The 144,179-nt window shown below is 47.2% G+C and overlaps 1 protein-coding gene across 1 annotated transcript; it reads right to left on the bottom strand.

The window, feature by feature from the left end:
• Positions 1 to 2,264: 2,264 nt before the first annotated feature.
• Positions 2,265 to 58,124, bottom strand: st6galnac5a (ST6 (alpha-N-acetyl-neuraminyl-2,3-beta-galactosyl-1,3)-N-acetylgalactosaminide alpha-2,6-sialyltransferase 5a). The gene is made up of 5 exons (XM_070885987.1): positions 57,953 to 58,124; positions 57,503 to 57,697; positions 21,056 to 21,465; positions 16,109 to 16,216; positions 2,265 to 3,139 (listed from the first exon to the last, which is right to left on the bottom strand). Exons 1-5 carry the CDS (start codon positions 57,965 to 57,967, stop codon positions 2,899 to 2,901), a joined length of 969 nt encoding a protein of 322 aa, XP_070742088.1. The 5' UTR covers positions 57,968 to 58,124; the 3' UTR covers positions 2,265 to 2,898.
• Between the last annotated feature and the right edge of the window lie 86,055 nt (positions 58,125 to 144,179).

Here is a 144,179-nt window from a genome sequence, read left to right on the forward strand (position 1 = left end):
TCCATGCTTCCAGTCATTAAACCCATGAGTAAAGTGGCTACTTATTCGTGCTGTGGCCTATACTCTACCATTTGAAGATGAATAACAGAGCCACGTTCGCTCCACAGGTTCCCGTCAGCGGGTGCACACGTGTGAAGAAGGACTTCGAGCAGTATTGGCGACATCCTTCCTGGTCATGAATCACGCCGGAGTTTGGGAAGTCTTTACCAGTTTCGGCAATCCTCAACTACCTTTTGCAATCCAATGGCTTTGCATGTCTTCTGAGATATTGTCTCCCCACAGCCCAATGTCACTTGCAAGTTGTGCCTCTTTCAGCTCAGTATGCGTCAGTTGGTTTTCACCTTATTCAACTTTTTGGACTTGGAACTCCAACTCGGCCAACTCCGGGTCCAGTGCCACTAGTGGTTTCATTGTTGAAGTTGACTGCAGTGTCGTCTTGGCCTTCATCTTCATGATCTTGAGTTTTTAGTTGGAAAAAATGACCTAGTTTAAGTAGCTTAGCTACTTCTCGTCTCTTTTGCTCCTCGCGAAGCTTTCCTTTATTTCGAACCCGATTTGTGTGCAGAATGTACTTCTAGAAAATGGGCATCTAGAGCCTGTTTACATCAAGTCAAGAATAACATGCGCCTGAGCCCTCGTGGCTTCGCTCCACTCTTGCTACATCACTTATGTCATTACTGTTTACTCTTAACCTTAATCTGACCCTGTATGGCCCCATTCTAGGCTTGGGCCCCGGGCAACTGCCTCATCTGCCCCTCCCCCCCCCCCCCTTAATCCGTCCCTGCTTGTGGCAGCGAGATGCACATTTTTACCACTCTCCGGCCAAAGAGTTTTCTCCTGAATTCTTTCCTGTATTTATTGGTGACCATCTTTTATTGATGGTGGCTAGTTTTGAACTCCACCACAAGTGAAGTGTCTGCACATGGTTCATTATTTGCAGCTCATACTGCTATCAAATGCACATTACTGGCCAAAGGCGGCTGATGATTAATAGGAAAGCGTCTGACTAGCTAACACGGAATATAGTTTATTGATGAAGCTGTGTTGGAGCTGAGGAAGAATTGGCAGGCTGCGTGCTAAAGCAGGTCCCTGAAAGTCAATGAAGTGACATTAGATGCATTATTGTAACAATTAGTGCCTTGCGCTGAGCTATTTTACTGCACATGAACGGATATGCGATTTTATGCCCTTAAAAGTCTATTAATTGCTGAATATAAACAGCAGCTGGTAGTTGTGTTCTATCAAACATACCAAGAACACCGTTTGTTGCTTATTACAAGTTAAATATCAGGAGGAAAATACAAAACGGCAACATCAATAATTCACGTTTTTGTATAAATCTCCTTGCCCATATCCCCCCCCCTCCCCTTGCTGAAGTTGCCAGCTCCTTGTTAGACTGCAGGTTCCACGGGAAGCAGCTGCCCGAACGTGGCCCATACTCTACCTCAGCTGATGCCCGTGTACCTGCAGGGCTGGGGAAAGCAGGGGAGCAGGAAACCTGGCTTCCCGAGCTACTGCCAGCCTGAGCTCAGAACAGCCATCACCAGGCTCTCTCTCTCTGTGGGCCTCTCGCCCTTTGCAAGCCTCTCGCAGGCCTCTCCCCGTTCCCCCCTTGTAGGCCTCTCCCTGGGCTCGCTCCGCACTACCCATGGCTCTGCCAGCTGCTGTTACTGCACTCAGGGATCTGTGTCCCATGGTACAGACTCCGACAAATAATTAGAAAGGTTAATGGCTTGTTAGCCTTTATCTTATGGGGGCTGGAACACACAGGGGTAGAAGTTAAGTTACAGTTGTATAAAGCTCTGGCCAGACTCCATCTGAATTACTGCGTTCAGTTCTGGGCATCAACTTCAGGAAGAATATATTGTTTCAGATAATTAAAGGAGTTGATAGGGTAGATAGAGAGAAACTATTTCCTCTGGTGGGAGAATCCAGAACAGGGGAACATAACCTTAAAATTAAAGCTAGGCCGCTCAGGTGTGATGTCAGGGAACACTTCTTCACACAAAGGGTAGTGGAAATCTGTAACCCTCTCCCCCAAAAAGATGTTGAGGTTTGGGTTAAATTGAAAATTTCCAAACTGATAAGATTTTTGTTCGGCAAGGGTATTAAGGGATATGGAACCAAGGTGGGTAGATGGAGTTACGATCCAGATCAGCCATGATCTAACTGAAGAGCGGAACAGGGTCGAGGGGCTGAATGGCCTCCTCTTTCTAATATTCCTAACCTCAAAGCAGTAGACACCTGAGCCGAGTTTCGCCCCACATCCTTTTATTCTTCCGCCAGTACTTTCTCACAGTGCAAGGAGTCCTTGGCACATAAGAAGATGAATTAGTTGCTACAACTCGAGCTGCCCGTGGTATTTGGTTAAAATGTCAGCAAAAGTTCAAAAGTGACGCATTGGAGCCCAGTGGGATATTAAATTGCCTTCAATACAAATAAAATTACGCAGCGATTGCGAAGGGACCGTCACACACACACATATATATAAAAAAACTGCAAGGATTGTGGAGGCTGCAAGATTAATAAAATTGGTGTTAATAAATCAAACATCATTTACGTTCTTTTTCTAAAAAAAAACAGCTACTGTCGGTCTTGAACTGAAGGGGTTCCTGCCTCAAAAATCCTATCACTCTGTTTACTGGGATGTGCGTGCGATCGGAACTGAGTGACCTGCAGAAGCAGCCATTTAATAATCTGCTCAGTCACTTCCCTACGTTGCCACAGTGGCTACACTTCAAAAAGTACTTCATTGGCCTTGAGGTCGCGAGAGGCGTTAGATAAACGCGCGTTCTTTCTTTCTTTCACGGGACGTCGATTTGAAAAAAAGAAGAAGACAGTCCCTCGAGCTCAGCGGCTCAGCTGATTGGTCAACGCGGCGCGCGCGCTCGGAATTCCTCATGTCCGCCTCGCTTCGCTCTCCGTGTGATTGGTGGCCGCCGGCTCTGGCTCCGGCTCCCACTCCGGCTGGTGGAAGTGGATGTTGTACTTCCTTGCCCATCTGGCGAACACCTGCTTCTCCGTGATGAACCGATGGTGGCTCCCCTTGCGTCCGAGCTCGTGCGAGATGTACATCGTGCACTCGTCAATTCCCGAAGGCTCGTAGTAATGGTATGGCACCGAACGGTGAGAGGAGTCCCTAAATGAGAAAAAACAGTCATTGCGTGGGCTCGTACCACCTTCCTACATTACGACAGTGACTACACTTCAGAAGTACTTCATTGGCTGTAAAACGCTTTAGGACGTCCGGAGGTCATGAAAGGGGCGATAGAAATATTTATTTCCTGGTCAATGGTGCTTTGTACATTATTAAACCAGTAGAACATTCTAATAGAGTTTACTTCCTCTCCCAAAGAAGCCGACTCTACACTCGGGCCAGTTGTCCTCTAGAATCTTGCCCAAGTGGCCATTCATTATTGAGTACATTCCACCGTGGGGGCCATTGCAGCATCGGCCACCAACGTCCACATTCCACGGTGTCAGCCGTGGCTAAGTGGGCAGCACTCTCACCTCTGAGTTAGAAGGTTGTGGGTTCGAGTCCTGCTCCAGAGACATGCAGTTCTGAGGGAGTCTACAGTTTGCCAATCAATACCTGGGACTAACTTGGAATTCGCAACCATACTATGGAAAGGCTTTTGTTACAGAGGTCTCCGGGAGACCGCTACAGGTTTATGTTTCGATTTTCCTTCTCCTGTTCCCCTGACTACCTTGGATTGCTTTCTGTCTATCTCTCCACGACGGAAGACTTCAGTAAATCAAAAGTCTGACTTGCTTTCACTTGGTAGTTTATTTTTTAAACTATTTCTTTGCATTGATCCATCAGTGTTCACGTAGCTCAGTTGTCATTACCCTCGCCACGGAGTCAGTGGTTGTGAGTTCAACCTCTGCTCCAGGACTGGATGACATAAACTAGGCCGACACTTCAGCGCAGTCCTACGGGAGTGCTGCACTGTCAGAGAAGCCACCTTTTGGAACAGGAGTTTTGATAGAGTAAATAGGGATAAACTGTTTGCACTGGCAGGAGAGGACACAGATTTAACCAGAGGACACAGAAACATAGAAAATAGGTGCAGGAGTAGGCCATTCGGCCCTTCGAGCCTGCACCGGCATTCAATATGATCATGGCTGATCATTCCCTCAGTACCCCTTTCCTGCTTTCTCTCCATACCCCTTGATCCCCTTAGCCGTAAGGGCCATATCTAACTCACTCTTGAATATATCTAATGAACTGGCATCAACAACTCGCTGCAGCAGGGAATTCCATATGTTAACAACTCTCTGAGTGAAGAAGTTTCTCCTCATCACAGTCCTAAATGGCCTACCCCTTATCCTAAGACTATGTCCCCTCTTTCTGGACTTCCCCAACATCGGGAACATTCTTCCCACATCTAACCTGTCCAGTCCCGTCAGAATCTTATACGTTTCTATGAGATCCCCTCTCATCCTTCTAAACTCCAGTGAATAAAGGCCCAGTTGATCCAGTCTCTCCTCATATGACAGTCCAGCCATCCCTGGAATCAGTCTGGTGAACCTTCGCTGCACTCCCTCAATAGCAAGAACGTCCTTCCTCAGATTAGGAGACCAAAACTGAACACAATATTCCAGGTGAGGCCTCACTAAGGCCCTGTACAACTGCAGTAAGACCTCCCTGCTCCTATACTCAAATCCCCTAGCTATGAAGGCCAACATACCATTTGCCTTCTTCACCGTCTGCTGTACCTGTATGCCAACTTTCAGTGACTGATGAACCATGACACCCAGGTCTCGTTGCACCTCCCCTTTTCCTAATCTGCCGCCATTCAGATAATATTCTGCCTTCCTGTTTTTGCCCCCAAAATGGATAACCTCACATTTATCCACATTATACTGCATCTGCAATGCATTTGCCCACTCACCTAACCTGTCCAAGTCACCCTGCAGTCTCTTAGCATCCTCCTCACAGCTCACACCGCCACCCAGTTTAGTGTCATCCGCAAACTTGGAGATATTACCCTCAATTCCTTCATCTAAATCGTTAATGTATATTGTAAAGAGCTGGGGTCCCAGCACTGAGCCCTGTGGCACCCCACTCGTGGCCTGCCATTCTGATTGAAGGTAATTTACAAAAGAACCAGATGGGAGGTGAGTAGAATATATTTTTTTACACAGCGAGTTATGATGATCTGGAATGCACTGCATAGTTAAAAGAAATCACCCCTATAGAACACTCCTAGATAACAACAATTTGTATTTATAATAGCATCTTTAACGTAGTAAAACGCCCCAAGGCGCTTCATAGGAGTGTCATAAAACAGAATTTGATACCGAGCCAGATCAGGAGATATTAGGGTAGATGATCAAAAGCTTAGTCAAAGAGGTAGGTTTTAAGGAGCATCTTTAAGGAAGAGAGAGGTAGAGAGGCGGAGAAGTTTAGAGAGGGGGTTCCAGCTCTTAGGGCCAAGGCAGCTGAAGGCAAGGACACCGATGATGGAACGATTAAAATCAGGGATGCGTAAAAGGCCAGAATTGGAGGATCGCAGATATCAGGAGGTTACATAGATAGGGAGGGGCGGGGCCATAGAAGGATTTGAAAACAAGGATGAGAATTTTGAAATCGAGGTGTGGCTTAACCGGGAGCCACTGTAGATCAGCGAGCACAGAGGTGATCGGTAAACAGGACTTGGTGCGAGTTAGGACACGGGTAGCCGAGTTTTGGATGATCTCAAATTTACGTAGGGTAAAATGTGGGAGGCCAGACATGAATGCACTGGAATAATCAAGTCTAGAGGTAACAAAGGCATGGATGAGGGTTTCAGCATCAGATGAGCTGAGGCAAGAGTGAATATGAATGATGCTACGGAAGTGGAAATAGACGGTCTTAGTTATGGTAGGGTTATGTGGTCGGAAGCTCATTTCAGGCTCAAATATGACACCAAGGTTGCGAACAGTCTGGTTCAGTCTCAGAGAGATGCTAGGGAGAAGGATAGAGTTGGTGGCTAGGGAACGGAGATTGTGGTGGGGACAATGGTTTCGGTCTTCCCAATTGGAGAACATGTCTATTCTTGCAGAATTGGTTGTCGGACAAGCAGTCTGACAATCTAGAAACAGTGGAGGTTTCAAGAGAGGTGGTGATGAGGTAGAGCTCGGTGTCGTCAGCGTACATGTGGAAACTGATGCTGTGTTTTCGGATGTTGTTACCAAGGGATTACCCCACAGAACAGTCCTGATAAAGGGATCACCCCTATACAACACTCCTGGATAAAGGGATCACCCCACAGAACACTCCAGGATAAAGGGATTGCAATATAGAGCTCCTGCTAGTGGGCTACTGCTCCACCTAGTGGACTACTGTAGTAATGCAACTAATGCTGTATATAATAAAGGGATCATGTGACAAGGTCACGTGACAAGTTCCTGTAGCATCATCTTGTAGTCTGTGTATTTGTGCTGTTGTAAAGAATATATCACGTTGGCAAACGAGGATAGGATTTCTGGATTCCCTAGCTTAAATTTTTGTTGGTGGATGATTCCTGCCAACCAATAGAGAGACTTTGAGAGTTGCTTTTTTTTGTAGCATAGCTAAAAATTCAAGTTAAATTTCAAGCATACTTGGCTGAACGGATGAATCCAGATGTCCAGATGTCGGCTAAAAATGTTTTTCACTGCAATAGTAACGTCGAAGTCCCCAACGATGAAAACTGTAACCGGATGCTTTTAGAAAGAAAATGGGCTATTTTCTTGACTGAGCAGGCCCCAAGGTGTATGAAACCCTGGAAAATGTGCTTGTTCCCATCAAGCCAAAGGACACGCCACTGACGGAGATTAGTGCTATAGTCCTGAGCCCCTGGAAATTGCTGAAAGTTATCGTTCTGGAATATGAGATCAATTACATGATGAGAGTATCAGTGAGTATGTTGTAGCATTAAAAAAAGCTATCTATTCACTGTCATTTCAGAAACTTTCAGGACCGAGCATTGTGTGACCGCCTTCTTTGTGGGATGAAAAATGAGCAATCAGAAGAAAGTTATTGACAACCCCTGACGAGACCTTTGATTTAGCTTGTCAGACAGCTATGTCGATGGATAGGGCCGATCAATACTCCCCAGAATTTCGCACCATTTCCAGTCATCAGACAACCGAGGTGAATCGCCTGCAGGTTACAGGCAGTTGGGCCCCAAGGCCTCTGTAACTGGCCACAATAACAGCGCATTGAAGTTGTGCTATCGGTGTCTGGGACAACACCTCGCTTGAAGTTGTCCCTATGTGAAGGCAGAGTGTTTCATCTGCAAGAAAACTGGGCATCTTGCGAAGGCATGCCGACTGAAAAGTAAACCGATGTTCAATGCTATAAGTAGAAATCGCCAGAGACTACATAGCATTGAAGAGAAGCAAAAGGACAAGGAGGTCATCAGGAACACAAGGGTACCTAACAGTGATTTGCAAAGTATCATCATCCAAGTAGACATTGCAGGAACCAGGATACCCATGGAAATCAACACTGGTACATCCATGAGCGTAGTACCGGAATTGCTGAATCTCGACAAGTTGTGTGATTTTCCACTGGATAGAGCTGTGAGGTTACTCAGGAGAGCAAATTCCTGTGGTAGGACAAATCACTGTACCGGTGAAATACAAAGATCAGTTTTAGAGCTTGCCTCTCTTAGTAGTTGCAGAAGACAAGCCTCCCTTAATAGGTAGAAATTGGTTGGGATCACTGAAGCTGGATTGGAGTGAGATTTTTCATACTGAAACAAAATTTGTATCAAAATATGATGTCATCAAGCACTATCCAAAGGTGTTCCGTGAAACAGGCAGTCTGATCCAAAGCTTCAAGGCGAGTGTCAAGAGCACAGAAGGACGCTAGACCAGTTTAGTGCAAGCCATGTACCGTACCATACACACTCAAGGAGAAAGTTGAGTAAGAACTCAAAAGATTAGGAACTGAGAACGTTATCTCTAAGGCAGATCTAAATAATTGGGCTACACCTATTGTTGTTGTACCTAAGTCAGGCAGTAATGCTGATGCTATATCCAGGTTGTCATCCCCATCACAAGTTACATGCAAAAGGAAAGAAGTGTTCTATGTTTCACACATTGATGAACTGCCAGTCACAGCTGAAGATATTGGTAGAGCAGCCAAGCGTGACCCAGTTATGTCAAAGGTGTATGATTACATAGCAAATGGCTGGCCAAACCAGGTATCAGAGGAAGATATTCATCCATACTTCCGTTTGTAGGATTGAATTATCAGTGGATAAAGACTGTATCATGTGGAGTGCAAGAGTAGTTACCCTAATTAAGTTCAGGTTCAAATTATTAAGAGATCTTCATGACCAGCACCTGGGAATGTGCTTGACCAAGAGTTTTGCACGCAGTTACTTATGGTGGCCAGGGTTAGATAAAGATATAGAGTACATTGTTAGTCATTGTTAGATAGTTGTCATTGAACCACAAATGAGCAAATTTTCTAATTAGGTATTGTAATACTCCTCATACAACTACTGGTAGAACACCAGCAGAGTTGTTTCTCAAATGACAGCCACGAACCAGATTTCATTGTTAAAGCCAACGAGACTTTACCAGTTAGTCAACTGGTAAGCAAGAAACCACCATCAGTACATTACAGCCATAGAAATAGTCTCCCAGGGTGTAGCAAAGTTACATGAAGAATTTGTTGAGCTAGAAGGACAACAATTGGTTATTGTGATTGATAGCCATTCCAAGTGGGTAGAGGTGTTTTTTGATGCAGAAAATAACAAGTAAAACATTAGACAATTTGCAAAGATTGTTTTCTTCATATGGCCTCCCAGAAGAAATTGTGTCTGATAATAGGCCGCAATTTTGTTCAGAAGAATTTGCACAGTTCATGAGCAGAAATGGTGTGAAACGTACCCATGTTCCACCGTACCACCCTGCTTCAAATTGTGTAGCAGAGCGCACAGTACAAATTGTAAAATGTGCCCTCATCAAATGTTGGATCCAAATCCAAAGAAACGATAGTTGTCGTTGGACCACAAATGAGCAAATTTTCTAATTACGTACTTTAATACTCCTCATACAACTACTGGTAGAACATGAGCAGAGTTGTTTCTCAAATGACAGCCACGAACCAGATTCTCGTTGTTAAAAGCCAAACTTGGCAGTGAGTAGAAGAGAAACAATTAAGACAGAAAGAGAATCATGATAGAGGTAGAGTAAGTGCAAAATTGGATCAGAAGGTTAGAGTGAAGAACCACCATCATAAATGTTTAAAGTGGTTACCAGGAAGAGTGGTGAAGATATGTGGTCCTTGCACATATTTGTTCAAGATGTTTGATAATAGAAAGGTTAAGTTTGTTCACATTGATCATATTTTACCTACAGATGTGGAAGGAGTTGAAAGTTGGCATGATTCGATTATTTCTGATGAATCAGATGGTCTTATTACAAGTAGAGTACCAGTAGCAATTCCTACATCAGATGTACTAGAAACAAGTCCAAGAGAAAGTTAGAATTTAAGTCTGAGTCCGAGTCAGGCAGATAAATAGTCCAAGAGAAAGTCAGAATTGCTCGGTCCTGAAAGTTTCGGAAATGACAGTGAATGGATAGCTTTTTTACAGCTACAATGTACTCACTGATACTCTCGTCAATTAATTGATCTTGTGTTCCAAACAATAACTTTCAGCAATTTCCACGGGCTCAGGACTGTAGTGCTGTTCTAACTTAGTTAGAATCTCCGTCAGTGGCGTGATCTTTGGCTTGGCGGGAACAAGCACATTTTTCAGGGTTTCATACACCTCGGGGCCTGCTTCAGTCAGGAAAATACCCCGTTTTCTTTCTAACAGTACACAGTTACGGTTTTCATCATCGGGGACTTCAACGGTACTATTAGCGGTAAAAAACATTTCTATATGCTCCAAAAGTCTCTCGGTTGCGATGGAACTCACCCAAGCACCCTTTTATTCCCATAGGCATGGCCATCTGGACTGACAGTTCAGCCAAGTTTGCTTGAAGTTTTCCTCGGATTTATTTTTAGCTGTTCTGTAAAACAAAGAACCTCTCAAATTCTCTCTGTTGGTTGGCAGAAACATCCACCAACAAAAATTTCAGCTAGGGAATCTGATTATCCCATCCTACATCACCAATGTGATATATCCGTTACGCCATCACTAAGCACACTCATCATCATAGGCAGTCCCTCAGAATCGAGGAAGACTTCCTTCCACTCTTAACATGAGTTCTTAGGTGGCTGTATAGTCCAATACGGGAACCGCAGTCTCTGTCAGAGGTGGGACAGATAGTCATTGAGGGAAAGGGTGGGTGGGACTGCCACACGCTCTTTCACACAAGATGGCTCTACAGGAACTTGTCATTATGTGGTCTTGTCACATGACCCTTTATTGTATTTACATCAGCAGTTGCATTACCACAGTAGTCCACTAGGTGGAGGAGTAGTCCACAAGGGCGAGTTCTATATAACAGGGATCACCCCATAGAATACTCCTGGATAAAGCAATCACACCTATAGAACACTCCTGGATAAAGGGATCACCCCATAGAACATTCCTGGATAAAAGGATCACACCTATAGAATACTCCTGGATAAAGGGATCGCCCCATAGAACACTCCTAGATAAAGGGATCACTCCTATAGGACACTGCTGGATAAAGGAATCACCCCTATAGAACACTCCTTGAGATGACTTGGATAGGTTAGGTGAGTGGGCAAATGCATGGCAGATGAAGTATAATGTGGATAAATGTGAGGTTATCCACTTTGGTGGTAAAAGCAGAGAGACAGACTATTATCTGAATGGTGACAGATTAGGAAAAGGGGAGGTGCAATGAGACCTGGGTGTCATGGTACATCAGTCATTGAAGGTTGGCATGCAGGTACAGTAGGCGGTTAAGAAAGCAAATGGCATGTTGGCCTTCATAGCGAGGGGATTTGAGTACAGGGGCAGGGAGGTGTTACTATAGTTGTACAGGGCCTTTGTGAGGCCACACCTGGAGTATTGTGTACAGTTTTGGTCTCCTAATTTGAGGAAGGACATTCTTGCTATTGAGGGAGTGCAGCAAAGGTTCACCAGACTGATTCCCGGGATGGCGGGACTGACATATCAAGAAAGACTGGATCAACTGGGCTTGTATTCACTGGAGTTCAGAAGAATGAGAGGGGATCTCATAGAAACGTTCAAAATTCTGACGGGTTTAGACAGGTTAGATGCAGGAAGAATGTTCCCAATGTTGGGGAAGTCCAGAAGCAGGGATCACAGTCTAAGGGTAAGGGGTAAGCCATTTAGGACCGAGATGAGGAGAAACTTCTTCACCCAGAGAGTGGTGAACCTGTGGAATTCTCTACCACAGAAAGTTGTTGAGGCCAATTCACTAAATATATTCAAAAAGGAGTTAGATATAGTCCTTAGTGCTAGGGGGATCAAGGGGTATGGCGAGAAAGCAGGAATGGGGTACTGAAGTTGCATGTTCAGCCATGAACTCATTGAATGGCGGTGCAGACTCGAAGGGCCGAATGGCCTACTCCTGCACCTATTTTCTATGATTCTATGTTTCTATGTGACTTGGGGTTAACGGACACCTTTATAAATAAACTGGGTTGATATCTGATGGGGACAGCAGTTTAGGTTTAGAGAGGTATTAGCAACACTGCTTGAACTTTTTCAGGAATGTTCCTTGAAGTAGGGGACCAAAGGGTGGTGGTGAATGGGGAGTGGTTTCCACAATTCAATAACCATAGGCTCCAGATGGAATGGGCAACATAGGCCGAATGGCCTTTTCTCCCTATCCTTCATATCTGTATGGAATTATTACTGTCAGGAGAGAAAAGTGGTTTAAAGATATATTTTCAATTAAGTGCTTTTAAGTTCCTTCTACATCGATATAAATTAAACACAGTACCAACATGACCCGAATTAATTAATACATTTTTATGAAGCCCTGCTTTATGATCTGAACATAAAGCAGTAACATGACTATTGTTTAATGAAACACTCCTGCTCTTGGTACAAATGATTGCAAAACGTTGCCTGCTTTGTTCTGATAAAGGATTTAAGTGTGGTTTAAAAAAAATAGACTTCAAGTTGATTGATGACAGGGTGAAACGTGCAGGAATTGTATGAATGTTGAAAGCTGTCACCCCAGTCAGGCATTATGACATGTTCTCATGCTTGCTCAACAATTAAGAATGAAAACTGCCAATTAGAGTGTATGTAAATCGGAATCTCTCGGTATGGCACCTTCCAGTACGCCGAATAGAGCTCTGAAAAGTAATAAATATTTTAAATATTCTGATTTGTACTGTAGATTATTTCCTTGGAATCTCAGTAATGGTTCCTTAGTTATTTGTGGTTAACGATGGACATCTAGAAATGTAACTTTTAAAAAATATACTTGGTTTAATTAAGCGCAAGAATCTGATTACACTTGCCAAACTCAACTCTGTTGTCGAGGTTTGATAGACCAGCAGCCTTGGCTGAGTGGGTAGCACTCCCACTTCTGAGTGAGGAGATTGTGGGTTTGAGTCCCCCTTCAGAGATTTGAGCACATAATCCAGGCTGATACATCAGTGCAGTACTGAGGGAGTGCTGCATTATTGGTGGTGCCGACTTTTGGATGAGACTTTAAGCCGAGACCCTGTCTGCCCTCTCAGGTGGATGCAAGCGATCCCACGGCATTATTTAAAGAAAAGCAGGGGAGTTCTCTAACTTGATTGAGTTTTTGGATAAGGTAACAGAGGGTTGATGAGGGCAATGCGGTTGATGTGGTGTACATGGACTTCCAAATCATTATCATAGGCAGTCCTTCGAAGCGAGAATGACTTGTTTCCACGCCAAAAAAGAATGAGTTCACAGGTGTTTCAATGAAGGACCTAATAATTCAGATCCCGAACTAAATTTCGAAGGGTGGAAGATGCCTGTGCTTGGATTTTTTTAACATGTGGTGGCCGTTGCACACCAGCCACCACACAGGCTTGACAGAGCTAGGTCTTGGTCCAGTGGCAAGGATTACCCAAGACGACTGGAGACCTGCTCTGCTGCACGGACCTAGTGCGCGCACATATAGCAGTGTGGGCTGGCCCGTGCTGCCCCTGGGCCCTCGCCTCTTCTGGGCCTCAGACTCACGCCTCTCCTGGGCCCCAGTCACTTCCTTCTACAAACTCTTACCACTCCTTTGCCCCTCCTGCAGTGGTATGCCGCCGCACGCTGCTGCCTCTGATTGCCCCGGCCTGCTGATGGTCTTACAGGCCGGGACCGCATCGATTTACGAACGGGCCGCCGCGCACTGCTCCTTCTAATGCAGCCTTTCAATCACAGTAAATCCTCTTCAATTCACTAACGTGGCCTTTCCAAAAGGCATTTAATAGGCTTGCCAACGAAATTGAAGCCCATAGAATAAAAGGGACAGTGGCAGCATGGGTATGAAATTGGCTAAGTGTCAGGAAGTAAGAGAGTAGTGGTGAACAGTTGTTTATCGGACTGGAGGAAGGTATACAGTGGTGTTCCCAGGGGTCGGTACCAGGACCACTGCTTTTCTTGATATATATTAATGACTTAGACTTGGGTGTAGAGGACACAATTTCAACATTTTCAGTTCAAAAAAAAATTTAGAAGTATAGTGAACAGCGAGGAAGTGAGTGATAGAATTCAAGAGCACATAGAAAGGCTGGTGGAATGGGGGGACACATGGCAGATGAAATTTTACGCAGTAAAGTGTAAAGTGATAGGTTTTGGTAGGAAGAACGAGACAAGGCAATATAAACTAAATGGTACAATCTTAAAGGGGAGGTATATGAACAGAGAGACCTGGGGTATATGTTCACAAATCGTTGAAGGTGGTAGGGCAGGTTGAGAAAGCAGTTAAAAAAGCATTCGGGATCCTGGGCTACATGAATAGAGGTATAGAGTACAAAAGCAAGGAAGTTAGGATGAACCTTTATAAAACATTGGTTTGGGTTAGGGTTAGGATCCCAACCCTAACCCAACTGGAGTATTGTGTCCGATTCTGGGCACCACATTTCGGGATGGATGTGAAGGCCTTAGAGAGGTTGCAGAAAAGATTTACGAGAATGATTCCAGGGATGAGGGACTTTAGTTATGTGGATAGATTGGAGAAGCTGGGGTTGTTCTCCTTAGAGCAGAGAAGGTTGAGAGGAGATTTGATAGAGATGTTCAAAACCATGAGGGGTCTGGACAGAGAAGTTAAGAGAGAAACTGTTCCCATTGGCGGAAGGGTCGAGAACCAGAGGACACAGATTTAAGGTGATTGGTTGAAGAACCAAAGGCGACATGAGGAAAAACTTTTTACGCAGCGAGTGGTTAGGATCTGGAATGCACTGCCTGAGAGGGTGATGGAGGCAGATTCAATCGTGGCTTTGAAATGGGAATTGGAGAGGTACCTGAAGGGAAAAAAATTGCAGGGCTACGGGGAAAGGGCGGGGGAGTGGGACTAGCTGAAGTGCTCTTGCAGAGAGCCGGCACGGATTCAATAGGCCAAATGGCCTCCTTCTGTGCCGTAACCATTCTATGATTCTATGTATTCTGACCAATATTTATTCCTCAGACAACATCACAAACAGATTATCTGGACATTATCATATTGCTATCTGTGGGACCTTGTTGTGTTTCTTGCATTACAACAGTTACTAGTGTCAGCCATGGCTCAGTTGGTAGCATTCTCGCCTCTGAGTTAGAAGGTCCCATTCCAGAGACTTGATCACAAAATCTAGGCTGACACTCCAGTGCAGTGCTGAGGGAGTGCTGTACTGTTGGAGGTGATGTCTTTCAGATAGGATGTTAAAGCCCATCTGCTCTCCCAGCTGGATGTAAAATATCCCATGGCACTGTTTCACAGAAGAGCAGGGCAGCTAACCCCGGTGTCCTGGCCAATATTTATCCCTCAATCAACATCAAACAGATTATCTGGTCATTATCATGCTGCCGCATTTGCTATATTACAACAGTGACTACGCTTCAAAAATGTATGTCATTGACTGTAACGTGCTTTGGGACATCCGGTGGTTGTGAAAGGCGCTATATAAATGTAAGGCTTTCTTTTTCTCTTTTCACTACTCTTCAAAAGGTCTTCATTGGCCGTATAAATGCAACTTTTTTCCTTTATTTTGTTGGATGCAATCAAGGATGAATGCAAGACCAAACAATTTCAAACACCAAATTAGTTTAGTGGCGTGAATGAACAGTCACTGAACATAAATTTGCACTGTACAGATAGCTACATACAACCGCACTCTCTCACACTGATACTTTATGAACGATGTCACACACTCTCTGATGATTTAGCTAGCATAAGTATGATGGAATACTCTCCGCTTGCCTGGATGAGTGCAGCTGCAACAACACTCAAGAAGCTCGACACCATCCAGGACAATGCAGCTCGCTTGATTGGCACCCCTTCCACCACCTTCAACATTCACTCCCCCCCCACACCACTGGCGCACCGTGGCTGCAGTGTGTACCATCTACAAGATGCATTGCACCAACTCGCCAAGGCTTCTTCGGCAGCACCTCCCAAACCTGCGACCTCTACCCCCTAGAAGGACAAGGGCAGCAGGCGCATGGGAACACCAGCATCTCCACGTTCCCCTGCAAGTCACACACCAGCCTGACCTGGACATAGATCACCGTTCCTTTATTGTCGCTGGATCAAAATCCTGGAACTCCCTCATTAGCAGCACTGTGGGAGTACCATCGCCACATGGACTGCAGCGTTTCAAGAAGCATGCTCACCAGCACCTTCTCAAGGGCAATTAGGAATGGGCAATAAATCTCAGCCTTGCCAGCGACTTCCACATCCCGCGAATGAATCTTTAAAAAGAGACCAGAAGGTCCCAGACTTGATTTGCAGCCTATGCTGGGTTAGATGGGGTAGGGGGTATGAGATGCAAAATTTGCTCCAGTCCCCACTCCGAGGGGTGAAATCAGTTTCGGATCGATATCCAATAACATCTGCTGACACGTGCGTGCGCGGGTTGTGTGAGGGAGGGCAGGATCGGGCTCAGTTGTCATGCCCTCCAGTGTCAGGGCTTGCGCGTGGAGCTCAGCCACTTGCGAGAAAGGACACGAAGTGAACGTGAAGATCTCATGCCGTGAATCCAACAGCAGCGGTTGGGACCTACCTGCAGAGGTTAGGTGGGACCATGCCATAGACGTCAATTCTGTCGCAAAGTTCAAGAGCGATGATCATGGTGAACCAGCCGGTACTCAGCCACGAATTGGAGCTTTTCCTAGAACAGAAACATTTTGCTTTTTTGTATCACCACAGTGAGAAAACATTTATTCCGAAACACTTTACATGGCGGGTGAAGCGAGGAGACTCGCTGAAGAAACAGCTGGAAAGAGCAAGGCAAGCTGGCAGACTTGAACTTCTGGAAACACAAGATCAAATAGTGTCAGCAGTGGCTCAGTGGGTAGCACCCTCACCTCTGTCTCAGAAGGCCATGGGTTCACATCCCATTCAGGGACCTGAACTCAAAATTCAGGCCTGCACTCGAGTCCAGTACTGAGGGATTGCGGCACTGTCAAAGGTGCCGTCTTCCGGATGAGATGTTAAACCAGTGACCCAGTCTGCCCCCTCAAGTGGATGTAAAAGGACCAATTCAAATAAGAGCAGGGGTGTTCTCCCTGGTGTCCAGGCCAATGTTTAAACAGATAATCTGGCTATTTACTTTATTGCTTTTTGTGGGAGCTTAATGTGCACAATTTGGCTGCTGCGTTTGTCACATTAGAACAGTGATTACACTTCAGAAGTACTTCAATAGTTGTAAAGTGCTTTGGGACATCCTGAGGTCATGAACGGTGCTAAAGAAATGAAAATCTTATATATAATAGCCTAAAATACCTACAAGATAACTGTTACCACACTTCAAAAGTAACCCATTGGTATGTGAAGTGCAATGGGACATCCTGAGGTTGCAAAAGACGTGCTTATAAATACAACAACAACTTGTATTTATATAGCACCCTTAAAGTAGTCAAACGTCCCAAGGCGCTTCACAGGAGCATTGATACCGAGCCACATAAGGAGATATTAGGGCAGATCACCAAAAGCTTGGTCAAAGAGTTTGGTTTTAAAGAGCGACTTAAAGAAGGAAGAGAGGTAGAGAGCTTTAGGGAGGGAATTCCAGAGCTTAGAGCCTTGGCAACTGAAGGCACTTTCTCATTGTTGGTGATATCAACTCATGCAACTTAATGCCTGCATCTAAAATCAGTCTACAGTATTCCATTGGAGGCATTAGCCGAGTAAAGAGAGAGTAAAATTTCAGAGAAATTTCAGTATCTCTAAATAGCACACTCACCTCTTGCGTCATAAGGTCATGGTTTCAAGTCCCATTCCAGGGACTTCAGCACAAAATCCAGACTGACACTCCAGTGCAGTACTGAGGGAGTACTATGCTGTCAGAGCAGCCGTCATTCAGATGCGACATTAAACGGAGGCTCCGTCTGCCCTCTCAAGTGGACGTGAAAGATCCCACAGCACTATTTTGAAGAAGAGCAGGGGAGTTCTTCCAGGTATCCTGACCAGTATCGATCCCTCAACATCACTAAAACAGACTATCTGTTTGTGGGACATTCCTGCGTGCAAATTTCCTGCCACGTTTCCTACATTACAACAGTGAATACATTTCTAACGTACTTCTTTGACTGTAAAGCGCTTCGGGACGTCTTGAGGTTGTGTGAAGCGTTATATAAATGTAATTCTTTTTTTTTTGCTTCCTAGGCTTGTAAAGCAAGCATGGCTTTCTCTCTCTTTGCTCTGTATTCTTTAAATACATTTCCCGATGTTGCCAGCCATCACTGTACAGGTTATTTTTACTCATTGCATGTTAGCCGTTTTAATACAGCGTGGCCTAGATTTTCTGGTGTTTAAGATGATTAAAGGATTTGATAGGGTAGATAGAGAGAAATTATTTCCCCTGGTGCGGGAGTCCAGAACAAGGGAGCGTGACCTTAAAGTTAGAGCTGGGCCGTTTAGGAGTGGTGTCCGCAAACACTTCTTCACACAAAGGGTGGTGGAAATTGGCAACTCTCTCCCCCAAAAACCTGTTGATGTTGGAGGTCAATTTAAAATGTCATAACTGAAATAATGAGATTTTTGTTAGGCAAGGGTATTAAAGGATATGGAGCAAAAGCAGGTAAATGGAGTTAAGATACAGATCAGTCATGATCTAACTGAATGGCAGAAACAGGCGCGAGGGGCTGACTGGCCTACTCCTGTTCTTCTGTTCCAATTTTCTTTGCCCCTCTTCCTTCTCCTGCCTGGGATGTAGTTTGCCTGTAATGTATGCACCTGTGTGGATGCTCACAGGTTGGGTAGAGCTGTTGAGTTGGGAGTGGCTTGGCCAGTCACATTATGTTCACAAGGTTCAATAAAACCCCAGCCAGTTGGGCTCAAGGGCTCCATGATGAGGCAAGTGGTTGTGAGCCTGGTGCATGAACTGGGAATGTGGCGTGTGATTGTTAAACTTTTTGCTAATAAACCAATTAGTTCTTGATAGCAATGAATTCTTCAGCAAAGAATCCATGAAGCAAATACATTACATCGTAGAGACCCTCATTCAAATGGCTACTATTCAGGCGTGAGTCTTGACAACGAGCGGCGATAGGTCGACAGCCAATGTGGAGCAGGAAGAGGACATCTTGGCCAAGGCCAATCTTCTCGTCCAATCTCCAAACAACGCACATTTATAACAAGGGTTTCTGGAGTACGTTCAGAAATGCTGGAGATTCAGGAGGGCTTCCCCCCCCGCTTCCTTGACCCAATCCTTAAGTGTCCTTAAAAGCAGGAGCCAAGCACGAGAACAACAGAATCGAAATTTAGACCCCATATCATTCTTTGAGAATAATTTAAGAAATAAGATCTGCTCGTTTGTCTTTCTCCTGCAGCTGAGAACATTCATCACTGGAACTCACACGAGATATTTTTTTATGAAATGAAAAACGGCTCTCATTTGGTATTTTTGGTACGCACAGGTCAATGAGAGCCCAGTTATGTTCTCAATTAAATCTGGTGAGCTTCATCACTTCCTACTCAAAACACTTTTCCTGAAGTAAAGATTTCTCTGTTGTCATGGGAACTTGGCATCCTGGCCGATCTGCTATAACAGAACAAGAGCTGTGGGCGATGTTTCTCACCCGATATTGTTTTTTAAGATCATGATGCAGATGCCTTTTGAAACGGACTCCTGGCTCACGGTTCCCAAATTTTACCCCCGAATTACCGATATGCCCTGTGTGTTATTCCCTTCCCTTTTCTGTAATATATGCCGTCAGGCGCCAGTCTGTAGTGGCGCTGGGTAATTTGGAGGGGCCTGATTCTTTAAGTGGACTCCAAACTTAGGAGTACCGGCTCCTGGGCTTTGTTCTCATCCAAAACTCTGCTTCTCACTCGCATCACCCCTTGTGCTCGCTGACCTAAGCCGACTCCTGGTCTGGCAACGCCTCAATTTTAAAATGTTCATCCTCGTTTTCAAATCCCTCCATTGCCTTGCCCCCTCCCCATCTCTGCAACCTCCTCCAGCCCCACAACCCTCCATTCCTCCAATACTGGTCTCTTGCGTATCCCCGATTTTAATTGCTCCACCATTGGCGGCCGTGCCTTCAGCTGCCTGAGCCCCAAGCTCTGGAAGTCCCTCCCTAAACCTCTCCGCCTCTCCACCTCACCCTCTTCCTTTAAGACGCTCCTTAAAATCTACCTCTTTCACCAAGCTATTGGTCACCTGTCCTAATATCCCTTTATGTGGTTTGGTATGTTCTGATTACGTTCCCAGTGAAGAGCTTTGGGATGTGTTACTACTTTATAAATACAAGTTATTGGTGTTGTTCTTTAGAGGAACAGATGGCCTTAACTTTACTGCCTGGTGCAGCCAATGTGGATAAAGGTCTGTTCACAATGGTGAAATATCTGTCCAGAACCTGCAATGGGAACAGACAACGTCAGCACCATTTGCTGTGCGTTTGCCTCATAAGGAAATCTTCACTTGGCAACAGAGCAGATCCAAGACATTAAAAAAGGCCACGTTCCATCCAGTTCACCTTCTACCGACCTGGTCACATGATATAATGCTGACTAATCGTGGTGATCAATCTCTATCATTTAGTGTACAACAGACCCAGACATGAGGTGAGGAAAATCCCCAGTGGTGGAGAGCTTTGGGAACCATGGGTCCAATGTCACCTGTTCCTCCCAAGCACGCTACACTTACCGCATGTCATGTCTCAAATGACTCATATACTGCATCCCAAAATGTTCTTTTCTGAAAGTAATTCATCTCGTTTTGCATCTAAACGAATCTACACCAACTGCTTTTGCCATCTTCCGAGGGAGCGCGTTCCACAGATTGACCGCAAGATTCAAACGTGACAACCAAGCGGGCGAGAGTAATAGGCTGGCCTGCCTTCTCGGGCCAGATGGTCAGAGCTCGAAGGGCCGGGGGGGGGGGGGGGGGGGCCTGAGAGCTGCGGGTAAGATGCCTGGATTCATCGGTTGCATGTTGTTTGGTCACTGATGACTGGTGCCAGATGACTGATAACACAGTCGGAAAATACACAAGTTTCAGCACAGCAGCCATTCGGCGCATCATCCCTGTGCACCCGGTGCCATCGCATCAGAGCTACCTGCTCCACTCCCCCTCCCCTGCTCTATCTCCATGCTCCTTTGATATCTTTCCAGTAAAACATCCTATGGCGCTTCACAGGAGCGCATTCAGACCAAAAATTGATGCGGTGCCACATCAGCAGAGATTTGGACCGGTGAGGCAGGTTTTAGTGAGTGCCCTATTGTACGGAGGGAATTCCAGAGCTTGGAACCTCGGCAGCTGAAGGCAATGGTGGAGCGATGAAAGTCAGGGATGCACAAGAGGCCAGAGCTGGAGGAGGTTACAGAGATATGGAGAGGGAGCGAGGCCATGGAGAGATTTGAATGTGAGGATGCGAATTTTAAAATCGAGACATTGCCGGACCGGGAGCTGATGTAGGTCATCGAGCACGGGGGGGGGGGGGGGGGGAAAGAGTGGGGGGTTTGATGGGTGAATGGAACGACCTGTTTTGACACATTCCCTCCGTACCTGTCCTTCCCGGTCTCTCTCTCGAAGAGTTCGTCAAAGTGCAGCATCTTCTGGCGCGTGATGGTGTGCAGCTTGAGCCTGGGCAGGATGCGGTGGATGAGTTGCAGGTGGTTGTAGAGCCTGCCCTTGCCGTCCCTCCTCATGCAGCTGCTGGGGCCCCAGAAGATGAAGGCCGGGTCCCGGCTGACGTTGAGCAGCTCCCCGCCCTTCTGCAGCAGCCGATGGATGCTGGAGTGGGCAACCACCCGGAGGCTCGTCCTCCGGCCAACGTCCTCCTGGTAGCCTCGTGTCGGCGCGTCGTTCATCCTGATGACGCACTCGGCCCGGTCGATCTCGGCTCCCCGCCGGCTCCCGATGAGGTGCCCGGAGCTGGTGACCAGAGCACAGTCCTTACAGTGCGCTTGTAGACCCTGAAACAACAAAAAAAAACAAAGCCTTGGCTAATCCTTTGCTAAAACAATGAAGACAGTCCCCTCCACAAACTCCATCCCTCTCCCTGGCTACTGTCTGAGGTTGAACCAGACTGCTTTGGAGGCAGTTCAGAGAAGGTTCACTCGGTTGATTCCGGAGGTGAGGGGGTTGACTTATGAGGAAAGGTTGAGGAGGTTGGGCCTCTACTCATTGGAATTCAGAAGAATGAGAGGTGATCTTATTGAAAAGTATAAGATTATGAGGGGCCTTGACAAGGTGGATGCAGAGAGGATGTTTCCACTGATGGGGGAGACTAGAACTAGAGGGCATGATCTTAGAATAAGGGGCCGTCCATTTAAAACTGAGATGAGGAGGAATTTCTTCTCTCAGAGGGTAGTAAATCTATGGAATTCGCTGCCTCAGAGAACGACGGAAGCCAGGATATTGAATAAATTTAAGACAGAAATAGAGTTTCTTAACCGATAAGGGAATAAAGGGTTATAGGGAGTGGGCAGGGAAATGAACCTGAGTCCATGATCAGATCAGCCATGATCGTACTAAATGGCGGAGCAGGCTCGAGGGGCTGTATGGCCTACTCCTGCTCCTATTTCTTATGTTCTTATGTTTGCAACCTTGGTGCCGTATTTGACCCCGAGATGAGCTTCCGGCCACATATTCGCAGCATTACTAAAACTGCCTGTTTCAATCTCCATAAAACCGGCAGACTCCGCCCTGCCTCAAGCTCATCTGCTGCTGAAAATCATCCAGATCTCTGTTACCTCTAGACTTGATTATTCCAGCGCACTCCTGGCCAGCCTCCCATTTTCCACATTCAATAAACTTAAGGACATCCAAAATGCTGCTGCTTGTATCCTATCTCGCACCAGGTCCCGTTCGCCCATCGCCCCTGTGCTCGCTGACCTACATTGGCTTCCGGTTAAGCAACACGTCGATTTTAAAATTCTCATCCTTGTGTTCAAATCCCTCCATGGCCTCGCCCCTCCCTATCTCTGTAATCTCCTCCAGTCCCACAACCCTCTGAGATATCGGAGCTCCTCCAATTCTGGCCTCTTGCGAATCCCCGATTTTCATTGCTCCACCATTGGCGGCCGTGCCTTCAGCTGTCTAGGCCCGAAGCTCTGGAACTCCCTCCTTAAACCTCTCCTGCTCTCTACTTCTCCTTCCTCCTTTAAGATGCTCCTTAATACCTAACTCTTTTCTGCCTTAATATCTCCTTATGTGGCTCAGAGTCAAATTTTTTGTTTGTTCGTGCTCCTGTGAAGTGCCAGGGGACATTTTATGATGTTAAAGGCGTTATATAAATGTAAGTTGTTGTTGTTGTTGATGGGCGAACGGGTCTTGGGGATGAGTCAGGATATGGGCAGCAGAGTTTTGAATCAGCTCAAGTTAATACGAGAACTGTAGTATTGGTGTAAAGTTTCCCCACAAATCCTACAGTAAAATGCTGCACGACTGAGACTGTCGATCAGTGCCACCTTAGTAACTCTGTACCCGCCTGGAACCTGATTCATAGAAACATAGAAAAAATGTGCAGGAGGAGGCCATTCGGCCCTTCGAGCCTGCACCGCCATTCAATAAGATCAAGGCTGATTCAACTGGCCTAAATCATTAATACATGCCCAAACTAATCCTACCACACACTCAACCGCTGGGGTCTTATCTGTTATTGTTCACATGTATCATGCACTGGCTACTACAGAATTCGAAGGCACATAAAGTACAGAGTAGTCAGCACAGAAGGAGGCCATTCAGCCCATCAAGTCTATGCCAGAGCTTTTGAAGAGTAATCCAGTTAGTCCCACTCCCCTGCTCTTTCACCATAGCCCTGCAATATTTTTCTCCTTCAAGTAGTTACCCAATTCCCTTTAGAAGGCTAATATTGCATCTGTATCCACCACCCTATCAGGCAGTGGATTCCAAATCCTAACCCTTAGCCTAACTGGAAAATGTTCAGCTCGTTCAATCCAAGGCAGCTGGAATCATACCGCACAGAATGAGGAATCACCTATCCAATTAGTCCCACTCCCCCCACTCTTTTCCCTGTAAATGTCTCCTTCTCAAGTATATATTCCAATCCTTTTTGAAAGTTACTATTGAATCTGCTTCCACCACCAGAACTGCCTCCACAAGATCCTGCAAATCTACTGGGAGGATAGATGCACCAACGTCAGTGCTCTCACTCAGACCAACATCCCCAGCATCGAAGCACTGACCACACTTGACCAGCTCCATTGGGCGGGCCATATTGTCCACATGCCCGACATGAGACTCCCTAAGCAAGTGCTCTACTCGGAACTCCTACACGGCAAGCGAGCCCCAGGTGGGCAGAGGAAATGTTTCAAGGACACCCTCAAAGCCTCCTTGATAAAGTGCAACATCCCCATTCCCCAGGGACTCCCTGGCCCAAGACCGCCCAAAATGGAGGAAGAGCATGTTGGAGGGCGCTGAGCACCTCGAGTCTCGTCGCCAAGAGCATGCAGAAAACAAGCGCAGGCAGTGGAAGGAGCATGCGGCAAACTAGACTCCCCACCCACCCTTTCCTTCAACCACTGTCTGTCCAACCTGTTACAGAGACTGTAATTCCCACATTGGACTGTTCAGTCACCTGAGAACTCACTTTTAGAGTGGAAGCAAGTCTCCCTTGATTTTGAGGGACTGCCTATGATGATGATGATAATGAGACAGTGCATTCCAGATCATAACAACTCGCTGCGTAAAAAAAATCTCATCTCTCCTCTGGTTCTTTTTGTCAAACTATCTTAAATCTGCATCCTCTGGGTACCGACCCTCTTGCCAGTTTCTCCCCATTTACTCTCATCAAAACCCCTTATAATATCCACTAACTCTCCCCTTAACCTTTTCTGCTCTGAGGAGAACAATCCTAGTTTCTCATAAGAACATAAGAAACAGGAGCAGGAATAGGCCATACGGCCCCTCGAGCCGGCTCCGTCATTTAATCCTATCATGGCTGATCCAATCATGGACTCAGGACCACTTCCCTGCCCGCTCCCCATAACCCCTTATTCCCTTATCGGTGAAGAAACTGTCTGTCTTAAATTTATTCAATGTCCCAGCTTCCACAGCTCTCTGAGGCAGCGAATTCCACAGATTTACAACCCTGAGAGAAGAAATTCCTCCTCATCTCAGTTTTAAATGGCGGTCCCTTATTCTAAGATTATGCCCCCAAGTTCTAGTCCCTATCAGTGGAAACATCCTCTCTGCATCCACCTTGTCAAGCCCTCTCATAATCTTATACGCTTTGATAAGATCACCTCTCATTCTTCTGAATTCCAATGAGTAGAGGCCCAACCTACTCAACCTTTCCTCATAAGTCAACCCCCCCCATCTCCAGAATCAATCTAGTGAACCTTCACTCAACTGCCTCCAAAGCAAAGTATATCCTTTCTTAAATATGGAAACCAAAACTGTACGCAGTATTCCAGGCGTGGCCTCACTAACTGTGGCATGACTTCCCTGCTTTTATACTCCATCCCCTTTGCAATAAAGGCCAAGATTCCATTGGCCTGCCTGATCACTTACTGTACCTGCATACTAACCTTTTGTGTTTCATATACCAGGACCCCCAGGTCCCACTGTACTGCAGTGCTTTGCAATTTTTCTCCATTTTTTTCTGCTAAAGTGCATCACTTCACACTTTCCAACATTATACTCCATTTGCCAAATTTTTGCCCACTCACTTAACCTGTCTATGTCCTTGTGCACATTGCTTTTCCTCCCATCTTTGTATCATCAGCAAACTTAGCTACGTTACACTCGGTCCCTTCTTCCAAGTCGTTAATATAGTTGGGGTCCCAGCACTGATTGCCAACCCAAGAATGAATCATTTATCCCGACTCTCTGTTCTCTGTTAGTTAGCTAATCCTCTATCCATGCTAATATATTACCCCCAACCCTGTGAACTTTTATCTTGTGCAGTAAACTTTTATGTGGCACCTTGTCAAATGCCTTCTGGAAGTCCAAATATACCAGATCCACTGGCTTCCCTTTATCCATCCTGTTTGTTACATCCTCAAGGAATTCCAGCAAATTTGTCAAACATGACTTCCCCTTCACAAATCCATGCTGACTCTGCCTGACTGAATTATGCTTTTCCAAATGTCCTGCCACTGCTTCTTTAATAATGGACTCCAATATTTTCCCAACCACAGATGTTAGGCTAACTGGTCTATAGTCTCCTGTTTTGTGTCTGCCTCCTTTTTTAAATAGGGGCGTTACATTTGCAGTTTTCCAATTTGCTGGGTCCTCCACAGAATCCAGGGAATTTTGGTAAATTACAATCAATGCATCCACAATCCCTGCCGCTACTTCTCTTAAGACCCTAGGATGCAAGCCATCAGGTCCAGGGGATTTATCTGCCTTTAGTCCCATTATCTTACTGAGTACCACCTGCTTAGTGATTGTGACTGTGGTAAGTTCCTCCCCCTCTCCATAGCCCCTTGACTATCCACTGTTGGGACATTGTTAGTGTCCTCTACCGTAAAGACTGATACAAAATATTTGTTCAGAGTTTCTGCCATCTCCATTTTCCCCATTACTAATTCCCCAGTCTCGTCCTCTAAGGGACCAACATTTACTTTAGCCACTCTTCCTTTTTATATACCTGTAGAAACTCTTGCTATCTGTTTTTATATATCGTGCTAGTTTACTTTCATAGACTATCTTTCCTTAATCATTTTTTTAGTCCTTCGTTGCTGGCTTTTAAAAGCTTCCCAATCTTCTGTCCTCCCACTAGTTTTGGCCACTTTGTATGCCCTTGTTTTTAATTGGATACCATTCTTTATTTCTTTAGTTACCCACAGACGGCTATCTTTTCTTTTACACCCTTTCCTCCTCACTGGAATATATTTTTCTTGAGTTGTGAAATATCTCCTTAAATGTACTCCACTGTTCATCAACCGTCCTTCACTTTAATCTATTTTCCCATCACCGGAGTCCCTGAGCTCTGGTGGGATTCTGGTTAGTCTTGTAAAGCGAGACGTTCAATAAATCTTTACAGACAGACTTGGCATTCGATTTATGATTTGAATTAAAATAAAAAGTATTCATGATTCCTAAATGGAAATATTTACATTTAGCTCCCTCTTAGCAATTGCAAGTAACTGTGATGGACTGTGCCCGTCAGCGAGAACATGCTAAGTGGAGACAACTCTTCCAGCGACATTTAACGCAGAGCAAGGGTGACAAGCCAATACATTGAATGAATTGTGCTCCACACATTTAAGTGCGCTAAACAAATCTCTGAACATAATTTCACACTTCTTGTTAAAATTAACTGGACCCGCTTAGTTTAGTTACAGTAACGATAGCTGTCGCTGGTCCAGCTTGAAACTCATTCATCGTGCCTGAAACCTTTTCAGGGTCTTCAATCGTCATTGGCCCTAAACCCAAGATGTACCAGTGGAGCACATGTATTTGTAGCCTGACAGGCAAATGGAGGTGGACGATATAATGAAGTGGCTGTGATCATGGGCCGGCAGACTAGGACAACTGACTCTGTTACTGGCGGGTGTCTCTCTCAGTTTGAAACCGAGACTGAGGAAGGAAGGAAGGAGAGAAAAAGGAAAGAAAACAAATAAAGAACACCCCCTGCTACTAACTCACCAACTCTAAACAAGAGAGAAAGAAGAAACAAAATAAAAAGATTTATACACATCAGGACGTCCCAAAGCGCTTTACAGCCAATTTAATTTTGAAGTAGTGGACATGGGAATGTCTATGCATGTTATTTATTGGGACTTCCAAAAGGCATTTAATAATGTCCCACATAAGAGGCTGTTAGTTAAAGTTGAAGCCCATAGAACTGAAGGCAAATTATTGACCGGTTTAGGAAATTGGCTGAATGGCAGGAGACAAGAGAGCAGGGATAATGGGCAGGTAATGTAATTGGCAGGATGTGACTAGTGGGGTCCCACGGGGATCTGTTTTGGGGTCTCAACTATTCACAGTATTTATTAATGACTTAAATGATGGCACAGAAAGACACATATCCAAATTTGCCGATGACACAAAGAAAGGCAGCATTGTAGGCACTGTAGATGAAAGCACAAAATTACAAAGAGATATTAATAGATTAAGTGAATGGGCAAAACTGTGGCAAATGGATTTCAATGTCGGCAAATATGAGGTCATCCACTTCGGACCTAAAAAGGATAGAACAGATGCTTTCTACATTGTGAAAAGCTGAAAACAGTGGAGGTCCTAACAGACTTGGGGGTTCAGATACATAGATCATTACAATGTCATGAACAGGTACAGAAAATAATCAATCAAAACAGCTAATAGAATACCAGACTTTAAATCTAAAGGACTGGAATACAAGGGAGTAGAAGTTATGTTGCAGCTAAACAAAACGTTGGTTAGACCACACCTGGAGTACTGTGATCAATTCTGGGCACCACACTTTAGGAAGGATGCATTGGCCTTGGAGGGAGTGCAGCGTAGGTTTACCAAAATGATACCCAGACTCCAAGGGTTAAGTTACGAGGAGAGACTACACAAATTAGGGTTGTATTCCCTAGTATTTAGAAGGTTAAGAGGTGATTTGATTGAAGTTTTCATGAAATTAAAGAGAAACTATTTCTGCTAGTTGAGGATTCTAGGACTAGGGGGCATAACCTAAAAATGACATCCAGGCTTTCAGGAGTGAAATTAGGAAACACGTCTACACACAAAGGATGGTAGAAGTTTGGAACTCTCTTCCGCAAACGGCAATTGATGTTACATCAATTGTTAATTTTAAATCTCAGATAGCTTTCTGTTACCCAAAGGTATTAAGGAATATGAGCCAAAGACGGATATATGGAGTTAGGTCGCAGATCAGCCATGATCTCACTGAATGGCGGAACAGGCTCGAGGGGTTCAATGGGCTACTCCTGTTCCTATATTCCTAAGTGTCACTGTTGTAATGGGCCTAAACTTGTCCAGGAGTTGCTCCGTTTTTTTTGGAGTAGCTTGATTTTTTTGGAGTATCTTAAAAATCCCCATTCTGCACATTTAATTTGCGCCAGTGTAAGTGAGTTAGTTAGGATTTTTTAAAGTTTTTTTTTTCAAAAGGGGGCGTTACCAGCCACCTACGCCTGTTTTGGCCATTTAAGCCAGTTTGGACAGATAATACTTGCTCCAAACTAACTTAGGCCAGCGTATGTGGCCACTTGTGGCCCACACAGAAAACCCTTGAGGAGAGTTAGGAAATCAGTGCAGGTAAGTACATTTAAAGCACCAAGCACTAAACAAAGCTTAAAAATAAGCATTCAACAACAAATAAAAAATACAAGGAAGCTCAGAGGCCCTGCACCTTGCACCAAGACTTACAAAGCACTAAACAAAGCACAAAAAGTAATAAGCAATTAATTAACAAATAAAAAATAGAAGGAACTCTGCATCTAAAGCACCAAGGCCAAAGTAATAAGTAATCAATCAATCAATAACAAATAAAAAATAGAAAGGAAGGCAGCGGGCCGCCGATGAGGGAGCCCAGTTGGCCAGGGATAGGGGCGGCACGCTTTGGGCCCCTCCCACACAGCCTCCAGCACACACAGATTCTGGGGGCGAGGAGCTACTATGCATGCGCGCACACTCTAGCGCGCATGTGCAGAGGTCCCGGCACTGTTTTCAGCGCTGGGACCTGGCTCCGCCCTCGAATCCAGTTGCCACGTATCGAGGAGAAGCTGGGGAGTGGCCAAACTCTGAAGATTTTTGGTGCCCTTGGTGTTCTACAAAAGTGGCGCACCTCTGTGTGAGTGCCCAAGAAATCTGTACTGGCCAAATTTGGGCCCAATGAAGGGAAATGCAGCAGTTCATTTTTATGCAGCAATGTCCCACAAAACAATGGCCTAGAAGTTTAGGGGTTTAGCGCCGGATGTTAAGGTCCGTTTTGAAGAACAAATGGCGGCCGACTCGCTTCCACCTATTTCCGACAGGTTCCGCGAGGGCCGTCATTTTGGGCAGGTCGGTAACTCTGCTGTTACCCGAGCTCACTGCAGAAATGAAAGTGGGGTCAATGAGTGTCTAACGTTGATTTGACGCATGATCTGCCATATTCAATGTCGCCCCTCCATTTACCGCCCTCTCTTAATCACGTCCAGCTGACCAAGCGTTCATCAGCAGGTCGGAGCCCCAGCAACGCTATTTAAAGGAATCATCAACGACAACTTGTAGCTGACATGTTGTTTTAGTTCGACTGGCAGCCCCCTCATGCTCGAATATCATAGGGAAAGTGAGCAGAGGCGGCAAAGATGCTCGCAGAGGATGGAGGAGGACTCTCAGCAGAAGGCCTTACCCACCTCGGGTCTTCTGACAGCACTTCTGCTACCTGCACTTAAGCCAGGAGCAGTGTATTAGGAGACTCCACTTCACCAACGAGGTGGTCACAGAACTCTGCTACCTCCTGCAACCAGACCTGCAGCCTCAGAGCAGGGTGATGATGGCTCTCCCAGTGGCCCTCAATGTAACAGCCGCCCTCAATTTCTTCGCCAGTGGATCCTTCCAGTCTGCAGCAGGCGATATAGCTAACATTTCGCAGTTCGCCATCCATCGTTGCATCCAGGAGGTCACAGAGACTCTCTACTCCAGGAGAAGGGACTTCATTGTCTTCTCTCTGAACAGAGAGAAGCAGGAAAAGCCCACGTATGGCTTTGGCAAGGCACCGTGGCTTCCCCATGGAGCAGTGCACTGTCGACTGCACACACGTGGCTTTGTGGGTACGGTGTAACAATGCTGAGATGTTTCGTAACCGCAAAGGCCACCACTCTTCTTAATGTTTTGCAACCACGCCCAGCGCATCGTGACGGTGAATGCCCGCTATCCGTGCAGCAGTCAAGATGCCTTCATCTTGCACCAGTCCGCTGTGCCAGCAATCCTCCAGCCACCACGTCAAACCCGAGGGAGGCTGCTTGGAGACAAGGGCTATCCGCTCCGCACCCGGCTGATGACTCCCCTCCACAACCCCACCGCCCATGGCCAGCACTCGTATAATGAGAGCCATGCTGCCACCAGGAACATCATCGAGCAAACCATCGGGATGCTCAAGTAACAGTTCTGCCGCCTTGACCAGTCGGGAGGAGTCTTCCACCACTCATCGGAGTGGCTATCCCATTTCGTGGTGGTCTGCTGCATGCTCCATATCATGAGGGCACAGCCCTTGCCACCAGTGGTTGTGGGGCCACCTCAGGAGGAGGAGGAGGAGCAAGAGGTAGAGGAGGAAGAAGCAAATCCCCGTTCCGGACATGAGCGCCTCATCAGACTCCGATTCGACAGATTGAAACCCCAGATCCCCGTTGATCACCATTTTCCCATTATACCATCCCTCTGTCATGGAACATCACAGTGCCTTCTTGGGCACAAAGCTGAAACGAGAGCCACCACAAAACACACATTCCAAACAAAATTGGTTAAATTTATCAAAACCCAACAAAATGACAATCTCAACTATTCACCTTTTGTGCATTCCCTTAGTGTCTGACTTTCGTGTGCCTATACCTACTCTAGTGGTCCTATGCAGTGTTCCTCCAGTGGCTGCAGCATGGCTGGTGGAAGGCTGCTGACATTCATTGGGGGTGTTATGTCTATAATGTACTTATGAATGACTCCCCGAGGCAACGTGTTGTACTCAAACTGGTGACCTTGGTCCGTTATTCCAAACTCCAGAGCATGGTGTGCAGCCTTTTATACAGGGCCCTGCCACCAGGGCAGGAAACCTCTGGTCTCCATCAGTTGCACCCTCTAGTGGTGCCAGCATGTATGTACATAGTGTAAACCTTATTGATAGTACATAGTGTAAACCTTATTGATAGTACATCAGGTAAACAAGTCTCCATCTTATGCAATCACACAGTGACTACACATAGAGTACATTCATAGTCTGCATATACAACAGGGGGAGACTACTGATGGCCTTGTAGGACGACCTCGTCCAGCTCTGGACCTAGAAGGCCCGGTTGTAGACTGAACCACCTCAGCATGGGCAGCAGCGACAAGATAAATGGCAGAGTGGCAGTGGTGGAAGTAGGAATGCTGTCCTCCTGAGAGAGGATAGCAGGTTCTCACTCCACAGACCCGCTGCCATTCCCCCTGGAGCGGCGCCTCAGCATTCCTTGCAGTCTGTTGGAGCACACCCTTTCGACACTCGGAAGCCCAGCCACGATGGCAGCAGGCAGAGGCATTGAGTTGCTCTCGCCCGTGCTGCAATGGAAGCTGCGAGATCGCCCATCACACCCAGCATCGTCCATGGGTTTACAAGGTTTCTCCTAGAGATCCCCATCATTTCCAGCCTGCAAATCCTGGGCTCCAAGTCCTGTGCAAAGCCCCATGCCATGTTGGAGCCGGACTCCACCATGCTGCTCGACACTGACAAGAGGCACTCTGGCAGGCTTGCCATTGCACCAAGCATTTCCGTGTGCATGTCCCATCATGCTTCTTCACAAGGCCGTCCCATCGAGGTTATCACTGGAGTCCTGTGGAGCAGAAGTTGCACGAACTTGCAATCTGGGGAGCTGGCACCCAAGCTACCCTTTCCCCCTGGCATGGCTGCAGCTCACACATGCCTGGTGACTCACCACGTGCCAATCCCGCCTCTATACTACTCTCTAAAGTACGCACAGTGCCATTTTCTGAGCTGGTGTCTGCAAGTGTCAAATGCAGTGCTGATATCCTTCATTACGAGGGGATTTCAGTACAGGGGCAGGGAGGTCTTACTGCAGTTGTACAGGGCCTTGGTGAGGCCTCACCTGGAGTATTGTGTGCAGTTTTGGTCTCCTATTCTGAGGAAGGACATTCTTGCTATTGAGGGAGTGCAGCGAAGGTTCACCAGACTGATTCCCGGAATGGCAGGACTGACATATGACGAAAGACTGGATCAACTAGGCTTATATTCACTGGAATGTAGAAGAATGAGAGGGGATCTCATAGAAACATATAAAATTCTGAAGGGATTGGACAAGTTAGATGCAGAAAGAATGTTTCTGATGTTGGGGAAGTCCAGAACCAGGGGTCACAGTCTAAGGATAAGGGGTAAGCCATTTAGGACCGCGATGAGGAGAAACTTCTTCACTCAGAGAATTGTGAACCTGTGGAATTCTCTACCACAGAAAGTTGTTGAGGCCAGTTCATTAGATATATTCAAAAGGGAGTTAGATGTGGCCCTTACGGCTAAAGGGATCAAGGGGTATGGAAAGAAAGCAGGAAAGGGGTACTGAAGTTGCATGATCAGCCATCATCATATTGAATGGTGGTGCAGGCTCGATGGGCCGAATGGCCTACTCCTGCACCTATTTTCTATGTTTCTATGTTTCTTCTTCTACGCCTCCTCCGTCAGTTTGCTGATAATGAGGGACAGGTTGTTCTGGTGGCACTTCTTGGGTATCTGAAAGCAGAAAGGCACAAGGATCAGGTTGTGGTGAGGGGAGCAAGATTTCCATGCATACACAATTAGCAGCTTGTAAGTGAGAAGAGATTGTGGGATAAGGGGCAAGTGGGATGTGAGAAGGAGGATTAGGCATGAGCAGACCATCATCATCAGGAATGGTTTCATCTTCTCCGCTGGCCACGGACTCATTCACAGCCCCTGCAATAATTTCAAGGACAGATTCCTCCAGGTGGGTCAGGGTCTCAATCCTGGCCTGGCCGCCTCTGGTCTGTTGTTGCTCACGTTTGTCCAGGTGACACTTTTGCCTGCAAGAGAAAGGGAAGTGTGTCAATGAGCGTTGTGCAATGTGTTTGTGTGATGTGCCTGCCACGGTTGAATAGCTGTCAGTGTGTGCAAGGTGTGAGATGTGGGAGTGAGTGTTGCATAAGTGGCAAGTGTGTGAGGGTGAAGTGAAGCCATGATTGTGAGGTATGAGTGGTGATAGCTCGAGATTGCTAGTAGTTGAGTGATGGGAGTGTGGTGCACTGAGCAGTGTATAAGGCTTATGGTGCAGATGGTGGGATATGGCATTTGATGAAGCCTTCTCTCACCTTGACTAGCTTTGTGAGGTCATTAAACTTTTTGTGTCACTGGATCCAGGTCCTTGTGCTGTTTGGCTGGTGGCAGTGACAGATTGTGCAATCTCTTCCCATAACCTTCTGCCGATGAGCTTCAATGGCCTCTTGCCTCCCTTCGAACAAAGGACAGCCCGCCTTCGTTGGACCCCAGGACCAAGGCCTCCAGTGCAGCATCTGAAATTTGTCTGGCTCTTTCTCTTGGTAGTTGGACCATTGTGTCTCCAGACTGACAGTGGGGAGCCTCTGAAAGTAGTGCTTTAAGTAGTGCCGAGAGCCTAGGCCAAACCTTATTGGCCATTAGACAGCGCCCGTTATTGCCCCCGCCATCCTGTTGAACACTAAGCCAATCAAAAGCACGTTTAGTGATGAGATCAACGCTCCAATCATGTTAATGAGCAAACAGCACAAATTTCACACACCACTTAGAAGAGACAAGGGTAAATAAAGCTGGCTGGTGTCCCCGCCCGTTTTCGGGCCTTATCCAATTTCTAGGCCAATGAGTTAAATTACCAGATCATTTTATTTTGGTGGTGTTGGTTGAGAGATAAGTATGGCTAGGATTCCAGAACACCCCTAGTCTGCTTCAAATAGTGCCATGCGATCTCTTACACTCACTGAAGAGGGCAGAGGGGGGGGCCTGAATTTAATGTTTCATCTGAAAGACGGCACCTCCCTCAGCACTGCACTGAAGTACCAGCCTGGATTTTGTGCTCAAGTCTCTGGAGTCAAATTTGAACTTACAATCTTCTGACTCAGAGGCGAGTGTGCAACCAACAAGCTAAGGCTCCTGTGATTAAAAAATAATCCTCTACATGAACCCTAGAAGATTAGAATCAGGAGGGGGTTTATTGAATTCTGTGACAGGATAAAAGAAAACAAATCGTTCAAAGAGAGTGATGATTTGAAAATGGAAAGCAATCACAGGAAAGAATATTGGAAGACAAAGACTGAAAAAGGGAGGAAAAAAACAAATACATCTTGTTAATGTTCAACTGCTAGAATGGTTGTCAAAAGAATAATACGAAGAGAATAGTGTCTATTGACCATACTATAACTGCAGTGGGAAATTGATTGTCTAATGGTCCTGTTACGAAACCAATGTTGGCACAGTGCTAGAGATAATTTTAAAAGCTTTACTTTTGTCTCTGGGCCTCAACATTTTAGTCTTATTTTATTTGTAACCTTCAGAAGACATTTAGTTCAAGTTTTACGGGAACAACTTTACAAAATAACGCTCCCGAAAGGCATGCATCATCAATTTTTATCTGTTAACGTGCGAGAGCCTGATACTGTAAAATGACACTTTCAGTCTAGTCATCTGTTGCCAAGTGTTTTAATCTGGAAAAAAAAACGTTTTCACAAATATAGCTTTTGCTTGCCGGCTCTTTTCCCCCCGTGGTCTTTTTAGGAGTCCACCTTGCCTGCCATGGCTTATTTCAATGTAAAATAACCCAAATATTGGTTCAGGACTTGTGGGTAAATCACGGCAAGTTAAATGCTCGTGTTGTTATTAGTGTGTAGATCGCCCAGCAATTTGTGGGGGGGGGGGGGAGGAAGATCGCAAGTTGTACATTGCCACAAATTGCTGGACGATTCGCGCTGCTCTGCCATAAACCGCAAAAACAAGACCTCGCCATCAACTTCCCCCTGAGAAATTGCTGCATTTGTGCTGGTAAAATGGTCAGCTGTGGTTCAGTGAGTAACACTCTTGCCTCTGAGTCAGAAGGTTTTGGGTTCAAGTCCCACTCCAGGGACTTGAGCACAGAATTCTAGGCGGACAGTCCAGTGCAGTGCTGAGGGAGTGCTGCACTATCGGAGGTGCCGTCTTTCGGATGAGAGGTTAAACCAAGGCCCCACCTGCTCGCTGAGGTGGACGTAAAAGATCCCAAGGTACTATTTTGAAGAAGAGCAGAGGAGTTATCCCCAGTGTTTAGCCCTCAATCAACATAACAAAAACAGATTATCTGATCATTATCACATTGCTGTTTGTGGGAGCTTGTTGTGTGCAAATTGCCTGCCGCATTTCCTACATTACAACAGTGACTACACTCCAAAAGTACTTCATTGGCTGTAAAGCGCTTTGAGACGTCCGGTGGTCATGAAAGGCACTATATAAATCCAAGTCTTTCTTTCTAAAACAAATGCACTGCAGAACGTTAGGGCTGGTACGTAAGGATGCAAGGACCCTTTTAATGTTGAGATTTATGTTCCTGCAATGCCACCCAACCTCTCTGGCCCAGAAATGGAACAATGGAAACTGTGGAGTGTCACTCCTGCAGGTAGTAAATTCTACTGAGAGGTTTTTCAAATATAAAATGTTATTTTGACTTTTCATATGTCTCTCTTTTTTGTCTCTCTCTTAATCCAATCTTTTTTTTCCTCTCTTTATTTTTCTTTCTGTCTCTAATTTGTCTCCACGTCACCATATTCCCCTCGCCATCTGGTTCTTTTACTCTATCCTTAAATCTCATCGGTTAAGGAGGTAGACTGTGTCGGTGGGCCGTGTGTCGGTGGGCTGTGTCGGTGGGCGGTGTGTCGGTGGGCGGTGTGTCGGTGGGCGGAGTGTCGGTGGGCCGAGTGTCGGTGGGCCGAGTGTCGGTGGGCGGAGTGTCGGTGGGCCGAGTGTCGGTGGGCCGTGTGTCGGTGGGCCGTGTGTCGGTGGGCGGAGTGTCGGTGGGCCGAGTGTCGGTGGGCCGAGTGTCGATGGGCCGAGTGTCGGTGGGCCGTGTGTCGGTGGGCCGAGTGTCGGTGGGCCGAGTGTCGATGGGCCGAGTGTCGGTGGGCCGTGTCGGTGGGCCGTGTGTCGGTGGGCGGTGGGCGGAGTGTCGGTGGGCCGTGTGTCGGTGGGCGGTGTGTCGGTGGGCCGTGTGTCGGTGGGCGGTGTGTCGGTGGGCGGAGTGTCGGTGGGCGGAGTGTCGGTGGGCCGAGTGTCGGTGGGCGGTGTGTCGGTGGGCCGAGTGTCGGTGGGCCGAGTGTCGGTGGGCGGAGTGTCGGTGGGCCGAGTGTCGGTGGGCGGTGTGTCGGTGGGCGGAGTGTCGGTGGGCGGAGTGTCGGTGGGCCGTGTTTCGGTGGGCGGAGTGTCGGTGGGCCGAGTGTCGGTGGGCCGTGTGTCGGTGGGCCGTGTGTCGGTGGGCCGTGTTTCGGTGGGCCGAGTGTCGGTGGGCCGTGTGTCGGTGGGCCGTGTGTCGGTGGGCCGAGTGTCGGTGGGCCGAGTGTCGGTGGGCCGTGTGTCGGTGGGCCGAGTGTCGGTGGGCGGAGTGTCGGTGGGCCGTGTTTCGGTGGGCCGAGTGTCGGTGGGCCGAGTGTCGGTGGGCCGTGTGTCGGTGGGCCGAGTGTCGGTGGGCCGAGTGTCGGTGGGCCGTGTGTCGGTGGGCCGTGTGTCGGTGGGCGGAGTGTCGGTGGGCCGTGTGTCGGTGGGCCGTGTGTCGGTGGGCCGTGTGTCGGTGGGCGGAGTGTCGGTGGGCCGTGTGTCGGTGGGCCGTGTGTCGGTGGGCCGTGTGTCGGTGGGCCGAGTGTCGGTGAGCCGTGTGTCGGTGGGCCGTGTGTCGGTGAGCCGTGTGTCGGTGGGCGGAGTGTCGGTGGGCCGAGTGTCGGTGGGCGGAGTGTCGGTGGGCCGTGTGTCGGTGGGCCGTGTGTCGGTGGGCCGTGTGTCGGTGAGCCGTGTGTCGGTGGGCCGTGTGTCGGTGGGCCGAGTGTCGGTGGGCCGTGTGTCGGTGGGCCGTGTGTCGGCGGGCCGTGTGTCGGTGAGCCGTGTGTCGGTGGGCCGAGTGTCGGTGGGCCGTGTGTCGGTGGGCCGAGTGTCGGTGGGCCGTGTGTCGAGTGTCGGTGGGCCGTGTGTCGGTGGGCTGTGTGTCGGTGGGCCGTGTATCGGTGGGCCGTGTATCGGTGGGCCGAGTGTCGAGTGTCGGTGGGCCGAGTGTCGGTGGGCTGTGTGTCGGTGGGCCGTGTGTCGGTGGGCCGAGTGTCGGTGGGCCGAGTGTCGGTGGGCCGAGTGTCGGTGGGCGGAGTGTCGGTGTGCCGAGTGTCGGTGGGCCGTGTGTCGGTGGGCCGTGTGTCGGTGGGCCGAGTGTCGGTGGGCCGTGTGTCGGTGGGCCGAGTGTCGGTGGGCCGAGTGTCGGTGGGCGGAGTGTCGGTGTGCCGAGTGTCGGTGGGCCGTGTGTCGGTGGGCCGTGTGTCGGTGGGCCGTGTCGGTGGGCGGTGTGTCGGTGGGTGGTGTGTCGGTGGGCGGAGTGTCGGTGGGCCGAGTGTCGGTGGGCCGAGTGTCGGTGGGCCGAGTGTCGGTGGGCGGAGTGTCGGTGGGCGGAGTGTCGGTGGGCCGTGTGTCGGTGGGCCGTGTGTCGGTGGGCGGAGTGTCGGTGGGCCGAGTGTCGGTGGGCCGAGTGTCGATGGGCCGAGTGTCGGTGGGCCGTGTGTCGGTGGGCCGAGTGTCGGTGGGCCGAGTGTCGATGGGCCGAGTGTCGGTGGGCCGTGTCGGTGGGCCGTGTGTCGGTGGGCGGAGTGTCGGTGGGCCGTGTGTCGGTGGGCCGAGTGTCGGTGGGCCGAGTGTCGGTGGGCGGTGTGTCGGTGGGCCGTGTGTCGGTGGGCGGTGTGTCGGTGGGCGGAGTGTCGGTGGGCGGAGTGTCGGTGGGCCGAGTGTCGGTGGGCGGTGTGTCGGTGGGCCGAGTGTCGGTGGGCGGAGTGTCGGTGGGCCGAGTGTCGGTGGGCGGTGTGTCGGTGGGCCGAGTGTCGGTGGGCGGAGTGTCGGTGGGCGGAGTGTCGGTGGGCCGTGTTTCGGTGGGCGGAGTGTCGGTGGGCCGAGTGTCGGTGGGCCGTGTGTCGGTGGGCCGTGTGTCGGTGGGCCGTGTTTCGGTGGGCCGAGTGTCGGTGGGCCGTGTGTCGGTGGGCCGTGTGTCGGTGGGCCGAGTGTCGGTGGGCCGAGTGTCGGTGGGCCGTGTGTCGGTGGGCCGAGTGTCGGTGGGCGGAGTGTCGGTGGGCCGTGTTTCGGTGGGCCGAGTGTCGGTGGGCCGAGTGTCGGTGGGCCGTGTGTCGGTGGGCCGAGTGTCGGTGGGCCGAGTGTCGGTGGGCCGTGTGTCGGTGGGCCGTGTGTCGGTGGGCCGTGTGTCGGTGGGCGGAGTGTCGGTGGGCCGTGTGTCGGTGGGCCGTGTGTCGGTGGGCGGAGTGTCGGTGGGCCGTGTGTCGGTGGGCCGTGTGTCGGTGGGCCGTGTGTCGGTGGGCCGAGTGTCGGTGAGCCGTGTGTCGGTGGGCCGTGTGTCGGTGAGCCGTGTGTCGGTGGGCGGAGTGTCGGTGGGCCGAGTGTCGGTGGGCGGAGTGTCGGTGGGCCGTGTGTCGGTGGGCCGTGTGTCGGTGGGCCGTGTGTCGGTGGGCCGTGTGTCGGTGGGCCGTGTGTCGGTGGGCCGAGTGTCGGTGGGCCGTGTGTCGGTGGGCCGTGTGTCGGCGGGCCGTGTGTCGGTGAGCCGTGTGTCGGTGGGCCGAGTGTCGGTGGGCCGTGTGTCGGTGGGCCGAGTGTCGGTGGGCCGTGTGTCGAGTGTCGGTGGGCCGTGTGTCGGTGGGCTGTGTGTCGGTGGGCCGTGTATCGGTGGGCCGTGTATCGGTGGGCCGAGTGTCGAGTGTCGGTGGGCCGAGTGTCGGTGGGCTGTGTGTCGGTGGGCCGAGTGTCGGTGGGCCGTGTGTCGGTGGGCCGAGTGTCGGTGGGCCGAGTGTCGGTGGGCCGTGTGTCGGTGGGCCGTGTGTCGGTGGGCCGTGTATCGGTGGGCCGAGTGTCGAGTGTCGGTGGGCCGAGTGTCGGTGGGCCGTGTGTCGGTGGGCCGTGTGTCGGTGGGCCGAGTGTCGGTGGGCGGAGTGTCGGTGGGCGGAGTGTCGGTGTGCCGAGTGTCGGTGGGCCGTGTGTCGGTGGGCCGTGTGTCGGTGGGCCGAGTGTCGGTGGGCCGTGTGTCGGTGGGCCGAGTGTCGGTGGGCCGAGTGTCGGTGGGCGGAGTGTCGGTGTGCCGAGTGTCGGTGGGCCGAGTGTCGGTGGGCCGTGTGTCGGTGGGCCGTGTGTCGGTGGGCCGTGTGTCGGTGGGCCGAGTGTCGGTGGGCCGAGTGTCGGTGGGCCGTGTGTCGGTGGGCCGAGTGTCGGTGGGCCGTGTGTCGGTGGGCCGAGTGTCGGTGGGCCGAGTGTCGGTGGGCGGAGTGTCGGTGTGCCGAGTGTCGGTGGGCCGAGTGTCGGTGGGCCGTGTGTCGGTGGGCCGTGTGTCGGTGGGCCGTGTGTCGGTGGGCCGAGTGTCGGTGGGCCGAGTTTCGTTGGGCCGTGTGTCGGTGGGCCGAGTGTCGGTGGGCCGTGTGTCGGTGGGCGGAGTGTCGGTGGGCCGTGTGTCGGTGGGCGGAGTGTCGGTGGGCCGTGTGTCGGTGGGCCGAGTGTCGGTGGGCCGAGTGTCGGTGGGCCGTGTGTCGGTGGGCCGAGTGTCGGTGGGCCGAGTGTCGGTGGGCGGAGTGTCGGTGGGCCGTGTGTCGGTGGGCCGTGTGTCGGTGGGCCGAGTGTCGGTGGGCGGAGTGTCGGTGGGCCGTGTGTCGGTGGGCCGAGTGTCGGTGGGCGGAGTGTCGGTGGGCCGTGTGTCGGTGGGCCGAGTGTCGGTGGGCGGAGTGTCGGTGGGCCGTGTGTCGGTGGGCCGTGTGTCGGTGGGCGGAGTGTCGGTGGGCCGTGTGTCGGTGGGCCGTGTGTCGGTGGGCCGTGTGTCGGTGGGCCGAGTGTCGGTGGGCCGAGTGTCGGTGGGCCGAGTTTCGGTGGGCCGTGTGTCGGTGGGCCGTGTGTCGGTGGGCCGTGTGTCGGTGGGCTGAGTGTCGGTGGGCCGTGTGTCGGTGGGCTGAGTGTCGGTGGGCCGTGTGTCGGTGGGCTGAGTGTCGGTGGGCCCAGTGTCGGTGGGCCCCGGCGGGCTGAGTGTCGGCGGGCCCCAATGTCGTGGTGGTCAGCCGCGTTCTGCGCATGCGCCACCGGCCACCAGAATCATGCCAGACGGCGGGTGGTGCCGGATAAGGGAGTCCCATTTAAGGGAGGTCCAACCTGTATATCCCTGGGATTCTGCATTTCCCCACTCTGAAGAGTGTGATGGTGTGGATACATGTCCTTTCATTATACTTCCTTCATTTTTGGCTTTTCTTATAGAATCATTAAAGCAGAGGTGGTGACCAAGCAGCCCAGTTCTGGGCACCACACCTTAGGAAGGATATATTGGCCTTGGAGGGAGTGTAGGGTAGGTTTACCAGAATGCTACCCGGACTCCAGTAGTTCAATTACGAGGAGAGTTTACACAATCTAGGGGATTGCATTCCCTAGAGTTTAGAGGGTTAAGGGGTGATTTGATTAAAGTTTTCACGATAGTAAGAGGAACTGACAGGGTGGATAGAGAAAAACTATTTCCGCTGGTTGGGGAGTCTAGGACTATGGGGTATAGTCTAAAGATTAGAATCAGGCCTATCAGGAGTGAAATTAGGAAACACTTCTACACGTAAAGGGTGGCAGAAGTTTGGAACTCTCTTCCGCAAATGGCAATTGATGTTAGTTCAATTGTTAATTTCAAATCTGAGATTGCTAGATTTTTCTTAACCAAAGTTATTAAGGAATATGGGGCAGAGGCGGGTATATGGAGTTAGGTCACAGATCCGCCATGATCTCACTGAATGGTGGAACAAGCTCGAGGGGCTGAATAGCCTACTTCTGTTCCTATCGCACCTGTTGCTGGCTCTTTGATACAGACATCGCCTTTTCCCATTCCCTTTCCTCATATCCTTTTTATCTCACGAAAACTCCTCAAAAATTTGAAGACCTCTTCTCTGTGCTAGTGAAAAGAGCCCTATTTGTTCTAGTGTCTCCTCACAACTACAGCCTCTTGGTATCATCTTGGCGAATCTCTTCTGTACCCTCTCCATGGAGTGGACATTGCTGTTACTGCTAGATGAAGTGAAAGCATGAGATTTATTTCCACACATCACTTAAAACAGCAAAACTGGAAATCAGTTCACACTGGCTCTCAGTTGGCCACGCATGTACCAGCTGATAACCTCTTAGGCTAGGGTTAAGTTGTCACCTAAGAAATTTCACCTGGGAGGGCTGACGCACCAACATTAGCGTCCTCGACCAGGCCAATATCCCTAGCATTGAAGCACTGACCACACTTGATCATCTCCGCTGGGCAGGCCACATTGTCCGCATGCCCAAGCCTCCCAAAGCAGGCGCCCTACTCGAACTCCTTCATGGCAAACGAGCCAAAGGTGGGCAGAGGAAACGTTTCAAGAACACCCTCAAAGCCTCCCTGATAAAGTTCAACATCCCCACCGCCACCTGGGAGTCCCTGGCCAAAGACCACCCTAAGCAGAGGAAGTGCATCCAGGAGGGCGCTGAGCACCTCGAGTCTCATCGCCAGAAATCAAGCGCAGGCAGCGGAAAAAGCATGCGGCAAATCTGTCCCATCCTCCCTTACCCTCAACGACTATCTGGCCCACCTGTGACAGGGACTATGGCTCTTGTATTGGACTGTTCAGCCACCTAAGGACTCATTTTAAGAGTGGAAGCAAGTCTTCCTCGATTCAAAGGGACTGCCTATGATAAAAATGAAGAAATTTTAGGAACAGGCAAGAGCCATGAAGCCCAACCAAGGTGGGTTAATGTGGTAGTCCTCTCACCTCTTGAGTCGTGAACGTTATGGGTTCAAGCCCCAACAATGGGCTAAAGAATATGATCGAGCCTAACACTCCAGTGTAGTACTGAGCAAGTGCTGTGTTGACAGAGCTGGTGTCTTTGAGATGAAATGTTAAACTGAGGCCTCAGTCTGCCTATTCAGGTGGATACAAAAAATTCAAACCAAGTCCGTCCTTATTTCAGAGTTGAATCCCTTCTACCCAGCCTTTTCATTCTATTCCCTCTTCTGTCTCCTGGAATTCATCCAATGGCCTCTTAAACCGGTTCACCTTGTCCAATAATTTATCGTTGGGCACAACAGGTCAGTAGAGAAATGCTGCATGACAACAAACCCCTAAATAAGTGAGGATAAAGTTATATTGTGACAGCCTTGCACTCTAGACTGGGCTCTGCACCCAGACTCTGTTCCGACCATCTCTGTAACTGATCTATGGCTCCTGCTTTCCATAATGGAGTAGCGTGCGTCCCAGTACTTTACTGTACTGCAACTAAAATACGCTGGTCCTACAGACGAGATGTTAATCTGCCTGTTCGGGTTGGCGAGCAGGGACTAGTCCTTGTGCCCAGGCCAGCATTCTTCCCTCGCCTAACACCACAAAAAATAAATTAATTCACCTCACTGCTGTTTGTGGGATCTCGCTGTGAACAAACATGGCTGCTTGCATGTGCCTATACAAGTACACGCTTCTGCAGTAGTTTCTGAGGTGTGGCTCAGTGTCAGCCGTGGCTCAGTGGGTAGCACTCTCGCCTGAGTCAGAAGGTCACAAGTTCAAGGCCACTCCAGAGACGCGAGCACAAAATCCAGGCTCAATACTCTGGTGCAGTATTGAGGGAGTGCTGTACTGTCGGAGGTGCTGTCTTTCGGATGAGACTTTAACATAGGCCCCATCCGCATGTCAAGTGGATGTGAAGATCCCATGACACTTTCGAAGAACTAGATTAAGTGAGTGGACAAACCTTTGGCAGAAGTTCATTGTAGGGAAGCATTTCCTCCACAAAAGAAAAATAGGGTGCAATAACTTGCATTTATATTGCGCTTTTAACATAGAAAATCATCATCAGATAGGCTGCAGGGAAACTTACTGAGTCGATGGGCCTTGATAGGGCAAGATGAAGTAAAGTGGGACGAGGCCTGTGTGTAGCCTAAACGACAGCATAGACTAGATGGGCCAAATGGCCTGTTTCATCCAAAAACTGACACCTTCAACAGTGCAGTGCTCCCTCAGTGCTGCACTGGGATGTCAACCTGGTCTCTAGTGTGGCATTTGAGCCCAGACTCTCTAACTCAGAGGCGAGAATGCTAACACTGAGCCATTGCAATCGTGCAGTGCTCTGATCAGAGCCCATTGATGACTTCTGAAGGGATTTTGAAAGTTTCCGTCAGGAAATTGATCTCCTGTGGGAATTGTGTTTTTGCCAGGCGGGGGCAGAGAGAGTCGAAGGGTTTTATTCAACATATACCTGGGGCGATTCCACAATCTATTGGTTCCAGGGAGAAGTAATACTTGCAGGAGGTGCATCAGGACAGGAGGAGGCCATTCAGGCCCTCGAGTCTGTTCTGCTCATCAATAAAATGACATAGAATGTACAGTACTGAAATGGGCCATTCGGCCCAACTGGTCCATACCAGTGTTTATGCTCCACACAAGCCTCCCCCCACCCTACTTCATCTCACCCCATCAGCATATACTTCTATTCCTTTCTTCCTCATGTGTTTATCTAGCTTCCACTTAAATGCATCTATGCTATTTACCTCAACTACTGCATGTGGTAGCGAGTTCTGCATTCTAACTACTCTCTGGGTAAAGAAATTCTTCCTGATTTCCTCATTGAATTATTAATGATTGTTATATTTATGAGCCCTAGTCTTGGACTCCCCCACAAGTGGAAACATTTTCCGTATGTTTACCCTATCAAACCCTTTCATATTCTTAAAGACCTCTATCAGTTCTCTCCTCCAGAGAAAAAAGCCCCAGCCAGAGTCTGTCGCGATCTATCTCAGTTTTGACATTTTCAATTGACCCCTCAGCTTCAGCAGCTTTTTGAGGGAGAGAGTTCCAGATTCCCACTACTCATTGTGTGAGGAAGTGCTTCCTGACATCACCCCTGAATGGTCCAGCTCTAATTTTAAAGTTATGCCTCCTTGTTCTGGACTCCCCCATCAGAGGAAGTAGTTTAAGAACATATGCGTAAGAACGTAAGAAATTGGAGCAGGAATAGGCCATTCGGCCCCTCGAGCCGATTCCGCCATTCAATAAGATCTTCTACCTCAACTAAACTTTCCTGCACTAAGCCCCATAATCCCTTAATATCTAAAAATCTAGCGATCTCTGTCTCGAATATACTCAAATGACTGAGCCTCCACAGCCCTCTGTGGTAGAGAATTCCAAAGATTCACCTCTGAGTGAATACATTTCTCTTCAGCCCAGTCCTAATTAGCTGACCCCTTATTCTGAGACTGTGATCCCGTGTTCTAGATTGCCCAGCCAGGAGAAACATCCTCCCTGCATCTACCCTGTTGAGCCCTGTAAGAATTTTGTATATTTCAATGAGATCATCTCTCTTTCTTCTAAACTCTAGAGAATATAGGCCTAGTCTACTCAATCTCTCCTCATGGGACAATCCCCCCATCCCAGGAATCAATCTGGTGAACCTTCGTTGTACTCCTTCTATGGTAAATATATCCTTCTATAGGTAACGAATAAAACTGTACTCTAGGTGTGGTCTCACCAGGGCCCTATATAATTGCAGTAAGACATCTTGGGGCCAAAATTGCTCTCCGCCCAAAACGGGGCGCACCTATCGATTTTCAAGTGTTTTATCTGCCTCTCAGAGAAAAGGGGCCGCCCATTTAAAACTGAGATGAGGAGGAATTTCTTGTCTCAGAGGGTCGTAAATCTGTGGAATTCTCTGCCCCAGAGAGCGGTGGAGGCTGGGTCATTGAATATATTTAAGGCGGAGATAAGACAGATTTTTGAGCGATAAGGGAATAAAGGATTCTGGGGAGCGGGCAGGGAAGTGGAGCTGAGTCCATGATCAGATCAGCCATGATCTTATTAAATGGCAGAGCAGGCTCGAGGGGCCGTATGGCCGACTCCTGCTCCTATTTCTTATCTTCTTAAAGCATGGGGTGGACAATCTGGCGATTTTCAGCACTTTGTTGCTTGTTTCCGGTCGGAGCGGTGTTGGTGTCGGGAGAGGGGCGGAAGTGCAGGCGGGTCGGAGCAGTCGTGGCTCCAAGTCATCAGCGCCGCGCTGATGTGTCACAATGTCCCTCTCCTTCAGTTAAAGGGGAGGGCCGCTGCAAACGCTGCAGCCACTTCAGTGGCAAACACCGGGCCATCAGGGAGGGTTTCGGCCGGGCCAGTGGCCTGGCACCCAAGAGGAGGTGCCAGGCTGCCTGCTGGCGGCCCAGCTGAACCAGTGGGCATAATTGTCGGGCCGACCTGGCAGTTGGCCAACAATAAAAAATAAAATGGAGGGGCCGGCTGTAGCAACTCCCCCTATAAGGGCGGATGCGCCGCCCAGCCACAAACAGCTTCTCTAAAGGCTGTCAGTGGCACCGACTGGCGGTGGTGTCGCTCCCGCGGGCCAATTCTGCACGAGGGTCGGAAAGGTGATCGCCACCAGTCAGTAAGGGTTCGGTGCATGCCCGACGCAGCAGGAACATGGGTGGAACTTATGGAGGTGGGCAATTTTGGCCCCCTTTACACTTATACTCAAATCCACTTGTAATACAGGCCAACATACCATTTGATTTCTTAATTGCTTGCTGTACCCGCATGTTAACTTTCAGTGATTCATGTACTAGGACACCCAGGTCCCCCTGAACACCATTTCCCAATCTCTCACCACTTAAAAAATACTCTGTTTTTCTATTTTTCCTACCAAAGTGGATAGATTCACATTTCTCCACATTATATTCCATTTGCCATGTTCTTGCCCACTCACTTAGCCTCTCTATATCCCTTGAAGCCTCCTTGCATCCTCCTCACAATTTACACTCGCATCTAGCTTTGTATCATCAGAAAACTTGAATATATTACATTTGGTCTCCTAATCCAAATCATTGATATAGATTGTGAACAGCTGAGGCTCAAGCACCAATCCTTGTGGTACCCCACTAGTTACAGCCTGCCTACCTGAAAAAGGACCCGTTTATTCCTAATCTTTGTTTTCTGTCCGTTAACCAATCCTCAATCCATGCTAGTATATTACCCCCAAACCCATGAGCCCTAATTTTGTTTAATAACCTCTTGTGTGGTACCTTATCAAATGCCTTCTGAAAATCCAAATACACCACATCCACTGGTCCCCCCATCTATTCTGCTAGTTACAACCTCAAAAAACTCTTAACAGATTTGTCAAGCATGATTTCCCTTTCATAAATCCATGTTGACTCTGCCCAATCCTATTATTATTTTCCAAGTGCCCTGTTACCACATATTTAATAATAGATTCTAGCATTTTCCCTACTACTGATGTCAGGCTAACTGGTCTGTAGTTCCCCGTTTTCTCTCTCCCTCCTTTCTTAAATAGTGGGGTTACATTAGCTGCCTTCCAATCTGTGGGAACCGTTCTAGTATCTATGGAACTTTGGAAGGTGACATCCAGTGCATCCACTATCTCTAAAGCCAACTCTTTCAAAACCCTAGGATGTCGGCCATCAGGTCCAGAGGATTTATGGGCTTTCATTCCCACTAATTTCTCCAGTAATACTAATTTCTTTCAGTTCCTCATTCTCGCGAGACCCTTGGTTCTTCACTATTTCTGGGAGGTTTGTTACCTCTTCTGTGAAGACAGACACAAAGTAATTTGTTCAATTTCTCTGCCATTTCCTTATTCCCCATTATAAATTTCTCCTGTCACAGCCTGCAGGGGACCCACATTTACTTTCACTAATCTTTTCCCTTTTACATACCTATAGAAACTTTTACAGTCTGTTTTTATGTCTTTCGCTAGTTTACTCTCATAGCTATTTTCCCTTTCTTTATCAATTTCTTGGTCCTCCTTTGCTGATTTCTAAAATCTTCCCAATCCTCAGGCTTACTGCCCTTTTCGGCAACATTATAAGCCTCTTTCTTTGACTAGTACTATCTTTAACTTCTCGTTACCACGGTTGGACCACTTCTCTTCTGGAGTTTTTGTGCCGTAAGAAATGTACATTTGTTGTAAATTATTGATTCATTCTTTAAATGCTAGCCATTGCTTGTCTACCATCATACCTTTTAATGTAGTTTCCCAATCTGCCTTAGCCAACTCAGCCCCTCGTACCTACATAGTTTGCTTTGTTTAGATTTAAGACCCTAGTTTCGGATTTAACTAAATCACTTTCAAACTTAATATAACATTCTATCATATTATGGTCACTCTTCCCTAAGGGCCTCTTTACTACAAGGTTATTAATTAACCCTTTCTCATTGCACAATACTAGATCGAAAATAGCCTGTTCCCTAGTTGGTTCCTCAACATACTGATCTAGAAAACTATCTTGTATACATTCCATGAATTCGTCCTCCACACATTACTGAAAATCGGTTTGCCCAGTCTATATGTAGATTAAAGCCCCCCATGATTACTGTATTACCCTTGTTACATACGCCTCTAATTTCCTGATTTATATTGTGCCCTACATTGCAACTATTGTTTGGGGGCCTATAATCAACTCCCACCAATGTTTTCTGCCCCTTGCTGTTTCTTAGCTCCATCCAAACTGATTCTACTTCTTGATTTTCCGAGCTAAGATCCTTTCTCTCAATTGTCTTTATCCCATCCTTTATTATCAGGGCTACCCCTCCTCCTGTTCCATTTTTGTCTATCTTTTTAAAAGTTAAGTATCCTGGAATATTTAGTTACCAATCTAGGTCACTTTGCAACCACATCTCCGTAATGGCTATTAGATCAAACCTATTAATTTCTATCTGCGCTATTAATTCATCTATTTTGATGCAAATGCTTCGTGCATTCATATATAGTGCCTTTAGCTTTGGCTTTATTCCTATTTTTCCCTGATGCCACCTTAGTCACTGATGCCTTATTACCATTGTTACTCTCTCTGTCCCTGATCCACTCTGCTTATTTTTACTCAAAACTCTACTGTCTACCCTATGAGCTCCTTTAATTATCTTAAACACCTCAATTAGATCACACCTTCATCTTCTATACTCAAGCAAATATAAGCCCCTAGTCTATGCTACCATGATAATCCTTTTAGCCCCAGTATGATTCTGGTGAACCTGCACTGCAGCCCCTCCAAAACCAATATAATCCTTCCTGAGCTGTGGTGCCCAGAACTGAATGCAGTGCTCCAGATGCAGTCTAACCAGAGCTTTATATAATTTTAGCATAACTTCCACCACTTTGTGTTCCTGTCCCCTTGAGATAAAGGCCAATATTCCATTAGTCTTTTAAATTATTTTTTGTAACCTGTCCACTAGCTGTTAGTGATTTCTGTACGTCGATCCATAAATCTCTCTGCTCCTCCACAGTTCCTTGCTTCTTACCATTTAGAAAATACTCTGATCTATCATTCTTCGGTCCAAAGTGACCTCACTGAACTCCATCTTCTGAAGTTTTGCCCACTCACTTAATTTATCAATGTCCCTTTGTAACTTTCTACATCTACACTACTTACTGTGCCATCAAACTTAGTGTCATCAGCAAACCTGCATCTACGGCTCTCTATTCCTTCATCTATGTCATTGATAAATATCGTGTAAAGCTGAGGCCCCAATAGATTCCCTGGGGGACATCATTAGTCACATCCTGCCAACTGTAGTACGTAACCATTATCCCTACTCTGTCTCCTACCTCCTAACCAATTCCTTACCCATGCCAGCATAGACTGGTTGGTCTGAATAACCTGTTTCTATGCTGTATATCCTCTCTAATCCTATGTTAATGGGATACCTCCAATTCCACTCACTTTCAGTTTTGCCAACAGTCACTTGGGTGCAACCCTCTGGAAGTTCATATAAATAACATCCATAAACTCTCACTCATCCATCACATTAGTTACCTCCTCTGAAAAACTCAACTTGGTTAGTTAGACATGACTTAGCCATTACAAGGTGTCGGTTACCTGGGAGTCCCTGGCCAAAGACAGCCATAAGTGGAGGAAGAGCATCAGGGAGGGCGCTGAGCACCTCGAGTCTCGTCGCCGAGAGCATGCAGAAAACAAGCGCAGGCAGCGGAAGGAGTGTGCGGCAAACCAGACTCCCCACCCACCCTTTGCTCCAACGACTGTCTGTCTGACGTGTGACAGAGACTGTAATCCCCATATTGGACTATTCAGTCACCTGAGAACTCACTTTTGGAGTGGAAGCAAGTTTTCCTCGATTCCGAGGGACTGCCTATGATGATGATGATGACTCGTTCCAAATCCATGCTGGCTTTAGCATCTTGGCAATACGTGGGCGCGCCGATTTCCCGAAATGCGCTGCTTGATCGCAGACTCACCCCTTATAACTTGATCACCCACTCATACAGTTAGCGAGAGCACTTAAAATACCTCCTGCTGTGGAGAAACAATCTGAGGGTGTTCAGTATGTTACGTTGTTTAAAAAGCTGGTATTTTTTAAATTTGTGAAATCTTGCATTAATTATTTTGTGCTCCGGTCAAATGGAAGGAGTTGGTCTTGGTTGAAATTACACCAATAGTCCAGCACCACATAAAAGTACACAGATTTCAATTGTAATGGCCGGAACGGCACAAATCCTTAAACAGACCTTGATGAATATGTTAATGATGATTCCTCCATCAAGATTCTCTCGTATCAATTAGCATCGAGCTCCGTGGGGAAGCGCAGAATTCAGTAATAACCTCTGGTAGTGCAAATTTCTGGGCACGTGCCTGTCTTTTTAACATAAACAGCGAGTAACTTAGATGTGTTAGTCCCAGAGGTACAGACAGGTAACAAGTGACAGTAATACTAAATAGAAATGTGATCGCTGCTGATGTGATTGCTAAAGGGACTGGATAACATAGACCATGACAAGCTGTTTCACCTTGTCCAGAACAGCAAGAGCCAGAGGACATGGCCAGAGCCTGAGGGGTGGGGGGGGGGGGGTGTAAATTCAAAACTAATCTATGGAAACAGTATTTCAGTGAACGAGTGGTCAATCTATGGAATAGGCTACCTAGGGAGCAGTTAGTATTGATTCATTAAAATGCAAACTAGATTAGATTTCTTTCAGAAAATAACATTTTGGAATGCAGTCTATGATTAATTTAAGACATGACATGTGATAAGTCTAGCGTGCCTGGGAGGAACAGATGACTTTGGACCTATGGTTCCCAAAACTCTCCACCACTGGGATTTTCCTCGCCTCACATCTGTTGCAGACTCGTTGATAAAGATTGATTGCTATGATTCGTCAACAACTTCATTATCGTTGTATAATAAGAACATAAGAAATAGGAGAAGGAATAGGCCATTCGGTCCACATAGTCCCGTATCATGCGACTACCAGGGATGTATTCTCTCAAATTTAGAAGGTTGATGTGGGTGAACTGATCGAAGTTTTCAAGATATTAAGGGAAACAGATAGGGTAGATCGAGATAAATTATTTACGCTGGTTGGGGATTCTAGGACTAGAGGGCATAGTCTAAAAATTAGAGCCAGGCCTTTCAGGAGTGAAATTAGCAAATACTTCTATGAACAAAGGGTGGTAGAAGTTTGGAACTTTCTTCCAGAAATGGCAATTGATGCTAGACCAATTGTTAATTTTAAATCTGAGATTGATAGCTTTTTGTTAACCAAAGGAATTAAGTGATATGGGGCAAAGGAGTTAGGTCGCAGATCAGCCATGATCTCACTGAATGGCGGAACAGGCTCGAGGGGCTTAATGGCCTACTCCTGTTGCTATGTTCCTATGTACCAGGATGGTAGAAGGTGAACTAGATGGACTTTGGTATTTTTCATCCAGCAATTCCTATGTTCAGTGGCGAATGAGGTGTCTAGGATCCCGCTCTTCCCTTCTAATACTTTTGTTGCCTGATAATAATGTAGGTGGTACTTCATTAATAAGCGTGCACTCTACATCCATCAATAATCTCTACAATGCGAGGAGAATACAGTTCCAAAAAAAAGAAATCAGCCAATTTTGCGCAAGAGGTTTTGACATTGAGTTTTGGTGTCACTGAGGTTGGAGGTGGTGTAGGGGATTTGTCGGCTTTTACTCCCATGAGTTTCTCAAGTACTTTTCCCTCTACTGATATTAATTACTTTAAGTTCCTCGCTTTTATTCGCCCCTTGGTTCCCCACTATTTTTGGAATGTTTTTTGTGCCTTCTACTGTGAAGTCAGATACAAAATATTTGTTTAAAGTCTCTGCCATGTCCTTATTCCCCATTATAATTTCTCCTGTCTCAGTCTCTAAGGGACCAATGCTTACTTTTGCTACTCTCTTCCTTTTTACATACTTGTAGAAATTCTTACAATCTGTTTTTATATTTCTTGCTAGTTTCCTCTCATATTCCATTTTAATAAATTTTTTGGTCATCATTTACCAGTTTCTAAAGCTCTCCCAATCTCGAGGCTATTCTTCACAACATTATAAGCCTCTTCTTTTAATCTAATACTGTGCTTAGCTTCTTCAGTTAGCCACAGATGGATCATGTTTCCGGTGGAGTTTTTATTTCTCAATGGAATGTACATTCATTGCAAGTTACGGAATATTTCTTTAAATGTTGCCACTGTTTATCTATCGTTATACCTTTTAATCTAATTTCCCAAACTACCTTAGCCAACTTGCCCCTCATACCTATACAATTGACTTCATTTAAGACTCTAGTTTTGGATTTAAGTATGTCACTCTCAAATTCAATGTAAAATTATGATCACATTTCCCCAGAGGAGCCTGTACTATGAGTTAACTAATTAACCCAGTCTCATTATACAATACAAGATCTAAAATAGCCCGTTCCCTGGTTGGTTCCACAGTGTATTGTTCTAGGAAATGCATTCCATGATCTCATTCAATAGACTATGGCCGGGATTTTGCTCACCTTGGTGGGTCCGGGACAGGCGACGTCGATGGCGGGTCCCGACCCTGCCTGCTGGCTCCATCCCACTGTCCAAAATGGGGCTTGATGGGGCTTGTTAAGCCCACCCAGCGCATTTTCTGGTCCAATTTACAGGAAGCGGGTCCGGTGATATCATTTCATGACGTGTCATCAACCGGTTTCCTTACAGGGACCATGGCCAACTTTATTTTGACATTTGTGCTGTCAGTGTTCTACAGCATGGAAGTGCTGCAAACACTGACAATCATTGCACGGAGGTTCAGGGCTGCACCCAGGTTCTCCTCTTCCCTTGTTGGGTGGAAGACACCTCCCCAGGAGACCAACATAGCCTGGTTGCGTATTGCAGGAGGGCACAAGCTGGGATGTCATCAGAAGGGCCTGGGTTGCAGTGGTACCAACCTTTCAATGATCTCAGTAGATCACAAAATGTTAGTACAAAGGCACACTCAATGTCATCCTGCTGCGCCTCTCATAACATCCCCATCACTCTGCCTTCTCTAACCTACCCCGCACATCCTTACTCACACCCACTTACCTTGCATGTACACCCATCCCTCTCTCTCTATGTACATTATCCCATCCGCATCTCACTAGCCACCCCTCATACTCACCCTCGTCCTAGTTCAATTGTATCAACTAACAAGGCACTTGAGTCTGTTATCCAATGCTCATGTAAAGTTTCTACTAATGTGTTGTCAAACACTGAAACCTTTATTTTCAACACTTTGCGCTCTTGGACAGATTTGTGTGCATCTTTGGAAGTGGCTTAGTGAGTTTTGTGAATAGTGAGACATAACGGTACCCGCCCGCCCTCCCCGCAATGGCGGTGAGTGTGAAAGGAATGGCTTGGACATTGTTGGGATGCTTTATGGTGTTACTGTGCAGTGGTGCCAACCTGGCACATCATGTGACAGCCAGGGTGTACAACATCAAGTGAAGTAAATCTGGCCATGGCCAGGCCATCCCTGGCATCAATGCACTTGGGTATATCAATGATTTGTATGAGGAGACCAAATGTAATATAATCCAAGTTTGCTGATGATACAAAGCTAGGTGGGAATGTAAGTTGTGAGGAGGATGCAAAGAGACTTCAAGGGGATATAGACAGGCTAAGTGAGTGGGAAAGAACATGGCAAATGGAATATAACGTGGAGAAATGTGAAGTTATCCACTTTGGTAGGAAACATAGAAAAGCAGAGTATTTTTCAAATGGTGAGAGATTGGGAAATGTTGGTGCTCAGAGGGACCTGGGTGCCCTTGTATACAAATCACTGAAAGTTAACATGCAGGTACAGCAAGCAATTAAGAAAGCAAATGGTATGTTGGCCTATATTACAAGAGGATTTGAGTATAAGAGTAAAGATGTCTTACTGCAATCATATAGGGCCCTGATGAGACCACACCTGGAGTATTATGTACAATTTTGGTCTCCTTACCTAAGGAAGGATATACTTGCCATTGAGGGAGTGCAACGAAGGTTCACCAGACTGATTCCTGGGATGGGGGATTGTCCTATGAGGAGATATTGAGTAGACTAGGCCGATATTCTCTAGAGTTTAGAAGAATGAGAGGTGATTTCATTGAAACATACAAAATTCTCACAGGGCTTGACAGGGTAGATGTTTCCTCTGGCTGAGGAGTCTAGAACTATGGGTAACGGTCTCAGAAAAACGGGTCTGCCATTTAGAACTGAGATGGGGTGAAACTTATTCACTCAGAGGGTGGTGAATCTTTGGAACTCTCTACCCCAGAGGGGTGGAGGCTCAGTCTTTGAGTATATTCAAAACAGAGATCACTAGATTTTTGGATACTAGGGGACTCAAGGGATAAGGGGAAAGTGCAGGAAAGTGGAGTTGAGGTAGAAGATCAGCCATGATCTCACTGAATGGTGGAGCAGGCTTGAGGGACCGAATGGCTTACTCCTGCTCCTAATTCTTAAGTTCTTATGTGCTGATGTCCTGTGTCCTGTGCAGCATCAGATGATTGCAGAGAAGGTTGGTGTTGTTGTTGGTGCTGCTGGTGTGCCTGGTGATGATCGTGGTCGGATTCTGAAGACCAAGGCGAGACAGTATAATGGCACCCATGTTGATGGAATAGATGGCAGGTGAAGTAGAGATGACAGAAGCATTTTGTCAATGGTGAGAGAGTTCTTCCAATGAGGTGAGAGTGGATGGAGAATGGAAAATAGAAAGCCTACAGAATCTGTGCTGGAAATGGACTGAGATATAGTTTGTGGCTGAGGAAAGTGATGGGGTGGGAGCTATTACTGTACATTTGAAGCTGTAAAGTAATCAGCTGGAGCAATGGCCACTGAACTCCCGCCTCAGGTTGACAGCCGTGGTCCTCGAACAGCGAGGTTTCCATAGCCATGAAGTTAAAGTGAAAAGGTAAGTTAAAAAAGCCTGTTAATGATCTGTCACCTAGATGCTAATGAGATGAACTGGGTCCCCGACCGCTGACTGTCGGATCTGCTCAGCGCTAACAGACTGACATTGGGAAAGGCGCGTGGCAGCAGGGTCCCAACTCATTGTCAAAAAAAACATTCCCACCTGACCTGTCGCCGATCCCGCCCGCTGACCCCCTGGAAAATTCCGACCTACCTTCACCAATCTGAAAATTTAAATCCCCCACGATTATTGCATAACCTTTGCTACAAGCTCCTATTATTTCTTGATTAATATTTTGTCCGATATAAGTACTATTTGTGGGTCTATAAACCACATCCACCAGTGAATTCTGCTCCTTGTTATTTCTTATCTCCACCCATACTGATTCTGCTTCCCGATCTCCGAGCCAAGATTCTTTCTCACTACTGACCTTATGTCATCCTTTATCAGAGCTAGCCACCCCTTCCTTTATTATCAGGGCTACCCACCTCCTCTTTTTCCATTCTGTCTGTCTTTTTGATTGCCCCACCAGAGGAAATAATTTCTCTGTATTTACTCTATCGATTTCCTATATAATTTTAAGCACCTCAATTAGATTACCCTCAATCTTTTAAACTCAAGGGAATACAAACCAAGTTTATGTTATCTGTTCTCAATTTAACCTTTTATGTCCTGGTATCATTCATGTGTAACCCTAACCCCAATATATCGTTCCTGAGGTGCCGTTGCAATGTTGGAATTGCCATCTTTTGGATGAGATGTAAAACCGAAGCCCCCAGGGCCCTCTCAGATGCACGGAAAAATTCCCAAGGCACTATTTCGATAAACAGCACGGGGTGCGGGGGGGGGGGGGGAGGGTCCATGTCCCCAACGACCTGGCCAATATTTATTCCTCAACCAACATCACTAAAACAGATTATTGATCATTAGTGCCTCATTAGAACTGCAGTACTGGAGAATCTGCCTAGAGTTAGTGCTCTGAAGTGGGACTGGAACCCTTCTGTCTCAGATGAGAGAGTGATACTGCTGAGCCACGCCTGACGCCTGTAGTAACTGAGACAGAGCCAGCGCAGGGCCAGGGCACTCAGAGTAGAAATGGGGTAAGAGGTCAAGTGAGTGGCACTTGGGGTAAGGCAATGCCAGCTGAGTAACAACTGGTCCAAGAGACCCCTAACCAAGAGAAACTGACACTCTCAGAATTTTGTCCCAAGTCACTTGCCATAAGCAGTAAGGGGCATTGCCAGCTGTCGCATCTTGGCATTGAAAAAGAATTGAGGCTGGGCTGCTCTCTGTGTCCGTGTTCTTAGGTCAGAGATTTAAAGATAGGTCAGTCCTGATTCCCACCCCCTGATCCTTAACCTGTGTTTTCTGTTGGAAACTATGCACATATGGGCATCAGGTGACAATAGCATCCGCCTCCCGTGTGATGCCCTCTGGAGTTGAATAGCCCGCTGACACTCACTGGTTAAGCCAGTGGTTTTCAAAGTTCTGAGTAATCTCGCACCCAGGGGCCACCCTGCAAACAGTGACATGGTCCCAGGGACTGCCCCTTGCAAACAATGTCATATCCAGGGACTGCCTGAAAATACTGACACACTCCCCAGGACCTACCTGAAAATATTAACACACTAAAATATTAACACACTCCCAGGGACTACCAGAAAATATTGACACGCTCCCTAGAGCCCCTTGTAAATACCGACAAACTCCCAGGAACCACCTGAAAATATTCTCATACTCACAGGGACCCCCAGTAAATATTAACACACTCCCAGGGACCCCCAGTAAATATTATCACACTCCCAGGGACCCCCATTAAATATTATCACACTCCAGAGAGCGCCATGTAAATACAGATACACTCCCAGGGACCCCCTGATAATATTAACACACTCCCAGGCAGTGCTCCCAGGGAACCCGCATTTCAATATACAAAACGCGCATGCACAGTATTTTGAATGGCCTGCGTGGTCCTTAAAGGGACCACGCGGGGGCTCCCCCCAAAAATTACAGGGAATATAGCTCCCAGGGATTCCCAGAAAGTATTGACACACTCCCGAAGACCCCTTGTAAACACCGACAGACTTCTGGGGGACGCCTGAAAATATTGACAAAGCCTCAGCCCCACCCACCCACCCCCTGAGAAACAATTACACGCTCCCAGTGACCCCTTGTCAATAATGACAGTCCCTGGGGCCCACCTGCAGGTACTGACACAATGACGTCATGCCCGGTTTCTGGCTTAACTCCAGTTACCCGCCTTGGTTCCATCCATCGCCCCGAATACCCTTGCCTAACAGAAATCTGATCATTCTCAGGTCTGAAATTTTCAACAGCTTTTTGGGGATTCCAGATTTCCACCGCCCTTTGTGTGAAGAAGTGTTTCTTGACATCACCCCGGAATGACCTAGCTCCAGCAACCACTGGCTCCTGGGGATCCTTTGTGAGCACCCTGTCAATGGAAGGACGTGGAACAGTTGTTACAATTAGTCCCACTTTCCTTTGCTCTTTCTCCAAAGCAGTGCCAACGTTTCCTTTTCCAGGACGCATTCAATTCCCTTTTGAAAGTTACTACTGAATCTGCTTCCATCAGACAGTGGATCCCAGATCAAAGCTCGCTGCGTAACAAAAAATAACCCCATCTAACCCTCTGATTCCTTTGCGAATTATTTTCAATCCGTGTCCTCTGCTTACCGACCCAGCTGCCGGCGCAAACAGCGTATCTTCATTTACTCTATCAAAACCCCCATATAAATTTTGAACAGAACACCTCTATTAAATCTCCTCTGCTCCAAGGAGAACAATCCCAGCCTCTCTAACCTCTCCACAGAACTCAAGTCCCGCACCCCTGACACCCTCCTGGTAAATGGCTTGGCGGTGTGCCCCGTTTAAAAATGAACTGGACGAGCCGGATGCCTCTGCCCCATTACCTTGCGGTCGATGAAATTGATGTATCCCGTTAGCACAGGCAGCGGAGGAGGCTCTGGGCGCCCGTGTGGTTCGCTCCTCGTCCCCTCTGCGCTGTAGGACACCAGGGAGCCAGCACTGCTATCGCTGTTGGAAGTATACAGAACCAGCAGAGTCCCGCACGTGGAAATCCCCAAAAACACTACGATTAGATGTCGCTAAACAAACAAACACACACACATATACACGCAAAAAAAAGGTCAATTGCAATGCAAAAATAAAAATCAGTTTGGTATATGCATAAAACTCAAGAGGCAATTTTTTGCACTGTTTTTAAAATAATCCTTTATATTTAAAGTTTAATATGCATTCATCAATTTAACACGTTCTACATTCTTCCCTGCAATGCATGCAATGCAAATCAGCAAACTGCAATTAACAAATAGTTAACATATATATATATATAAAATTACCACCAGCTTCTTCATTGTGCTGCCCTGCTCCGGGGTTTTGAACCCATTTCTCTATCTGTACCTCTCCACCAGCTGGTTCTCAGACAGGGAAGATACAAGGAATCACACGCTCATTCGGCAAATGTTGCACTCGGTGCGATGGAGAGCATGCTGACTGAGAATCTCATACTGTTGCCTCTCTCTCTCTCTCTCCAGCAGCATCGCCACGCTTCATGCTGCAGACTCAACCCTCGAGGCTTGGGGAGTCGAGAGGACTCCGCTGGGTCCCAGCGCCCGACCTCTCGTCTATAAAGTTGTTCGTTCCACCCTGCCCAGACTATGGAGTCAGTCGTGTCGACCTTGGTTTAATCATAGAAGCAGAAGAGACGATTCTCTGGTGGAAAATACAGGAAAATAATCGTGTTGCCACTCCAAAAAGCAGCAAATTCGATTTAACGTTAAAATACAACAGGGGCATTTAAAAGACCAGTGCTCGATCAACGACTACAGCGTTGCAAAGTAGCTAAAATGCTTCGAGATGCTTCTGAGAGAGGTGATAAGGAGATGTATAAATGCAAGTCTTTTCATTATCAAAAGCAATAGAAAGGAAAGAAAGACTTGCATTCATATAGCACCTTTCATGACCACTGGATGTCCCAAAGCGTTTTACAGCCAATTAAGTACTTTTTGAATTGTAGTCTCTGTTGTAATGTAGGAAGCACAGCAACCAATTTGCACACAGCAAGCTCCCACAAACAGCTTTCGTGATGTTGGTTGAGAGATAAATATTGGCCAGGACACCAGGGATAACTCCTTGCTCTTTTTCGAAATAGTGCACAGTGCCATGGGATCTTTTACATCCACCTGAGAGAGTAGACAGAGCTTCGGTTTAACATCTCATCCAACAAACAGCACCCCTGGCAGTGCAGCGCTCCCTCAGCACTGCACTGAAGTGTCAGCCGAGATTGTTGTGTGCAGGTTCTGGAGTGGGACTTGAACCCACAACCTTCCGGCTCAGAGGCAAGAGTGCTACCCACTGAGTTACTGACTGACAATGCTAAAACCAATCCTCCACAACCCGCCAACCTTTCCTTTGCCTGCGTGCAATCAAATTATCTTTAATAAAAGGGGCGAGGCAGGTGTAAGAAAGGGTGTCTGATTTTATCAAATGGATCCCAAGGTGGGCCAAAATGAGGATAACGGAGGTCATGTGACCGCTGAAAGACGAGAGAGAAGTCGCTCTGATCCCAGCACGATTCCATGATTATTCATTCACAATCAGTGATCTGCCCTGCAGTTTATTGTAGGACACATCACTGACTGCAATCAATGATGGCTTCTCCGGGTAGTGCTGACACATTTCAACGCCCCAGCCCTTCCGTTAAACGGGAGGGACGCTGTGAACTCTGCAGGCCATTTGAAGGCCTCCACTGGGCCACCAGGGCTAAGGGTCACCATGGCCGCGGCCTGGCACCACACAGATTGCTGGCCTGCACGATGGCGGCCTGGACCTTGAGGAAGGAGCGGCGAACGGCCCGACCGGGGAGTCGGGACAAATTTAAGATGGCGGTGCACGGCGCAGTGCACCTCCTCTTTAAGGTTCGCCCCCTGGATGGGCCACCAGTCCGGTTAGCGATCTACAGCCCCGAAGGAGGTCATCTGGCCCAACACACCTGTGCTGGCTTTCCGAAAGGGCTATCCATTTAATCCCATTCTTCTGCCTTTTTCCCTTACCCTTTTAATTTGTAATTAAGCCGCATCCAGCTCCACCGTCGTCCAGTGGGTGGGACTGCACTCATCTGCTTTCATTCTTATCTACCCAGTCACAGCCAGAAAATTACCTGCAGTGGCTTCCTAACCCTGCATCGTTACTTCTGGTGTCCCCCACGGATCTATCCTTGGGCCTCTCCTATTTCTCATCTACACGTTGCCCCTTGGCGACATCATCCGAAAACTCAGCATCGGGCTCCACAAGTACAGACGACACCCAGCTCTACCTCACCACCACTTCTCTCGACCCCCTGCACGGTCTCTAAATTGTCAGACTGCTCCAGTATTGGATGAGCAGAAATTTTCCTCAACTAAATATTGGGAAGACCGAAGCCATGGTTTTCGGTCCCCGCCACAAACTCCGTTCCCTGGCCACTGAGTCCATCTCTCTCCCCAACTCCTGTCTGACGCGGAACCAGACTGTGCGCAACCTATTTGACCCTGACATGAGCTTCCGACCACATATCCGCAGCTTAACTAAGACTGCCTATTTCCATCTCCGTAACATCGCCCATTTCCGCCCTTGCCTCAGCTCATCTGCTGCTGAAACCCTCATCCATGCCTTTGTTACCTCCAGACTTGACTATTCCAACACACTCCTGGTTAGCCTCCCACTTTCGACCCGCTGTAAATTTGAGGTCATCCAAAACTCTGCTGCCGTGTCCTAATTCGCACCAAGTCCCATTCCCCCATCACCCTTGTGCGCGCTGACCTACATTGGCCCCCGGTTAAGCAACGCCTCGATTTAAAAATTCTCGTCCTTGTTTTAAAATCCCTCCATGGCCTCACCCCTCCCTATCTCTGTAATCTCCAGCAGCCCTACAACCCTCCGAGATCTCTGCGCGCTTCCAATACTGACCTCTTGAGCATCCCCGATTTTAATCGCTGCACCATTGGTGGCCTTGGAGCCTGGGCCCCAAGCTCTTGAATTCCCTCACTAAACCTCTCTACCTCTCTTTCCTCCTTTAAGACGCTCCTTAAAACTTACCTCATTGACCAAGCTTTTGGTACTTTGTCCGATAACGTTCTTTTGAAGCACCATGGAATGTTTTACTACGTGTAAGGCGCTATATAAATACAAGTTTTTGTTGTTTTTAAATATTTACAAACTTCTCTTTTAAAATCTGTTATGGATTCTGCTGTGTTTGTGGTAGGACATTCCTATGTCTAAAAACCCTCTGTGGAAAAGAATTCTCTTAACCTCTCAACATTCGTTGTTTAGATGATGATTTTATATTTATGCCCTCTATCTATCGACCAGTGGAAATAACTTTTCCCTATTTATCTCATGAAGACCCTTCATAATTTTGAACTCCTTTTTTGGATCTCCTCTTAACCTTCTCTGTTCTAGTGAATACAGCGCCCGTTTCTCTAATCTCCCCTTAACAATAATGCCTTGCATTTATATGATGCCTTTAACATAGAAAATCATCCCATAATCAGAGAAAAATGGACAGCAAGCCAGAGAAGGTGATGCTCGGAGAGGTAACCAAAAAGCTGGTCTGGGGCAGGTCTTAAAGGAAAGGAAGGAGGTGGAGAGGTAGACAGGTTGTAGGCAGAATTCCAGAGCTCAGGGCCTAGACAGCTGTAGGTATGGCCGCCAATTGTAGGCGAAGGCTGAGGTGGGTGCACAAGAGGCCAGGATCAGAGAAATGCACAGTTCTTGGGGGCTGTATTTTTGAGGGGTCACAGAGATAGGGAGGAGTGAGGCCAGGAGAGGAGTTTAACATGGGGATGAGAACTTTAAATTGGAGGTGTTGACTCTGTGAAGACCAAGGCCTAGAAATTGCAGTACGCTGGAAGCCTGCCGTTAACAAGGCTGCCCACTGAGAGAGTGCAGGCAGCCTTGGTAGGCAGGCAGTATTTTGGTGCTGCCTGCTAATTAACATGGAGAACTTGTGGTGTAACACACAATCTTTCCGGCGCTAAGCTCAGCAGGAGGCCGGAGGTTGCGCCTGCATCCCGCTTGCAGTGAAGGAGAACGGGGAAGAAAGCAGCGAACCTGTCGGCCATGTACGGAATAATTACCGTATTTGTTATGACAATGCGACAATATTACCTGCCAATCAGGGTTACAGGAAAATTGTTTATGCGTTTGTGGGGAGTCCGTCAACTGCGCCGGTGAAGTCTGTGCTTTGATCGGACTTCGGGTTTCATGGGAATTGAGGAGAAGTGGGGAGGCTGTGGGTGTACAACAGGGCAAATTAATTCTCAGAAGCTTGTACTTCTGTACCACAGTTCATGTTTTTTTGACACTGAGACAAGATGGCCCTAGTAATGTAGGACTCTCCCCTATCACTTTATCCACTTATCTCAATCTAAAGGAATAAGGGGCTAGACTTTCAGCACATCATCGCCCATTTAACGCACATATAAGCGCTGAGATTCAGACTATCGTCCATATTTTCTGAAAAATGGAAACTAGCGCCTGATTATCACCCATTTATCGCTGGTGCAACTTTCGGCATACAAGAATGAGCTGCATCGCCCGACTTATTTAAAAAAAGATATATATATGATGTCATCCTCGTGCAAGGCCATGAATACTATTTATAATGGAAACTAGCGCCCGATTATCGCCCAGATTATCTCTATTTTCTATATTCGGCATTTCGCCCATAATTCGCCCAAATGATCGCTGGCCCAAAAAGACAGTCAAGAAAAGCTGCACTCACCTGACCTTAACTCGGCAGTATGGATGCCATTTTGTAACTCGGAAAATCTTTAATAAAAGGCTGCTTGGAGTGGTTGTTAGAAGAAGCAATTTGTGAGTGATTTTAAGGGCGTTTTTGACTCTTGCCAATCATCTCATCACATTTGTATTTGTTGAGGACAAATTAAGAAGAGAGATTAACGGGATTTATAGTGATTTATAGTATTGGTGCCTGTAATTACTCAGCCAGTATTGATGACTAATCACATGCTGCAGATTAGAGATGGGAGAAGGTTTATTGAAGAGCATTATGTGCCCAATCAAAGAGGTGGCAGACTGCTCATGGGGAGGAGACGATACACCCAACGCATTTACAGGGATAAGCGATCATACCTGGACTTGTCCGATAATACGTGCATTAGAAGGCTGCGATTCTGAAAGGAGATCATCAGTGAGATATGCCAGCTAATTAAGGGAGATCTGCAGCCTACTAGTATGATCAGAACCAAACTGCTGTTGAGGTTAAGGTTAATACGGCACTTTCCTTCTATGCATCGGACTCCTTTCAGGCCTCAGCTGGCGATATTTGAGGTATCTCTCAGCACGCCACACATTGCTGCATTCGACAGGTGACTGAAGCACTTTATGCATGCAGGATGGATTTTATAAACTTTCCTATGAACAGGGAGGCACAGACTGAGTGAGCTTTGGCTTTGGGCAGTTCGAGAGGCAGGAGTTCAAGGAGCGGGAGTCCGGGGAGTCGGAAGCCTATAAAAGGCCCGGCAGTTCGAGAGGTGGCAGTTCGAGGAGCGGGAGTTTGGAGAGCTGAAGGCCTATAAAAGGCCCGGTAGTTCAAGAGGCGGGAGTTCGAGGAGCGGGAGTCCGGAGAGTCGGAGGCCTATAAAAGGCCCGGCAATTCGAGAGGCGGGACTTCGAGGAGCGGGAGTCCAGGGAGTCGGAGGCCTATAAAAGGCCCGGCAGTTCGAGAGGCGGGAGTTTGAGGAGCGGGAGCCCAGGGAGTCGGAGGCCTATAAAAGGCCAGCAGTTCGAGAGGCGGGAGTTCGAGGAGCAGAAGTCCGGGGAGTCGGAGGCCTATAAAAGGCCCGGCAGTTCGAGAGGCAGGAGTTTGAGGAGCGGGAGTCTGGAGAGTCGGAAGCCTATAAAAGGCCCGGCAGTTCGAGAGGCGGGAGTTCGAGGAGCGGGAGTCCGGAGAGTCGGAGGCCTATAAAAGGCCCAGCAGTTCGAGGAGCGGGAGTCCGGGTAGTCGGAGGCCTATAAAAGGCCCGGCAATTCGAGAGGCGGGAGTCCAGGGAGTCGGAGGCCTATAAAAGGCCAGCAGTTCGAGAGATGGGAGTTCAAAGGGCGGGAGTCCAGGGAGTTGGAGGCCTATAAAAGGCCCGGCAGTTCGAGAGGCGGGAGTTCGAGGAGCGGGAGTCCGGGGCCTATAAAAGGCCCAGCAGTTAGAGAGGCGGGAGTTCGAGGAGTGGGAGTCCGGGGAGTTGGAGGCCTATAAAAGGCCCGGCAGTTTGAGAGGCGGGAGTTCGAGGAGCGGGAGTCCGGGGAGTCAGAGGCCTATAAAAGGCCTGGCAGTTCGAGAGGCCAGCTGGTGCAGGTGCAGACGGTAAACAAAGAAGTAGAAAGAAATCGAAAGGTGACGTCACAACCAAGGAGGTAAGTGATTGGCTGGTGATTGGTGAGTAGTTTTTCTTTTTCTTTTCCTTTATCAGTAGGTAACCTTTATCATTGTTGTTACCAAATTAAGTTAATCTCGGGGTTAAGCCATGGCAGGAGAGCTCGGACAAGTGTCATGCTCCTCCTGTGCAATGTGGGAAGTCAGGGACGCTTCCAGTGTCCTTGACGACTACATGTGCGGGAAGTGTATCCTGCCGCAGCTTCTGACAGACCGCATTGCGTTACTGGAGCTGCAGGTGAATTCACTCTGGAGCATCCGTGATGCTGAGGATGCCGTGAATAGCGAGTTGGTCATACCGCAGGTAAAGGTTACACAGACAGATAGGGAATGGATGACCAACAGGAAGAGCAGTGGAAGGAAGGTAGTGCAGAGGTCCCCTGCGGTCATCCCCCTCCAAAACAGATACACCATTTTGGGTACTGCTGGGGGGGATGATTCATCAGGGGAGGGCAGCAGGAGCTAAGTCCATGGCACCGTGGGTGGCTCTGCTGCACAGGTGGGCAGGAAAAAGAATGGGAGAGCTATAGTGGCAGGGGATTCTATTGTAAGGGGAATAGATAGACGTTTCTGCCGTCGCAATCGAGATTCCAGGATGGTATGTTGCCTCTCTGGTGCTAGGGTAAAGGATGTCTCGGAGTAGGTGCAGGATATTTTGGAGGGGGAGGGTGAACAGCCAGTTGTTGTGGTGTATATAGGTACCAACAATATAGGTAAAAAATGGGATGAGGTCCTACAAGCTGAATTTAGGGAGCTAGGAGTTAAATTAAAAAGTAGGACCTCAAAGATATTAATCTCAGGATTGCTACCAGTGCCACATGCTAGTCAGAATAGGAATCAGATGAACACATGGCTTGAGGAGTGGTGCAGAAGGGAGGGATTCAAATTCCTGGGACATTGGAACTGGTTCTGGGGGAGGTGGGACCTGATGGTCTGCACCTGGACAGGACCGGAACCAATGTCCAAGGGGGAGTATTTGCTAGTGATGTTGGGGAGGGGTTAAACTAATATGGCAGGGGGATGGGAAGCTATGCAGGGAGACAGAGGGAAGTAAAATGGGGACAAAAGATAGAAAGAAGAAAAGTAAGTGGAGGGCAGAGAAACCCAAGGCAAAAATCAAAAAGGGCCACATTACAGTAAAAGTGTGCAAAGTGTGTTAAAAAGACAAGCCTGTAGGCTCTGTGCCAGATATGCCATGATCTTGTTGAATGGCGGAGCAGGCTCGAGGGGCTAGATGGCCTACTCCTGTTCCTTAATTTTTATGTTCTTATGTTCTTATGTAATGCGAGGAGTATTCGTAATAAGGTGGACGAATTAACTGCACAGGTAGCAATTAATGAATATGATATAATTGACATCATGGAGACATGGCTCCAGGGTGACCAAGGCTGGGAACTCAACATCCAGGGGTATTCAACATTCAGGAAGGATAAACAGAAAGGAAAAGGAGGTGGGGTAGCGTTGCTGGTTAAAGAGGAAATTAACGCAACAGTAAGGAAGGACATTAGCTTGGATGATATGAAATTTGTATGTGTGGAGCTGCGGAATACCAAAGGGCAGAAAACGTTAGTGGAAGTTGTGTACAGATCACCAAACAGTAGTAGTAAGGTTGGGGACAGCATCAAACAAGAAATTAGGAATGCGTGCAATAAAGGTACAGCAGTTATCATGGGCGACTTTAATCTACATATAGATTGGGCTAACCAAACTGGTAGCAATACGGTGGAGGAGGATTTCCTGGAGTGTATTAGGGATGGTTTTCTAGACCAATATGTCGAGGAACCAACTAGCGGGCTGGCCATCCTAGACTGGGTGATGTGTAATGAGAAAGAACTAATTAGCAATCTTGTTGTGTGAGGCCCCTTGGGGAAGAGTGACCATAATATGGTAGAATTCTTTATTAAGATGGAGAGTGACACAGTTAATTCAGAGACTAGGGTCCTGAACTTAAGGAAAGGTAACTTTGATGGTATGAGACGTGAATTGGCTAGAATAGACTGACAAATGATACTTAAAGGGTTGACAGTGGATAGGCAATGGAAAACATTTAAAGATCACATGGATGAACTTCAACAATTGTACATCCCTGTCTGGAGTAAAAATAAAATGGGGAAGGTGGCTCAACCATGCCTTTCAAGGGAAATTAGGGATAGTGTTAAATCCAAGGAAAAGGCATATAAATTGGCCAGAAAAAGCAGAAAACCTGAGGACTGGGAGAAATTTAGAATTCAGCAGAGGAGAGGTTTAATTAGGAGGGGGGAAATAGAGTATGAGAGGAAGCTTGCCGGGAACATAAAAACTGACTGCAAAAGCTTCTATAGATATGTGAAGAGAAAAAGATTAGTGAAGACAAACGTAGATCCCTTGCAGTCAGATTCAGGTGAATTTATAATGGGGAACAAAGAAATGGCAGACCAGTTGAACAAATACATTGGTTCTGTCTTCAAGAAGGAAGACACAAATAACCTTCCGAAAATACTAGGGGACCGAGGGTCTAGTGAGAAGGAGGAACTGAAGGAAATCCTTATTAAGCGGCAAATTGTGTTTGGGAAATTGACGGGATTGAAGGCCAATAAATCTCCGGGGCCTGATAGTCTGCATCCCAGAGTACTTAAGGAAGTGGCCATAGAAATAGTGGATGCATTGGTGATCATTTTCCAACAGTCTATCAACTCTGGATCAGTTCCTATGGACTGGAGGGTAGCTAATGTAACACCATTTTTAAAAAAAGAAGGGAGAGAGAACATGGAGAATTATAAACTGGTTAGCCTGACATCAGTAGTGGGGAAAATGTTGGAATCAATTATTAAAGATGAAATAGCAATGCATTTGAAAAGCAGTGACAGGATCGGTCCAAGTCAGCATGGATTTATGAAAGGAAAATCATGCTTGACAAATCTTCTGGAATTTTTTGAGGATGTAACCAGTAGAGTGGACAAGGGAGAACCAGTGGATGTGGTGTATTTGGACTTTCAAAAGGCTTTTGACAAGGTCCCACACAAGAGATTGGTATGCAAAGTTAAAGCACAGGGTATTGGGAGTAATGTACTGATGTGGATAGAGAACTGGTTGGCAGACAGGAAGCAGAGAGTCGGGATAAACGGGTCCTTTTCAGAATGGCAGGTAGTGACTAGTGGAGTGCTGCAGGGCTCAGTGCTGGGACTCCAGCTATTTATAATATACGTTAATGATTTAGATGAAGGAATTGAGTGTAATATCTTCAAGTTTGCAGATGACACTAAACTGGATGGCGCTGTGAGCTGTGAGGAGGATGCGAAGAGGCTGCAGGTGACTTGGACAGGTTAGGTGAGTGGGCAAATGCATGGCAGATGCCGTATAATGTGGATAATGGTGAGGTTATCCACTTTGGGGGCAAAAACACAAAGGCAAAATATTATCTAAATGGCGGCAGATTAGGAAAAGGGGAGGTGCAATGAGACCTGGGTGTCATGGTACATCAGTTATTGAAAGTTGGCATGCAACTACAGCAGGCAAATGGTATGTTGGCCTTCATAGCTAGGGGATTTGAGTATAGGAGTAGGGAGGTCTTACTGCAGTTGTATAGGGCCTTGGTGAGGCCTCACCTGGAATATTGTGTTCAGTTTTGGTCTCATAATCTAAGGAAGGACATTCTTGCTATTGAGGGAGTGCAGCGAAGATTCACCAGACTGATTCCCGGGATGGCAGGACAGACATATGAGGAGAGACTGGATCGACTGGGCCTGTATTCACTGGAGTTTAGAAGGATGAGAGGGGATCTCATAGAAACATATAAAATTCTGACGGGACTGGACAGGTTAGATGCAGGAAGAATGTTCCCGATGTTGGGGAAGTCCAGAGCCAGGGGAGACAGTCTAAGGATAAGGGGTAAACCATTTAGGACTGAGATGAGGAGAAACTTCTTCACTCAGAGAGTTGTTAACCTGTGGAATTCCCTACTGCAGAGAGTTGTTGGTGCCAGTTCAATGAATATATTCAAGAGGGAGTTAGATATGGCACTTACGGCTAAAGGGATCAAGGGGTATGGAGAGAAAGCAGGAAAGGGGTACTGAGGGAATGATCAGCCATGATCTTATTGAATGGTGGTGCAGACTCGAAGGGCCGAATGGCCTATTCCTGCACCTATTTTCTATGTTTCGATAATTTCTCGAGAATTGCAAACTTCCCCAAGGCGCAGGGAACAATAGACTGTACGCACATTGTCCTGCGAGCACCTTTAAAGGATGCAGAGGTGTTTCGGAACCAAAAGGCATTCCACTCACTGAATGTGCAGCTCGCTGTTGACCACAAGCAAATAATCGTGGCAGTAAATGCAAATTTTCCAGGGAGCATCCATGATGCACACATCTTGCGTGAGCACACTGTCTTTGACCTCTTTAAGAGTCAGCCACAAGGTTACGGTTGGATGCTGGGGGATAAAGGATATGGTCTTGCTAGCTTGCTCATGGCCCCCCTGCTATAAGACCCAGACAGAAGCCGAGAAGTGCTCACAATGAAAGCCATATAGATACACGCAATATCATCAAAAAGACAATTGGAGTTCTGAAGCAGCGCTTCAGATGCCTGGACCACTCAGAAGGCAACCTAAAATACCACCCTGAGCAAGTTGCTGAGTTCATTGTGGTGTGCTGCCTGTTACATAAGAACACAAGAACATAAGAAATAGGAGCAGGAGTAGGACATACAGCCCTCGATTCTGCTCCGCCATTTAACACGATCATGGTTGATCCAATCATGGACTCAGGTCCACTTCCCTGCCTGCTCCCCATAACGCCTTATTCCCCTATCGGTTAAGAGACTGTCTATTTCTGTCTTAAATTTATTCAATGTCCCAGTTTCCACAGCTCTCTGAGGCAGAGAATTCCACAGATTTAAAGCCTCTGAGAGAAGAAATTCCTCCTCATCTCAGTTTTAAATGGGCGGCCCCTTATTCTAAGTTTATGCCCCTAGTTCTAATCTCCCCCATCAGTGGAAACATCCTCTCTGCATCCACCTTGTCAAGCCCCCTCATAATCTTATACATTTCGATGAGATCACCTCTCAATCTTCTGAATTCCAATGAGTAGAGGCCCAACCTACTCAACCTTTCCTCATAAATCAACCCCCTCATCTCCGGAATCAACCTTGTGAACCTTCTCTGAACTGCCTCCAAAGCAAGTATATGGGCAGTTGGGGAGAGGCGGGAGCAGCGTCGGAGCGGCCTATAAAAGGCCCAGCGGGAGCTCGAGTACCAGCGGCAGTTGGGGAGAGGCGGGAGCAGCGTCGGAGCGGCCTATAAAAGGCCCAGCGGGAGCTCGAGTACCAGCGGCAGTTGGTGAGAGGCGGGAGCAGTGTCGGAGCGGCCTATAAAAGGCCCAGCGGGAGCTCGAGTACCAGCGGCAGTTGGTGAGAGGCGGAAGCAGTGTCGGAGCGGCCTATAAAAGGCCCAGCGGGAGCTCGAGTACCAGCGGCAGTTGGGGAGAGGCGGGAGCAGCGTCGGAGCGGCCTATAAAAGGCCCAGCGGGAGCTCGAGTACCAGCGGCAGTTGGTGAGAGGCGGGAGCAGTGTCGGAGCGGCCTATAAAAGGCCCAGCGGGAGCTCGAGTACCAGCGGCAGTTGGCGAGAGGTGGGAGCAGCGTCGGAGCGGCCTATAAAAGGCCCAGCGGGAGCTCGAGTACCAGCGGCAGTTGGTGAGAGGCGGGAGCAGTGTCGGAGCGGCCTATAAAAGGCCCAGCGGGAGCTCGAGTATCAGCGGCAGTTGGTGAGAGGCGGGAGCAGTGTCGGAGTGGCCTATAAAAGGCCCAGCGGGAGCTCGAGTACCAGCGGCAGTTGGTGAGAGGCGGAAGCAGTGTCGGAGCGGCCTATAAAAGGCCCAGCGGGAGCTCGAGTACCAGCGGCAGTTGGGGAGAGGCGGGAGCAGTGTCGGAGCAGCCTATAAAAGGCCCAGCGGGAGCTCGAGTACCAGCGGCAGTTGGTGAGAGGCGGGAGCAGTGTCGGAGCGGCCTATAAAAGGCCCAGCGGGAGCTCGAGTACCAGCGGCAGTTGGCGAGAGGTGGGAGCAGCGTCGGAGCGGCCTATAAAAGGCCCAGCGGGAGCTCAAGTACCAGCGGCAGTTGGTGAGAGGCGGGAGCAGTGTCGGAGCGGCCTATAAAGGCGTACCGGTGCAGCTACAGCGGGAGAGAAAGCAAAATAGAAGTAGAAAGGAATCAAAAAGTGACGTCACAGCCAATGGGGTAAGTGATTGACTGGTGATTGGTGAGTAGCTTTTCTTTTTATTTTTTATATCAGTAAGTGAACTGTAACATTGTTATTACCAATTTAAGGGTATCTAAGGGTTAAGGCATGGCAGGTGAGCTCGGTCACGTGATATGCTCCTCCTGTACCATGTGGGAACTCAGGGACACTTCCGGTGTCCCTGACGACTACGTGTGTGAGAAGTGTATCCGCCTTGAGCTCCTGACGGTCCGCGTTACGGAATTGGAGCTGAGGGTGGATTCACTCTGGAGCATCCACGATGCTGAGAATGACGTGAGTATCACGTGTAGTGAGTTGGTCTTACCGCAGGAGAAGGGTCCACAGCCAGATAGGGAATGGAAGACCAGCAGGAAGAGCAGTGCAAGGAAGGTAGTGCAGGGGTCCCCTGTGGTCATCCCCCTGCAAAACAGATACACCGCTTTGAGTACTGTTGGGGGGGATGACTCATCAGGGGAGGGCAGCAGCAGCCAAGTTCATGGCACCGTGGCTGGCTCTGCTGCACAGGAGGACAAGAAAAAGAGTGGGAGCGCGATAGTGATAGGGGATTCAATGGTGAGGGGAATAGATAGGCGTTTCTGCGGCCGCAACCGAGACTCCAGGATGGTATGTTGCCTCCCTGGTGCAAGGGTGAAGGATGTCTCGGAGCGGGTGCAGGATATTCTGAAATGGGAGGGAGGGTGAACAGCCAGTTGTCGTGGTGCACATTGGTACCAACGACATAGGTAAAAAAAGGGATGAGGTCCTACGAAACGAATTTAAGGAGCTAGGAGCTAAATTAAAAAGTAGGACCTCAAAAGTAGTAATCTCGGGATTGCTTCCAGTGCCACGTGCTAGTCAGAGTAGGAATCGCAGGATAGCGCAGATGAATACATGGCTTGAGCAGTGGTGCAGCAGGGAGGGATTCAAATTCCTGGGGCATTGGAACCGGTTCTGGGGGAGGTGGGACCAGTACAAACCGGACGGTCTGCACCTGGGCAGGACCGGAACCAATGTCCAAGGGGGAGTGTTTGCTAGTGCTGTTGGGGAGGAGTTAAACTAATATGGCAGGGGGATGGGAAACAATGCAGGGAGACAGAGGGAGACAAAAGGGAGGCAGAGGCAGGAGACGGAGGGGAGATGGGGGGGGGGGGGCGGAGAGGCCCGGGGCGGGGAACAGGAAGGGCCACTGTGCGGCAGAATTCTAAAAGGACAAAGGGTGTTAAAAAAAACAAGCCTGAAGTCTTTGTGTCTTAATGCAAGGAGTATCCGCAATAAGGTGGATGAATTAACTGTGCAAATAGATGTTAACAAATATGATGTGATTGGGATTACGGAGACGTGGCTCCAGGATGATCAGGGCTGGGAACTCAACATCCAGGGGTATTCGACATTCAGGAAGGATAGAATAAAAGGAAAAGGAGGTGGGGTAGCATTGCTGGTTAAAGAGGAGATTAATGCAATAGTTAGGAAAGACATTAGCTTGGATGATGTGGAATCTATATGGGTAGAGCTGCAGAACACCAAAGGGCAAAAAACGTTAGTGGGAGTTGTGTACAGACCTCCAAACAGTAGTAGTGATGTTGGGGAGGGCATCAAACAGGAAATTAGAGGTGCATGCAATAAAGGTGCAGCAGTTATAATGGGTGACTTTAATATGCACATAGATTGGGCTAGCCAAACTGGAAGCAATACGGTGGAGGAGGATTTCCTAGAGTGCATAAGGGATGGTTTTCTGGACCAATATGTCGAGGAACCAACTAGGGGGTAGGCCATCTTAGACTGGGTGTTGTGTAATGAGAGAGGACTAATTAGCAATCTCATTGTGCGAGGCCCCTTGGGGAAGAGTGACCATAATATGGTGGAATTCTGCATTAGGATGGAGAATGATACAGTTAATTCAGAGACCATGGTCCAGAACTTAAAGAAGGGTAACTTTGAAGGTATGAGGCGTGAATTGGCTTGGATAGATTGGCGAATGATACTTAAGGGGTTGACTGTGGATGGGCAATGGCAGACATTTAGAGACCGCATGGATGAACTACAACAATTGTACATTCCTGTCTGGCGTAAAAATAAAAAAGGGAAGGTGGCTCAACCGTGGCTATCAAGGGAAATCAGGGATAGTATTAAAGCCAAGGAAGTGGCATACAAATTGGCCAGAAATAGCAGCGAACCTGGGGACTGGGAGAAATTTAGAACTCAGCAGCGGAGGACAAAGGGTTTGATTAGGGCAGGGAAAATGGAGTACGAGAAGAAGCTTGCAGGGAACATTAAGACAGATTGCAAAAGTTTCTATAGATATGTAAAGAGAAAAAGGTTAGTAAAGACAAACGTAGGTCCCCTGCAGTCAGAATCAGGGGAAGTCATAACGGGGAACAAAGAAATGGCAGACCAATTGAACAAGTACTTTGGTTCAGTATTCACTAAGGAGGATACAAACAACCTTCCGGATATAAAAGGGGTCAGAGGGTCTAGTAGGGAGGAGGAACTGAGGGAAATCTTTATTAGTCGGGAAATTGTGTTGGGGAAATTGATGGGATTGAAGGCCAATAAATCCCCAGGGCCTGATGAACTGCATCCCAGAGTACTTAAGGAGGTGGCCATGGAAATAGCGGATGCATTGACAGTCATTTTCCAACATTCCATTGACTCTGGATCAGTTCCTATCGAGTGGAGGGTAGCCAATGTAACCCCACTTTTTAAAAAAGGAGGGAGAGAGAAAACAGGGAATTATAGACCGGTCAGCCTGACCTCAGTAGTGGGTAAAATGATGGAATCAATTATTAAGGATGTCATAGCAGCGCATTTGGAAAATGGTGACATAATAGGTCCAAGTCAGCATGGATTTGTGAAGGGGAAATCATGCTTGACAAATCTTCTGGAATTTTTTGAGGATGTTTCCAGTAAAGTGGACAAAGGAGAACCAGTTGATGTGGTATATTTGGACTTTCAGAAGGCTTTCGACAAGGTCCCACACAAGAGATTATTGTGAAAAGTTAAAGCACATGGGATTGGGGGTAGTGTGCTGACGTGGATTGAGAACTGGTTGTCAGACAGGAAGCAAAGAGTAGGAGTAAATGGGTACTTTTCAGAATGGCAGGCAGTGACTAGTGGGATACCGCAAGGTCCTGTGCTGGGGCCCCAGCTGTTTACACTGTACATTAATGATTTAGACGAGGGGATTAAATGTAGTATCTCCAAATTTGCGGATGACACTAAGTTGGGTGACAGTGTGAGCTGCGAGGAGGATGCTATGAGGCTGCAGAGTGACTTGGATAGGTTAGGTGAGTGGGCAAATGCATGGCAGATGAAGTATAATGTGGATAAATGTGAGGTTATCCACTTTGGTGGTAAAAACAGAGAGACAGACTATTATCTGAATGGTGACAGATTAGGAAAAGGGAAGGTGCAACGAGACCTGGGTGTCATGGTACATCAGTCATTGAAGGTTGGCATGCAGGTACAGCAGGCGGTTAAGAAAGCAAATGGCATGTTGGCCTTCATAGCGAGGGGATTTGAGTACAGGAGCAGGGAGGTGTTGCTACAGTTGTACAGGGCCTTGGTGAGGCCACGCCTGGAGTATTGTGTACAGTTTTGATCTCCTAACTTGAGGAAGGACATTCTTGCTATTGAGGGAGTGCAGCGAAGATTCACCAGACTGATTCCCTGGATGGTGGGACTGACCTATCAAGAAAGACTGGATCAACTGGGCTTGTATTCACTGGAGTTCAGAAGAATGAGAGGGGACCTCATCGAAACGTTTAAAATTCTGACGGGTTTAGACAGGTTAAATGCAGGAAGAATGTTCCCAATGTTGGGGAAGTCCAGAACCAGGGGTCACAGTTTAAGGATAAGGGGTAAGCCATTTAGGACCGAGATGAGGAGAGACTTCTTCACCCAGAGAGTGGTGAACCTGTGGAATTCTCTGCTACAGAAAATGGTTGGGGCCAATTCACTAAATATATTCAAAAGGGAGTTAGATGAATTCCTTACTACTCGGGGGATCAAGGGGTATGGCGAGAAAGCAGGAAGGGGGTACTGAAGTTTCATGTTCAGCCATGAACTCATTGAATGGCAGTGCAGGCTAGAAGGGCTGAATGGCCTGCTCCTGCACCTATTTTCTATGTTTCTATGTTTCTATCCTTTCGTAAATATGGAAACCAAATCTGCATGCAGTATTCCAGGAGTGGCCTCACCAATACCCTGTATATCTGTAGCAAGACTTCCCGACTTTTATACTCCATTTCCTTTGCAATAAAGGCCAAGATTCCATTGGCCTTCCTGATGACTTGCTGTACCTGCATACTAACCTTTTGTGTTTCATGCACAAGTACCCCCAAGTCCCGCTGTACTGTGGCACTTTGCAATCTTTTTCCATTAAAATGATAACTTGCTCTTTGATTTTTTTTCCTGCCAAAGTGCATGACCTCACACTTTCCAACATTATACTCCATCTGCCAAATGTTTGCCCACTCACTTAGCCTGTCTATGTCCTTTTGCAGATTTTTTGGTTCCTCCTCACACATTGCTTTCCCTCCCATCTTTGTACCGTCAGCAAACTTGGCTACGATACATTCGGTCCCTTCTTCCAAGTTGTTAATATAGATTGTAAATAGTTGGGGTCCCAGCACTGATCCCTGCGGCACCCCACTAGTTACTGATTGCCATCCCGAGAATGAACCATTTATCCCGCCTCTCTGTTTTCTGTTCTTTAGCCAATCCTCTATCCATGCTAATATATTACCCCCAACTCCGTGAACTTTTATCTTGTGCAGTAACCTTTTATGTGGCACCTTGTCAAATGCCTTCTGGAAGTCCAGTACACCACATCCACTGGTTCCCCTTTATCCACCCTGTTCGTTACATCCTCAAAGTATTCCAGCAAATTTGTCAAACATGACTTCCCCTTCATAAATCCATGGTGACTCTGCCTGTCTGTATTATGCTTTTCCAAAAGTTCTGCTACTGCTTCTTTAATAATGGACTCCAATATTTTCCCAACCACAGATGTTAGGCTAACTGGTCTATAGTTTCCTGTTTTTTGTCTGCCTCCTTTTTTAAATAGGGACGTTTCATTTGCAGTTTTCCAATCTGCTGGGACCTCCCCAGAGTCCAGGGAATTTTGGTAAATTACAATCAGTGCATCCACTATTCCTGCCGATACTTCTCTTAAGACCCGAGGATACAAGCCATCAGGTCCAGGGTATTTATCTGCCTTTAGTCTCATTATCTTACTGATTACCACCCCAATTAAAAACAACATTCCATGGACTCTGGATCAGTTCCTATGGAGCGGAGGGTAGCCAATGTAACCCCACTTTTTAAAAAAGGAGGGAGAGAGAAAACAAGGAATTATAGACCGGTCAGCCTGACAGTAGTGGGGAAATTGATGGAATCAATTATTAAGGATGTCATAGCAGCGCATTTGGAAAGAGGTGATATGATAGGTCCAAGCATGGATTTGTGAAAGGGAAATCATGCTTGACAAATCTTCTGGAATTTTTTGAGGATGTTTCCAGTAGAGTGGACAACGGAGAACCAGTTGATGTGGTGTATTTGGACTTTCAGAAGGCTTTCGACAAAGTCCCACACAAGAGATTAGTGTGCAAAGTTAAAGCACATGGGATTGGGGATAGTGTGCTGACGTGGATTGAAAACTGGTTGGCAGACAGGAAACAAAGAGTAGGAGTAAATGGGTACTTTTCAGAATGGCAGGCAGTAACTAGTGGGGTACCGCAAGGTTCTGTGCTGGGGCCCCAACTGTTTCCATTGTACATTAATGATTTAGACGAGGGGATTAAATGTAGTATCTCCAAATTTGCGGATGACACTAAGTTGGGTGGCAGTGTGAGCTGCGAGGAGGATGCTATGAGGCTGCAGAGTGACTTGGATAGGTTAGGTGAGTGGGCAAATGCATGGCAGATGAAGTATAATGTGGATAAATGTGAAGTTATCCAATTTGGTGGTAAAAACAGAGAGACAGACTATTATCTGAATGGTGACAGATTAGGAAAAGGGGAGGTGCAACGAGACCTGGGTGTCATGGTACATCAGTCATTGAAGGTTGGCATGCAGGTACAGCAGGCGGTTAAGAAAGCAAATGGCATGTTGGCCTTTAGCAAGGGGATTTGAGTACAGGGGCAGGGAGGTGTTACTACAGTTGTACAGGGCTTGGTGAGGCCACACCTGGAGTATTGTGTGCAGTTTTGGTCTCCTAACTTGAGGAAGGACGTTCTTGCTATTGAGGGAGTGCAGCGAAGGTTCACCAGACTGATTCCTGGGACGGCGGGACTGACATATCAAGAAAGACTGGATCAACTGGGCTTGTATTCACTGGAGTTCAGAAGAATGAGAGGGGATCTCATGGAAACGTTTAAAATTCTGATGGGTTTAGACAGGTTAGATGCAGGAAGAATGTTCCCAATGTTGGGGAAGTCCAGAACCAGGGGTCACCGTGTAAGGATAAGTGGTATGCCATTTAGGACCGAGATGCGGAGAAACTTCTTCACCCAGAGAGTGGTGAACCTGTGGAATTCTCTACCACAGGAAGTTGTTGAGGCCAATTCACTAAATATATTCAAAAAGGAGTTAGACGTAGTCCTTACTACCAAGGGGTATGGCGAGAAAGCAGGAATAGGGTACTAAAGTTTCATGTTCAGCCATGAACTCATTGAATGGCGATGCAGGCTCAAAGGGCCGAATGGCCTACTCCTGCACCTATTTTCTATGTTTCTATGTTTCTGAGGGCGTACAAAGTGGGACGACAGAAGACTGGGAAGCTTTGAAAAGCCAGCAAAGAACAACTAAAAAAATGATTAAGAAAGTAAACTAGCACAAAATATAAAAACAGATAGCAAGAGTTTCTATAGGTATATAAAAATGAAAAGAGTGGCTAAAGTAAATGGTGCTCCCTTAGAGGACGAGGCCGGGGAACTAGTAATGGGGAACACGGAGATGGCAGAAACTCTGAACAAATATTTTGTATCAGTTTTTACGGTAGAGGACACTAACAATATTCCAACAGTTGATAGTCAAGGGGCTATAGCGGGGGAGGAACTTAACACAATCACAATCACTAAGGAGGTGGTACGCTGTAAGATAATGGGACTAAAGTCAGATAAATCCTCTAGACCTGATGGCTTGCATCCTAGAGTCTTAAGAGAAGTAGCAGCAGGGATTGTGGATGCATTGGTTGTAATTTACCAAAATTCTCTGGATTTTGGGGAGGTCCCAGCAGGTTGGAAAACTGCAAATGTAACGCCCCTATTTAAAAAAGGAGGCAGACAAAAAGCAGAAAAATATAGACCAGTTAGCCTAACATCTGTGGTTGGGAAAATGTTGGAGTCCATTATTAAAGAAACAGTAGCAGGACATTTGGATAAACAAAATTCCGTCAGGCAGAGTCAGCATGGATTTATGAAAGGGAAATAATGTTTGACAAATTTGCTGGAGTTCTTTGAGGATGTAACAAACAGGGTGGATAAAGGGGAACCAGTGGATGTGGTGTATTTGGACTTCCTGAAAGCATTTGACAAGGTGCCACATAAAAGGTTACTACGCAGATAAAAGTTCACGGGGTTGGGGGTAATCTATTAGCATGGATAGAGGATTGGCTAACTAACAGAAAACAGAGAGTCAGGATAAATGGTTCATTCTCTGGTTGGCAACCAGTAACTAGTGGGGTGCCGCAGGGATCAGTGCTGGGACCCCAACTATTTACAATCTATATTCACGACTTGGAAGAAGAGATTGAGTGTAACGTAGCCAAGTTTGCTTATGGTACAAAGATGGGAGGAAAAGCAATGTGTGAGGAGGACACAAGAAATCTGCAAAAGGACATAAACAGGCTAAGTGAGTGGGCAAAAATTTGGCAGATGGAGTATAATGTTGGAAAGTGTGAGATCATGCACTTTGGCAGGAAAAAAATCAAAGACAAGTTATTATTTAATTGGAGAAAGATTGCAAAATGCCGCAGTATAGCGGGACCTGAGGGTACTTGTGCACAAAACACAAAAGGTTAGTATACAGGTACAGCAAGTGATCAGGAAGACCAATGGTATCTTGCCCTTTATTGCAAAGTGATACGTCCTTACTATACAGTATAAATGCACACGAGGCCCATGCATGAGAGAAGGTCAGTCTGTGACCTGTCCTTTATTTCATAGCACTCAAGTGCAGGAAGTGGGTTGAGCTTCCCCTTTTATATCTGAAGGTCTAGGAGTGTCTCCCACAAGTTCACCACCTAGTGGTCAGTGTTCTCACAGTGTACAACTTAGGTCAGATTATACATGGGTTACAATGCTGGTTGAATACATGACATCACCTCCCCCCCCAAAGTCTTATTGGGATCACAGATTGAGTCTCTCTGGTGGTTTACGCTCCCTTGTAGAGCGCCTGAGTTGGGGCTCCGGTTGTTGGGCGCTGGCCTGAGTGTCTGCTGTTTGCGGTGCCTCAGGCCTGTCTGGACTGCCCACAGTGACTGGGCTCTCCTCCCTTTGGTTCCTGTGTTCGGTCACCTGTGGTGGAGTGAACTCTACATCATGTTCTTCCTCTTCTATGGGGTTGCTGAACCTCCTTTTTGTTTGATCCACATGTTTGCGGCAGATTTGTCCATTGGTAAGTTTAACTACCAGAATCCTATTTCCCTCTTTGGCAACCACAGTGCCTGCAAGCCATTTGGGCCCTGCAGTGTAGTTGAGGACAAAAACAGGGTAATTTACATCAATACATCGCGCCCTCGCATTCCTGTCATGGTAGGCATATTGTGACTGGCGCCTGCTCGCGACAATTTCTTTCATGGTGGGGTGTATAAGGGATAACCGGGTTTTGAGCGTCCTTTTCATTAGCAGCTCTGCGGGTGGAACCCCTGTGAGCGAGTGAGGTCGGGATCTGTAGGCCAACAGGAGGCGTGATAAGCGGCATTGTAGGGAACCCCCTTGGATTCTGAGCATCCCCTGTTTGATTATCTGCACTGCTCGTTCTGCCTGGCCGTTTGAGGCCGGCTTGAACGGTGCCGTTCTAACATGGTTAATTCCATTGCCTGCCATGAAGTCCTGGAATTCAGTGCTTGTGAAGCACAGGCCATTATCGCTGACCAAGATGTCCGGTAGACCGTGTGCGGCGAACATTGCCCGTAGACTTTCTACCGTGGCAGAGGATGTGCTTGAATTTAAAATGTCACACTCGATCCATTTGGAGTAGGCGTCTACGACAACCAAAAACATTTCCCCCATGAAAGGACCTGCGTAGTCCACATGGATGCGTGACCAAGGCTTGGTGGGTTATGGCCAGGGGCTAAGGGGGGGCTTCCCTGGGCGCATGGCCCAGCTGGGCACACGTGTTGCACCTGCAAACACAAAGTTCCAGATCTGCGTCTATCCCTGGCCACCAAACGTGTGACCTGGCAATTGCCTTCATCGTGACAATGTCCGGGTGCCCATTGTGGAGTTCTCTGATGAACACCTCTCTGCCCATCTGGGGCATGACTACGCGGTTTCCCCACAGTAGGCAATCGGCCTGAATCGAGAGTTCATCCTTGTGCCTGTGAAATGGTTTAAATTTCTCAGGGCATGCCCTGTACGTGCCTGCCGAGTCCCCATTCAGGACACATTTCTTGACTAGAGACAATAGCGGGTCTCTATTTGTCCAGACTTTAATCTGACGGGCTGTCACGGGTGAGCCTTCGCTTCCGAAAGCTTCAACAGCCATGACCATCTCAGCAGCATGCTCGGTAGCCCCTTCAGTGGTGGCTAGTGGGAGCCTGCTGAGTGCATCGGCGCAGTTTTCGGTGCCCGGTCTGTGCCGAATTGTGTAGTCATAGGCAGCTAACGTGAGTACCCACCTCTGTATGCGGGCCGATGCGTTTGCATTTATGGCCTTGTTGTCGGCCAAAAGGGACGTTCGGGGTTTATGATCTGTCTCCAGCTCAAATTTTCTGCCAAACAGGTACTGGTGCATTTTCTTTTCCGCATATACACTTGCGAACGCCTCCTTTTCTACCATTCCGTAGCCCCTTTCTGCCTGGGACAGACTTCTGGAAGAATAAGCTACCGGCTGTAACTGACCCTTGGCATTGACATGTTGCAACACACACCCGACACCATAGGACAACGCATCGCACGTTAACACAATTTTCTTACATGGGTCATATAGCGTTAACAGATTGTTGGAACATAACAAATTGCGTGCTCTATTAAAAGCCCTTTCCTGGCTGTCCCCCCAGACCCATTCGCGACCTTTGCGTAGGAGCATGTGTAGCGGCTCTAGCAGCATGCTCAATTTGGGAAGAAAGTTACCAAAATAATTCAGGAGCCCCAGGAATGAACGCAGCTCCATCGTGTTACGGGATCTGGTTGCTCTCTGGATCGCTTCCGTCTTGGACGCAGTAGGGCTGATCCCGTCTGCTGCTACCCTCATCCCCAGGAATTCTACCTCTGGAGCTAGGAAGACGCACTTCGCCTTTTTCAGTCGCAGTCCTACCCGGTCCAGTCTGCGTAGCACCTCCTCCAGGTTGTGGAGGTGTTCTTCAGTATCGTAACTCGTAATGAGGACGTCGTCCTGAAAAACCACCATCCCTGGAATCAACATGAGGAGGCTTTCCATATTTCGTTGGAAGATCACAGCGGCCGAGCGAATCCCAAATGGACATCTGTTGTATTCAAACAATCCCTTGTGTGTCGCGATGGCGGTCAGCTTCTTCGACTCACTCGCCAGCTCCTGGGTCATGTAAGCTGAGGTCAGGTCCAATTTTGAAAAAAGTTTGCCACTGGATAGCGTCGCAAAGAGGTCCTCTGTTCTCGGTAGCGGTTACTGGTCTTGGAGTGACACCCAATTGATGGTGGCCTTGTAATCGCCACATATCCTGACCGACCCATCCGCCTTGAGCACCGGCACAATCGGGCTCGCCCAGTCACTGAATTCGACTGGCGAGATGATGCCTTCCCTCAGCAGGCGATCCAATTTGCCTTCTATCTTTTTCCGCATCACGTACGGCACCGCTCTGGCCTTGTGGTGTACTGGCCTGGCGTCCGGGTTTATGTGAATCACTACCTTGGCCCCCATGAAAGTGCCAATGCCGGGTTGAAATAATTAGTCAAATTTTCCAGGATCTGTGAGCATGATACTCGCTCCACAGAGGAAATTGCATTGACATCGCTCCATTTCTAGTTCATGACAGCAAGCCAACTCCTCCCCAGTAGTGCGGGACCGTCCCCTGGGACAATCCAGAGTGGCAGTCTGTTCTCCGAATCTTTGTGGGTCACGACTACCGTGACGCTGCCTAGCACCGGAATGATCTGCTTTGTGTAAGTCTGTAGCTGTGCATCAATCGGCAATAATTTTAGCCTCCTGGCCTTGGGCGCCCACAACTTTTCAAACTGTTTGATACCCATCAGGGACTGGCTGGCCCCCGTGTCTAGCTCCATTGATACTGGGATGCCACTGAGGAGCACTCTCATCATTATCGGTGGCGTCCTGGTGTATGAACTGTAGACGTGCTACACATGAACTCGCTGAACTTCAGCTTCCAGCGATTTCCCCCAGTGTCCATTTCTGCAATTTCTGCAGGTATTTTGCTCACCTCTGCAAACTCCTGCTGAGTGTGTGCCTCCATGCCTCCAACATGAGCTGCTATTTGAAACAAAAGGTCTCTTGCCAGTCGATCGTCCCTGACTGCCCCGTGTCTGCCTGGAGAACTGTGTGCTGCTTTAACAATGTTGAATCTCTGTCCCAACCGTTCCTTAACACAGTATCTCTCGTCTGTTCTGCTAGTGGCCATGCTCGCGGGGTTTAAATCCCAGTTTCTTGTCGCCATTGATACGTCCTTACTATACAGTATAAATGCACACGAGGCCCATGCATGAGAGAAGGTCAGTATGTGACCTGTCCTTTATTTCATCGCACTCAAGTGCAGGAAGTGGGTGGCGCTTCCCCTTTTATATCTGAAGGTCCAAGTTAGGAGTGTCTCCCACAAGTTCACCACCTAGTGGTCAGTGTTCTCACAGTGTACAACTTAGGTCAGATTATACATGGGTTATAATGCTGATTGAATACATGACACAAAGGGGATAGAGTATAAAAGCAGGGAAGTCTTGCTACAGCTATACAAGGTATTGGTGAGGCCACACCTGGAATACTGTGTGCAGTTTTGGTTTCCATATTTATGAAAGGATATATTTGCTTTGGAGACAGTTCAGAGAAGGTTCACTTGGTTGATTCCGGGGATAAGGGGGTTGACTTATGAGGAAAGGTTGAGTAGGTTGGGCCTCTACTCATTGGAGTTCAGAAGAATGAGAGATGATCTTATCGAAATGTATAAGATTATGAGGGGGCTTGACATGGTGGATGCAGAGAGGATGTTTCCACTGATGGGGGAGACTAGAACTAGAGGACATGATCTTAGAATAAGGGGCTGCCCATTTAAAACAGATGAGGAGGAATTTCTTCTCTCAGAGGGTTGTAAGTCTATAGAATTTGCTGCCTCGGAGAGCTGTGGAAGCTGGAACATTTAATAAATTTAAGACAGAGATAGACAGTTTCTTGAGCGATAAGGGGATAAGGGGTTATGGGGAGCGGACAGGGAAGTGGAGCTGAGTCCATGATCAGATCAGCCATGATTTTATTGAATGGCGGAGCCGGCTCTCGGGGACATATGGCCTACTCCTGCTCCTATTTCTTGTGTTCTTATGTTCTTATTAGTGATTTTGATTGTGTTAAGTTCCTTCCCCGCTATAGCCCCTTGACTATTCACTGTTGGGATATTGTTAGTGTCCTCTACTGTAAAGACTGATACAAATATTTGTGCAGAGTTTCTACCATCTCCATGCTCCCCATTACAAATTCCCCGGTCTCGTCCTCTAAGGGACCAACATTTACTTTAGCCACTCTTTTCCTTTATATATACCTATAGAAACTCTTGCTATCTGTTTTTATATTTTGTGCTAGTTTACTTTCATAGTCTATCTTCTCTTTCTTAATCATTTTTTAGTCATTCTTTGCTGGCTCTTAAAAGCTTCCCAATCTTCTGTCCTCCCACTAGTTTTGGCCACTTTGTATGCCCTTACTTTTAATTGGATACCGTCCTTTATTTCTTTAGTTAGCCACAGCTGGCTATCTTTTCTCTTACACCATTTCCTTCTCACTGGAATATATTTTCCTTGAGAGTTGTGAAATATCTCCTTAAATTTACACCACTGTTCATCAACCGTCCTGATAAAATGCATCCCAGGGTATTAAAAGAGATGGCGGAAGTTATAGCATTCGTTCTAATCTACCAAAATTCTCTGGACTCTGGAGAGGTACCAGCGGATTGGAAAGCAGCTAATCTAACGCCTCTGTTTAAAAAGGGGGGCAGACAAAAGGCAGGTAACTATAGGCCGGTTAGTTTAACATCTGTAGTGGGGAAAATTCTTGAAACTATCATTAAGGAAGAAATAGCGGGATATCTAGATAGGAATAGTGCAATCAAGCAGACGCAGCATGGATTCATGAAGGGGAAATCATGTTTAACTAACTTACTGGAATTCTTTGAGGATATAACGAGCATGGTGGATAGAGGTGTACCGATGGATGTGGTGTATTTAGATTTCCAAAAGGCATTCGATAAGGTGCCACACAAAAGGTTACTGCAGAAGATAGAGGTACGCGGAGTCAGAGGAAATGTATTAGCATCGATAGAGAATTGTCTGGCGAACAGAAAACAGAGAGTCGGGATAAATGGGTCCTTTTTGGGTTGGAAATTGATGGTTAGTGGTGTGCCACAGGGATCGGTGCTGGGACCACAACTGTTTACAATATACATAGATGACCTGGAAGAGGGGACAGAGTGTAGTGTAACAAAATTTGCAGATGACACAAAGATTAGTGGGAAAGCGGGTTGTATAGAGGACACAGAGAGGCTGCAAAGAGATTTTGATAGGTTATGCGAAAGGGCTAAGATTTGGCAGATGGAATACAATGTCGGAAAGTGTGAGGTCATCCACCTTGGGAAAAAAAACAGTAAAAGGGAATATTATTTGAATGGGGAGAAATTACAACATGCTGAGGTGTGTGGGACCTGGGGGTCCTTGTGCATGAATCCCAAAAAGTTAGTTTGCAGGTGCAGCAGGTAATCAGGAAGGCGAATGGAATGTTGGCCTTCATTGCGAGAGAGATGGAGTACAAAAGCAGGGAGGTCCTGCTGCAACTGCATAGGGTATTGGTGAGGCCGCACCTGGAGTACTGCGTGCAGTTTTGGTCACCTTACTTAAGGAAGGATATACTGGCTTTGGAGGGGGTACAGAGACGATTCACTAGGCTGATTCCAGAGATGAGGGGGTTACCTTATGATGATAGAGTGAGTAGACTGGGTCTTTACTCGTTGGAGTTCAGTAGGATGAGGGGTGGTCTTATACAAACATTTAAAATAATGAAAGGGACAGACAAGATAGAGGCAGAGAGGTTGTTTCCACTGGTCGGGGAGACTAGAACTAGGGGGCACAGCCTCAAAATACGGGGGAGCCAATTTAAAACCGAGTTGAGAAGGAATTTCTTCTCCCAGAGGGTTGTAAATCTGTGGAATTCTCTGCCCAAGGAAGCAGTTGAGGCTAGCTCATTGAATGTATTCAAGTCACAGATAGGTAGATTTTTAACCAATAAGGGAATTAAGGGTTACGGGGAGTGGGCGGGTAAGTGGAGCTGAGTCCACGGCCAGATCAGCCATGATCTTGTTGAATGGCGGAGCAGGCTCGAGGGGCTAGATGGCCTACTCCTGTTCCTAATTCTTATGTTCTTATGTTCTTATGTCCTACACTTTAATCTTTTTTCCCTGTCCACTTTAGCCAACTCTGCCCTCATACCTTCATAGTTTCCTTTATTTAAGCTTAGTACGCTGGTTAGAGATCCAACTTTCTCACCCTCTATGTGAATTTGAAATTCAATCATGCTATGATCAGTCATTCCTAGGGGATCCTTTACTAGGAGTTGTTGCATAACCTAGCTATCAGGAGAGGACAACAATTGCCAGATGGGACTGCTGGTCCACCTCAGGAGAGAGGGGAAGCAAAAGAGGAGGACGAGGAGGAGGACGGTGAGGACAATCAGCCTGACGATGAACCCATGCCCCCACAACCCCCCTCACCACCGGAAAAGCCCCGTGGTAGTTACGCAGCTGCAAAACTGTTGCGTCAGCAGCTCATAAATGAACGCTTTGCGTGAAGTTACGTTGGTGGAAGTTACAGTTGCGTTTCGTTTCCTCCTTGCCTGGCCATGGCCATTGTTTGATGTTTTACCGTACATTATTAGAAGATACTTCACAACAATTGTAAACTTAAATAACATTTTAAAATAATTTAACAGCTACTTTAAAATTTTTGTAACAAATATATATAACACCACCCCCCCCCAACCCTCAACAGTGAACAACATTTTTAATATAACAATACAACAAGAACACCCTCCCACCATCCCCAACAGTCAACATTCAACATTCAACAACAAAACAATAATATATACCACCCCTCCCTCCACCTGGGGCCACGCTTCCCTCCTCTAACTTGGCCCCCCTTGTTGTAACCCCCAGTTTCTCACGTAATCCCCGAGTAACGGGACCAAGACGTCTTGCAGCAGAACACCTCAAGGGCTGCTGCTATGGGGGGTGGTGGGGTGGGGTGGGGGGGGGGGGGGGGGTGGGGGGATGGGGAGTGTGACGTCGGCTGAATGACCTCAGTGGATCGAGGAGAAGACGTTTGTGAAAAAAATTCTTCCAAGTCCTTCTGACTCGCATCTATTGTGCTGGTTGGTGGTACAACACCTTGGGGTGCAGTATCCTGAAACTATCGCGTGCCGCAAAGCATCGACAGAGTCGGTTGTTCGCCCCATTACTGCAACTATCTGCCCCATGCCCTCTGTTATTCTGGCAGACAGTGTGGCAATGTTGCCGTTCAACCCACCAAGTGCCTGGAGGAGCTCTCGACCTATGTCGACGCTTGCCCTCGACAGTGACACCATGGCCTCATTGACATCTGCCCATCGCAGTGTGTGCCTACCTCACCGACTCAACCTCTGCAGGGTCAGCGTGGGCGCTGAACCACTTGGAGTGGCCTGCTGTAGGCCGCTCAGCCCCGCTACTTCACCCGTTGAGGATGACATGGCCGCAGGTATCACAGATGATACTTCTGGCTCGGAATCGTCCTCCTCCTCCTCGGTTTGCTATTTGTCACCCGTGGTGAACACGACCTGCAGCGGTAACGGTGTTGCTGCAGGGGCCTCCCATTGCGCCTGGGGAGCTGGAAAACATAATTGAGGTTAGTAGACGAGAACGGGAGACATGAGAATGCTTGCGCTGCGCAGACATATGTACGAGGAGCAACACTACTGTAATAAATGTGAATGAGAGACGTTACATGTGATTAACATGAGAGTACAGAAGAGTACCGAAGCTGCATGCATGACATTACATCATTCATATATTATAATCACATGCCATTTAATTATTTTAAATTACCAGTGCTTTACCACTGGTTTACACATTAGTCACATGGCGCAGCAACGGGATCTGCACCACCATGGGTGGCAGAATGATTGTGGGTGCCCACTAAGGCTGCGGCACGCTCCTCCAGATCAGTGAGAGGGTGCAGCTCAGCAGGCCCTCCTCCGGTCCGCCTCCGTTCCGCCTGATTCTTAGATATCTTCCTCTGCAAATGTGACAAGAGCATGGCATAAGCTAATTGACTAGGTACTATTACGGAAACACAACAGATATTGTAATCACAGTTAGTCACCCCACATGCTATTCATCGTTAACGTTAACGTTATATGCTAATACGGTTTGCATCCAATGGATGCATGGTTATAACATCTACATTCAGAGAAAATATTTAATAAGATCGTGTTTAGGAATTAATGCTTGACACCAAACATCTCGCGTACAATCTCCAGGAAAGGCCCCATTCACGGGCCGTGCCATTCGGCGCCTGAGGCGGGGGGGGGGAGCCGGGTTATTGCAATCGATGGAGATCCCCCCCGAGGGGGGTAATCAGAACCGCTGGTGAGCTCGGCAATGACAGGACCGTAATGGGAGGGGGCACCATGTCCCTGGGCTGTGCTCGGAGACCTCGGTGTGGCCGGTGCTCATGTCCCAAAGTGTTCCAGGGCAGACAGTGAGAGGGCAGCTCTCCCCCAGTCCAGGCTGGGTCACTGTGTGAGTGACAGCAGCCGGAAAGGCTCACACAGTCTGGGTAAAGCTGACCGGACCCCTCAGTGCTCAGTCGTGCCCCATCCACCAACCTAACCCAAAAGGAGAGGGTGCCCAAGTTAAAGAGTTGCTCACAGCACACAAGCAGCTATATAATTTCATAATTCTCCTTCTAAACTAAAGTGGTAGAAATGCTGAGTGTTTGCGGTCTGTCTGTTTCCAGTCATTCCTTTGGCCACAATTTTCGATAAAAGCCTTTAAATAATAATTAATACTGTTGATTAAATTTAAGGCATCTCAGCAAAATTAGACTTAAAGGGCGCAGGTTCCGACCCCAGTCCAAATCTTAGCAGGAAAACTACCCAAGATTACCCAGCTTAATTACAATCCGGCAGATTTACATTCTAATTAATGAGTCAGTACATCATTATAATTTAAAATGCAATAATTTAATACTCACTCTTGCCGAATGAACAAGACTGTTCCATCGCTTGCGGCACTGGCCTGCCTCATGCCTATCGTGGGCCACCGATGATACGAGGGCGGCGATATCGCCCCATATTTTTTGATAAGTGCGGGGGGGGGGAGGTTTCCCACGCCCACCCCGGGTTAATTGGCCCCACCGAGTATCCACCTCGTTAACTGAGACCTCATTAGCCTCTAGCCTCATCAGAAAACGCTTTTGCCCTCCTTCTCCCTGAAACCTCCTGCATACTATCTCCGGAATCTTCATTCGACATCTTGAGCACTCACTCCTTCAAAAATCAACTTCTTTCAAAACCTTCCTTCTCTCCCTCCCTTTGCTTTCTGAGCATGTGCAGATGACCTCTGACCTCCCGAATCTCGGGACGAGCTCTTTGCTGAAAAAAAAAACGCGTATGCGCAGAACGGGCGTTGCACAACTGAATACATTACTAAGGCCCATTTCACATCGCTAAAGCTATCACCCAAAATGAAAAGGTTTTTAAAATGGGCGGTATTCCAGCGATCATGAAAAATAAAAAAAGCATTAAGGCCGGAAATATCGTCCATTTTTGGGCGGTAGCGATCATAGTGGAAAGTCTAAGCGAAGCTCTTTATTTCAAATAAAAACAGAAAATGCTGGAAATAATACTCAGCAAGTCAGGCAGTACCTGTGGAGAGAGAAACAGAGTTAACGTTTCAGTTCTTCACAGATTCTGCTTGACCTGCTGAGTATTTCCAGCATTTTCTGTTTCTATTTCAGGTCTCGAGCAGTATTTTGCTTTTGTCTTTATTTTAAATGATTGTTTAAATTTTCATGTAGCAGGAAGAAAGAAATATAGGACAAACAGAATTATAGAATGGTTACAGCACGGAAGGACGCCATTCGGCCGTTCGAACCCATGCCAGCTCTCTGCGAGAGCACTTCAGCTAGTCCCACTCCCCTGCCCTTTCCCCGTAGTCCTGCAGTTTTTTTCCTTCTGGTACTTCTCTAATTCCCTTTTGATAGCTATGATTGAATTTCAGGCAGTGCATTCCAGATCCTAACCACTCGCTGCGTAAAAAAGTTTATCCTCATGTCGCCTTTGGTTCTTTTGCCAATTACCTTAAATCTGTGTCCTCTGGTTCTCGGCCCTTCCGCCAATGGGAACAGGTTCCCTCTATCTACTCTGTCTAGAACCTTGTCTAAATCCAGCGCTTTGTAATTTTTGAAACCATTTTACTGTAGTCATAATTTCATTGATATGCTGAGTTCACTTTGGTCACTGGCTTAGGGGGTCTGACAATTGAGGGCTTTTTACTATCTCATGCTGAGGACTGAGTACACATATCTGAGCATTTAAACAATTTGAATTCACACTTCAGATTTCAGAGATTAAGACACTGAACATCCAAAGGTCATTCCTCATCCAGACCTCAAGCTTACTCTTCTAGTCACTCAGTAGTAATCACTTGCAATATTCTGCATTTTCCTATTTGTTACAGTCAGTATTGCAATCTCAGACAGGACAGTTTCAAATAAACAAACCACCGAAAAAAAATTAAACTTTACCGACAAATCTCAAAGGTTACCTCGAAAGACCTAGGCTCGCAAATAAGACAAATACTGTTACGTGGAGAGTGCTGGCTGTCTTACATTTGTCAGTTGAAGTGTCCTCATGGCGGTTAACGCTGCTCAAGCACTTTTAATGCCTGCATGCACGGGCGTTCATTGGAGAGGACAGCAAGAGGAGCGACGATATCCAAAATGGATGAGCGGGCAACAACTCTGCGTTGCACACCGATTGACGTCACGCTCCGACCAATTACAATACTTTCGGCGAGCGCAGGCAACAGCTGCCGCAGTGGCCGAAAGTGCGGTCGCCACCATTTTGTTCCTGAAAAGGGCCTTAAGTAAGACCTCAAATTTCTAGGCCCTGAGACTTGTGGTTTCCGACACCACAAGTAACCAAACTCACAAAAAGTTAGCTTAATAACGTTATTGAACAGCACTGGAAAATACAGAAAGAGCTAACAGTCACCTCAATCCAGGAAGAGAACTAGACACAGACACAGACATTGCAGCTTTAGCAAAGCTACCACTTCACGCCAATTACAGTAAGGATTTTGCAAGGATTCCAGTAATGTTTCCATTCTAGAAAAAAAAAACACATCAGTACAACATCATCCGAGACAGTTTAGTAGAGTCTCACAGTGATTTTCCACTGTAGCAAAATCTTACCATGGCAAGACTGGAAGAATTTATTGCACTACACAAGCTGTACAAGGTTATGACACGTTACTTTATTTATGGTCATATTGTTCTGCCTAGCCACAGAACCTGCACTAGAGGCGTTTGGGGGAATTTATCGCCTCTCATCCCTGGTATTGTCTTCTGTGAATTTCTTCTGGACTTTTTCCGTGGCTTTGAAATCCTTCCTACAGAATGACCCTAAATCTTGGCTGTAAAGTGCTTTGGGGCGTCCTGAGGTTGTGAAAGTTGCTATATAAATGCAAGTCTTTCTTTATTTCTAACGTTACAACTGCTGCCTATCTAATGATTTGTATAGGTTTAGCAATACCTCTTTTTCTTCAGAACTCCACAGAAGGTTAAATTCTGAGGACAGGTTGCATAAATTTGGCTTATATTCCCCTGAGTATTAAGGGAACATCTGATTGAGGTGTGTAAGATGTTAAAATGATTCAAAAACGATAGATAGAGAGAAAATATTTCCATTGATGAGGGAATCAAAAATGAGGTGGCATATTCTTCAAATTAGAACTCGGCCGTTTAGCAGGCGAATGAGGAAGCACTTTTTGACACAAAGAAATCTGGAACTCACTCCCCCAAAGGGCTGTGGATTCTGGGTCAATTGGAGCTTTCAAGACTGAGAGATAGATTTTTTTGTTGGGGAAGGGTATCGAGGGATATGGAGCAAAGCTGGGTCAATGGAATTGAGGTACAGATCGGCCATGATCTAATTATTGAATAGTGGAGCAGGCTCGTGGGGCTGAATGGCCTCCTCCTGTTGCCAACATTCCTGTGTTCTAACCTGTAGGCTATGTGTTTAAGTCTCTGGAATGTGACTTGAACACACAACTGCCTGACTCAGGCGAGAGTGCTACCCACTGAGCCGCTGCTGACACTGGCATCAAATGTAGGAAGGCCAAGTGCTATAATCTGGCATGATGGTGATTAATTGGAAGGAAGTTTCAAGTGATAGGTGATCAGTCAGTAATAGATGGTGTTACATCATCGTCATGCAAGATGGGGATAGATCTGCTCAGCTAAATGTACATTTGTGTTCCACAGATTCATGTGTTCCTGTGAGATGTGACTAGAACCTCTGTAATAGCGTGAGTGGTGCAATGTCCCATTTATTCTATGAATTACATTTTTGAACTGATTCTGGAATGAACCACGTAGTCCAATCCTTTACAACAACTTTACCTGAGGGGGCAGACGGGGCCTTGGTTTAACACCTCATCTGCACTCTGACAGTGCAATGCTCCCTCAGTACTGCACTGGAGTGTCAGCCTAGATTATGTACTCAAATCTCTGGAGCGGGAATTGAATCGTCTAACTCAGATGTGTGAGCGCTACCCACCAAGCCAAGGCTGACTCGGTGATAAAGTTAATTATCACATTCTGAAGCTGTAAATTTATCATCAACAATCACAGAATTCGCTCATTTATTTTACGAAACAGTTAATTGGCTCAGAGCTCAAATCGTACAGGTAACTCCCCTCCTGGTGTGTGAGCTGCTGGATGTAAAGGCAGTGAGCAGGAAGCTTTCAGCTCTTCTCTTTTATTTTGGGTCATTTTTTCACTCTGTCTCCTGCCCTGAAGGCGATGGTTCCTGGCAAGGGTTACGATTCCACAGCTGCTTGTGGACCTCTCCTAAGTGGGTCTACTGAGTGTATTCAACGGCAGGAGTCATCACGGGTCCCTGAACTTGACGTCGCATGTCCAGCAAGAGCGACTGGATAACAATTAGGAGCAAGAGCCCTGATTGATCTTTCCCTGGCTTGGCTCGAAAGCAATTGTAATATATATGTATATACAAGGACACCCTCAAAGCCTCTCTGATAAAGTGCGACATCCCCACCGACACCTGGGAGTCCTTGGCCAAAGATCGCCCTAAGTGGAGGAAGTGCATCCAGGAGGGCACTGAGCACCTCGAGTCTCAACACCGAGAGCGTGCAGAAATCAAGCGCAGGCAGCGGAAGGAGCGTGCGGCAAACCTGTCCCACCCTCCCTTACCCTCAACGACTATCTGTCCCACCTGTGACAGGGACTGTGGTTCTCGTATTGGACTGTTCAGCCACCTAAGGACTCACTTTTAGAGTGGAAGCAAGTCTTCCACGATTCCAAGGGACTGCCTACGATGAAGATTATGAAGGAGACCATTTGGCCCTGCGCCAGCTCTTTGAAAGAGCGATCCAATTAGTCCCACTCTCCTGCTCTATCCCCATTGTCCTGAAGGTATCTATCCAATTCTTTTTAGAAAATTATCATTGAATCTGCTTCAACTACCCTGCCAGGCAGTGCATTGCAGATCATAACAACTCGCTGCGTAAAATAAATTCTCCTCAGCTCGTCTCTGGCTCTTTTGCCAATCACCTTAAATCTGTGTCCACTGGTTACCCACCCTTCTGCCAGTGCAAACAGTTTCTCCTTATTTACTCCATCAAAGCTCTTCATGATTTTGAACACCTCTATAAAATCTCCCCTTAACCTTCTCAGCTTTAAGGAGAACAATCCCAGCTTCTGTAGCCTCTCCACATGACTGAAGACGCTCATCCCTGGAGGACCCTGCTGGCTTGGGCATGGGTGTCCTTGAGCCCGAGAATCTAAAATTGCAGGCAGCAACAGGAGTGGTAAATCCCCCACTCCATTTTACCTGCACCCTCCCCCACACCTCCCCCACCCGCATCCCGCTCCCACCCGCCAGCCCAGTCTTCACCAGGTAAGGGGTGTTAAAATTGGTGCCATGGTGGGTAAGGGGTTGCCCAATGCTGTTTAAAGGTTTGTAAAGCAGTTTACATGTGATATATTTGAATGCAATGAAGCACTTGGACTCCAATGGCATTTAGGTCGTGAACCTGGCAGTTACACTGGAATTGTGCCTTCTGTTGAACTCCGGTGCTGATTCTACTGGAGTACACAGGATCGGTGGGAGGTCACCCCGCTTAAATAGGGGTGATACACACCTATGGAAACATATTGGGCTTATTTCCCCCAAGCTGGGGGCAGTAAGACCACAATTTATGGCATACTAGAGCAGGTGGGCCAACTTTGGACCCTTGCGTCCCCTTAGAGTGGGGACTGCATTTAAAAACTTTTGTTTAAATGATAGGCGTTTCTGCGGCCGCAACCGAGACTGCAGGATGGTATGTTGCCTCCCTGGTGCAAGGGTCAAGGATGTCTCGGAGCGGGTGCAGGACATTCGGAAAAGGGAGGGTGGACAGCAAGTTGTCGTGGTACATATTGGTACCAACGATATAGGTAAAAAACGGGATGAGGTCCTACGAGACGAATTTAGGGAGCTAGGAGCTAAATTAAAAAGTAGGACCTCAAAAGTAGTAATCTCAGGATTGCTACCAGTGCCACGTGCTAGTCAGAGTAGGAATCGCAGGATAGCTCAGATGAATACGTGGCTTGAGGAGTGGTGCAGAAGGGACGGATTCAAATTTCTGGGACATTGGAACTGGTTCTGGCGGAGGTGGGACCAGTACAAACCGGACCATCTGCACCTGGGCAGGACCGGAACCAATGTCCTAGGGGGAGTGTTTGCTAGTGCTGTTGGGGAGGAGTTAAACTAATATGACAGGGGGATGAGAACCTATGCAGGGAGGCAGAGGGAAATAAAAGGGTGACAGAGGCAAAAGATAGAAAGGAGAATAGTAAAAGTGGAGGGCAGAGAAACCCAAGGCAAAAAACAAAAAGGGTCACATTACAGCAAAATTCTAAAGGGGCAAAGTGTGTTAAAAAGACAAGCCTGAAGGCTTTGTGCTTCAATGCGAGGAGTATTTGGAATAAGGTGGACAAATTAACTGTGCAGATAGCAGTTAACGGATATTATGTAGTTGGCATCACGGAGACATGGCTCCAGGGTGACTAAGGCTGGGAACTCAACAGCCAGGGGTATTCAACATTTAGGAAGGATAGACAGAAAGGAAAAGGAGGCGTTGCTGGTTAAAGAGGAAATTAATGCAATAATAAGGAAGGACATTGGTTTGGATGATGTGGAATCGGTATGGGTGGAGCTACGGAATACCAAATGGCAGAAAACGCTGGTGGGAGTTGTGTACAGGCCACCAAATAGTAGTAGTGAGGTTGGGGACAGCATCAAACAAGAAATAAGGAATGTGTGCAATAAAGGTACAGCAGTTATCATGGGCGACTTTAATTTACATATAGATTGGGCTAACCAAACTGGTAGCGAGGAGGAGGATTTCCTGGAGTGTATTAGGGATGGTTTTCTTCACCAATATGTCGAGGAACCAACTAGAGAGCTGGCCATCCGAGACTGGGTGATGTGTAATGAGAAGGGACTAATTAGCAATCTTGTTGTGCGAGGCCCCTTTGGGAAGAGTGACCATAATATGGTAGAATTCTTTATTAAGATGGAGAGTAACACAGTTAAATCAGGGTTCTGAACTTAAGGAAAGCTAACTTCGATGGCATGAGGCGTGAATTGGCTAGAATAGACTGGCGAGTGATACTGAAAGGATTGACGGTGGATAGGCAATGGCAAACATTTATAGATCACATGGATGAACTTCAACAATTGTACATCTCTGTCTGGAGGAAAAAGTAAAACAGGGAAGATGGCTCAACCGTGGCTAAGAAGGGAAATTAAGGATAGCGTTAGATCCAAGGAAGAGGCATATAAATTGGCCAGAAAAAGTCGCATACCAGTGGACTGGGAGAAATTTAGAATTCAGCAGAGGAGGACAAAGGGTTTAATTTGGAGGGGGAAAATAGAGTACGAGAGGAAGCTTGCCGGGAACATAAAAACTGACTGAAAAAGCTTCTATAGATATGTGAAGAGATAAAAGAGTAGTGAAGACAAACATAGGTCCTTGCAGTCGGACTCGGGTGAATTTATAATGGGGAACAACGAAATGGCAGACCAATTGAACAAATACTTTGGTTCTGTCTTCACAAAGGAAGATACAAATAACCTTCTGGATGTACTAGGGGACCGAGGGTCTAGTGAGAAGGAGGAATTGAAGGATATCCGAATTAGGCGGGAAATTGTGTTGGGGAAATTGATGGGATTGAAGGCCGATAAATCCCCAGGGCCTGATTGTCTGCATCCCAGAGTACTTAAGGAAGTGGCCCGAGAAATAGTGGATGCATTGGTGATCATTCTCCAACAGTCTATCGACTCTGGATCAGTTCCTATGGACTGGAGGGTAGCTAATGTAACACCACTTTTAAAAAAAGGAGGGAGAGAGAAAATGGGGTATTATAGACCGGTTAGCCTGACATCAGTGGTGGGGAAAACGTTGAAATCAATTATCAAGGATGGATTAGCAGCGCATTTGGAAAGCAGTGACAGGATCGGTCCAAGTCAGCATGGATTTATGAAAGAGAAATCATGCTTGACAAATCTGCTGGAATTTTTTGAGGATGTAACTAGTAGAGTGGACAAGGGAAAACCAGTGGATGTCGTGTATTTGGACTTTCAAAAGGCCTTTGACAAGATCCCACACAAGGAAATTGTTGTGCAAAATCAAAGCACATGGTATTAGGGGTAATGTACTGGTGTGGATAGAGAATTGGTTGCCAGACAGGAAGCAGAGAGTCGAGATAAACGGGTCCTTTTCGGAATGACAGGCAGTGACTAGTGGAGTGCCGCAGGGCTCAGTGCTTGGACCCCAGCACTTTACAATATACATCAATGATTTGGATGAAGGAATTGAGTGTAATATCTCCATGTTTGCAGATGACACTAAACTGGGTGGCGGTGTGAGCTGTGAGGAGGATGCTAAAAGGCTGCAGGGTGACTTGGACAGGTTAGGTGAGTGGGCAAATGCATGGCAGATGCAGTATAATGTGGATAAATGTGAGGTTATCCAGTTTGGTGGCAAAAACAGGAAGGCAGAATATTATCTGAATGGTGGCAGATTAGGAAAAGGGGAGGTGCAACGAGACCTGGGTGTCATGATTCATCAGTCATTGAAAGTTGGCATGCAGGTACAGCAGGCGGTGAAGAAGGCAAATGGCATGTTGGCCTTCATAGCTAGGGGATTTGAGTATAGGAGCAGGGAGGTCTTAGTGCAATTGTACAGGGCCTTGGTGAGGCCTCACCTGGAATATTGTGTTCAGTTTTAGTCTCCTAATCTGAGGAAGGACGTTCTTGCTATTGAGGGTGTGCAGCGAAGGTTCACCAGACTGATTCCCGGGATGGCTGGACTGACATATGAGAAGAGACTGGATCAACTGGGCCTTTATACACTGGAGTTTAGAAGGATGAGAGGGGATCTCATAGAAACGTATAAGATTCTGACAGGATGGGACAGGTTAGATGCGGGAAGAATGTTCCCGATGTTGGTGAAGTCCAGAACCAGGGTCACAGTCTTAGGATAAGGGGTAGACCATTTAGGACTGAGATGAGGAGAAACTTTGTCAGTCAGAGAGTTGTTAACCTGTGGAATTCCCTGCTGCAGAGTGTTGTTGATGCCAGTTCATTGGATGTATTCAAGAGAGAGTTAGATATGGCCCTTATGGCTAAAGGGATCAAGGGGTATGGAGAGAAAGCGGGAAAGGGGTACTGAGGTGAAGGATCAGCCATGATCTTATTGAATGGTGGTGCAGGCTCGAAGGGCCAAATGGCCTACTTCTGCACCTATTTTCTATGTTTCTATGTTTCTATGATGCACTTGGATCTTTGGGGGTCCAGGTCGCTTTCCAGGCTTGAACCCCTTTCCCCTGGTGGTCCCCAATATCTGTTGCAGTAGGGAGCAATACACCTCTTCTAGCCAGGCAGACAGGCCTTCAAACAAGCGCCAACCTCCTTCTGGACTGAGGTCATGGGAACTAATTAATCCCCGCCCCTGTGACTGGCCTCAGGAGTGGCGGGTTGAGGCTCCGCCCCCTTGCTCAGACAAGGAGAAACTCCAGTGTATGTCCGGCACCCAGCACAGGCATGGTTTGTACTCATTAACTGGAGGCCCTGTCAAAGTTATGGCTGGAATCCGCTGGGAATGCCAAGCAGTTTCAGCACCATTGTTTTTTCATTGAATCCTGGACAATAAGCAAAGAAAGACTTGCATTCATATAGGTCCTTTCACAACCTCAGAACACCCCAAGATGCTTTGAAGCACATGAAGTACTTTTTGAAGCACAGTCACTGCTTTAATGTAAGAAATGCAGCAGCCAATTTGCGCTCAGCAAGGTCCCACAAAATGCAATTACCAGCTGATCTGTTTTTCAGATGATGTTGTTTGAGGGTAGAGTTTTGGTTTGCACACTTGGGATAACTCCCCTGCTCTCCTTCTAAATAGTGCCATGGAATTTTTTATGTTCACCTTAGAGGGCAGACAGGGGCCTCGGTTTAACCTCTCATTCGAAAGATGACACCTTCGATAGTGCAGCACTCCCTCAGTACTGTCCCTCCGACAGTACAGCACTCCCTCAGTACCGCCCCTTCGACAGTGTAGCACTCCCTCAGCACTGCCCCTCCGACAGTACAGCACTCCCTCAGTACTGCCCCTTCGATAGTGCAGCACTCCCTCAGTACTGCCCCTCCGACAGTGCAGCACTCCCTCAGTACTGCCCCTCCGACAGTACAGCTCTCGCTCAGTACTGCCCCTCCGACAGTACAGCTCTCGCTCAGTACTGCCCCTCCAACAGTACAGCACTCCCTCAGTACTGCCCCTCCGACAGTACAGCACTCCCTCAGTACTGTCCCTCCGACAGTACAGCACTCCCTCAGTACCGCCCCTTCGACAGTGCAGCACTCCCTCAGCACTGCCCCTCCGACAGTACAGCACTCCCTCAGTACTGCCCCTTCGATAGTGCAGCACTCCCTCAGTACTGCCCCTCCGACAGTGCAGCACTCCCTCAGTACTGCCCCTCCGACAGTACAGCTCTCGCTCAGTACTGCCCCTCCGACAGTACAGCTCTCGCTCAGTACTGCCCCTCCGACAGTACAGCTCTCGCTCAGTACTGCCCCTCCGACAGTACAGCACTCCCTCAGTACTGCCCCTCCGACAGTACAGCACTCCCTCAGTACTGCCCCTCTGACAGTACAGCACTCCCTCAGTACTGCACTGGATTGTGAATGCAAGTCTCTGGAGCAGGACTTGAACCCATGACCTTCTGACTCAGAGGTGAGAGTGCTACCCACTGAGCCATGGCTGACACCAAATAGCGTGGCCTCCCGGTAGAGGGAAATATAAATAAAAGAAATAAAATTATTCCTCTCACACAACACTGCTCCATGAATCAGTAACTAATCTGTGCCGGTGTAATGGGTATGAGCGAAGGTACTTTACACTACAAAGCTAGGAGTTTTGCCTTTCACACTCATAGGCCGCAATCTTACTAGCCCAGCGAGTGCAGGTTTGGATGTGGGCCCACTGTCAAAATGGCCGTGATTGACAGCGGGGCGGATCCCGCTCTGAATCCGCTTCCTTGTCAGTTTTCAAAGTGCCTGGTCTGGCTGTGGTTCAAAGACACAACACCAAGTGGCGGGCCAGCCAATTAACATCATTAAGAGGTACTTTAAAGATATTTAAAAATTATTTTACCAGGTACTTACCATTTTTCCAAGTTTTTACGAGGTTCACATCCCTCGCGGAACACGTCAGGTAAGTGTGTCGGGTTCTCAGTGACTCTCCATTGCTTTGACTAGTTGATAACTGCAGAAATTGTATAAAAGCTACCATTTCACAGCTGTTCACTTTCCAATCTCAAAAGATCAAGCCTTCAGGATTTGGGAGACACTTTTGAGCTGTATGCAGGTTGGAAGTGTTTGCAATGAACTCTCTATCCACTGTCACCTCCTTGGAGCAACCTCTCGCACCATTGACAGATCGCTGCTGTCATCTCAACTTCAGCTGCCATCTATTCCAGCAGCATTGGTGGCCTTGAAAAAAAATCTCTCTTTATCCTTAGAATCCCACCACGATCAGCCTGAACACCATCATCATCACGAAACACACCAGCATCACCAACAACAACACCAGCCTTCTCCGCAATCACCTGATGCTGCACAGGACACAAGGCATCAGCACCCGACCACATTGCTGCCCAGAAGGCCAGGGATGGCCTCACCATGGCCACATTTACTTCACTTCATGCTGTACACCCTGGCTGCCACATGATGCACCAGGTTGCTACCACCCCACACCAGCTCCATAAAGCATGCTTTCAATGCCCAAGCCATTCTTGTCACACTCATCACCATTGTGGGGAGTACCCTTATGCCTTCACTAAAACTCATTAAGCCACTTCCAAAGGTGCACACAAATCTGTCCACAAATGCAGTGTTCAAAATAAAGATTTCAATGTTTGACAACTCATTAGCAGAAATTCGACATGAACATTGGCTAAAAGACCCAAGTGCCTACCCTTATGTGTTATTAGTTGGTATGATTGGACAAGGATGAGGGTGAGTGTGAGGTGTGGCTAGTGAGATGGGGATGTGATAATATAGGTAGATAGAGAGGGATGGGTGGAGGTGCAAGGTAAGTTGGTGTGAGTAAGAATGTGCAAGGGTAGAGTAGGCAAGGCAGACACAGGAATATGATAAGTGGCACAGCAGGATGAGGTTGAGTGTGGCTTTGCAGTAACATTTCGTCATCTACTGAGATCATTGAAAGGTTTGTGCCACTGTAGCCTGGTCCTCCTGACAACATCCCTGCTTGTGCCCTTGTAAGGGATAAATTGTAAGAGTTGCAAATTGTAAGGGATAAATTGTAGGAGTTGCAAATAGATGGTCAGAACAATGCTGAAGATAGTGAACTAATCAGCATTAGGTCTGAGAAATTGCCAATGTATGTAACACTTGCTTATGTAGGTATAGCACAAAGCAATAATGCATTGAAATGTATCCTTAACCTTAGTTACACTTAAACAGCCAAAGTCAGCAGTTTTTGATTAGAAGTCTCTGAGGAAGAGATAAGGAAGCCAGTATTTTGGTACAGTCACTCTAGGCGACACAAAGACTGGGGTAGAGGGCAAATAATTGAACAACACAATGATGAGAGAGGGACAATTGCATATACCACTCAGAGCCAGTCTGAAAAGAGTCGACAAATCAATGTAACTTCGCTGATAGGAATAGACCTATCAATGATTTTGTAGGAGGGTAGCTCCTCTCCAAAACCTGTATAAATACACTTTAAACTTCTTGTATTTCGGAGGTTTAGACTGAACCTACCTGTGCATTGGTCGTAGTAAAGCCGGTAAACCTGAGGTTTGGTTTGTGTACTTCCGTGGTCGTTATACAGTGGGAGCTGGGCGAGGAGTTGACTACCTATATCAGGTAGTCCGTCCCGAGCGAGAGAAGCCTCCTTTTTACTCCTACACCCTCCTGTGCAATGTGCAACCAGGCTGCGTTGGTGTCCTGGGGAGGTCTATTCCGCCTATTGGAAGTTAAGGGACCTCCCTGCATGCTGTGACTCCCTCCATAAGCATCTGGAGGGAGTCATGGGAGAACCTGGTTGCAGCCGTGCACCTTTGTGCAGTGTTTGTCAATATATGCAGCACCTCAATACTGCAGAACACTGACAGCACAACTGTCAGAATCAATGTGGCCCTTTAAGGAAACTGGCTGATGACGCGTCATCAAATGGCGTCATCAGACCCGCTTCCTCTAATTGGTCGAGAACCTGGCAGGGCGGGCTTAACAAGCTCTATCGAAGGAAGATTCTTTTCACAGTGCGGGCTAGAGCCAGGAGCGGGGTCACCATCTGCCACCGACCCTGGCCACCCCAGACCCACCACGGTCGGCGAAATCACGGCCATAGTCGGAGTTGTTTTTCTGTTTATTTGTTTTAAACTCATGTACACACTTCTCTCTCTCTCTCTGACACACACACACATGGAAATTTAGGCACATGAGTCAGCTGGCTGTGAGAACAACTTCAACAGAGAATGGGCATTTGTCTGAGAAAATAGCCACAAATATGACAATCTAATAATCTATATTTAGCTGACCCTATTACACAAAGTAACGCACACAAACCAGGCTGTGGCTTTCTGGTTTAAACAACAGTCGTTCTAAGCACAGCTTCAGACGTTAATATTTTGTGGTACGGTTTGCTAGCCTTTCTTAGCTCCGTACCTCTCCCAGTCATGGGCTGCCCTGATCTGTATGAGAACACCACCGCAGGTTGGGGCTATAAATAGAACTAGAGCGCCGGGCCCTGGAATATCGTGGGTGAAGGTGCAGCGAATGAGGGTACGGGGCCCAGAAGAGCCGAGGGCACAGGGCCAGCACGGCCAGCCCACAATGCGATATATGTGCGCACTGGGTCCGTGCAGCAGAGCAGGCCTCCAGTCATCTTGGTTCAACCCTTGCCACTGGATAAAGGCCTACCTCTGTCGAGCCTGTGTGGTGGATGGTGGGCAATGGTCACCACACGTTAAAAAAATCCGCGCACAGGCATCTTCCACCCTCTCAATTGGAGCTCAGGACTGGAACATCGGGTCCTTCATTGAAACATCTGTGAACTCTTGTGGAAGCAAGTCATCCTCGTTCGAGGGACCTCCTATGATGACCTCTTCCAAATCTCCCAGTTCAACGCCCTTCAGTCTGGCTTCTGTACTGCTGTCAGAACCAGCACCACCCTCGCCAAATGCATGAATATGTGCTGGCCATGGTTCAGTGCTCTCTGAGTCATAAGGTTGCGGTTGGTGTCCCACTCCAGGGGCTTGAGCACAAAATCTAGGCTGACACAGTGCGGTGCTGAGGGAGTGCTGCACTGTTGGAGGTGCCGTTCTTCAGATAAGACTTTAAACCGAGGCCCCGTCTGCCCTCTCAGGTGGACGTAAAAGATTCCGTGGCACTATTTCAAAGAAGAGCAGGGTGTCCAATATTTGCCTCTCAACCAACATCAATAAAACAAATAATCTGGCCATTATCACATTGCTGTTTGTGGGAGCTTGTTGTGTGCAAATTGGCTGCATCCTACATTCAACAGTGACTGGCTGTAAAGCGCTTTAGGAAGCCCTGAGGTAGTGAAAGACGCTGTATAAATACAAGGACTCTTTTATTTCATGAATGACAACCTCGGAGACTGCGACTGGGCTACAGCAACTTTCATTTTTTTTCCCTTAATCTCTTCACGGTGTTCAATACAGTCACCCATACCGTTCTCCTCGAGTGACTTCTTGATTGTCCAGCTCCATGGGACTGCCCATGGGACAGAAATGGCTTCTCTTCCCATCGCTGCACTGTCACCTCAGCCTCCAGAGGATCCCGCCTTGGTGTCCCCACCTCTTCATCATATGTGGGCTGTCCACGAATTACCTCATCATCCGGCATGGTGCCAGCTACCGCTTGTACATTGGTGACACCCAACTCTACCTCTCCACCACTTCCCTCGACCTCACAACATTTCTGTGTTGCCAGATTGTCTGAATCAAGTTGTGGATGAGTCAAAATTTCCTTCAACTGAACATCTTCATTCCATTCCACCACAGACCCCATTCCCTTGCGACTCATTTCACCCACGTCTTTGGCTACTTGCTCAGGCTGGACCAATCCATGCAAATATTGGGCATCCTGTTTAATCCAGTTCAAACCCCGCATCCCACTCGTCACTATGACCACTTATCTCCATCTCTACAGTGTTGTCTCCCCCCCCATCGCCCCCCGCCTTCACACCGCTTTACCATCTCACCCCACTGCCAATGCAACACCTATCCATGCTTTCATCACCTTTGGACTCCACTGCCCCAATGTACTCCTTGCCAGCCTCCTATCCTCCATTATCTCCAACTTGTTCAAAACTGAGCTGCCTGTATCCTGTCCCACATTCTTTGTTCCTTCATATTTGGTCATAGCTTTTATTGTATCTGTAAGTACTCTAGTAATGACTCCACGAGGTAAGGTATAAGCATTTGAACTGTTGTGATCTTAGTCCATTTATTGCAGCTCCTGAGCGAGGGTACAGTAAGATGAGCTCCCTTTTATACCTGTTTACCGGCAGTGTGCAGGTGACCCCTAGGTCTCCATCAGTTGCACCCTCTGGTGGTACAGGCATAGTGTATAACATAAGAACATAAGAACATAAGAATTAGGAAAAGGAGTAGGCCATCTAGCCCCTCGAGCCTGCTCCGCCATTCAACAAGATCATGGCTGATCTGGCCGTGGACTCAGCTCCACTTACCCGCCCGCTCCCCATAACCCTTAATTTCCTTATTGGTTAAAAATCTATCTATCGGTGATTTGAATACATTCAATGAGCTAGCCTCAACTGCTTTCTTGGGCAGAGAATTCCACAGATTCACAACCCTCTGGGAGAAGAAATTCCTTCTCAACTCGGTTTTAAATTGGCTCCCCCGTATTTTGAGGCTGTGCCCCCCTAGTTCTAGTCTCCCCGACCAGTGGAAACAACCTCTCTGCCTCTATCTTGTCTATCCCTTTCATTATTTTAAATGTTTCTATAAGATCACCCCTCATCCTTCTGAACTCCAACGAGTAAAGACCCAGTCTACTCAATCTATCATCATAAAATAACCCCCACATCTCCAGAATCAGCCTAGTGAATCGTTTCTGTACCCCCTCCAAAGCTAGTATATCCTTCCTTAAGTAAGGTGACCAAAACTGCACGCAGTACTCCAGGTGCGGCCTCACCAATACCCTATACAGTTGCAGCAGGACCTCCCTGCTTTTGTACTCCATCCCTCTCGCAATGAAGGCCAACGTTCCATTCGCCTTCCTGATTACCTGCTGCACCTGCAAACTAACTTTTTGGGATTCATGCACAAGGACCCCCAGGTCCCTCTGCACCGCAGCATGTTGTAATTTCTCCCCATTCAAATAATATTCCCTTTTACTGTTTTTTTTTCCCAAGGTGGATGACCTCACATTTTCCGACATTGTACTCCATCTGTCAAACCTTAGCCCATTCGCTTAACCTATCTAAGTCTCTTTGCAGCCTCTCTGTGTCCTCTACACAACCCGCTTTCCCACTAATCTTTGTGTCATCTGCAAATTTTGTTACACTACACTATGTCCCCTCTTCCAGGTCATCTATGTATATTGTAAACAGTTGTCCCAGCACCGATCCCTGTGGCACACCACTAACCACCAATTTCCAACCCAAAAAGGACTCATTTATCCCGACTCTCTGCTTTTTGTTAGCCAGCCAATTCTCGATCCATGCTAATACATTTCCTCTGACTCCGCCTATCTTTATCTTCTGCAGTAACCTTTTGTGTGGCACCTTATCGAATGCCTTTTGGAAATCTAAATACACCACATCCATCAGTACACCTCTATCCATTATTATATCCTCAAAGACTTAGTTAAACATGATTTCCCCTTCATGAATCCATGCTGCGTCTGCTTGATTGCACTATTCCTATCTAGATGTCCTGCTATTTCTTCCTTAATGATAGCTTCAAGCATTTTCCCCACTACAGATGTTAAACTAACCGGCCTATAGTTACCTGCCTTTTGTCTGCCCCCTTTTTTAAACAGAGGCGTTACATTAGCTGCTTTCCAATCTGATGGGACCTCCCCAGAGTCCAGAGAATTTTGATAGATTATAACCAATGCATCTGCTATAACTTCCGCCATTTCTTTTAATACCTTGGGATGTATTTCATCAGGACCAGGGGACTTGTCTACCTTAAGTCCCATTAGCCTGTCCAGCACTACCCCCCTAGTGATAGTGATTGTCTCGAGGTCCTCCCTTCCCACATTCCCGTGACCAGCAATTTTTGGCATGGTTTTTGTGTCTTCCACTGTGAAGACCGAAGCAAAATAATTGTTTAAGGTCTCAGCCATTTCCACATTTCCCATTATTAAATCCCCCTTCTCATTTTCTAAGGGACCAACATTTACTTTAGTCACTCTTTTCCGTTTTATATATCGGTAAAAGCTTTTACTATCTGTTTTTATATTTTGCGCAAGTTTACTTTCGTAATCTATCTTTCCTTTCTTTATTGCTTTTTTAGTCATTCTTTGCTGTCGTTTAAAATTTTCCCAATCTTCTAGTTTCCCACTAACCTTTGCCACCTTATACGCATTGGTTTTTAATTTGATACTCTCCTTTATTTCCTTGGTTATCCACGGCTGGTTATCCCTTCTCTTACCGCCCTTCTTTTTCACTGGAATATATTTTTGTTGAGCACTATGAAAGAGCTCCTTAAAAGTCCTCCACTGTACCTCAATTGTGCCACCGTTTAGTCCTCGTTTCCAGTCTACTTTAGCCAACTCTGCCCTCATCCCACTGTAGTCCCCTTTGTTTAAGCATAGTACGCTCGTTTGAGACACTACTTCCTCACCCTCAATCTGTATTACAAATTCAACCATACTGTGATCACTCATTCCGAGAGGATCTTTTACTAGGAGATCGTTTATTATTCCTGTCTCATTACACAGGACCAGATCTAAGATAGCTTGCTCCCTTGTAGGTTCTGTAACATACTGTTCTAAGAAACAATCCCATATGCATTCTATGAATTCCTCCTCAAGGCTACCCCATGCGATTTGATTTGACCAATCGATATGTAGGTTAAAATCCCCCATGATTACTGCCGTTCCTTTTTCACATGCCTCCATTATTCCCTCGATTATTGTCCGTCCCACCATGAAGTTATTATTTGGAGGCCTATAAACTACACCCACCAGTGACTTTTTCCCCTTACTGTCTCTAATCTCCACCCACAATGATGCAACATTTTGTTCATTAGAGCCAATATCTCACAACTGCCCTGATATCATCCTTTATTAACAGAGCTACCCCACCTCCTTCCCCTTCTTGTCTATCTTTCCGAATTGTCAGATACCCCTGTATGTTTAATTCCCAGTCTTGGCCACCCTGCAACCACGTTTCTGTAATGGCCACCAAATCATACCCATTTGTAATGATTTGTGCCGTCAACTCATTTACTTTATTTCGAATGCTGCGTGCGTTTAGGTAGAGTGTTTTAATACTAGTTTTTAAACCATGATTTTTAGTTTTGACCCCTCCTGCAGCCCCTTTATATTCATACATATTGTCCCTTCCTATCACCTTGTGGTTTTCACTCACCCCAGTGCTACTCTGCTCTGTTGCCTCCTGCCTTTTGCATTCTTTCTTGGGGTCCTGTTCATCTGAGCTCTCACCCACTCTAACGAGCTCAGAGTCCTCTCCTGGGTTCCGAATACTCCTCGCATTGAGGCACAGAGCTTTCAGGCTTGCCCTTTTATTACACTTTGACCCTTTAGAATTTTGCTGTACAGTGGCCCTTTTTGTTTTTTGCCTTGGGTTTCTCTACCCTCCACTTTTACTCATCTCCTTTCTGTCTTTTGCTTCTGTCTCCATTTTGTTTCCCTCTGTCTCCCTGCATTGGTTCCCATCCCCCTGCCATATTAGTTTAACTCCTCCCCAACAACACTAGCAAACACTCCCCCTAGGACATTGGTTCCGGTCCTGCCTAAGTGCAGACCGTCCGGTTTGTACTGGTCCCATCTCCCCCAGAACCGGTTCCAATGCCCCAGGAATTTGAATCCCTCCCTGCTGCAGCACTGATCAAGCCACGTATTCATCTGCGCTATCCTGCGATTCCTACTCTGACTAGCACGTGGCACTGGTAGCAATCCCGAGATTACTACTATACAGTGTGAAAATGCCTTCAGTGGTCTTATGTAACTGTACATTGAGTGTACAGGGTATATACATACAGAACATCACTGCCCCCTAAGTCTTGTGCCACTGGCCTTTGCACTGGGTACTCTGGCCCTCGACTTGAGTGCCCAAAGCCCTTGCACTTTGTCTGTGCTTGGGAATGGCTCTCTCCCTGTAGATCGCCAAGTCCTTATTGCCACAACATTGGGAAATGGTCAGCAGTCGACGTTTGGAGGTTGCAGTGGGGGTTAAGTGGGTTTTGGGTATGATCCATGTGTGTCCATGGCTACATACATCCATTTCCCCCCCCCCACCCCCCCCATACATAGACCATGTGTGTGGCTTGACATCTGCATTTGCATACTTGTACAGCGAATAAAAAATAGGATTGGTTACATGACTGTTTGGATTTAGCAGTAGTGGAACAAGTACATTTTACAGGTAAAGTACATACGTGGTATTAGCGTCATGCCCCTGGGTTGTGTAGGTGCAGGTGGATGAGAACGCTAATTCCAGAGTAACCGGACTGTGTCCAGGTTGTCTGATGGCGGCGCTATGCTCCCTGCCAGCTGGGTGGGCCCGGATCGCTCACCTGGCTGGGTCTCAGGGCCTTTGCTGTGGCCTAGTGGTGAGCAGAGCCACAGGAATCAGTGGCCTCCCTGTCCTCCTTTGTGGGCTGCAGGGTCTCCCTGCTGCACTTTAGCGGTAGTGGGGGCCTGGTCGCCCCAGGTCCCGTCGGGAGGGCTGGCGGGTGCTAGCCTCTTGCTCCCAGTGCTGGCCCTGGTGGCCAAAGAGGTGGAGCCGATCTTGGTCGGGTACCTGTAGTGGTGCCTGTGCCGTTCGCTGATCGCTGGCCCTGCAGTGGGTATGCTCCCACTGTGTGTGTCCACACTCCCTTGGGCATCACATTGGTCCCGGAGGCACAGGCTACATGATCGGGTAGCCCGCTGGACTTGGGTGCTTCCCACGGGAGGTTGCCCTTGGTTTTGTCGGCGTACATGTAGAACCCGACATCACACATTATTCCATCAGTTACATTCATGATACATTGGCTCCGACCGCAATCACCCAACTCGACATTGTTAGTTGTCTTTACAAATTCACATTTGTCAATTACATCTTTTCCCTGATAATTACCGGCATCGCTGTACAATATTACATTTAGATTCTTGCATTTGTTAATTACATCTTTTCCACGTATTCTACTGGCATCACTGTACAAAGGTACATTTAGATACTTGGATTTGTTAATTATATCTTTTACGTTGGTATCATCGGCATTGCTGTACAAAGAGTGGAACTGTCCCTTTAATTATGCTGGGTTGCCGGTTAAGAGGGCCTTGCAATCTTTATCCCAATCAGGTTCGCTGCTCGGCATCACGTGTTGCTCCCTCAATGCTGCCCCTCGTGGCCATCTTGATTTCAGGCGCTTCACCTCATGGTGCGGGCACCATCTTCTCTCTCTCCACGAGGTAGGCTGCGGTGATCCTTTTCTCCCCAGGTTCTGCCACGGAAGCCGGGAATTTACCTTCTGCGCCAATCTTCTTCCTTCCGAATCCTGCCGCTGGAGCCCGGAAGGTGAGGTCTGGTCGTTTGGGTTGGATCATCTCGCCATTGGGTAGTGCGGTCTGTGTCGTCGCCGCGCAGTCGAGTTGGGCGTTAGGATCTTCAGGTGCTGTGATGGATCCAAATAGGATGTCGATCGCCGGGGCCTGGAGGCTTTCCCAGCTCCAACAGATTTGGATTTGTTTAATCTGTCTTCTTCCTAGCAGCGTTGGACCATCACCAGCAACAATCCACGAAGGTAGCTTGTGCATCGCGCCGCTGTAGGACACCTGCCAACAACTGGGATGGCGTTGTTTGTGTAAGTGAGCAGCTTCACCTGGATCGGGAGCATTTTAGATCGTTCGGCGGGATTGTCCCAGAGTTTCTTGAAGGCCGCCTGATTCATCAGCGATTGGCTCGCCCCTGTGTTGACCTCCATCGAGACGGGAAGACCGTTGATTTCGACTTCCATTTTCAATTTCGGTGGAGCAGGTAAACACCCCCTACACCTCTTCCTGGGGCTGAGCTGGCTCCTGGACTCTCTCTTCGTCTTCATCAGCGCTGGAGCCCGGGTGATCGACCAACTCTTCAGCGACTCGGTGAGTAAAATTTCTTTTACACATTCGCTGAAGATGGCCTTTAGTGTTACAGCCCTTGCAAGTATAGTCTCTGTATCGGCACTGGTGGGCCCTGTGATTTCCTCCACAGCGCCAGCATGGGGCTGACCGGTTGGCCCCATGTGGTGGACTCAGGGTTGTGGGACTCGGGGTAGCAGTCTTGCCTCTAAAAGGCACCAGTCGGTTCACGGTACTTGCCGGGTTAGAGTCCTGGGGGGTGAGTCATCATCCTCTTGGAATCGTAGGCCGAGGCCATGAATGTCTGGCTGACGTTAATTGCCTTCTGCAGGGTGACCGTAGTGTCCGCAGAGAGCAGCTTGTGGAGGAGGCCCTCGTGGCCGATTCCAATAACAAAGATGTCCCTCAGTGCTTCGTTGAGGTGGTCGCCAAACTCACACGGTGCAGCCAATCTTCTCAGGTCTGCAGCATATTTTGCGATTTCTTGGCTTTTGGGCCGCCGGTGTGTGTAGAACCGGTGTCTGGCTGTGAGGATGCTCTCTTTAGGCTTGAGCTGCTCCTATATCATCGTTATGAGCTCCACGAACGTTTTGGTTATCATCTTCTCTGGGGCTAGCAAGTCCCTGGCAAAGCCATGAACGGTGGGCCCACAACTGCTGAGCAGGATAGCTCTGTGCTTATCAGCTAGCGAGGTCGACGTGTCTCCAGCCAGGTCGTTCGCGATGAAGTAGTGTTCGAGCCTTTCCACAAAGGCATCCCAATCTTTCCCATCAGCGAATTGTTGAAAGTTGCCAAGGTTAGCCGTTTTTCACGTGGAGATTCGTAATCTCGTCACCAGTTATTGTAGCTGTTATCACTCTAGTAATGATTCCACGAAGTAAGGTGTTGTACTTGAACTGTTGTGACCTTAGTACATTTATTGCAGCTCCTGAATGAGGGTACAGTAAGTTGAGCTCCCTTTTATACCTGGTTACCTGCAGTGTGCAGGTGATCCCTAGGTCTCCACCAGTTGCACCCTCTGCTGGGACAGGCATAGTGTATACAGTGTGAAGATACCTTCAGTGGTCTTATGTAACTGTACATTGAGTATACTGGGTATATACATACACAACAGCTTCAAACCACTGCCCCCCTCCCCCCGCCCCTTGCTTCACTGCACCATTGGTGACAGGGACCTCATCCGTTTCGACCTTACTCGCTGCAATTTTGCTCTTAAATCCCTCTGCCTCTCCACTTTTACACAGAACCTACAGTACAGAAACAGGTCATTCAGCCCAGCCAGTCCAGCCTGAGTTTATGCTCCACTCGAGCCTCCTCCCGTCTTTCCTCACCTAACTCTATCAGCATAACCCTCTATTCACTTCTCCCTCATATGCTTATCTAGCCTCAACAGCAACTTATATTTAAGTAGTGAAACGTCCCAAGGTGCTTCACAGGGGTATTATGCGGTAAAGATTTGATACCGAGCCGCATAAGTAGAAATGAGCGCAGGTGACCATAAGCTTGGTCAAAGAGTTATGTTTTAAGGAGCGTCTTGAAGGAGGAAAGAGAGGTAGAGAGGCGGAGAGGTTTAGGCAGGGAGTTCCAGAGCTTAGGGCCCAGGCAACAGAATGCACGGCCACCAATGGTTGAGCGATTATAATAAAGAATGCTCAGTAGGGCAGAATTAGGGTAGCACAGACATCTTGGGAGGTTGTGGGGCTAGATAAGATTACAGAGATATGGAGGGACGAGGCCAGGAGGGATTTGAAAATAAGCACAGGGGTGATGGGCGAGCGGGACTTGGTGCGAGTTAGGACACGGGCAGTCGAGTTTTGGATCACCTCTAGTTTATGTAAGGTAGAATGTGGGAGGCCAGCCAGGAGTGCGTTGGAATAGTCAAGTCTAGAGGTAGCAAAGACATGGATGAGGGCTTCAGCAACAGAAGAGCTGAGGCAAGGGCGGAGATGGGCAATGTTACGGAGGTGGAAATAGGCAGTCTTAGTTATGCTGCGGATATGTGGTCGAAAGCTCATTTCAGGGTCAAGTATGACACCAAGGTTGCGAACAGTGTGGTTTAGCCTCAGACAGGAGTTGGGGAGAGGGATTGGAGTCAATGGCTAGGGGACGGAGTTTGTGGCGGGGACCGAAAACAATGGCTTCAGTCTTCCCAATATTCAATTGGAGAAAATTTTTACTCATCCAGAATTGGATGTCGGACAAGCAGTCTGACAATTTAGCGACAGTGGAGAGGTCGAGAGAAGTGGTGGTGAGGTTGAGCAGGGTGTCATCAGCGTACATGTGGAAACTGACGCTGTGTTTCCGGATGATGTCGCCAAGTGGCAACGTGTAGATGAGAAATAGGAGGGGGCCATGGATAGATCCTTGGGGAACACCAGAGGTAACGATGCTGGATGGGAAGAGAAGCCATTGCAAGTGATTCTCTAGCTATGATATCTGGATAGATAAGAATGGAACCAGGCGAGTGCAGTCCCACCCAGCTGGATGATAGTGGAGAGGCATTGGAGGAGGATAGAGTGATCAACCATGTCAAAGGCTGCAGACAAGTCCAGAAAGAGGAGGAGGGGTAGTTTGCCTTTGTCACAGTCACAAAGGATTTTATTTGTTGAGAGCCGTTTCGGTACTGTGCAGGTGCAGAAACCCTTAAATGCATCTATACTATTTGCCTCAACCACTCCCTGTGGTAGCAAGTTCCACATTCTCACCACTCTCTGGGTAAAGAACTTCCTTTTGAATTCTCCATTTGATTTGGGCCAATTGGTTTATGCTGGTGTTTATACTCCACATAAGCCTCCTCTATCCCCGTATCCCTCTACTCCCTTCTCCCTCGTGCATGAATCAAGCCTCCCCTTAAATTCACCAATACTGTCTGCTTCAACCACGCTATGTGGCAGCCAGTTTCTCATTCTCCTCACTGTGTGTGTGAAGAAGCTCCATCTAATCACTGAGATGTTAATGCGCTTCATCGCAATGCAAAAGTGGCATTATAACTTGAGCCTTAATCATTAGGGAGTTACACTCAGGACCCCACTGGCATGAACATGTGATAAAATGTCCCTTCATTGATCAGGGCTAGTTTCACTGCTGGTCGTTCCTTCCTTGGATAATTTCACTAAGCAAGCGAGTCGGCACATAAATTATGATGTCAACAGCTCTTTCTGTGGAGATCGGGACTCAGTAATTATTCAGATTAACTTGTTATCTCTAACCTTTTTGGTAATCTTTTTGACTGTTTAATCTCCTTTGTAAATTTACAGCTCATTTGTTATCCGTGACAGTTTAATTTTGCTGGTTTGAAATGAGAGAGTTTGAAAACAAGAAGAAAATCAATTCATCATAGAAACATAGAAACATAGAAACATAGAAAATAGGTGCAGGAGTAGGCCATTCGGCCCTTCTAGCCTGCACCGCCATTCAATGAGTTCATGGCTGAACATGCAACTTCAGTACCCCATTCCTGCTTTCTCACCATACCCCTTGATTCCCCTAGTAGTAAGGACTTCATCTAACTCCTTTTTGAATATATTTAGTGAATTGGCCTCAACAACTTTCTGTGGTAGAGAATTCCACAGGTTCATCATTGTGGAGATTTTCTGTCCTCTTCAAAATCCATCGCCGAGCTCCTTATATTAATCACCCTCCACATCACCAATTGATAGCTGATCCTTTCAGCCACACAGCGCTGCCACTTGGAACTCCTTTCCTAAACCCCTTTGTCTTGCCACATCTCTCCATGCTGTTCACAGCTTCTTCAGGACTCCGTCCATGCCTTTGGTCACCACTTCCGCCCCACCCATAACTCTTCTCCCAACTCCTATTTGGTGTCCAATTCTTGCACCCTTCCCCCTCCCTAAACTTCTCCATCTCTCTACCTCTCTTTCCTCCTTTAAGGCACTCCTTAAAAACTACCTCTTTGACCAAGCATTTGTTCAGCTGTCCTAATATCTTGTGTGGCTCGGTGTCAATTTCTTGTCTGATAATCGTTCCTGTGAAGTGCCTTGGGGCGTTTTACTACGTTAAAGGCGCTATATAGATGCAAGTTGTTGTTGATGGACCAGCTGGCCTTTTCCGCTCTGTTGCTCTCACTTGGCTCCGTCCGTTCATTCAGTCCTTAAAGCTTTTAGCGCCCAAAGTATAATCAGAAAATGCTGGGAACAGACACGACAGGTCTCTCAGGATTGGCCAAGTGTAAAAGGCGGGTCAATGTTTCGAGTGGCAGCCCTTCATCAGATGGGAAGACTCAAAGGTAAGCAAGCCTTTGTGTTGGGTAGAAGAAACAATAGAGAGGACGGAGAGAGGAGGAAAAGAGACAACAGATAGTCCAGACACAGCTTATGGGTGGCGCCATCAGCAAACTGCTGCACAGAGGAGCAGAAACCTGTTAAATTTTTTAATAAAAGGTCATCTCTGTTAAGTTCAGAATAACTCCATGAGGCTGTGTTGTAAGCTCAAACCATTGTGACCTTGGTCTCTTTAATATAACTCCAAAGGGAGGCAGCTGCGTGGTTGTCTGTCTTTTATACCTGCTTGCTCCAGGGTACACAGGTGACCCTAGGTCTCCCATAGGTGTGCCCCCTAGTGGCAAGTCTTACACATAGATGAGGTTCACATACATAACATCACTTCCCCCCAAAGTCTTGAGTACAAGTTATTTACAGGTTGAGGTGATCTGGCACTGTGGCTTCCAGGTCGATCGCCTGAGTTGAAGTCCTAGCATGGGTGAGTTGGTCGGATCATTGCTGCACAGCAGCGCGGCTGGTCTGATCGGACCGTCGGGGAAGGTGGGTTCATCCTCGTGGTTGACAGTGGGGTCAATTGCTGGTTAGGTGTATGTTGGTGGATCATAAATAGTAAGGTCTTTTTCAAACTGTTCTTGATTATCCGTGAATCGCAGTTTGTTCTGATCCAAGTGCATTCTGCATGTTTGCCCATTCAACAATTTCACAACAAACACTCGATTCCCCTCCTTGGCTAAGACAGTGCCAGCAATCCACTTGGGACCGTGACCGTAATTTAGAACAAACACCGGATCATTAACCTCAATGTCACGCGATGCCGCCGCCCGATCATGGTACACGTTATGCCTGTGCCGCCGGGTTTCTACGACTAAGGAGAGCCTGGTTTTGAGTGTTCTCTTCAATAACAATTAGGCAGGGGGAGCATAAGAACATAAGAATTAGGAACAGGAGTAGGCCATCTAGCCCCTCGAGCCTGCTCCGCCATTCAACAAGATCATGGCTGATCTGACCGTGGACTCAGCTCCACTTACCCGCCCGCTCCCCATAACCCTTAATTCCCTTATTGGTTAAAAATCTATCTGTCTGTGATTTGAATACATTCAATGAGCTAGCCTCAACTGCTTCCTTGGGCAGAGAATTCCACAGATTCACAACCCTCTGGGAGAAGAAATTCCTTCTCAACTCGGTTTTAAATTGGCTCCCCCGTATTTTGAGGCTGTGCCCCCTAGTTCTAGTCTCCCCAACCAGTGGAAACAACCTCTCTGCCTCTATCTTGTCTATCCCTTTCATTAGTTTAAATGTTTCTATAAGATCACCCTCATCCTTCTGAACTCCAACGAGTAAAGACCCAGCCTACTCAATCTATCATCATAAGGTAACCCTCTCATCTCCGGAATCAGCCTAGTGAATCGTCTCTGTACCCCCTCCAAAGCTAGTATATCCTTCCTTAAGTAAGGTGACCAAAACTGTACGCAGTACTCCAGGTGCGGCCTCACCAATACCCTATACAGTTGCAGCAGGACCTCCCTGCTTTTGTACTCCATCCCTCTCGCAATGAAGGACAACATTCTATTCACCTTCCTGATTACCTGCTGCACCTAAAACTAACTTTTTGGGATTCATGCACAAGGACCCCCAGGTCCCTCTGCACCGCAGCATGTTGTAATTTCTCCCCTTTCAAATAATATTCCCTTTTACTGTTTTTTTTTTCCAAGGTGGGTGACCTCACATTTTCCGACATTGTATTCCATCTGCCAAACCTTAGCCCATTCGCTTAACCTATCCAAATCTCTTTGCAGCCTCTCTGTGTCCTCTACACAACCCGCTTTCCCACTAATCTTTGTGTCATCTGCAAATTTTGTTACACTACACTCTGTCCCCTCTTCCAGGTCATCTATGTATATTGTAAACAGTTGAGGTCCCAGCACCGATCCCTGTGGCACACCACTAACCACCGATTTCCAACCCGAAAAGGACCCATTTATCCTGACTCTCTGCTTTCTGTTAGCCAGCCAATTCTCTATCCATGCTAATACATTTCCTCTGACTCCGCGTACCTTTATCTTCTGCAGTAACCTTTTGTGTGGCACCTTATCGAATGCTTTTGGAAATCTAAATACACCACATCCATCGGTACACCTCTATCTACCATGCTCGTTATATCCTCAAAGAATTCCAGTAAATTAGTTAAACATGATTTCCCCTTCATGAATCCATGTTGCGTCTGCTTGATTGCACTATTCCTATCTAGATGTCCCGCTATTTCTTCCTTAATGATAGCTTCAAGCATTTTCCCCACTACAGATGTTAAACTAACCGGCCTATAGTTACCTGCCTTTTGTCTGCCCCCTTTTTTAAACAGAGGCGTTACATTAGCTGTTTTCCAATCCGCGGGTACCTCCCCAGAGTCCAGAGAATTTTGGTAGATTATAACGAATGCATCTGCAATAACTTCCGCCATCTCTTTTAATACCCTGGGATGCATTTCATCAGGACCAGGGGACTTGTCTACCTTGAGTCCCATTAGCCTGTCCAGCACTACCCCCCTAGTGATAGTGATTGTCTCAAGGTCCTCCCTTCCCACATTCCCGTGACCAGCAATTTTTGGCATGGTTTTTGTGTCTTCCACTCTCAAGACTGAAGCAAAATAATTGTTTAAGGTCTCAGCCATTTCCACATTTCCCATTATTAAATCCCCCTTCTCATCTTCTAAGGGACCAACATTTACTTTAGTCACTCTTTTCTATTTTGTATATCGGTAAAAGCTTTTACTATCAGTTTTTATGTTTTGCGCAAGTTTACTTTCGTAATCTATCTTTCCTTTCTTTATTGTTTTCTTAGTCATTCTTTGCTGTCGTTTAAAATTTTCCCAATCTTCTAGTTTCCCACTAACCTTGGCCACCTTATACGCATTGGTTTTTAATTTGATACTCTCCTTTATTTCCTTGGTTATCCACGGCTGGTTATCCCTTCTCTTACCGCCCTTCTTTTTCACTGGACTATATTTTTGTTGCGCACTATGAAAGAGCTCCTTAAAAGTCCTCCACTGTTTCTCAATTGTGCCACCGTTTAGTCTGTGTTCCCAGTCTACTTTTGCCAACTCTGCCCTCATCCCACTGTAGTCCCCTTTGTTTAAGCATAGTATGCTCATTTGAGACACTACTTCCTCACCCTCAATCTGTATTACAAATTCAACCATACTGTGATCACTCATTCCGAGAGGGTCTTTTACTAGGAGATCGTTTATTATTCCTGTCTCATTACACAGGACCAGATCTAAGATAGCTTGCTCCCTTGTAGGTTCTGTAACATATTGTTCTAAGAAACAATCCCGTATGCATTCTATGAATTCCTCCTCAAGGCTACCCCATGCGATTTGATTTGACCAATCGATATGTAGGTTAAAATCTCCCATGATTACTGCCGTTCCTTTTTCACATGCCTCCATTATTCCCTTGATTATTGTCCGCACAACCGTGAAGTTAATATTTGGGGGCCTATAAACTACACCCACCAGTGACTTTTTCCCCTTACTATCTCTAATCTCCACCCACAATGATTCAATATTTTGTTCATTAGAGCCAATATCATCTCTCACAACTGCCCTGATATCATCCTTTATTAACAGAGTTACCCCACCTCCTTTCCCTTCTTGTCTATCTTTCCAAATTGGAAGATACCCCTATATGTTTAATTCCCAATCTTGGCCACCCTGCAACCACGTTTCTGTAATGGCCACCAAATCATACCCATTTGTAATGATTTGTGCCGTCAACTCATTTACTTTATTTCGAATGCTGCGTGCGTTTAGGTAGAGTGTTTTAATACTAGTTTTTAAACCATGATTTTTAGTTTTGATCCCTCCTGCAGCCCCTTTATATTCATACATATTGTCCCTTCCTATCACCTTGTGGTTTTCACTTACCCCAGTGCTACTCTGCTCTGTTGCCTCCTGCCTTTTGCATTCTTTCTTGGGGTCCTGTTCATCTGAGCTCTCATCCACTCTAACTAGCTCAGAGTCCTCTCCTGGGTTCCGAATACTCCTCGCATTGAGGTACTGAGCTTTCATGCTTGCCTTTTTATTCCACTTTGACCCATTAGAATTTTGCTGTACAGTGGCTCTTTTTGTTTTTTGCCTTGGGTTTCTCTGCCCTCCACTGTTACTCATCTCCTTTCTGTCTTTTGCTTCTGTCTCCATTTTGTTTCCCTCTGTCTCCCTGCATTGGTTCCCATCCCCCTGCCATATTAGTTTAACACCTCCCCAACAGCACTAGCAAACACTCCCCCTAGGGCATTGGTTCCGCTCCTGCCCAGGTGCAGACTGTCCCTGGTGAGCGAGTGGGGGCGCTTCCAGTAGCTGAGCAGGACTCTAGATAACTGGGTCTGCAAGGAGCCTTCTGTTACGCGTTTGAAGCTTTGCTTGATGGTTTGGACTGTCCGTTCCGCTTGGCCATTGGATGCGGGCTTAAATGGTGCAGACCTGACATGCTTAATGCCATTGCGGGTCATGAACTCGTTGAATTCCGATCTGGTGAAACATGGTCCATTGTCACTGACAAGGACGTCGGGTTAACCATGGGTGGCGAACATAGCCCTAAGGCTTTCAATGGTGGCAGTGGATGTATATGATGACATTATTATGCATTCAATCCATTTTGAATAAGCGTCCACTTCTATTAGAAACATCTTCCCTAGAAAAGGGCAAATGAAATCTACGTGGACCCTGGACAACGTTTTGGAGGGCCATGACCACAGGCTCATAGGGGCCTCCCTGGATGCGTTGCTCAGCTGTGAGCAAGTCTTGCATAGGTGTACGCATGACTCTAATTCAGAGTCAATGCCAGGCCACCAGACGTGCGACCTGGCGATAGCCTTCATCGTGACTATGCCTGGGTGGGTACTGTGTAGGTCGCGTAAAAACATTTCCCTGCCTTTTTTGGGCAAAATCATGTGATTCCCCCATAGGAGACAATCCGATTGGACTGACAGTTTGTCCTTGCATTGGTGAAAAGGCTTAATTTTATCTTGCATTTGCTCAGGAACCACCGACCAGCTCCCACTGAGGATGCGGCTTTTTACTAGTGATAGCAGGGGGTCTTGGCTGGTCCAGTTCCTGATCTGGTGAGCCGTGACGGGTGATCCCTCCCTCTCAAAAGCATCCATTACCAGAAGCAAGTCTGCGGGTTGCGCCATTTCCACACCAGTGGTGGGCAATGACAGCCGACTGAGCGTGTCAGCACAGTTCTCAGTGACTGGTCTATGGTGGATTACATAGTCATATGCAGACAATATAGGACATAATAAGGAGGTTACTGTCCAGTGTTAGATAATGTCAATACATTTTGGAACTGAGCACTCCCGGTAGAGGCAAACAGGTACCAAATAATTCAAGGAATGCAATATAATAATCCATGATATACAATATTACTTTTACAGGAAATACACTTAAAACAGTTGAATGCTTTTATCACTGGTATGGGTAGGATGGATCATTACGGTTAGATAAAATAGAAAAGCCTATTGGGGTAGATTACTGTAGAGGGCGTGTGAGATTAGGCTGGATAGCTCTTTGTCAGAAAGCGCGGACACAATGGGCTGAAATGGCCTCCTTCAATGCTGTAAATTTCTATGATTCTTTGATTCTATAATGTCAGTGCCCATCTTTGGATGCGGGACAAAGCATTGGTGTTGATACCTTTGCTTTCTGAGAGCAGTGAAGTAAGCGGTTTGTGGTTGGTTTCGAGCTCGAACCGGAGACCAAATAGATATTGGTGCATTTTCTTAACCCTGCATACACAAGCCAATGCTTCTTTCTCAACCATACTGTCGGCTCTTTCAGCCTTGGATAAACTCCTGGACGCATATGCAACCGGTTGCAGTTTGCCTGACACATTTGCTTGCTGTACACACAACCAACCCCGTATGACGACGCATCACATGTTAATACTAAACGTTTACATGGGTCATACAATACAGGAAACTTGTTAGAGTATAGCAAGTTTCTGGCCTTATTAAAGGTTGTCTCTTGAGATTACCCCAAACCCAGTCGTCACCCATGCGTAGCAATAAATGCAAGGGTTCCAGCAAAGTGCTCAACCCTGGTAGAAAGTTACCAAAGTAGTTGAGGAGTCCCAGGAACGAATGCAACTCCATCATATTCTGTGGTCTGGGTGCATTCTTGATGGCCTCCATCTTGGAGTCCGTGGGTCTGATGCCGTCCGTCACAATCTTTTTCCCCAGAAATTCGACCTTTAGTGCCAGGAAAACACACTTGGAGCGTTTCAGCCTGATTCCCACTCTGTCCAGTCGCTTTAGGACCTCTTCCAGGTTGTGCAAGTGTTCGGTGGTGTAGCGACCAGTGATCAAGATGTCGTCTTGGAACACCATGGTGCTTGGAACCAATTTCAGCAGACTCTCCATGTTCCTCTGGAAGATGGCCTCAGCCGAGCGAATCCCAAAGGGGCATCTGTGGTACATGAACAGTCCTTTGTGCGTGTTGATGCAGGTCAACTTCTTTGACGGGTCAGCCAGCTCCTGTGTCATGTAAGCGGAGGTTAGGTCTAGCTTGGTGAACGACTTTCCCCCTGCCAGCGTTGCGAATAAGTCCTCCACTTTGGGTAGCGGGTACTGGTCCTGTAACGAGACTCGGTTGATTGTCACTTTGTAGTCCCATCACTCTTTAGTACCGGCACAATTGGACTGGCCCACTCGTTGAACTTGACTGACAATATAATTCCCTCTCACTGAAGTCTGTCCAGTTCGATTTCGACTTTCTCTCGCATCATATATGGGACTGCTCGGGCCTTATGATGAACGGGCCATGCCCCAGGAACAAGATGGATCTGCACTTTGGCGCCTGTGAAGTTGCCGATGCCTGGCTCAAATAATGCCGGGAATTTGTTTAGCACCTGGGCGCACGGGGCGTCATCCACCGAACACAGTGCTTTGATGTCGTCCCAGTTCTACCGGATCTTGCCTAGCCAGCTCCTGCCGAACAGCATTGGGCCATCGCCTGGTACAATCCATAGTGGTAAATCATGCACCATTCCGTCATACGACACTTTCACTGCCACACTGCCGATAACAGGTATGAGTTCTTTGGTGTGCAGCTTGGTGTGAATCGGGCTCAGTTTTGGCCTCTGTGCCTTGTTACTCCACAGTTTCTCAAAAGCCTTCTGGCTCATAATCAATTGACTCGCCCCCGTGTCCAATTCCATGGAGACTGGAGTGCCGTTAAGTTTAACATTTAACATAATCGGAGGGCTTTTGTATGTGAAGGTGTGTACCCCATACACTTCCTCTTCATCCTCAGGCTGAGTTACCTCTCCTGCTCGTTCAGTGTCGTCCTCTGCTGACTCTGCCACGTGGTGAGTCTGAGGTCACTTGCACATTCACTGGAGGTGCTCCATTGTTCCACAGCCCTTGCACACATAGTGCTTGAATCGACATTGATGGGCTCTATGACTGCCCCCGCAGCGCCAGCATTAGCACTCCACAGCAGCCTCTGAGTCACCCTAGGCCTGGCCCGTGCGGTCGTGTGGGCCCTGCCATGTACTTGCCGGTGAGCTTTGAGTCTGTGAAGATATCTGTTTCGTGTTGTCGCTTGTGGATATGAAGGCCTGGGCTATCGTGGTGGCCTTGCTCAGATCTAAGGATTCGGCAGACATAGTTTCCGAGCACAAAAAAGTCCCGCAATATTTCCCCAAAAGATCCTGCAAATTCGCACTGTGCCGCAAGGTGTTTTAGGTCGGTGACAAAACTCACCACGTTCTGGCCCTTGGAGCGATGGTGCATGTAAAAGCAATACCTGGCCATTAAGATATTCTCCTTCGGCTGAAGGTGTTCCTGAGCCAGCGCACACAGCTTTGTGTAAGTCTTGTCCGTTGGTTTTTCTGGGACCAGTAGATTTTTGAAGAGGCCATATACCGACGACCCACATGCGGTGAGGAGAATCGCCCTGTGCTTGGTCTCCGTCTCAGCCGTGTCCAGCTCGTTTGCCACAAAGTACTGGTCGAGACGCTCAGCGAAGGCTTCCCAATCATCACCCTCAACAAATCTCTCAAGAATACCAATGGCAGCTATTTCCGTGTGAAAGTTCGTGATCTGTAACTCGTCGCCAGTTGTTAAGTTCAGAATAACTCCATGACACTGTGTTGTAAGCTCAAACCATTGTGACCTTGGTCTCTTTAATATAACTCCAAAGTGAGGCAGCAGCATGGTGGACTGCTTTTTATACCTGCTTGCTCTAGGGTACACAGGTGACCCATATGTCTCCCACAGGTGTGCCCCCTAGTGGCAAGTCTTACACATAGGTGAAGTTCACATACATAACAACCTCATAGGCAATGAAAAGACATCAGAAGGAAAGAATGCAGGAAGGAAGGAAGGGAAAGAAAGGAAGGGAGGAAGAGAGGCAGAGAGGAAGGGAGGGAGGGAGGCAAGAAAGGAGAAAATAACTGGCATTTATATAGCACCTTTTACGGCCTTACAACGTACCAAAGCACTTTACAGATAATCTGGTCATCATCTCATTGCTGTTTGTGAGACCTTGCTGTGTTTGCTACATTGCAGTAGTGACTACACTCCATTGGCTTTTGTTGTCCCTTCTCCTAAGGCCCTGCAGATTTTCCTTTACAAACATATATCCAATACTATTTTGAAAGTTACCAGAGCTTCCAGCAGTGCATTCCAGATCAGAACAAGTAATAGATGGGGAACTGTGTCAGTTCACCTCCTTGCAGCTAAGCCTGAAACAGTTTCAGTTTGTTTATAAAGGCCAACCTGCTTTTTGCATAAAACAAAAGCAAGTGACTGTTGGAAATCTGAAGTAAAAGCAGAAAATGCTGGAAACACTCAGCAGGTCACCTGTGGAGCGAGCAACAGAAACATTTCAGATGGATTTCCTTCAGTCAGAACTGGAAGATGTTCGAGGATCGACAGCTTTAAGCAAATACAGAGCCTGGGGAAAAGGGGAGCAGGGAAAGGACAAAAAAGAAGGTGTAAATAGCTTCAGAATATCCAAAAGTAAATGGAAGCGGTGGTTCAGATCTAAAGCTTTTAAATTCACTGTTAAGACCGGAAGGCTGTAAAGTGCCCGGTAGCTTTTTGGGGTCGGAAGTCGGTACCACCGTTTTTGCGGCGGTGACTCCGCCTGAAGGGTGGTTTTACCGCCAGGCGGCAATCATCGCCTCAAGTTGCCAAATTCACTACTTTCTCCAAAGATGTGAGTGCAGTGCTAAATGTGGCATTGCACACTTGTCCTCGGGCACCAATGGAGCGATAGCTCAGGAGGTTTCCTCAATTTGTCGACGCCCTATTGGATAACACTGAAAACAACAAAGTTTTCGAAAATTTCTTTCACCCACACTTCCCCACTGGTGCCATTGATAAATATATGCTGATAAAATTGAAGTTAACAACTTACCTTGATCTCTGGACGGTACTGCCCCGGGATCCCCGATGTCCCGACAGCTTTTCCAGTCGGTACAAACGCCTGCCGGTGAAGCCACCAAACCTACCTAATATCGCAGCCGTGGGGCCAAGGGGACACTTGACCAGCTCCGTTGGGCGGGCCACATTGTCCGCATGCCAGACACGAGACTCCCAAAGCAAACTCTCTACTCTGAACTCCTTCACGGCAATCGAGCCAAAGGTGGGCAGAGGAAACGTTACAAGAACACCCTCAAAGCCTCCCTGATAAAGTGCAACATCCCCACTGACACCTGGCAGTCCCTGGCCAAAGGCCGCCCTAAGTGGAGGAAGTGTATGCGGGAGGGCGCTGAGCACCTGGAGTCTCGTTGCCGAGAGCATGTAGAAATCAAGCGCAGGCAGCGGAAAGAGCGTGCGGCGAATCAGCCCCACCCACCCCTTCCCTCAACGCCTATCTGTCCCACCTGTGACAGAGACTGTGGCTCTCGTATTGGACTGTTCAGCCACCTAAGGACTCATGTTAAGAGCGGAAGCAAGTCTTCCTCGATTCCGAGGGACTGCCTATGATGATGATGCTCGCTCGACGACGTCACCACGTGGGCGGCGGCAGAGCGCGCAGCGGTACCTCTTGGTGCCGGCCCCACCGCCCAACTCCATGTTTCGGGAGCCGAGGAACCCGCTCCACAGCGACGGTAAGTCCTTAGCCGCCTGGTCGCTGCCCCCTCTCCGCCGTTAACGGGTGGCGTAACACAGCGAATTTCCACCCCTTTGTCTTTCCTTTCAGGTCGACTGACTTTTTGTTTCGCTCAACACGCCTGCTGCAGAAGCAATTTGGATTAAATGCTTTGCCCTTTCCTTCCATGGCTGCTCTGCCAGGATCAATTCAGACAAAGCAAGCCATTACTTTTCTTCCTGGAAGCCAGCACATTGCCCAGTGAAGCACGGGGTCTGAAGAGAGAATCAGTGAGTCTTCAATCAGCTTTTTGAATTGCCTGCGATTCAGTGCATGGGTTTCACTGCGTTTCACAATTTCCAAAACAATCTACAGAAGAGTTTATAGATGTCAGTGGGTCGCATTCTTGCCTCTGCGTCTGAAGGCTGTGGGTTCAAGTCCCACTCCAGACACCTAAGCACAGAAATCCAGGCCGACATTGCAATGCAGTACTGAAAGAGTGCTGCACTGTCGGAGGTGCCATCTTTTGGATAAGGCGTTAAACCGTAGGCCCTGTCTGCCCTCTCAGGTGGATGCGAAGCATACTGAGATACTAATTGAAGATGAACAGGGGAGTTCTACCCAGTGTCCGAGCCAATCTTTCATCATCATCTTCATCATCATCATAGGCGGTCCCTTCCACACCAAACGGGATGAGTTTACAGGTGCTTCAATGTTTATCCATCAAACAACATCACCAAAAACAGATTATCTGGTTAGTATTACATTGCTTTTTGTGGGACCTTGCTGTGCAAAAATTGGCTGCTGTGTTTCCTACCATCATCATCATCATAGGCGGTCCCTCGAATGAGGATGACTTGCTTCTACGAGTTCACAGGTGTTTCGATGAAGGACCCGATGTTCCAGTCCTGAACTCCAATTGAGGGGGTGGAAGATGCCTGCGCGTGAATTTCTTTTATCGTGTGGTGACCGTTGCACATCAGCCACCGCACGGGCTTGACAGAGCTGGGTCTTTATCCAGTGGCAAGGGTTAACCAGGATGACTGGAGACCTCTCTGCTGCACCGACCTAGTGCGCACACATATCACAGTCCGTGCTGCCCCTGGGCCCTCGGCTCTTCTGGACCCCGTACCTTCATCTGTCGCACCTCCGCCACGATCTGTCGCCGCTCCTCCGCCACAAACACTCACCGCATCTCACCACAAACACTCGCCGCTCATCCGCCCCGACCTTCCCATTCCTCTGTACCTGGGCCCTGCCGATGTTCCTGCCCACGCTCCAAAACAGTGACCAGGGTTTTGATGACGTCACCCAGTTGCCCATCTCAAAAACATCACACGCTTGGAGCAGCGCGCTGGAGGTTGAAGTGGTACGTCGCTCCAGCTCATTTATCTCCCTACATTGCAACAGTGACTACACTTCAAAAAGCATTTTGGGATATCCTGAGGACGTGAAAGGTGCTATATAAATAAAAGTCTTTCTTTCTTTTACACCTGTACTGCAATTTTTTTAGTTGGGAATAAATTAATAGGAACCACTTTAGTTTCGTAGCCCAGTTAAATTGGCCTCAAGATACTTTGACACTTGTAAATCTTAGTTCCACAGGAATTTCTTCTCACAATTGTTAGGAATATTTCTCGAGTGAATCAATGCGGATAATATAATGCTCTCAAGCTTTATGGGTGCAGATTTATTATTAGCCGGCGTGCTGCCTATGGCTTATTCAATTTATCGTGCTCCAAGTATTGAGAAATGCAGGGCAATTCATAGTGGTGCTAAAAATAGGAAATACGATTACACAAGAGCGAGTACATCATAAATTAGAGGGTAGCGGGAGGGGAGGGGCGGTGGGAATATTTTGTGTATTGTTGCATTAAAACAGCATTAATTGGCAAAACAAATAGAACACTGGAGTATAGAAATGGACACTACATGTGTTTAAATATGTTCAAACAAGTTATACTAAGAATTAAAATATATAGTGGTCACTGTGCTTAAAAAAGGGTATTGAGGCTGAAATTGCATTGTACAGTTTCAGCAAATCAGGTGTTAACATTTGTCTGCCATTTTGATTAAAGCCTTTAAAAATAAATAAAATGGAAAGTAAGACTTGCATCTCTATAGCACCTGTCATGACCACATGACATCCCAAAGCACTTTACAGCCAATGAAGTATAGTCACCATTGTAATGTGGGAAACACAACAGGCAATTTGTCCCACAAAGAGCAATGTGAGAATGATCAGATAATCTGTTTTTAGTGATGTTGAATGAGGGATGAATATTGGCCAGGACACCGAGGAGAACTCCCCTGCTCTTATTTGAAATAGTGCCATGGGATATATTACATCCACTTGAGAAGGCAGATGGGGCCTCGGTTTAACGTCTCATCAAAAGACGGCGCCTCCGACAGTGCAGCACTCCTTCAGTACTGCACTGGAGTGGGAGTTGAACCCACAACCTTCTAACACAGATGCGAGAGTGCTACCAACTGAGCCATGGTTGAGACAAGGTGATATCTGGACAGGTAATCAAAAGCTTGGTCAAAGTGGTAGGTTTTAAGGAGCATCTTAAAGGAGAAGGGAGAAGTAGAGAGGTGGAGAAGTAGGGAGGGGAACCCTGAGCTTAGGGCCTAGATAGCTGAAGGCATGTCTGCCCGTGATGGAGTGAAGAAAATCGGGGAATGCGCAAGAGGCCAGAATTGGAGGAGTGCAGAGATCTCGGAGGGTTTTAGGGCTGTAGGAGGTTACAGAGATAAGGTGAGGAGAGGCCATGGAGGGATTTGAACACAAGGATGAGAATTTAAAAATTCAAGGCGTTGCTGGAATGGGGGCCAAGGTAGGTCAGTGAGCGCAGGGGGTGATGGGGGAACTGGACTTGGGACCACCAATAAAAGAGATCAATTTGTCGTTCATCGCACCGTTGTGTGTTTGAGACCTCGCTGTGCGCCCATTGGCTGCCTACGTTACAAAAAGGAGTGAGTACCATTTAAAAGCATTCACTGTTAGCTGTGAAGTGTGTTGCGCAGTCCTGAGGAGGTGACATTCGTTGCATTAAATCAAGTGCTTCCCCCCCACCCCGTTTAAGATACCTCAGTTCTATCGCACCTGATTGTGTTGTTAAACCATCCAACAGCACGTCACACAATGAATTACCTTTTGGAGTTCAGTGACTGTTACAAGTCAATTAACCCAAAGCACAGTCAGGTCTGTATGACAGTGATGTAGATGTAGATTAATAACACGGATTATTCATGTATTGTCTACCTGCAGTCTCTTCACTCCCTCCACACAACCCATAGTATGAAGTTTAATACATTTCAAAAGGGGGCAAATGACCTTTTCATTGTTTATAATGAAATCAGAGCGGGAAATTAAATCTGTGTGCAGGATAACAATGCCTCATAGAAAGACCAAATGTAATTTATAAAAAAAATCTTTCTGCTGATGCTAATGCAAATTCAGATTAGCCATGCAGAGCTGTGTGCTGGCTGCCTCCACTGTTAAGCTTCAATGACACTAGAACACAAGAAAAGTCAGGGATGAATCAACCCATTGAGGCTCACCTCCCCCCACACCACCGTGCATTTACCCTTTCTAACCTCCCCTTCAACAAAATGCCTCTGTTTGCTGTGTGCAGTAACATGGTGAATGTTCTGGCGAAGGACCCTCTGCTCAGTATTTCTCTGGTAACATTGTAGCATTAGGATCAGGACTACGTACATGCTAAACAGCAGAAGCAGCAGGCGATAGACAAGAGCTAAGCGATTCCACAACCAACAGATCGCATCAAAGCTCTGCAGTCCTGCCACATCCAGTTATGAATTAAGCAACTAACGGGAGGAGGAGGCTCCGTGAACATCCCCATCCTCAATGATGGAGGAGCCCAGTACACGAGTGTAAAAGACAAAGCTGAAGCATTTGCAGCCTTCTTCAGCCAGAAGTGACGAGTAGGTGATTCATCTCGGCCTCCTCCTGAGGTCCCACCATCGCAGAAGCCAGTTTTCAGCCAATTCGATTCACTCCACGTGACATCAAGAAACGGCTGAGCGCACTGGATACAGCAAAGGTTATGGGCCCTGACATAACCGGCTGTCGTGCTGAAGACTTGTTCTTCAGAATTAGCCATGCCTCTAGCCAAGCTGCTCTAGTTCAGCTACAACACTGGCAATGTGGAAAACTACCGAGGTATGTCCTGTCCACAAAAAGCAGGACAAATCCAATCCATCCAATTACTGCCTCATCAGTCTACCCTCAATCATCATCAAAGTGATGGAAGGTGTCATCGACAGTGCTATCAAGCGGCACTTACTTGCCAATAACCTGCTCACTGATGCCCAGTTTGGGATCTGCTCGGCTCCAGACCTCATTGCAGCATTTGCCCAAAAATGGACAAAAGAGCTGAATTCCAGAGGTAAGGTGAGAGTGACTGCCCTTGACATCAAGGCAGCATTTGACTGAGTGTGGCATCAAGGAGCCCGAGTAAAATTGATGTCAATGGGAATCATGGGGAAACTCTCCACTGGCTGGAGTCGTACCGAGCACAAAGGAGGATGGTTGTGGTTGTTGGAGGCCAATCATCTCAGCCCCAGGACATCGCTGCAGGAGTTCCTCAGGACAGTGTTCTAGGCCCAACCATCTTCAGCTGCTTCATCAATGACCTTCCCTCCATCATAAGGTCAGAAATGGGGATGTTCGCTGATGATTGCACAGTGCTCAGTTCCATTCGCAACTCCTCAGATAATGAAGCAGTCCACGCCTGCATGCAGCAAGACCTGGACAACATTCAGGCTTGGGCTGATAAGTGGCAAGTAACATTTGCGCCTTGACATTCAACAGCATTACTATCCCCCACCACATCAACATCCTGGGCGGGTGGGGGGGTGGGGTGGGGTCACCATTGACCAGAAACCTAATTGGACCAGCAACATAAATATTGTGGCTACAAGAGCAGGTCAGAGGCTGGGTATTCTACGGTGAGTGTCTCACCTCCTGACTCCCCAAAACCTTTCCACCATCTACAAGGCACAAGTCAGGAGTGTGATGGAATACTCTCCACTTACCTGGATGAGTGCAGCTCTAACAACACTCAAGAAGCTCAACACCACCAGGTCAAAGCAGCCCAGTTGATTGGCATAGCACCCAATTCATCACCTTAAACATTCACTCTCACCACCACCGGTGCACCATGGCTGCAGTGTGTACCATCCACAAGATGCACTGCAGCAACTCGCCAAGCCTTCTTCGACAACACCTCCCAAACCAATGACCTGTCGAAGGACAAGAGCAGCGGGCGCATTGGAACACCATCACTTCCAAGTTCCCCTCCAAGTTACACACCATTCTGACTTGGAAATATATTGCTGTTCCTTCATCGTCGCTAGGTCAAAATCCTGGAACTCCCTCTCTAACCGTACTATGGGAGTACCTTCACCACATGGACTGCAGCGGTTCAAGAAGGCAGCTCATCACCACCTTCTCAAGGGTAATTAGGGATGGGCAATAAATGCTGGCCTTGCCAGCGACACCCACGTTCCAGGAACACATTTTTTAAAAAGGCCATTCAGCCCCTCGAGCCTGCCCTGCCATTCCATTGGATCATGGCTGATCTGCACCTCAACACCTTTGCTCCATGACCCTTGATACCCTTACCTAACTAAAACCTAATACAAAGCCAAAATGCAGCGGATGCTGGAAATCTGAAATAAAAACAAAAAATTCTGAAAATACTCAGCAGGTCAGGCAACATTTGTAAAGAGAGAAGCAGAGTTAACATTTCAGGTCGATGACTATTCATCAGAACTAGAAAAAAAATAGAGACGTAAAAAGGTTTTAAACAAGTGCAGAGGCAAGGAAAGGAGGGAGGGGAGGAATGAACTAAAGGGAAGGCCTGTGATAGGGTGGAAGGCGGGAGAGGTTAAATGACAAAAGGGATGATGATGCAAAGTGAAAGTGGATGGTAATGAGACAAGTAAAGAAACAAAAGATGGGTCTAGAGGAAGCGTAAACGGGAATAGCAGAATCATCAACAACAGTTGGTGTCTGAAAAAATGGGAACAGTGCTTATGATCTGAAATTATTGAACTCAATGTTGAGTCCAGGAGACTAAATCATAAAAGTTTACGGCATAGGAGGAGGCCTTTTGACCCATTGTATCTGTGCCAGCAAAAAAAGAGCTACCTAGCCTAATCCCACTTTCCAGCTCTTGGTCCCTCGTCTTGAAGGTTACGGCTCTTTAAGTGCATATCCAAATACTTTTCAAATGTGATGAGGGTTTCTGTCTCTACCACCCTTTCAGGCAGTGAGTTCCAGACCCTAGCACCCTCTGGGTGAAAAGATTTTTCCTCAACTCCCCTCTAATCCTTCTACCAATTACTTTAAATCCATGCCCCCTGGTTATTGACCTCTCTGCTAAGAGAAATAGGTCCTTCCTATCCGCTCTATCTAGGCCCCTCATAATTTTTATACACCTCAACTAAGTCTCCCCTCATCCTCCTCTGTTCCAAAGAAAACAATCCCTGCCTATCCAATCTTTGCTCATAGCTAAAATGATCCAGTCCTGGCAGCATTCTCATAAATCTCCTCTGTACCCTCTCTGGTGCAATCACATATTTCCTGTAATGTGGTGACTAGAATTGTACGCAATACTCTAGCTGTGGCCTAACTATGTTTTATACAGTTCAAGCATAACCTCCCTGCTCTTATATTCTATGCCTCAGCTAATAATGTCTTCTTAGCCACTTTATCTACCTGTCCTGCTACCTTCAGGGATCTGTAGACATGTATTCCAAGGTCCCTTTCATCCTCTTCATTTCTCTGTATCTTACCATTTATGATGTATTCCCTTGCATTATTAGCCCTCTCTAAATGCATTACCTCACACTTCTCTGGATTGATTCCCATTTGCTACTGTTCTGCCCACCTGACCAGTCCATTGAGATCTTCCTGCAGTCTACAGCGTTCTTCCTCACTGTCAACTACACGGCCAATTTTAGTAACATCTGCAAACTTCTTAATCATGCACCCTAATTGAAGTCTAATCCATTGATATATGTACCACAAAAAGCAAACGACCTAGTACTGAGCCCTGTGGAATCCCACTGCAAACAGCCTTCCAGTCACAAAACACCCGTCGGGACCTTTCAAATGCCTTGCTAATCTCCATGTAGACGACATCAAATTCACTACCCACAGCGATCTCCTCAAAAAAATTCAATCAAGTTAGTCAGACCCGACTTTCCCGTAACAAATCCAAACTGACTGTTCTTGATTAATCTGTGCCTTTATAAAAGGCGATTAATAGTGTCCCTCAGAATTGTTTCCAATAATTTGACCAGGTTATGCTGATTGGCCTGTAATTACTTGGTTTTTCCCTTTATGCTTTCTTTTATAACGGTACAACGTTAACAGTCTTCCAGTCCTCTGGCACCTCGCCTGTAGCCAGAGAGGATTGGAAAATGATGGCCAGAGCCTCCATTATTTCCTCCCTCAAGGAAAATCTCGACTTGACCGCAACACGGCACTGATTTTAAGAACATAAGAGCATAAGAACACAAGAAATAGGAGCAGGAGTAGGCTATTTGGTCCCTCGAGCCTGCTCCACCATTTAATAAGATCCAGGCTGATCCGATTAGGGGCTGTATTTAGATTTCCAGAAGGCATTCGAGAAGGTGCCACATAAGAGGTTACTGCACAAGATAAAAGCTCAAATGGTTGGGGGTAATATATTCGCATGGATGGAGGATTGGCTAACGTCAGAAAGCAGAGATTTGGGATAAATGGGTAATTTTCTGGTTGGCAAACAGTGACTAGTGGGGTGCCACAGGGATCGGTGCTGGGTATTCAACTATTATCAATCTGTATTAATGACTTGGATGAAGGCACCGAGTGTAATGTAGCCAAGTTTGCTGATGATACAAAGATGAGTGGGAAGGCAAATTGCGAAGAGGATACAAAAAATCTGCAAAGGGATATAGACAGGCTAAGTGAGTGGGCAAACATTTGGCAGATGGAGTATAATGTGGGAAAATGTGAGGTTATCCACTTTGGCAGAAATAATAGAAAAGCAAATTATAACTTAAATGGCGAAAAATTGCAAAGTGCTGCAGTTCAGAGAGACCTGGGGGTCCTTGTACATGAAACACAAAAAGTTAGTATGCAGGTACAGCAAGTAATCAGAAGGCACACCTGGAGTACTGTGTACAGTTTTGGTCTCTGTATTTAAGGAAGGATATACTTGCATTGGAGGCTGTTCAGAGAAGGTTCACTGGAGGGTTATGGGGAGCGGGCAGGGAAGTGGAGCCGAGTCTATGATCAGTTCAGCCCATTATCTTATTGAATGGCGGAGCAGGCTCGAGGGGCCAAATGGCCTACTCCTGCTCCTATTTCTATGTTCTTATGTTATAAGTTCCTCTTCCCTGCCCGCTCCCCATAAATCTTCATTCCCTTATTGCTCAAAAATCTGCCTATCTCCATCTTAAATATATTCAATGACCCAGCCTCCACAGCTCTCTGAGGTAGGGACTTCCAAAGATTCATAACTCTCAGAGAAGAAATTTCTCCTCATCTCAGTTTTAAATGGGCGACTCCTTATTCTTAAACTGTGCCCCCTAGTTCTAGATTCCCCCATGAGTGGAAACATCGGGGTCAAGTTTGGGTCTGAGTTGCTCCTGTTTTTTTGGAGCAACTGGTTTAGAATGGAGTATCTTAGAAATTGCAATTCTTGGCATTTAGTTTGCTCCAGTTCTAGTCAGTTAGAACAGTTTCACTTTGGAACAGAATTTTTTTTTCAAAAGGGGGCGTGTCCGGCCACTTACACCTGCTTTGAAAGTTTAGCCAGTGAAAACTTACTCCAACCTAACTTAGAATGGAATAAGTGTAGATTTTTGTACGCTCAGAAAAACCTTGCCTACACTTTACAAATCAGGCGTAGGTTACAAATCAGACATAGGGAACGGGGGGGGGGGGGGGGGGGAAGGGAAGTAATTAAATTCTACAAGCTTTCAACAGTCTTACTTATACAAATAAAGAGCCATCCTGAATAAAAAATTATAAACAAAGCAACGACAAAATATTCAATGTTCCTACCTGTGTAAAGCAGCAGCAGCCTTCGAGCTGCGGTGCTTCAGGCAGGCCTTCCTTCCATCTAGGAGAGAGGGGCGGCATCAGTGACTGATGGCAGCCGAAGACACAGCAAGCAAGCAGCCTTCAAATCAACAAGTCCCTTTAAAAATGGCCGAGTGCCAATGTTTATGCGCTACTGCGCGTGTGCGCGCTCCAACGCGCATGTGCAAGGCTGCCGGCACGACGTTGTCTCATTTAAATTAGCCCCGCTCCCCCACTACTTCTAGAATCAGCACGACTCTCTTGCTCCGCCCCCCGCTGCTCTGTGCGCGCCGCGCCAAGCTCCAAAGGACCTGCAGGGAGCCGGAGAATCTGAAGGTATTCTTTCGACGCACTTTCGGGCGCGAAAAACGGGCGTCCAGGTCGGGGCTGCGCCGTTCTAGGCGCGGCCCGAAACTTCGCCCCAATCTCTCTGCATCTACGTCGTCGAGCCCTCTCACTATCTTACATGTTTCAATAAGATCACCTCTCATTCTTCTGAACTCCAATGAGCACAGGCCCAACCTGCTCAACGTTTCGTCATAAGTCAACCACCTCATCTCAGGAATCAACCGAGTGAACCTTCTCTGAACTGCCTCCAATGAAAGTATATCCCTCTTTAAATAAGGAACCAAAACTGTACACAGTACTCTAGGTGTGGCCTCACCAATACCCTGTACAGTTGTAGCAGGACTTCTTTGCTTTTACACTCCATACCCCTTGCAATAAAGGCCAACATTCCATTTGCCTTCCTGATTACTTGCTGTACCTGCATACTGACTTTTTATGTTTCATGCACAAGGACGCCCAGGTCCCTCTGTAACATTTTGTAATTTCTCTCCATTTAAATTCTAATTTGCTTTTTTATTTTTCCTACCAAAATGGATTACCTCACATTTTCCCACATTATACTCCATCTGCCAAATGTTTGCCCACTCACTTCGCCTGTCTATATCCCTTTGCAGATTTTTTGTGTCCTCACAATTTGCTTTCCCACTCATCTTTGTATCATCAGCAAACTTGGCTACATTACACTCGGTCCCTTCATCCAAGTCATTAATATAGATTGTAAGTAGTTGAGGCCCCAGCACCGATCCCTGTGGCACCCCACTAGTCATTGTTTGCCAACTGGAAAATGACCCATTTATCCTGACTCTCTGTTTCCTGTTAGTTAGCCAATCCTATCCATGCGAACATATTACCCCCAACTCTGTGATCTTTTATCTTGTGCAGTAACCTCTTATGTGGCACTTATCGAATGCCTTCTGGAAATCAAAATACACCACATTCACTGGTTCCCCCTTATCAACCCTATTCGTTACATCCTCAAAGAACTCCAGCAAATTTGACAAACATGATTTCCCTTTCATAAAACCATGCTGACTCTGCTTGACTGTATTATGTTTTTCAAAATGTCCTGCTACTGCTTCCTTAATAATGGATTCCAGCATTTTCCCAACAACAGATGTTAGGCCAACTGGTCTATAGTTTTCTGCTTTCTGTCTGCCTCCTTTTTTAAATAGGGCGTTACATTTGCGGTTTTCCAATCCAGAATCCAGGGAATTTGGTAGAGTACAATCAATGCATCCACTATCTCTGCAGGCACTTCTTTTAAGACCCTGGCCATCAGGTCCAGGGGACTTTTCCACCTTTAGTCCCATTATTTTACCGAGTACTTTTTCTTTAGTGACAGTGATTGTTTTAAGTTCCTCCCTCCCTATAGCCCCTTGATTATCCATTATTGGGATGTTTTTAGTGTTTTTTACCGTGAGGACCGATACAAAATATTTGTTCAAAGTCTCCGGCATTTTCCTGTTCCCCATTATTAATTCCCCAGTCTCATCCTCTAAGGGACCAACACTTACTTTAGCTACTCTCTTCCTTTTCATACACCTGTAGAAGCTCTTACTATTTGTTCTTATATTTTTTGCTAGTTTACTCTCATACTCTATTTTTCCTCTCTTTTTAATTTTTTTTTAAAGACTTAATGTTTCAGGTTGACATTTCGTCAGAACTGGAAGAGATGTTGGTGATGAACAGTTTTAAAGTGGATACAGAACCAGGTGAAAGATGGGGATTAGGGAAAGAACAAAGGAGCAAGGCCTGTGATAGGTTGGAGAAGAGGACTGATTAAATGACATAAGGGATGATGTACAAAATGGTGATTAATGGGGACAAAGAAAGAAACAATAGATGGGTCCAGAGGAAGTGTACATGGTTACAGAATGTCCAAGAAAATTGGCATCAGTGGCTGTGATCTAAAGTTGTTAAACTCAATGTTAAGGCTGGAAGGCTGTAAAGTGCCTTCTACAATACCGGTTAAATTACTACCCAGTTATGACTTTCCCATCTCGGAGAAGCAATCACACATGATATTATACTGCAGAGCCACAGAGCTGTTATAATAGCAGGGCAAAGTACTGTGGATGCTGGAAATCTGAAGCATAAACAGAAAATGCTGCAAATACTCAGCAGGTCAGGCAGCCATCTGTGGAAAGAGAAACATTTCAGGTCAATGACCTTTCCAATGAACTGGAAAATGTTAGAGATGTAACAGGTTTTAAGCAAGTGCAGAGATGGAAAAGGGAGTTGGGAGGGGGGGAAGGAACTAAAAGGAAGGACTGTGATAGGGTGGAAGGTAGGAGAGATTATATAAACAGCAGAATCATTACCATTAACTGCTGTTTGAAAAGATGGGGGCAGTGGTTATGATCCGAAATTGTTGAACACGATGTTAAGTGAAGGTTCAACAATTTCAAATAACCACTTTTTTTGGACAGCAGGTGCTGGTAATGATTCTGCCGTTGCCATTTACATCTCCTCGGGACCCATCTTTTCTTTCTTTACTTGTCCCATTACCATCTCCTTTTGCCTTACGTCATCATTTCTTCTCTCCTGTCTTTCCCCTCTGTCACAGACTTTCCCGTTTGTTCTTTCCTCCCCCTCCCATCTTTCCCCGCCTCTGTACTTTCCTGAAACCTGTTACGGCTGCAACATTTTCCAGTTCTGACAAAAGGGTCACAGACCTGAAACGTTAGCTCTGTTTCTCTGTCTGACCGGCTGAGTATTTCCTGCATTTTCTCCTTTATATTTCGTTTTAATCTCAGGGTCAATAGAGGAGATCAGTCGGTGAAAATCTTGTGTCCGGTTCATGCATAAATTGAATTATCACAGACACAGTCACAGCCTGGGGGGAAGGGGTCTAGTTCACAGTGGGAAGTGCATCCAATGGTGTACGACAGAAGATTTACCAGTTTCTGTTTCTAAAAAAAAACAATGCTGTCATTTCAAGCCAATCTACTTAGTGCATGTGCCTGCTGTTTCCTAGTCGTGCCTGAGGAGAATAAAAACAGTTATCACACTATGTAAAATCTTTTCTGCTCGGTTAAAAGAAAACAGAAAATACTTGCATTTATATGGCACCTTTCACAACCTCAGGACGTCACAAAGTGTTTTACAGCCAATGAAATACTTTTTAAAAAAGTGTCGTCGCTGATGTAATGTAGGAAGCACAACAGTTAATTTGCACGTGGCAAGCTCCCACAAACAGCCAAATGACCAGATTATCTGCTTTAAATGTTGGTTGAGGGATATATGTTGGCCAGGACACCGGTGAGAACTTCCTGGCTCTTCTTTGAAGGGTACTACAGGCTATTTTACATCTACACAAGAGGGTAGACCGAGCCTCAGTTTAAGACCTCTTCCAAAAAACAGCACCTTCAACAGTGCAGAACTCCCTCAGTACAGCACTGGAATGCCAGCCTGGTTTTTATGCTCAGATCTCTGGAGTAGGAATTGATCCTATAACCTCCCACCTCAGGGGCAAGAGTGCTACCTACTCAGCTAAGGCTGATACCTTAGTTACAGATTAGTTACACCTTGACATTTAAGGATTTTAAAAAATAGTCGGAATTGTTTTAACATTGTTTGCTTGTGCTATTCCCAGGATTGTCAATATATCTGTCCACCAAGACAACAACTCATGACTGATGTTTCAGAGTCGCCAACATGTTCAATTTTCCACCAACGCTTGATTTGAAAATTCTCGTCCTTGTTTTCAAATCCCTCCATGGCCTCATGCCTCCCTATCTCTGTAATCTCCTCCAGCCTCATAACCCTCTGAGATCACTGCACTCCTCCAATCCTGGTCTCTTGTGCCCCACCATTGGTGGCCGTGCCTTCAGCTGTTGTAGGCCCTAAGCTCTGGAATTCCCTCCCCCAAACCTCTCCGACACTCGATCTCTCTCTTCTCCTTTAAGACGTTCCTTAAAATCTACCTCTTTAAACAAGCATTTGGTCACCTGTCCCAATATCTCCTTATGTGACTCGGGTGTCAAATCTTGTCCGATTTTAAGGAACGTCTTAAAGGAGAAGAGAGAGATCGAGTGTCGGAGAGGTTTGGGGGAGGGAATTCCTGTAGTGCGCCTTGGGAGCTTTTACTATGTTAAAAATGCAAATTGTTGTTGTGATTTCCCTCTAAGCTTCAAAAAAAAATCTAGAGGTGACATTTGAAATGTTTTAAGATTTCCAACAGTGAACACACTCTCCACCTTACAGCATTCATTCGATCAATCTTTCTGGATTCATTGGAGTGTGATCAGCGGCCTGGTCTCCACACTGACTTATTGTTGTCTGCGATTTATATATACTTGATGCAAAGTAATTTTTCATACGTGTCAGCGTGAATCATGTTTTTTTTCCGTTTGTTCCGGTGCAGTCCCTCAAGTCAGGGCTTCAACTACTGACAGCTAAAAAAACAATTGATTAGAAAGTCAGTTGTGGCTCAGTTGGGAGCACTCATGCTTCTGAATCAGAAGGTTGTGTGTTCAAAAAAGCTAGGCTGACACTATGGCAGGTGACGTCTTTCAGATAAGACCTAGAGAAGTAAGAAGTTATCCATTATAGTAGGAAAAATAGAAAAGCAGAATATATATATATATATATTTTTAAATGGTGAGAGACTGGGAACTGTTGATGTTCAGAGGGACCTGGGTGTCCTTATACACGAATCACTGAAAGTTAACATCCAGGAACAGCAAGCAATTAGAAAAGCAAATGGTATGTTAGAGTAAAGAAGTCATAGAAACATAGAAACATAGAAAATAGGTGCAGGAGTAGGCCATTCGGCCCTTCTAGCCTGCACCGCCATTCAATGAGTTCATGGCTGAACATGAAACTTCAGTACCCCATTTCTGCTTTCTCGCCATACCCCTTGATTCCCCTAGTAGTAAGAACTTCATCTAACACCTTTTTGAATATATTTAGTGAATTGGCCTCAACAACTTTTTGTGGTAGAGAATTCCACAGGTTCACCACTCTCTGGGTGAAGAAGTTTCTCCTCATCTCGGTCCTAAATGGCTTACCCCTTATCCTTAGACTGTGACCCCTGGTTCTGGACTTCCCCAACATTGGGAACATTCTTCCTGCATCTAACCTGTCTGAACCCATCAGAATTTTAAACATTTCTATGAGGTCCCCTCTCATTCTTCTGAACTCCAGTGAATACAAGCCCAGTTGATCCAGTCTTTCTTGATAGGTCAGTCCCACCATCCCGGGAATCAGTCTGGTGAACCTTCGCTGCACTCCCTCAATAGCAAGAATGTCCTTCCTCAAGTTAGGAGGCCAAAACTGTACACAATACTCCAGGTGTGGCCTCACCAAGGCCCTGTACAACTGTAGCAACACCTCCCTGCCCCTGTACTCAAATCCCCTCGCTATGAAGGCCAACATGCCATTTGCTTTCTTAACCGCCTGCTGTACCTGCATGCCAACCTTCAATGACTGATGTACCATGACACCCAGGTCTCGTTGCACCTCCCCTGTTCCTAATCTGTCTTGCTGCAAGGCCTTGGTGAGACTGCACCTGGAGTACTGTGTCCAGGTTTGGTCTCCTTAAGGGCCCGAACTTGGTGGCTTTACCGCCCGCTGCCGCCGGCTGTCGGCGAGATTTTTCGGCGGTTTCCCCTCGGTGCCATTTTCGTGGAGGCCTCCCGCCGTGTGGGAGGGAAGACCGCTGGGAACCGCCCGCTGACGGCCGCTGGCGCGCAAGGCGCGTAAGTGTCCTCCCGCCCACTGAGCTGGCAGATTGCTCCGGGCGGGAGTCGGCGGCAGCAGGGGTAAGGACAGCTGCATGAAGGCAGGTCTAACCCCAACCGTAAATAAGAAGACCTGCAAAGAAAGCTTAGTGAACTTCTTTTATTAATGTTTTTTTCCAGCGATTTATGTGTACGTGGTCCCCTGAAGTTCTTCCAAAGTTTTGTTTGGGGTGAAAATTTGTAATAATATGTGCTCCCCCCCCCTCCCTGGGCCCGACTCAATCCTCGGCGGCACTTTGGCGAGAATCGCATTTCCCGCCGAGATTGGGGACTCCCGCCCGGTGCCGCCCAGATTCATGGCGTAAGTCATTATTTTGCCGCTGGGCAGTACTGGCATATCTATTAGAGGAATCTTCCTGGCAAAGTACCGGCAGGTCTCTCGGCAGTCCTTTGGGCGGCACTTGTGCGGGCCTTGGCTTTGACCAAGTTCGGGCCCAGAGAAGGCTTGACAGGTTCGATGCAGGGAGTCTAGAACCAAGGGTCACAGTCTCAGAATAAGGGTCGCCCATTGAGGACTGAGATGAGGAGAAATTTCTTCACTCAGAGATTGGTGAATCTGTAGAATTCTCTACCGCAGAGGTCTGTGAAATCGCAGTCGTTGAGTATATTCAAGACAGAGATTGATAAATATTTGGATACCAAGGGAATCTAGGGATATGGGAATAGGCAGGAAGGTGGAGTTGAGGTACAAGATCAGCCATGATCTTATTGAATCCTTACCAATGGATCCATTACAGACCCAATCCATGTCCGGACCGGGGTCAAACAGGGCTGCATCATCGCCCCAATCCTCTTCTCAATCTTCCTCGCTGCCATGCTCCAGCTCACAGTCAACAAGCTCCCCGCTGGAGTGGAACTAAACTACAGAACCAGTGGGAAGCTGTTTAACCTTCGCCGCCTCCAGGCCAGGTCCAAGACCAAACCAACCTCTGTCGGCGAGCTACAGTACGCAGACGACGCCTGTGTCTGCGCACATTCAGAGGCTGAACTCCAGCACATAGTCGATGTATTTACTGAGGCGTATTAAAGCATGGGCCTTACGCTAAACATCCGTAAGACAAAGGTCCTCCACCAGCCTGTCCTCGCCGCACAGCACTGCCCCCCAGTCATCAAGATCCACGGTGAAGCCCTGGATAATGTGGACCATTTCCCATACCTCGGGAGCCTCTTATCAACAAGAGCAGACATTGATGATGAGATTCAACACTGCCTCCTGTGCGCATGTGCAGCCTTTGGCCGCCTGAGGAAACGAGTGTTCGAAGACCAGGCCCTCAAATCTACCACCAAGTTCATTGTCTACCCGCCCTCCTGTGTGGCTCAGAGACATGGACCATGTACTGTAGACACCTCAAGTCACTGGAGAAATACCACCAATGATGACTCCGCAAGATCCTACAAATCCCCTTGGAGGTCAGAGGTAGCAACATTTGCGTTCTCGACCAGGTCAACATCCCCAGTATTGAAGAACTGACCACACTTGATCAACTCTGCTGGGCAGGCCACAACTCCGCATGCCAGACACGAGATTCCCAAAGCAAGCGCTCTACTCAGAACTACTTCTTGGCAAACGAGGCAAAGGTGGGCAGAGGAAACGTTTCAAGGACACCCTCAAAGCCTCCCTGATAAAGTGCAACATCCCCACTGACACCTGGGAGTCCCTGGCCAAAGACAGCCCTAAGTGGAGGAAATGCATCCGAGAGGGTGCTGAGCACCTCGAGTCTCATCGCCGAGAGCATGCAGAAATCAAGCGCAGGCAGCGGAAAGAGCGTGCGGCAAACCTGTCCCACCCTCCCTTACCCTCAACGACTATCTGTTCCACCTGTGACAGGGACTGTGGCTCTTGTATTGGACCGCTCAGCCACCTAAGGACTCATTTTAAGAGTGGAAGCAAGTCTTCCTTGATTCCGAGGGACTGCCTTTAATGATGATGAATGGTGGAGCAGGCTCGAAGGGCCGAATGGCCTACACCTGCTCCTATTTCTTATGTTTATTTCGTTCTTAAACCGAGGCCCTGTCTGCCCTGTCAGGTGCATGTAAAAGATCCCACAACACTATTTGAAGAAGAGCAGTGGAGTTCTCCTCACTGTCCTGGACAATATTTATACTTCAACCGACACAACTGCAAAAACAGATTATCTGGCCATTATCACATTACTGTTTGTGGGAGCTTCCTGTCTGCAATTTTGGATGCTGCATTTTCTCCATTAGAACAGTGATTGCACTTTAAAAGTACTTCATTGGCTGCAAAGCGGTTTGGGATGTCCGGAGGTGGTGAAAGGCGTTATATAATGCAAGTCCTTCTTTCAATTGTGTATTTTTTTTTAGCGAAGCTCATAAATCAAAGCGATTGTCCCGTAAAAGATTTGAAATCTATATATCACCTTCTTGCATTTTCAAAATGTCTCAAAGTGCTTCACATCTGGGTGCAGTAGCAGTAGTGGTGTTGTTAGATTATTGGATTAGTAATCCAGAGGCCTTGGCTCGTAATCCAGAGATGCAAGCTCAAATCCCTCCATGGTGATTTGAATTCAGTTGTGAAATAGCTAATGTTATACCTATATTTAAGAAATAGAACATGTCCAGAGAACTATAGACCAGTCAGCTTAACATCGGTGGTAGTGGAATCGCTATTAAAGGAGAAAAACATCCAAAAAACAAAAATATAAGAATAGTCAGCATAGATTTCAAAAGGGAAAGTCTTGCTTGACCAACTTCATTGAGTTCTTTGAAGAGGTAACAGAGAGTAGGCAAGGGTAATTCAGTAGATGTAATATATCTAGATTTTCAAAAGGTCTTCGATAAGGTACCCCATAATAGACGAATGGGTAAGGTCAGAGCATGCAGAGCCAGAGGACAAGTAGCCAGCTGGCTATTAGACAGAAAGCAGAGAGTAGGGGTAAAGGGTAGCTATTCAGAGTGACAGAACATGGGAAGTGGTCCCTCAAGGATCAGTGCTGGGATTACGATTGTTCACAATTTATATTAACAATTTAGACTTTGGAATCAAAAACACAATTTCTAAATTTGCCAAATTTGGTGGGGTGGGGTGGAGAGGGGGCTGGGTGGGAGGGAGAGAGAGTCAATACTGAGGAGGACTGCAACAACGAACAAGAAGACATTAATAAACTTGCAGAATGGGCATACAATTGGAAAATGAATTTCAACAGAAAAGTGTGAGGTATTACATTTTGGTAAGTAAAATAAGGAGGCCACGCATTACTGAGAAAATAAAAATTGAAATTGAGGAGGAAAGGTACCTCGGAGTACAAATACACAAATCATTAAAAATAGCAACACAGGTTCATAAGATCATTAAAAAAAAGCAAACGCAGCACTAGAGTTTATTTCTAGAAGGATTAAATTGAAAACTAGAGAAGTGATACAAAACTTGTATCGAACCTTGGTTAGACCACACTTAGAGTACTTAGAGAAACAAAAGGTGGAGCATGTTGGCCATTTTGGCAGTACAAATAAACGTGTCCAATTCTGGTCGCTATATTATAAAAACGATGTAACTATTTGTACTGCACTTATTTTGACAGACAGGCGTCTGTCAAGCTCCGCCCTCCCCTGCCTGTACTGCACTTTTTTGACTGACTGGTGACAAGCCTCGCCCCCTGTCAAGCTCCACCCCCCCCGCCGGGCCCGATTCATTCCATGCGCGTGGTGCCGAGAAGCAGGACCTGAGGCTCCGACTCTCTCTCACCCCCGGCCGGTGTGGGGCCGATAGCGATGGTCCTGGCCCCGATGGTGGCGAGGGGGGGTGACCGATGGCGGTGGGGGGTGGGGGGGGGAACTGTCTGATGACAAGAGAGAGGCTGGGGGGGGGGGGGCGGAGGGAGAGGGGCTAGGCGAGAGAGACTGGGGCAGAGAGAGAGGCTGGGGGAGAGAGTGAGCTGTGGGGAGAGAGAGAGAGAGAGGCTGGGGAGGAGAGAGAGAGAGCGAGAGAGAGACACAGGTGGAGGGAGGGGGGTTCGGAGGGGAGAGAGGGAACACCAGGGAAGATGGATCACGTTCTTCCAACCCCCTACAAGGGACATCGTTGGATTGGATGATATCCAGAAGTCACAACACTGTCACTATTCACTTTGTACCCAATAAACCTGTGAGAAATCCCTACACAATGCCCCATCTATGGTGGGGGGGAGGGATGCACTTGCGGTGCGGTGCGGCACTTTGGCTGGGGGAGGGATGCACTTGAACTGCGGTAAGGAACTTTGGCTGGGGGTGGGATGTATTTGGACTGGGGTAAGGCACTTTGGCTGGGGGTGGGATGTACTTGGACTGGGGTAAGGCACTTTGGCTGGGGGTGGGATGTACTTGGACTGGGGTAAGGCACTTTGGCTGGGGGTGGGATGTACTTGGACTGGGGTAAAGCCCTTTGGCTGGGGGTGGGATGTACTTGGACTGGGGTAAGGCCCTTTGGCTGGGGGTGGGATGTACTTGGACTGGGGTAAGGCCCTTTGGCTGGGGGTGGGATGTACTTGGACTGGGGTAAGGCCCTTTGGCTGGGTGGGATGTATTTGGACTGGGGTAAGGCCCTTTGGCTGGGGGTGGGATGTACTTGGACTGGGGTAAGGCCCTTTGGATGGGGGTGGGATGTACTTGGACTGGGGTAAGGCCCTTTGGCTGGGGGTGGGATGTACTTGGACTGGGGTAAGGCCCTTTGGCTGGGGGTGGGATGTACTTGGACTGGGGTAAGGCCCTTTGGCTGGGGGTGGGATGTACTTGGACTGGAGTAAGGCACTTTGGCTGGCCCTTGGTGTCTTCTGGGAGTCTGTCCTCTGTCGCTTCAGGAAGTCAAAGTGGATCGAGTTACAATTCGCAAAGTCAGTGAGACCTTGGGATGGACGGTTCCAGTGACACATTCCTGTGAAACTTCGGGGTGTGGCTTATCCTCCAAGGAGACCAATCAGAAACAAAGGGTGGAGCATGTTGGCCATTTTGGCAGTAACAAATAAACGCGTCCTTATAAAAAGGATATAGAGGCACTGGTGAGGGTGTAAAAAGATTTACAAGGATATACCGGAAATGCGAGCTTATACCTATCAGGAAAGGATGAACAGGCTGGGTGACCTAATAGAGGTCTTTAAAATTATGAAAGATTTTGATAGAGTAGATATAGAGAGAATGTTTTCACTTGTGAAGAGCAAAACTAGAGGCCAAGAAATCAAATAGGGAATTCAAAAGAAACTTCTTTACCCAGAAAGTGGTGAGAATGTGGAACTCACTGCCACAGAGAGTGGTTGAGGTGAATAGTACAGATTAATTTAAGGGGAGGCTAGATAAGTATATGAGGGAGAAGGGAATAGAGGATTATTCTGATAGAGTTAGATGAGGGAAGACGGGAGGAGGCTCGAGTGGAGCATAAACGCCGGCATCGACTGGTTGGGCCAAAAAGCCTGCTCCTGTTCTGTATATTCTATTTAATTCTATGTAAAAAAATCTGGAAATAAAAGTGGTTCACTAACGTCCTTCAGGGAAGGAAACCTGTCACCTTGGCCTATATGTGACTCCAGTCCCACATCAAAGGGGTTGACTGTTAACTAGCCTCAGAACTTTCCAAGTTATGCCAGCGGTTCAACAACAAGTCCCATCACCACCTTCTCAGGGATGGGCGATAAAAGCCAGCGACGTCCACATCCAGGGAATAAATTAATAAAATATGTTGACCAGGACACTGGCAGAACTCCTTTACTACTCTTTGAATGGTGCCTGTAGGATATTCACTGTCCACCCGGGCATAGTGGAGGAGGACCTCAGTTAGACATATCATCGGAATCTCTATTCCCATACCTGCAATTTATTCTGCTCGGTTAAAAAGATTTTCTACCATTTTCCATTGAGAG

This window comes from Pristiophorus japonicus, chromosome 8 (genome assembly GCF_044704955.1).
Source record: "Pristiophorus japonicus isolate sPriJap1 chromosome 8, sPriJap1.hap1, whole genome shotgun sequence".
Lineage (NCBI taxonomy): Eukaryota > Metazoa > Chordata > Chondrichthyes > Pristiophoridae > Pristiophorus > Pristiophorus japonicus.

What these genes read in the sequence shown, in the direction of transcription:
- st6galnac5a (XM_070885987.1), bottom strand. An exon ending in AGAGAGACCGGGAAGGACAG is followed by an intron (nt 16,217 to 21,055) that starts GTACGGAGGGAA and finishes TTTCTGTTCTAG; the next exon opens with GAAAAGCTCCAATTCGTGGC. An exon ending in GTCCCACCTAACCTCTGCAG is followed by an intron (nt 3,140 to 16,108) that starts GTAGGTCCCAAC and finishes TTTCTCATTTAG; the next exon opens with GGACTCCTCTCACCGTTCGG.